The sequence below is a fragment of the Pygocentrus nattereri genome, chromosome 2, assembly GCF_015220715.1.
Source record: "Pygocentrus nattereri isolate fPygNat1 chromosome 2, fPygNat1.pri, whole genome shotgun sequence".
NCBI lineage: Eukaryota > Metazoa > Chordata > Actinopteri > Characiformes > Serrasalmidae > Pygocentrus > Pygocentrus nattereri.
The window spans coordinates 34205187-34349000 of record NC_051212.1 but is presented as its reverse complement, the minus strand read 5'-3'; the positions used below and the strand labels follow the sequence as shown (position 1 = coordinate 34349000).

Here is a 143814-nt window from a genome sequence, read left to right as displayed (position 1 = left end):
TGTTATTTACATTGTGATATTTACAAAATATCATGATGATCCAAACTTACTTGAGGAAAAAAATGTTGCATCAAAGTTAGGAATGGTTTTTCCTTCTCTTGTAAAGTTATGATTTTGGAGATAAGATATATGGAATGTGTTCTAAAAGTGACAATATGTAGATATAATAAACACAGTTTAAACCAGGGGAGATTCAATGCAGCACTTTTTTCAGTGTTTTTGAGCTGTGTGTGCTCACTTCAGCCTTTTATCTCCACCTTTTTCAACCTTTTAACACACAACTAGTGAAGCTCCACACCTGACACAGGGGGAGGTGTGTGAGAGATCGATTCACACTTACTCTTACACACACACAGATGATGATTAACTTACATTTAAACTTGTACAACTTGAAATCAAAGGAACTCACTCAATACAGTCTGAATCAATATTCAGTCTCAGCGTTTCTGCCATGTGCATGTATGTGACTGTGTGTGTGTGTGTGTGTGTGTGTGTGTGTGTGTGTGTGTGTGTGTGTGTGTGTGAGTATGTTCACCGGTCTATAATATTTGACTGATGTTTTTTCTGAGGGATCAAACTCAGGTTAATGTTCATAGGCTATCCTATCTTTATGCAGAAGAACAATGGACCAGTTACAGCTCAATATATCACTCTCACTTATTTCTTACATCTCTTTCTCTTTCTCTCTCTCCCCCTCTTTCACTGCTTTCTCTCTCTTTCTCTCTCTTCTTACTCCCTTTTTTGTCACAGGATGTTGGCTATTCCTCTTCTGTCTTCACACAAATGCTAATAAAAATGATAAACTGTTGTAATAATCAGTGTCAGCTAGTCGACCAGTATGTGTGTGTGTGTGTGTGTGTGTGTGTGTGTATATGTGGCTGTGTGTTTGTCTGCGTGTGTGTTAGTCTGGGTCAGGAAGGTAAAAGGGTGAAAGTGGGCAGACATCCCGGTGTCTTTGACTTTGATTGGAAAATATTTCTGTAATGAATAAAGCCTATTTAATGCCAGTGCTGCATTCATACAAATTCTAAGCATCATTTATTTCTTAACAACAAGCAACATAACCCAGATTAACATCGGCCTGCACACTCAATCCCAGTGATCTACTAAAAAAACCCAACGTTCGTCAACTCTATCCTCACACATATATTAGACAGGATTTCCTGTCAATAATTGAGACTGAAATAAAGTTATTCATGGCATTTTGATGTGAAATGGTTCATTGCAGAGAAACTTACCATATCATTGCTGTCCAATGAAAAACATTTATCTCCTACTTTTTGGCATCATTTGAGCTCATCCTTTACATTGTGTTACAATTTGATGATGATAGGACCAATAGAAATGCTCCAAAACAGCTTAGAATAAAAACTCTTTCCATTAACTTGCATTGAAAGTAAAGAACGTTTTTGCCCTTTCCAGTAAAATTACTATTTTGGAGATACTTGTTTTTCTTTGGACAGTGACAATATGGCATTTTTAAAATGCTTAAATGATGGTACATCTAGAAAAACAATGTTTTCTTTGGGTGCTATATATTCAAACAATAGAACACAACAAAGCGTGGGTTATCCTGAAAACATCATGGCAATTCCTTCTGCCAGTTACAGATTCAGCCACAAACCTGTCGCAATATCAGGTTCAATTCAGCTTTTTCGGTCTTTGGCAGATTAACTTGAATGTTGTTTCTGCCTGTTTATAAAGCACTGCACAGGCCATCTTGTTTGTTGAGATGATCTTGGAATTTGATGTAATTCGACTGACACACTCTTCTTTAGAATCTGACCAAACAGCTTTAAGTATCTGCTAAAAGTAGAAAATTAGTAACAATTAGCTGCAGCATAAAGCAAGTCATTACTTAGCCACCAGTGCTCTACAGGGATAAGTTAATGTGAAAAGAAATGATCAGACTGTGCTGTCTGAACTAACTGATGTATAATGCCTGACAACAACTTGTAAGTACTTCTCCACCCTGTGTAGATAAAAAACAAAATGTGGCTAATTTAAAAAAAAGTCTCAGGCAAATGCTAAGTTACTGAGCTAGGCTATGTTGCTGTAATCAAAACGGGCAGAATGGAAATGACAATGAACTTTCCACCATGCTAGTATCAGCTCACAGACACAACTCACTGACTACATTTACATATTTTGACAATATCAAAACATTGTGTGCTGAATTGCTAGCATTTGATAAAGTCTGTCCAACCTTGCACAACAGTTGTAATGAAAGATAGCATTTGTAAAATAGAGGTGGGTCCATTTTTAGTTTTAGTGGTACTTAATATTATTCTTTTACACAAAATAGTGGTGGGACTGTTACCAAACTTACAGATGTCTGTGTTGTGCAATTAATATTAGAGCATTTAATATTAGAGCAGTATTGTGTAAGATTCTCTTTGGAGGAAAATAGAATTAGACAGTCCAGTCAAAAAAGCCAAGTCTTTTACTTTCACAAAGAATGTGTCATTTCACTTTATTAATGCAAGCTCAGATATCATCTGCTCCATTCATTAGTATCGGATATCCAGTACAGTGGTATATGGTTGTGGACACAGCAGAGATGTCGGATGATCCTTTGTAAACTCTGTAACAGAGTACAACCCCGCCCCCCACCCCCCACCCCCCTTAACACACATTTCTAATATCCTCCATGCAAGGTCATCACATGAATGGTCAAATGCTGAGGTCAAAGATCGTGGACATGTTATGACACGTCTCACACAGAAAGTCTGGCCATAAACAGACCATAACTGCCCCACATGTAGACCACTACTCATTACTACAGTCATTCTCAGTTCAGCAGTGTGAACACACTCAACCACACAGCCTCTCACTTCAGCTCACTCACACAAACTCTTCTGTACAGATGCTGTGCACCCCAGCATTATCACCTAATTTATTTTGGAAAGCACAATGTTGTAAAATGTAGTAATGGTTTATTATATTGGAAAATAAATAATCTTAACCTTTTGATCAAAAACAAAAACCTTAATTATAAAGCTCTGTTTATGAATCCCTTCAACTTTCTCATTCAGAAAAATGGCACTATCCTATTAGAAATTAGTGTCAGTTTTGATTATTTTGCACATCACCTATTAAATGTGGATATGTTAGTTTAAGCCTAGTCTTGTATTAAATTACTATCAATGGGGATTTTGAAATACTCCATTCTTAAACAGGGTCTAGAAAAAGATCTAAAAATACATTTTGTTAGCTCATAAAAAATAAATTCACTTGGTTTAAAACGTGATCTGGACTAGACAAGAGTTCTGCACAAAGTTATCTATTTGTGCCTGAAGTTCATACAGAAGCCTGGACTGCCATAAAGTATTCAGCCTATTGTGTTTTATGAATTGGATGAAGAGGAAACACTGAGAACGAGAAGGTTAGACTGCCTCCAGGCATTAAAAGAACCAGAAGGTTTGACCATATCAGCCTAGTTTTATCAACGCTACACTGGTTACTAGTTAAATATTGCATTGATTATAAAATTCTATTACTGACATATAAAACTCTAAATGGACTCGCCCCTCAGTACCTGAGTGAACTTCTCTCCTACTATGAACCATCACGGCTACTTAGATCACAAGGTGCTGGCTTACTACTAGTACCTATAATTAATAAAGTTACATTGGGGGGACAGCCTTCTCATGCAAAGCCCCCCAGCTTTGGAATAATCTTCCTGTTAATGTTCAGGAATCAGACACAGCCTCAGTTTTTAAGTCTAGGCTAAAAACTTACTTGTATAGTCAAGCCTTTGGTGATTAGTTTTCCCTGTCAGATTCTTTGCCAAATTGAACAGCTGCCCATCCTGTGTGTCTGATGCTGTTGCCTCTTCTGCCTTGATCGAGTGCCCACTGCTTGCCAGCCTTCTGAACCAACTTAACCACCACTGAGCTTCTTGCTGTACAACGCTGTGCAATCCTCACCCTCAGATACTGCTGCTGCCGTTGCATAATTATAAACTAATCAAATTAACCACTGCCCCATCTGTTTTTCCCGCTTTGCACTATTATACCGTAATATTTTACACTAACAATGTTTGCTATCTGGTGTCAACCAGAGGAGGATAGGTTCCTCACAAGGTTTCTTCCTCTTGCTCTTAGGGAGTTTTTCCTTGCCACTGTCGCCACTGGCTTGCTCATGGGGACTTGGACCCAGATTTTCTTTTCTTTTCTTTCTGTAATATTGATTGTTCTGTACAGCTGCTTTGTGACAACACCTGTTGTAAAAGGCGCTATATAAATAAACTTTGTTTGCTTGCTTAATTTTGGCCAAGAGACACCATTACCTCAACTGAACTACTTATAGAGTAGTTCATGTAAAGCTGAGTATGATTTCATAAAGCTTTATATTAAGTAACATAATGACCTACAATAAGAAATAAGTAACCAGTTTCAGCGGCTTAGAAAACTTGTGGGTGGTAGTACAAATAGTTGTTGCAGTAGTGATTCCAGTTTTCTGCTTCTTGGTTTTACACAATCCAAAATTGAAGCTTAGACTGATTTGTACCTGATTTTACTTAGTTAAGCCACAGATCTACACTGCTTATGTGTGTGCATCTAAAATGTTTAGCAAAATAAAATTGAATAAATAGTGTTTGAAGTATTCCCAAGCAAAATGAAATGATAGTAAATAATGGAATAAATGTAACTCGTATAGCTGTGGAGAGGCTTTCATCTATTCAAGATAGTAGAGGGAGTTCATGAGAAATATTCAGTTATAAAGATTGCCATTATTGGTACCTGCCCATTCGTGCTTTGTTTCCTCATAGACCTAGCGCATATCACTCAACCTTACCTTAAGTAAAAATACCGCTAAAACTCTTAAATGAAGTTTTATTACACACTTCCATGATCTAAAAATTAGCACTAAAGTCCCTGTAGTTGCTGAATAATAAGCCTTAATATGTAATAAACCTGGTATTTTAAGTTAAATGTAAAAAAGACAAATTCCTTAAAAAAAACCCAAAAGATTTCAGTTCAGTATCTAAAATTCTGAAATGTCCAGCATCCTCTGACAGGGCCAAACATCTATTATACAATTCTGATGACCTAAGAATAAATCTTAAGTTCAATATAACTTAAGTCCACACAGTTACTAAATACTATGCCTTATGATGTAATAAGCCTGGGACTGTTTCAAAAGCTAGTAGAATAGTTATGCTGAAAAGTGACTTCAGCAGTTCTTATGTTGGGTCAACTAAAAAATAGAGCACTGCATGCTACAGGGCATACCTGAGATGTAACTGCGATGCCTAAGACCAGCAGCTTTGGACTATCCATCAGTGACACTTTCACTGACTGAACCTTTCAGACCTGCGAGGTCATTTGTAACGCTTTTAACATTTCTAACCTTTGCAGGGTGTGTAAGCATATCAGTATGGCACCAGTAAGGCCTCGGGGAGTCTGGGGTGGAGTGAGGTGTGTGTGTGTATATGTGCGTGTGTGTGTGTGTGAGTGTGTGTGTGGGAGCGGTCTCTCATTCTTATCTAAGCTACTGCTTCAGTGTGCATTTCCTGTCCCCCCACAAACTGCTTCCTGTCCTTGGCGTAGGAGCACACACTGTCCGCCTTCAGACGTACACACACACGCTCACGCACACACACACCTACACGCTCTCACACACACACACAGACTGTCGCCAGGCGAGCCTTTCTGGGGAATTACACAATAGCATTGGCTCCTGAGTGCCGAGAGGGACTTTACATGAGTCAAACGGAAGCTGTATATGTGTTAGCACTACGCGCACACACACACACACACACACACACACACACACACACCATATTCAGTGTTCAGTAGTAAAATAGATGATGACAGTAATACAGCTCCAGTATAGTGTGCACTCCCTCTGCACCCTCACACAGGGGACAATACTTTGGGGATGTGCGTGTGTGTGTGTGTGTGTGTGTGTGTGTGTGTGTGTGTGTGTGTGTGTGTGTGTGTGTGTGTGTGTGTTGGTGTGTTTCTGTATATAGAGTTTGAATCTGTACATACAAAGAGACTGACCTTTCAACTGCACATAAACTGCTAAGGTTAAACACACACACACACACACACACACACACCCCACAGTTGCTTTCAGACATATTTTATATCATGTGGGCTCATGAATATGTCACATTTGTAAAGCTGTCCTAATTACTTGATTATTCAACTAAATAAAAAAAACTATTTAAAACAACTATTAGTTTATTCATTTTTCACTAGATTTTCTTCTGAGGAGATTAGATGTAAGGTAATCCACCTGCACAATTTAGGGGAAAGTAAATAAAGAAACTATCTAAAAGTATCTAAAACTGGAATGCAAAAGTTGAGTAAAAGGTACAGAGAAAATGTGACTCCCAACAACTATGTGAGACCCGGTAGAGTGCCAAAACTGTCCCAAGCAGATAAACAGCATTTAAAGTTTTCACCGCTGAGAGAGAGGAGAAAATCAAGCTTCACTCCTCAGATCTGAAAAAATCCACAGGTGTTTCTGTCCATCCTTCACCTGTGAGAAAACAGCTCATGAGTCTGAAAGGATGTGTAGTTATCAAGAAGCCATTACTGAAAAGAGGAAACAGACAAAAGAGAGAGAGAGAGAGAGAGAGAGAGAGAGAGAGAAAAGACAATCTGCAAATCAAACGAAGAAGCTGCTGATGTCTACAAAGCAACGGACTGACCACCCAAAGTCCAGACCTCAGTATGTGTTTGGGATTACTTGGAGTATGAGAAGCAGAAAATACAACCAACCTGTAAAACTGTAAAACTTGGGCGATGTGGCAAAATATCCGTAAAGATTTCTTTAAAAAACTGAAAGAAATTTAGAAAAAGAATGGAAGCTACAATGAAGTCAAAGACTGGACACAATAAATACTGAAAGAAATGAAATAATATTGAGTTTTGGAGGTTAAATGGCCAGGGCCCACCGATAGGCCCAAAGTTTTATTACACACTTCTATAATCTAAGAATAGCTCTGTCAGTTTGCACTGAAGTCCCTGTAGCTACTGAATAACAAGCTTTAGTATATAATAGGCCTGGGATTTTAAGGGGTTACATGTATCGCTGCTGTCAAACCAAAATCTTGTACCTCCATTTTTGTTGTTTTTCAGGATTTGACATACTTTGAGAATACCTGCTGTCCTTTATATTGCGTGTACATTTCAAGATGAATAGGCCAAAAGAAACGGCCCAGAATTGCTTGGGAAAATGTCTGGTTTCATTGATTTACATTAAAAGTAAAGTAAGTTCTTTCCTTCTCCTGTAAAGTCACCCTTTTGTAGATACAAGGTTTTAGTCCGACAGCAGTGATATATTTTCTACTTTTGTTCTTATGTTGAAAAAAGAATAATTCATACTTTAAGGACTTTTTTGCCTCAAACTTGATTGGTCTTTGACTTTTGCACATTGCAGTATGTGCCCTAACCCTGACTTTAACCGTGATACCAAAAGAGAGAGAGAGAGAGAGAGAGAGAGATGGCTTTGCCCTTTCTGTTTTAAACAATGATTGTTAAAAAGCATTTTACAAACTCAAGACCATCTTGTTACTTATGTATATAGCTCAATAACAATGTTTTTCTCAGTTTTTTCCTATAAAGTCAGCATATTTTTTTCCTAAAAAAGGCATGAAAACAAACATACATACAAACACATACACATACTCACACATGCACACAGAATAAGGTTGTTGGAAAATAGGATGTGGTTTAGGTGAAGTTCCCAGTTATTCCCGGAACACAGAACACACATAAGGTGCTCTAACTTCTCAAAATGAATCCTCATAATAAACGCTCTGCTGAATCACCTCAGCGAAAGATGGGAATTGACTCTACAAACATCAAACAGCATTTGGTGCTGTCAGATTGACTGGCACAGAGGTCCTCTCAGGCACTGCGGATCACCACGCTGCCCAAACATCAAACTGAATATTACTGAGAGGAAATATCAGTAGAATTTTTTTTTCATGTAACCTGAAAAAATGACACCAAAGCCAAGAGCGACATACGTGCTGGGAGTGATGAGTTGAAAATAAATTTAGTTTAATCTGTGCAACATTTATATTACAAACAATCCCAGAATCTTTCTCTCCCACACATACATACACCATGCGCCAGCCAGTGGAAAAATAATATTAACCAATAATGTCATATTTCAACTTCATTTCCCACCACTCCCATTCATTGTCAGGAGAAAATGCTCAGCTAGCTCACTCAGGAATATGTGATAGTATGGAAAGAAACTGTGAATGCAGTAAAAATAACTTTTTGCTGGTATTTTTTCTGTGCATCTAAGTAGAAAATGATCTTTTCAACAGTGGCTTTTTTCTTTAGTTTTCTGTAGTTTTTAAACTGTTTACTTTTGTCCCAATACTATACGACACAACAATCACATATTCAATTAATATTGATTCCCATTTCGTAAAAATGCTCAGTTGAGAAAACAGTAACGGCTGAATTGTGTGCATAAAATAAGATCAATTGAAAAGAAAATGATAAATAAATGTGATGAAATACTTCATTGCAGAAAATATATTACCAAAATACAGTTGATCTTTAGAGTAATTCAGTATCACTCAACATAAAAATATATTAAACCAAATCAAACTGTATATTTAGAAATATCTTTTATTATTAAAACGAAACCAAATGAGACATTTCAGGTCTGCTGATAATCATTGTATGCATTAAATACTTGATTATAATACAATATTACCACTTGAATAAAATATATTACACCAACACAATGGTGTCTTTCAGTTTACTCACTTTTGCTAATGGTTTTTACTGTTTTGTAACACATTTTATCCTTGTGCAACTTATGCACCAGTTTAATCAAGCAGGTTCAGTACATGACTTTTTCAGTGCATTCCGGTGAATCTACTTGACAGCTTTGTTGGAATTATTCTAACCGTATATCCTCTTTTTCAGCTTAATTACAAAAAGTCCGAGCAGAAGCTTGTGTTAAGCACACCTGCGTTGGGAGGACCACAGCTACCACTTCCTCATACAATGGAGCAGACATTCGCTGCACAGGTTCACACTGACTCTGACAGACTACATGTGGTCAGGGCCTCTGATCTGGACAGAGAAGGCCTGTGTCTCCCAACAACTCTCCAGTAGACCACCTGCACCTGATAAGCATATGCATCCCATGAAACTATGCAGCACAGTTAAACACAGTGGAGTCACCCATGGGGGGTTAAATGCATTCACACTACTATCTGCACTTCTGCTCTGCTGCCACTGTTTGCAAATGCAGCAGATACACTTGCTCCCTGATCCACTGTGAGAAATTCTAACCCTTCATTCAGTTGTAGTGTTAAATCAGTGCCTGTGTGGAGGGTACGGTATTTTGATATCACCCCCTCATCTAATTGTAACAATGCGTGTTGAGCTGATAATGTATGTGACACCTGAATTCATTCATTTTGCTTAAAGTAGACTTGCTATGCCCAACTACTGCACAGGTTCACAAAGTGAATGAGTCCTAGAAAGTGTTCTGCTGTATATTATAGTGCATGGACTATTATAATGTGAACTTGTGCCATTCCTTTGAAGACATCTCTCTCTTAATCTGAGGGGCTTCATCAGGTCATTTCTTTTCATCAGCCCCTGATTTATTTACTGCTACTGGACACATTTTGGCCTAATGGCGCGGTACACAGCGCTGTCACCTCACAGCAAGGAGGGCCTGGGTTCGATTCCCCAGCTGGGCAACCACGGTCCTCTCTGTGTGGAGTTTGCTTGTTCTCCCCGAGTCTGTGTGGGTTTCCTCCCACAGTCCAAAGACATGCAGTTAGGCCAATTGGACATGCTACATTGTCCCTAGGTGTGAGTGTGTATATGTGATTGTGTATGTCTGTCTGTCTGCGTTGCGATGGACTGGCGACCTGTCCAGGGTGTATCCTGCCTTCCGCCCGATGACTGCTGGGATAGGCTCCAGCACCCCCCCGCGACCCGAATGATTAAATGTATTTCAGTTTATATTACACACATAGTCTACTAGCACTAGAAAAATCAATGAATTGGAGGACTTTTTGTTGTGCTGTTCTTTGAGTCTTAGTGGTGAATCTACACCAGCGATTCTCAGTCATGGTACTGAAGTTGTCCTTACTTATTTTCATGTTTACCAAGCTTAAGCACACCTGATTCAACAAATCAGCTCTTAAAGTCAACGTGAATCGGAAATCATAACGCATTTCCTTCCTGTGATGTTTTTCCAAGTGAAACATGATATCAGGGAGGGTCTCATACCCAGCTCAGCTTTTCCTTCAATCATAGGTGGGGGTTAGTGGGAAGTTAAACATTATAATATTATACCACTATATCATTATGACAATTCTATTATTTTTCCCTGCCCAATGCTGAATGGTGATGTTGTCAAAACTCAGAAGCCATTTTACACTTGAATCTTTTAAATGTTATGATATGTATAACCACTGATATGAATAAGCAATTAATAGGACTGAATGATTTGGAGAACACATCTAAATGTCATTTTTGGGACTAACATTGCAATTATTTTTGTAAATTAAGGTTCAGACCAGTTTTTTTTCTTTGGCCAAAAGACCAGAACATCCCCCTTTTCTGACTTGATGCTTGACCCCTGAATGAAGCGGCCCAGACTAACAGTAAAATGTGGTTGTGATGTCACAATACATGAGGTTTGCTTGCCTCTGATTGGTCTAACTTACTAACTTACAGGCAGTTCACAATCTGTGTTATCAGATTAAATTTCCCCACTTAAAACATAAAAGAACAGCTCTAATAATTTAGTCTATAATTTAAAAATTGCAGCTCTTGAGATTTGAAAATTGCACTTCCTTAAATTGTGATTTTGATATAAATAGGTACATTTTTCAGCCCTAGTAATTAATAAGCCCTGAGCTAAAGTATGTGGGAGGAGGTAAAAAATTAAACGTGCAGGACCAAAATAACTGAAAGGTCCAAAACCAGGTTTGGGAACTACAAACGAAATTGCTCTGCTTGTAATCGTGAGTTCTATATAGAACTATTTCATGCTTAAAAGGTTTCTCGCATGGAGGAGTGGTTCTCTAGATCGATGCAGAATGTGTTGTATAAGGTTCTACATAGAACCTTTTTGAAAAAGGGTTCTGCTACAATTGTGATGTGAGGCTTGTAACAGTAGAAGAACCATTTGCAGTGCTACATAGATCCATTTTCAAAAAGGTTCTATATAGTTTTATACAACAAATTCTCAAAGAATCTGAAGAACCACTTCATCTTGCAAAAAATCCTTTTAAGCATGCAAATGGGACTCATGATTCTAAACAGAACCATTCTCTTTACTAAAGAACCCTTGAAGAACCATGTTTTTAAGAGTGTACAGGCATACACAACAGTCCATCTTAGTAGACACGCCTTCATAATCATTGTGCTGAGCCAAATAAAGTCAAAATCTCAGTATAAAGAACCAATCGAAACTTCTCCATTGATCAGACAACAGTTTTATTGCGACTCAAACGGAACTGAATCAAACGCCGCTGCTTTTCCCCGGGACTTTATTTTAGATGTTGCCCCACCAAACTCCCCACAGGGATCGTGTCTCCTACCGCAACTCTTACCTACCCCCCCCCCACACACACACACACACACACACACCTCATAGCCCTCCCACTGCGCGCGCCATTGGTCGCCTCTCCGCTTAAAGCTCACGCGCTTCCCTTCATCCCGCAGCAGCTATAGAGAAAAGTAGTAGCAGCCGTAGCGGTTCTGCTCACACCTCTTAAACTTTGTGTCTTCTTTCGCGCGCTCTCTTTTCGCTCCTCTAGCTTGAGCGTCGAGCAGGTCCCGGGCCGCGACGACCACCTAAAAGCCCCCCAGAGCTCTCCGTTATTGGGGCGGTGGTGGGGGGTTTGGAGGTGTGTGAGTAAAGTGTCGGACATGAGCAGCCCCGATGCGGGCTACGGCAGCGACGAGCCGCGCGTGAGCATGGCCGGCGCGGGCCGGTGCGCGTGGACCGAGGCGCAGAGTCCCGCGAGCGAGAGCAAGGCGGGGCGCGTGCGCACGGAGCCACGCATCCGCAGACCCATGAACGCGTTTATGGTGTGGGCCAAAGACGAGCGCAAGAGGCTCGCGCAACAGAACCCGGACCTGCACAACGCAGAGCTCAGCAAGATGCTCGGTGAGTGCGCGCGCGCGTGTCTGTGTGTGTGCGCGTGTGTTTATCAGACTTTCTCACTGAGACGGATAACTTAACCCAAAAATGAAGATCTCTTCTCCAATTGGACAGGGTTTAAGGGCTTAAAGTATCCGGCTAACTGAGAAATCCTGCTTTGTGCGGGGAGGGGGGGGGGCTGGGGGGGGGGGGGGGGATCTCGGGAGCGCGCTTTTCCTGCAGTTATGCAACCAGTGTGCACGAATTAACATAGCAATATAAAAAAAAACAATCCTCTCATCAGAGATTAATTTCATTAGAAGGTTTTAAGATATTGAAAAGGGGGAGGGGAGCACGATTTAAATGGAACAAACCATATTTAGATAATTATGTGGTTATTCTTACCATCATGCGGTGAACGAATGTTTACAGGTATTTTTATGTTTCTCCAAGGAGCACAAATAAATGTTTGTGACTTTCTTTTACTATGAACACTGTAGTGCAGTTTAAAGTAATGGCTATGGTTTGTGCCCATACGGTCAAACAGGACTGCGTGTTAACCTGTAATGTGGGACATGCAGGCCATGGTACATGAACAGTAAAGCTGTTCATTTATCCAATTTCCCATTATAATATGTTGTTGTTTACGTAATGTGCTCATCTGCAGTATTTCCTTCTTCTCATTCAATACATATCGGGGAGTGAGTGCCAGCTAAAAGTGAAACAGACTAAAGTCTTCCCTCACCTGATGCCCAGAACACCTGAAGCTACTCAGCAGATTAGCATACATGAAAAATGCGGAAGGCCTGTAATTCAGTATATTGATATGACCGTGGTAAGACTTTGGCGGTTCATCTTACAGGCCTGCAGTTTGAGCCTCTTGTTATTTGGAATGTGTGTTAATAGGAGGTAGTTGTGCCTTTGCCTAAAGGCTGCTGATATTTTTATTAGGAAATCATTAAGCTACTTATTTTAGACAAGTTTAATAGTGACTTTAACCACCAGCATTGGTTTGAATTTACTCAACATTTTATATGCAAACCTTCTTTTCATATTCCTAAAACATTACAAGAACTTATATAGACATGTATTTCCTCTATTTCCGAGAATACACAGCTAAATAACAATGCAGGACTATTATTTGACGATCACTGTGTTATACATAATTTATATTCTTTATATTAATCCTATTTAATATTTGTATATATCATTCATCTGTGAGTAAAGTTAAAACATTTCAGAGAAAGTAAACATATTTTGATCCCTGATAAATGTGTTTCTGAGCAATATGTTTTGTGTAGTCTTTTTCACAGAAAGGAAATTTCCTCATATAATAAAGGCAATTGATAGAGCTTAGTTGTAAAACAAGAGGTCACTGGTTTGATTGTCACTGATAACAGCCCGCTACAGCCATTGTGTCCTTGAGGCACTTAACCTCACATTGCTCCTGAACTCTCCCTGCAGAAGGGATATGGCTTCAGGCAAAAGAGTCAACAGTTCATCACAATACTATTACATAAGACAGTTAAAAAAGTCAATTAATTAAAATGATTAATATCCTTCAAGATTGAAATGCAAATGCTGTATATCTTTTTACAAAAAAAAAATACTACACAATTTTTTTGTTCTCTCTGAATTTAAGTCAAGCTTTTGACCACAAGCACAAGATAAACTTCTTCAAATCATTTATTTCTGTGTATGGTTAGAACCTTTTCATGTCTGTGTGTAGAATCACAGTCTAGCAAATAGTTCCTTTAGTGGAAACATGCCGGTTTTGGGTCAAACAATAGGCACGTCATGAAAATAAACAGCTGTAGACCAAAGAGCAAAACAGAAAGTCGTTGAAACTCTCTTTATGAGTCAAAACTAAGAAATACCCTGAACATACTTTTGTTATTTAACTACATGCCACGAATCAAATTTAGCTTTATTGAGAAAAAAGATTTTATTTTAGTCTAAATCATGATTGTTTTCAGGTATAATGTCCTTTTAAATTTATATCAGACACAGAAGGTGTGTTATAAGTTCTCCGTAAGTTCCTCACTGTCATGATTACACATTACTACATACTACTTTGATAGCAATAACTGAATAATTTATTGTACTATAGTACTGTAGTTGTAGTAGTCATAAGATTAATAACTAATTAAAAAAATATATTATTGAAGTGGTTAACTTAAAGTTGAACAGCATATGAAAGTACTTGAACTGACAACTGTGTCTTTTTCTCTGATAGGCAAGTCATGGAAAGCATTATCTATGGTGGACAAGCGGCCTTTTGTGGAGGAGGCGGAGCGGCTACGTGTGCAGCACATGCAGGATCATCCCAACTACAAGTATCGACCTCGCCGCCGCAAACAGGTGAAGAGGATCAAGCGGCTGGATTCTGGCTTCCTGCTGCCTGGAGCCTCTGAGCCCCCAGCCCCCATGGGCATGGACAGTCTTGGGGTGGGTTATTCCCTGCCCCCTGTAGGTTTGCCTCAGGCTGGCCTACCTCAGTACTGTGATGCCCAGGGACTGTTCGAGTCCTACAGCCTGCCCACCCCGGACTCCTCCCCGATGGACGCCATAGCAACAGAGACTGTGTTTTTTGCAGGACACACTCAAGAGGACAGCCATTCTCAGGCAGCTTACGGTTATCACCACCATCATCAAGAGTACGCACCTCAAGGGCATCAACACTCCCTGATAAATCCGCAGATTCATGGCAATAACCGCAGCGACACACATTCACATGTTAGCATCAGCACGCATACAAATGCTAACCAACAAATTAACACACTCGCTCATGGCAATGCACAAGCCAGCTTGATGGCCAGCACGCACTCTCAAGAACTTGGTAACGCAAACAGCAGCCATAACGTAAACACCCACCACAATCCCCTGCATTCACATTCTTTATCTCAGGCGCTCTTCAGCAGGAGCCTATCTCCTAGCTCCAGTCAAGCCCCGCCCCCCACATACCTGGGCTGTCCATCCACTTTGAGTGTCTTCTATAATCCTGCCTCTCAACTAAAACGTCCAGTTGAGCAGCTGTCGCCCCCACAGGACAGTCACACACACCCACACGCCGCGACTGACCAGCACTCGCGTCCCTCCACGGAAGCCCACCGACACGGTCCAGAAATACTAAGTGAAGTGGATGGTAGTGAATTTGAGCAATACCTGTCGTACGGGGTTCCTCACACACCCATTCAGGGGTCCGACCTGATTTCCTCTGTATTGTCCGACGCTAGTACTGCTGTGTATTACTGTAACTATAACAACACCTGAAGCCCCTGTAGCACAATACACTAAAAAGCATAATGCACTAAATATACTTTATTCAAATGTGTTCATCATTTCTTAATGAATAAAATATATTACACCAACAAAATTACCAGTCAGTAAACCAAAAGACAAAATTGTGTTGATGTAATATATGAATCATGTGCTAATGATGTTCACATCTGAATCTTGTACATTGAATGCATCTTTTTTTCCATATTCTGAGCTGTCAGTAATGAATGACCTAACACTGTCTGAAATTGTTACAACACCAAACAAACACATCCTTGCTTACTGGCAAATGTACTCACAGAAACATACAAGGGAAGGGAGTTATATGGCCTATAAAAGTTTAGAATTATATAAATTTACTAAAATGTGTTTAATTAAACCTTTTAAATGTTTCAACTAAGACACATTAATGCTGTAAATATCTTTTTCTATCAAATGAAATGTACAGTGATTAGTGTATTAAAATGTAATTTCATACCTTTTTTGCACTTTTGGGGAATAAAAGTCTAAAAGATGCGTCTCTTTGTCTTTGGTTTTAATCATTTTGATTTTCTTTCAGCATTATATATATTTTTTGTCTTTTCTTCCCCTACTCCAATTTTGCATTGTGCTCTTCTGACCCTCCTTTTTCTCCTCTTTGTGTGTGTGTATTCTTGCTGCAGGGAAACTGAGATTAACACACTTCTTCCTGTTTAAGGCAGCTCTGTTGGCTCCAATGACTTAAATATGATCGTAATCTCTGCACCTTCACCAAACAAAGTCCATCATTAACATCAATAAGAGCCTGAGCTCACCCACCCACACACAAACTCTCTCAAACCTTGACACAAACACAGGCCTGTGAAAGCCTGAGAATAATAATAAAAAAAAAAAAAACAGGCCAATGGAGAAGCCATGTATTGTGCTTGGTCTCATAATAGAAACAATTAACATTGGTCTGCGCTGGTTCACGTGCTGCTCAGAGTGTGCAGCTCATTTTCTGTTTGAAAAAGGAAGAGGCTTTTTGGACGAGGTCACTGACACTGACCCTCCATCCCTTTTTAGCAAACCGACGGAAACATGCACGAGCGACAAGTTTTTACAGACAGACCCCCAGATTCCCACACACAGAGTGAACCCATATGGTGTGTCTGTGCGTGTGTTTTGTTGTTTGAGCTACAGGCCAAACAATAGGCTTTGTCCCCACCCAGAAGCACCTGAGTGGGTGTGTTTGTGCTTGTAGAAGAGACAGGGCTGTGCGCTGGGGGCTGGGAGCAGCTGGATGAAATCTAACACCCAAATTAACCAGCTGACTAACGCAAATCCTAATATTACCCTCAGGTACAGAAAGACAAGCCCCTCGCGATGTCTACTTCTGTTCAAAAGTTTGGAATCCATGTTTTCAACATCATAAAATCAATTTGGTGTTAGGTCAATGTATAAAATTAGATGAATTCACGCAAGTCTTGTGCGATTTTATGGCTTTCAAATAATTAGCAGGATGCTAGGAAGCATAAGTGTCAACCTGTAGAGACACTAAGTCTTACAGCTTCAAAAACCTATAACTTCACTGTTACGAGTATAAATATCGCTACAACAGCAAGTTATCCAGTTTTAATGTTCTTTACTTATTGCTCTGGTAATCAGAGTAATTCTACAGAATCAGATACTTTATTTTTATATTATTTAACAAAAGCGCTCACAGTTAAACACAAACACACACAGAGACAATCAACTAGACTGACAGAGAGCAGTTACATTGTGTTCTGTGATAAACTGACAGAACACAAATCTCTGACAATGATATTCAGAAATGTTTAGGTCATACTTAGTGTACTTCAGTTGTAGAACCTTGTTTTTTTCTACAAGGGACAGAAAAACAACTCTGGTCTCTTGGGCAACACTTTTTCAACACTGTTTTTGGCTCTGATGGCTTGGATTGTTGTCAAATGTGGTGATACCTGTTTTATTCATGTACGTCATGCGCTCTATATCAAAATTTCACATAAATCAGTATCCAATTACCTACAGCCTGAGCACATCACTTAGGATAGAAAGTAAAGGGCCACAGAACACTCAGTGTGACAAAATTATCGATGATAATCCATATATCTCCAAAAATGAATGAAAACATACGAATTTGACACCTATGAGGAAGCTAGTGATGCGTCCAGAATAATAAAGAGTTGTAGATGATGTTTGAGGAAGATGTAAAGCATCGAAAACCATGTTGTAATATATTTATCAATCAAAATATCTCATGTTTGAAAAGTGGAAATCCAATCTGACAAAAAATGTAAAGATATAATTACTATACTATTACTATAAAATAACTCAAACAATATATAAATTATCTATAATAAACAATCTAGAATGCTTTTTGGAGCCTATAAGATTTAAATCTACATTGTGCAAGTAATAAGAGCAAAAATACTAATATAAGACGTGATTAAAACTACACATACTAAATGTATATTTCGCTTCATAGTGCTTTTATACGTCTTTAAAATCCTTTTAAAGGCTTGCTTTTTTGGAAGATTTGGAATCTTTAAAAGGATGTGCATCTTTTGGTGTTATTCACTTTTATTGTTTGGCCTTTTTAAGAACTCTGAGAACTGAATTAATTGTCAAAATAATTGTTAGATTACTCGATTAATAACATAATTGATAGTGGTGGCTCTGTATGCAGCCTTACTATGCAATCACAACTACAATAAAAGCTCTCAATAGGAAAAGGAATGCTGGAGCTGTGAGCGTGCTGTCTTTTATACTCAAGTTCAGCAACTGAAGGACACAATGTCCATCAGAGGCAGCTGCAGTGGCCAGGGCGTCTCCTGTCTGAAACGGAATGTATGTGTGCTGCATGTGCATTTGAATGTATGTGTGTTTGACTGTGTGTGTGTGAGTTTTATAATCCTTGGAATATGAGTCTCCTCCCTGGCCTTATCACTTTCATAGGCACGGCTTTCCCAAACCCAGTCCAGTTGTGCCGCTTCTAAATATAAACTCACACTTGATCGGCGCTCCAGGCTCTGACACAATAAGCTATTTTCACTGATTTGACCCTTACGAGTATATATATCACTCCCACTTATACACACAGTCTTAAAATGTTCCAGTGAGGTAAGGCGTTGGTGAGAACTTTTACGTTTCAAAGGTTGCTGACTGAATTGTCATGACCAAACAAACTGTACTTGAAAAAACTTGCATTTTTTTTCTTTTTAATTTTAGCAGGAACAAGGGGCATTTAAGAACGTTCTATGTAGGATTTACATGTTAAAATGCAATGCTATTCATTAAGACTGTCATTATTTCTTGACTGAGCTTAATTACTTGATTAAAAATCCATTAGAACTTACCTTCTTGATGAATCAGAGGTAATTAGTTAACAGTTTGTTTGATAATAATGCATATTATTATAATGCCTGATGAATGCACCTATTTATATGTACACCAGAGTGTTTTATACACAAAACAGTTCATTTAAAAAAAAGAAAATCATATTATGTATGTCTGGATTTTGTAAAGGCTTTGCATATATAGTCCACAGAGTCAGCCCTAATCAACACAAGCTTCAGAAATGTGATGCATACAGTGAGAGTTATTACTCAACATGTATGTGTTGGAGCTGTTTCTAAATTAGCTTTTCAGACATCCATGGCTTTCGTGCCAAATTACAGCAAATGTGGTGGTGTTACTTTGTTACATAAGCCTAAATGCAAGAATCCAGAAGGGAAAAGCCAATCATGCAGGCTAGCATGCTAATTTGTGAGAAATTCAGTCTGTGTTAATAACAGTGTCGGTCTTTAGGATTTGTTGTTTATTTATTTGTTTATTTACAACAAACTTAACACAATATCATTAAAGTTCTTCTCTTAAATTGCAACATTTGTTCTTTGCATCATGACCTTCTTGTCAAACATTACAATTACAAACATTAGTTTAATGTGGACTGTGACGTACATCAGATATTATTTTTCTTTGTTGTTTTAAACAGGAAATTTAAAATATATTTTTTTACTGCTGTTAATGGTAAACGGTCGATAAATATTTATACTCTGATATATTATGTCACCTTGCCTTTATTAAGTTTTTGTTATGACTGCTTGTAATGTGCATACTGCAGTTGTTCTAACCTGTAATTCATTTAGCAGACTCCTAAAAAAAGTCAACGCATCAGTCATTTTAGAACATATGAAGCAGGGCATGTTTCGTAGGCTGTCGTTGATGTATTTCTGAAGAAAAAGATGAATGTGGCTCATTGTGTTTAATATTGGAGCGTTTGTGGAAGTTTCCAAGAGCACCTGTCCGCATATCCTCAGCATAGGGACTGTCTAGGCTACTTACCCTGTGAAAGATTAGCTGGGAACATCCTCATCTGCTCAGGAAACAAAGTTCTCTAAAACTCACAGCGCTTCCACAACTCTGGGAAAGACAGAAGGATTTCCTCCTAAATAAAAATACATCAAAATAAAACTAAATAAAGACGAAAGGGCACAGCATCACACAGGTCGGACACCTTTGTCAGCATATATGTATGTGTGCTGCATGTGTCTTTCCCACGCAGGTCTCAGAGCGGGGTCACAGCAATGTTCCTGTTTATCATTTAAGTTCCACATTTGCACCTGAGCAGAATAGGAACAGACACACCGGCATAAACACACGTTTCAGTTAATGGTTTTGATCACTTTCTGTGGTTTTGTGTTGGTCGATTCTGTTATGAAGGGGCTGGAGAGGGGTCCATTTTTTAATAAGGCCTCAGCTTGAAGCCTTTCAACCATGCCAAGCGTTTGGACTTTGATATCAAGCCTCCGAAAGTTATCTTGTAAAACAGATGTGTACTTTAGATGGATAACCACCTTAACCTGAACTCATCCACAGAAGCAAACTGAACGTCACTTTCCCCACTGCAGTAGCAAGACATCTGCCCAGAATCTGTACATGACCCGCACCTACAGACATACGGAGTCTTAGTCTTTATCCCTTTATAGGCTTAAATACAGATTTTTTAAAAAAGTCACAGAAATACAGACCGACAAAAAGAGGCAGTGTGACTTTATGTCTGTCACTTAAGCCAGAATATCATAATTATCAAGCACTTACCGACGTCCAAAAGTGGAATAGGTGCCAGAAAAACTACACAGGAGCCGCAGAGCTGAAGTGTTAAGCTGGACGCTAGCGTATTAGCCATGGTCGTTTTATAAGACTCCTGCCTTTATTTACAAAGGCAACACGACATTTCGGTGAATTTTGTAGTCTTGGAAGGTTTTTGGCTTGATTTAATATCTATCTTTTCCTCATTTACGCACTTTACAAGCTATAAAAGTCAGGAATATGGTGCAAGATACCGGTTATAAGGTTATCTGGCGCAGGCGACCGTTGGTGGAAGCCCGCCAGAGGGCGCGCGCGCGCTGTCAAACTCAAGCACGCGCGTTCCACTGAATGCCTTTATTTTGGCTCTTCATTAGACCTGCTCACATTTCCACAGCTTTGAGCTTGTGCCCGAATTATAGTCCCTGAACAACCCCGTGACACAAACTACACGCCGTTTAAGGAACAGATGAAAAATTAAAGGTGAAAATGAACAAAACTGAACAGAAAACTATGTAAAAGAATAAAGAGATATAATGATACAGTGATGCAAACGACCTGTACACCTGTGCTGTATGTAGAATCATGACTTTTTTGTGCTTAAACGCCTCTTTGCACTGTGAAATCATGGAAAATTGATGAAGAACGTATATGTTGTACATGGTTCTATATAAAACCTCTCTGAGAATGGTTCTATATAGCACCGAAAAGGGGTCTTTCACTGTTATGATGTCAAGCTTGTAATAATAACAGAACCCTTTTTGGTTCTATAGAGAACCATTTTCAAAAAGCCAGTCAGTCTGAAGAACCATTTTACCATGCGAAGAACCATTTAAACATAAAATGGTTCTTTTCCTTTATTAAAGAACCCTTGAAGATCCATCTTTTTAAAGCATGTATCTGTATATGTGTTTATCGGGTTATGTTATAATCTAACACGTCATACAAAGTCAAGCTAAATGAAAGAAACTGACGTGTTCTTCCGTATGTATCCTGATATTTCGACGACATAAGCATGACATAAATGTGGCAGTACTCACCATCTTAAAATATCAGTAATGGACTCTTTAAATGTTATATATACATTTCTAGAACCATCTACAGAACATACTCCACCAATCTGAAGAACGCTTTCACGATACAAAGAACCCTTTAATCATGCAGGGGTTTCTTTGAGTGTTTGTGGTTCCATATAGAATCATTTTTAAAAAAAAGAACCTTTATTAACCTTTATTATTGTCTTTTTAAAGAGTGTACCAATGGCAGTTGCATCTTTAACATGTTTTCTTCATACAGCTCTGACACAGCCATTCGCCTTACATGCATGCTAAAGTAAATGGCTCTAAGAGTTATAAGGTTAAAACAAATAATGCATCACAACTGTGAAGTTGCATCAGTGGGATTAAATATTTTCATTTGGCAAATGTGACAAATAATAACTGGTGGTTTCAGACATAATGGCCAAATACAAGGACTAATGACCTGTGGATACCTTATACGTTTTCATCAAATCAGGATAGTAAGAAAAGAAGACGTTTAGTGCATTGTAATCACCTTCTCAAAGGACATCATTAATGAAATTTGGGAGTTTTCCAAAGTTCACTTGCGAGGACGTGATCTGAGAGAACAGTCCAAAAAGGGAGTTGAGTGAGTGAGCGACTGGGCGTGTGCGTGTACGTGTATATGTGTGTAGGTTAGATTTATGGTGAACGAGTTAAAGGTGAGACTATTGTTCTGTAGAAGACTGGTTGGATAGCTGTTTCCTTATGACAGAAAAGTGGGTGTATGTGTGTGTGTGTCTTAGAACATTTATCTGTGCTCTCTGAGCTTTCAAGTTCCAGTTTGAGTGTATATCATTGTCTAGACCTCGTTCTGACTTACAGTGAGCGTGCTTTCTGGGCCTTTTGTGTATGTTTTAGTGTCTACATGTGAGTGTGCTCTCTGTGAGGAAAGGCCTGTGTGTAACCCGGTCAGATTAGCAGGCTGGCATGGTGTGGGGTTGGAGGGCAGTGCGGTCGGGAATTCCAGTGGAAGAGCGGTCAGGACCTGGAGCAGCAGGGAGCCAGGCAAGAGGAAGTGTTTTGCCAGGAGTCAACCCTGGGCCTGGAATCTTTGTTTCCTCCATAAAAGGCACTCTGGAAAAGCCTGGAATTCTCCCTACATCAGGACATAGACAGCTTAACTTAGCCCTGAGCCAGTAATTGAAAATGCAAGCTATAGGGTGAGGCTCTGTAACGTCAGGTACTTTGTAACTGAATTTTGATCACAATGATGTTGTTTATTGTAATTATAGTATGACGATAAATATGATCTCAGCTTTACTCCCAGTTCATCCGTTTACAGGGGTCGGCAATTCAAAGGGTCACCAGGGGTACAAACGAAAGGGAGACAGAGACAAAAAAGGAGGCTGGCTAGTGGGGGAGAAGGAAAATGTCATTTGTTCTTTTGAGCGTGTGTGTGTGTGTGTGTGTGTGTGTGTGTGCGCAAGTTTCACATATCAGACATATCCCTTATTTCATCCTAAATGTATCCTGAATAGTTTCCCAGTAAGAGAGTGTTCAGGGATCTGGAGCCGGCGCCGGGACCGCAGTGAAGGGTTAAATATAGACACACACACACACACACACACACACACACACACACACACACACACACACACACACACATACACACACACAAACACACACAAACATTCCAGCCAGTTATCTCAACACAGCAGGCTCTTATCTAAAAGCTTGTTGAGTTCAGTTTGGAGGAATAGTATGTAGGAATAGTAGAGCTGAAATTCCATGCTGATCAAGCAATGAGTAGACAGTTCTATTTTCAATTTTACTCACAAACACACATACACACACACACACACACACACACACACACACACACACACACACACACACACGTGCATGCCATTACACAAACAATGTTTCTTATCAGTAATGGTAAAAGAGCTTGCTTTGCTGAATGTTTGGCATTCCTCCTCTCCGTTTTGTTTTGGGAATGGTTTGGACTCGGCAGGAGACCACACCGGCATTCCAGACTTCTTCAATTCCTGCAGGTCCAACATTCTTTCCCTATGCACACATGCTTATGGAACATGTGCACATTCCCACTCATCATTGCTCCCTTGGTGGTGGTGGTTGTTTGATCTTCCTCAACCTTAAAGCAACCTTATGCCAGGCACGGGTTAATCTCTCTGTACGTCTCCTGTGTATAATATTTAGTGAGTATAACAAGCATGTCTGTGTGCGTTTGTGCTGATTCTGGTTTAAATCTCTTTAAGGACAGATTTTGTCTTCATGTTTATTTCATAATTATCAGAATGAGACCATACAATCTAGTGCTCTCTATCTCACACAGAGCAGTACTGTAATATGCTGCGGGGCCAAAGTACATTGTCTGTGGTGGGCCCACAACCAAAAAACAAAACAATAGATAAAGAAGGTTTTATAACACATTACACAATACAATATTTTGTTACTAAAATACTTTCAAAATACAATTTCAAGGAAAATAAGATTTTAATGAGGTAAAATCCTTTGAAAACAAGCACACTACACATCTTCTAAAACCTGCACTAGATTCCTCTAATCCTCATGTGCTCTTTTAAAGCAACTTTATTAACAATTTTACTGTAAAATCACAGCTTCCAATTTATATTGATGGTACACTAATTACATAATAGGAAGAATGGCGTCACTGTCACTGCCATTCTGGGCCCATAACACCTGCTACAGCACTATGTATGCCATTATAATTAATTTCCATTACTCACATTTCAGAATTTTGTTTTAACTATTTTAATTATTGTTTCAATCATTTCTTTAATCACTAAATTACACTTATAGCCTAACGTGTCACTCTTTGAAATTTACACACTGCTTTTTTGTTCTTCTACCCATAAACAAGCAGCCTTAACCCTCAGTCTCTCTCACACGAACACTCACAGTCCTGTCCTTATCCTTTGTAAGCATGCACAATTAGATTAGGCAAAGGTCCAGTGGCCACCTGGACCTTAAACACAGAAACACAGAGTCAGGACAGTGTGACAGGAGCTATAATGGTGATTTAACAGCTACTTCACTTATGTAAATCTGTTTATTATACACATTGAAACGGTTAATGACAGCCTAGCCTCAAACTACATTTTTTTTATAGTGGCATTCACATCATAAAGATGCTGACTTTAATTTCTACAGTAGTTTGTATTTCTTATGAGCCCTTTCTATACTTGTACACAGAAACACACAGAAACACAGTAACTTTTTCACACACATGCGTATTCCATGAAGAGGGCTCTCCTCAGTGGGGCTGGGATTAGTAGTGAGCAAAGATTAAGCAAATTAATACTGAAGCCATCGCCCAGAATAACCCACAGTCTCCAGCACGGAGCTCCACAGCGCAATATGAGGGAGCAATCACTCTACTCAAAATTTCTACTCAATATGGGAAGTCTGGTGAGTGTGAAAAGACTTTTAGAGTGATTCCTTTTTTAAAGAAGATGACATTCATCATTTGTTAGCTTGCTTCCTTTTTTAAGCAGTTGTCTGTAGAGGTAGTTAGTTATAAAAGTTGCCCTGTTAATCTTCCATGAGGTGAGTCTATATTCAGAGCACTAAAGGGGTTTGTTACTGGGCTACATAACTGTTTAAATAACACAGCTCTGTGGGTTTTTAATTATCTATACAATGTTCATCATAAAACTGTTATAATGTATCTATTACATAGATGAACCATCAAAATGTTGACAAAATATACAGAAATTCTTGTGATTGTTGAAATGATTAAAGTTTAGTTGCAGAACAGATTTAAAGGTAAATACCGTGTAAAAACAGTGATTTTTAAAAATGTATGCATATCTTTATTAAGATGTAAAAAAAAGGCATTCAGAGTGGTTTGACATGAGATGCTCTGTTCTGGAGAAACTTACTGAGTCAGAATTGTTCAGTGGTGGTGATAGGAACCAGACGTTTGAAGACTATAATGCCTCAAAAAGCTCCCTCATAGACCATTATTACATGAAATGGTTACTTTGCCTGATTTCCTCTGTAAGGTAGCTTTTAGAACTTGGCATTGCGATGTGTATAATGCATTTTTTATTTACTATTCAAAATGAACAGTGAGCCTTCTGTGTTTTATATGTAATGTTTATAAAGGTAAAATAGTCATAAACCACTCTGAGAGAAGGTTTTGGCCTAAAACTTATTAGCACATTCACTATTTTTCAGATATAGCACTATTTTACTATTATCAGTATAAACTCAGACGGCTCGCTGGCCATTTGGATAGTAAATGAAATGGTTTTATTTGCATTGTACAATTCGCAACCGCTGGTTCCCATAACCACCACTGTAAAGAAATATGAGTCAGCAAGGTTCTCCATAATGCACCAAACACTCTGAAATACTTGGTTTACAACTCAGTAATTTTATTATGTAGAAATTTTTAAAGAAAGTTGTGACATGTGTATTATTAACTATAATGCATAACTATATAACTCAAAATGATCAAGGTTCTTTTTCTTTGTCTATTTGAAATGGATTCCTTTTCTGTTTACCTGTATATTAATTACAACTGTTAGCACTGATGGAACTGGTGAGACTATTGGAACTCCTATTTTAGTAAAAGTCTATATTTAAAAAAAGGTTTAATTGGTTTAATTGGTTGCCTTAGTTTTACTGTTCCTATGGATGGAAGTCGGAATAATTGGACATGTCTGTCTCACTTGATGCCGTGACAGTGCATTTAATCTAGCTAGGTGAGGCAGTAAACAACACCTGGCGTTAAAGATGCTGCATGTTCTGTCAGTCAGCAACACAATCAATTACACTCATGTATTTACACATGTATTTCTCAACATGGCGGTTATCTTGCATATAATGTTATTTTTAAATAAGTGAATACTTTCAACTGAATGATATCAAACAACATCATTAAAAAAGACTTAATTATGAACTTTATACCTGATGTGCTCTTCACAGTGTATGCCAAGGTACCTGATACTGACCCAAAACTAAAACTTGGCAGCTAGCAAGGTCAGTTTTTTTTTTGTTCTGTATTAGCATTTCTGTAGAGTCACATTTGTTCTCTGTTCTATTCAGTAGGGGTGCAAAACGCACTGATGCATCATAATGCACTAAAAGAAGTTTTAACTTTAAAGAAGATTTCGTTACAATTTGTCTAATTGATTATAATAATCTTAAATAAAATGTGTATATTTGGCTAAAATAAAATTTGCAGGCTTTTCTTCAGTGTAAGAGTTTATGGTCTCTATTCCACTATTGTTGAAATAGTTTTTGTGTATTCCATGAATGAAAACTAAGAAATGATTAATCAAATCAACAGAATCAAATAAAATGAAATTACGGTGAAAACTGAGATCTCATGATGTACTGAATCATTTCCTAAAGTCAAGTGGTTTTGTGATCGGATTCTCTTCCCTTTATATCCCTCTCTCTCCTTCTGTGCTCTGTTACAGTGAGATTATGAACGAAGCTTCAGCAGTGCGGAAAGCCCCACCGCAGGCCCAGTCCTCTGGCAGCATCCATACTTTGATGACATCCCGCCAACCATACATGAGTGAGCCTATTGCCTCAAAGCGTGTGTGCTTCTACAAAAGCGGTGATGCGCAGTTCAGTGGTTTACCCGTGGTCATCAATAACCGAACTTTCAAAACCTTCGAGGGGCTACTGGACAGCCTGTCCAAGCGTGTTCCACTGCCTTTTGGAGTCCGCACTATCACCACACCACGAGGCCACACGACAGTCCGCTCCCTTGACCAGCTGCACCATGGCCATTCCTACATCTGCTCTGACAAGCGAACCGTGAAGCCCATTGACCTGGAGCGGGCACAACGCAAACCGCCACCATGGTACCATGCCCGGCCAGTCAGCAGCAGGCGCCTGGCCCGACAGCGACAGAGTCCTGGCCTGCGCAGCACTCGCAGGGCCAGACGGAATGAGCATGCAGCCCTGCTGCACACGCCAAAGAGGCTGGTGGTGTTCCGCAATGGAGATCCAGAAGTCAGGCACATGCTTTTGTTGCAGAAAAGGACCACTCACTCTTTTGAGGCACTGCTGGATCTTGTATCTGAGGTCATGCATTTTCCTGTGCTGAAGCTGTACACACCAGTTGGAAGAAGGGTGAGAAGTTAATTAAAATATTTGCAGTTTTCGGAAGCTGCTGAAGACACAGGCTATCAAAGTTTCAATATATGGTTTCACCTCAGTATGCCAGCTGTGCTCTTGTGGTTCTCATCAAATATCAGATGAATTAAAGGATCAAAAGATCGGTACCTCTGAGTAGTATCAGATTATGGGCCTAGGCAAACAAATGGACTAAGAAATTGTAATTAAATTAGAAACTGGCCTCTTGTAGGACATCAGTAAACACTGAGCTAGTGATTCTTTCCATCTAAAAATTGTTGACCAAAACTTACTTCTAGTTCTACTTAATTGACTAATTCAAAGTGTTAATGCTTTCTCCAACTGGTTTACTCCAAGTAGTAGGTATCATTTTTTTTATATTTTGGTTACGTTGGTTATGTTTTCCAAATGGTAGCTATAAATTTTGATGTAAATTTAGTTTTAATCCACATCAGACTAGTTCATGTTCTTGGTTACTTTTCGAACTAAATTATATTCCCATTTTAGTAGGTTACTTAATGTTTTTTGTGGATTGTCATGCTCTCTGTATTTCTGTGCTATTTCACAATTTGTTAGATATTTCACATTATTTCTGAAACATTTTAATGGCAGAAACAATATAATATTTGGTGATCCTAGCGAGTGCATAAAATAATTACACTGCCTTGTCCACACCTTATGAACACATAAATCTTTCTTCATATCAAAAAACTTCATGCAACTGCTATGTTGATTCGCTTGCTCACTTATGAATGTGTAAATCCAGCTTGTTGTGTAAACTACAAATATTTCCATCAAGGGGTGGTAATGATACACTGAGCCCTCTACTCGATTTGATTCTCAATGCTGGGTTCACAATTTGGTATTCTGGTGCATTACGCAAGAAAAGTGGTAAAATGGTAAAATTTTGTCAACTGAAGGAGTTGGGAGAAAGAGATTGCTTTTATTTGGCCTTGATTTATAGATAGTTAATAGCAAAAAACAAATCTACCTCGGAAGCCTGTATAACTGCAGGAAGGGTCTATTCTGTTTATTGTGTTGTTTCCTTAAATGCATTGTAGGCTGTAATTGCTATGAGCATAAATAACACAGAGAGGGTTGAAGAAAATCTATCCCCTTCAGCATTAAGCTTCTTTACCATCTCATCCTATTACACTGCACTGCATCCTGGGAAGTACTTAAAATACTCTGTATATGAGACCACTATCCACTGAACTACTACTGCAAATTTTATTACTTCTTAAATTTAACAAGTGAACATTACACAGCTATTGAATAGCCTTTGACTGTCAGTGGATCACAGATTATTTAAGAGATAACAAGTCATTTTAAAAGCTGTCCAAGAAGAGTTGGATAAAAATGAAGATGTTTTGCTGTATTGCAGGTGGATGGACTTCCTGCTCTGATCTTGTGCTCAGGGGTATTGGTAGCTGCTGGACGTGAGCCTTTTAGAAAAGCAAACTATGATGTCCAGAAACCTTCTGCTCTGACTTGGCTACCAGCAAAAAGTGTAGGACGGCTGCATCCTGTGTCCCGTAAGTCTAAAACATTTTATCCAGTTCACAATACCTTTGAATCTATGCTGCAAATTCAGTTTAATTCTACCATATTTTAGTGATTTGTGCATTAATGTGTTATGCATTTTCCAAGGTAATTTCGTGCAGATTTAAGTTACAAATACTGAACACAGAATTCTTCTTGTGTAATTTTAATTTCCTTGAATACTTAACTGTCTAATGCTTCTAATGCTCTACTGGCCTGTATATATGTATGACTGGCCATGGTCGAGATTATCTGAGGGAGTAATACCTATCATGACCTACATCTTATAACATGCACCATGTTGCTCCATATCTTTACTCTCTCTAATCCTGGTATCTTCCCTTTCTCTTTCTCTCCCTGTCAATGCTTTCCTGCTATCTTGGAATGGCTAATCAATCTGACGCATTTCACACCGTCTTCTGGTAAAATGCTGTCCTCTTTTAATTACTAATAATTAATAATAACTACTAAAGGGAAAAAGAAATCCATGACCAGCAGCACGAAATCTCGTCCCTTCTCACCATCCTCAGAGCGCTACATTGTGAATCAGATACACAACAGTTTTGCAGGAAGTGCATGTGACTATCCAAGTAACCCTACTGGTTCTGTAGAAATGGAGACTGGTCAGTTGCCAGAATCCATTGCAGAGACTGACACAATTGCCTGTCTGGATGGTGAAGGTGAGGGAGACATCCACATGCCCACTGAAGATGACATTGAAAAGTCCTTTCGGATCAACCAGGACGGCAGCATGACTGTGGAGATGAAGGTGCGCCTAACCATCAAAGAAGAGGAGACAATTCATTGGACAACTACGCTTAGTCGCTCCAATGTGCCCAGTCAAATGAAGACCAAATCAGATCCTGATATTTGTGCAACCATATCTGACAATATTCCCCCTGAAGTTGACCCTGTGGCCTCAGAGGTAATCGAGAATTGCCCAGAAGAACTTGCCTTTCTTATGGATAGTCCTGAAGAGATGGAGACAGGTAGAGCAGAGCCAATCACTGGGAAAAAAGAGCCCCTCCATTCCCTTCCTTCTAGCCCTGGGTGGTGTAAAGTTCAGCAGAAACAATCTGTTGGGAGCACCATGAAAGTTACAGAAACTGAGATCCAGGAGAATGTGTTGGGATCATATGCCTACAGGGAAGAGACAAGTAATGGTGAGATGAAGCAGGAGCACTGCATGGTTCGGCAGTGCAGAAGTCGCCCTGTACCTAAACCCCGCAGCAACCTGCCCTCTGAACTGAATGCAACAACCTCACAACTGCAGTCCGACAGCTATAAGTCGGCAGAGATTCTACAACTACAGGACAATGGGGAGGCGGTCCATGAGACAGTGCTCCACATCTATGAACAACAGACCTGCCAGGAGAATTTCTTTGCCAATACACAGCTCTGTATTCAGGGCATGGGCACATACAGTTCAGCTGGAGCTCGGCCAGCGTCATCTGATACTGTATTTCCTGCATCCTCTGAAAAAACAATACGGTCTTACAGTGAGGATTTGGAGTCTGAGCACAGGGTCTCTAGCACTTATGGGTCACTTATGAGACAGCAGAACGTCTTCCAATCAGACCTCTACGCATTACACCAAAAAAACTTCTCTCAGGAAATCAGAAGTAAGAAGGCAACAAGTTCTATTATTGAATTTCCTAAACCTTCCACAGCAGAAACTAGCAAGAAGAGAAAGCCAGTGAGAGTAATTGTCAAAAAGAATCATATTTTCCAAATTGCTGCCCCTGAACGAAAGCAAAAAGATGATAAAATGGACACGTTGAAAGAAATAAAGAAAATAAAAGCTGATATTTTTAGCCGAGCTGGAACAACGAGACGTACTGAGCATTACCGGGCAAAAGCTATTCAGAAGCTTCTAAAAAGGAGAAACAATCAAGCCAATCATCAAGAAAGTACTCCTTCCATGATACACAATCCTGTTCAGTTGATGATACAAAGTCCAAATGAATTACCAGCTGAGAAAGAACAATGTACCATTGAAGTGAATCCTGTTCAACCAGACATGTCCTATAAGAAACTTAATGAAAGTTCAGCCTCTCCAAAGAAAAACCTGCTTCATGCAACAACCAATAAATGTACACTAACACGGCAGACATCTATGAACGAGGAGCGAGATTTTCAGCGAGAAACGCAAGAGCTTAGTGAAAGCATATCCCTTCCTGGTCTGCACTCTTCTTCCTCAATCTTCAATGAATATGTAAACCTCTGGCTGCAGAAGAGTGAACCTGACCAGGAACAGGTACCATCTACCCACACAGAGTTACAGGAAAGCACAACCTTTCTGACACCTGAGGAGTTACAGTCTTCTCCAGAGGTTGGAGAGATAACCTGTGAGACTATATGTGCTAGAGAAACATCAAAGGAGGATCTACCATGTTGTGTTCAAGTACATAATACTTCATCACTCAGAAATCTATCGCCAGCAAAGTCATCAATGGAAGAGGAATTCTCTTCTGTGAAGGAAACATTACCCAGTGATTTCTCTCCAGAAAGAATTTCCCTACCCAAAGATTCATCAGAAGAGAACACATCCCTGTCTAAAAGAAATACTTTTGAAAAGAACACATCAACAGAAGTAAAGTCTCCTCAAAATAATACTGTAGGGGAAATACCTTTACTAAGAAATCTCTCTCTAAAAAAAAATACATGGAAGAAAAGCCTTTCCTCAGAAGACAGTTCATCACTGAAGGATAAATCATCAGAGAAAAAAATAATCCCAAATCTGTCACAAGGAGAAACATCATTGGCAAGAAATGCCTCTGGAAAAACAAGCCAGGCTACCTCAGATAATGAATTAATAGAGTCCTCAAAATTATATTCAAATCAAGAAAAAATGCCAGTTCAATCAAAAGATTCTGGTTCAGAAATGCACATTGATAAAACATCTACAGGTAATGTTCATGTAAAAGAAACACCTATTCTTCGCAGCCCTTCTTCAGAAAAGACTCTTCTACCCAACCAACACTCTGTAGAAAAAATACCTAAAAACAACACTCTGACCAAGGCATCACTCTTCAACAATCAAAGTATGGAGAAAATATTATCTACACAGGTAACTTCTGACAAGAAGCCAAGACTGAGACCTTCTTCATTGTCTGAATCCAAAAGAACTTTGTTAGGCAAATCCCAAGTAAGCAATGATGCAACAAAATCCATCATCCTACATAGGGACATAACCACATCTGAAACTACTAATTGTACATCTTTGAGGGAACAATCACATGCCCTGATTACACCTACCACAGAAATGTCAGTTTTGCAAGCAGAAAAATCATATTCAGTTAAAATGGCAGTGAGGCCAGATATGAGACAAGTTCTTGAGGAGCTCTGCTATTCCATTCAGTCACTCCGTGAAGTCACACAGTACAAGCGGCGGTCTTGTTTGGAGAAGTCCAATAGCATGCCAGATTTCTCCTCACACTTGGCCTCTACTTTTGGCTCCTCTTCTCGAGTGCTCTTGGCCTTCCTCTCAGTTATGACCCTGAAGGATGGTCTGGCCAATCTGAATGCATGCCGCCAAGCTCAAGACAACCTGAGCTGCTCTGAGGCTTTGCTTATGCTTCAGTCGCTAAAGGAGATGGCAATCATAGAGGATGCAGAGAAGCTGAGAGCCAGTCTAAATGCTCTGCAAAACTCAACATCTGTTCAGTTGCTGCAGAGTTGGAGAGGATTCCAGGAACTGAGCAATTTATCCAGGAGTCATAGTGCCACATCAGGTTCCTCAAGGAGTGGGTCTTATATTGGGTCATACTCAGAGGAAGAGGCAATTCAAGGACTCATGGAAGATCTAGGTGTTCCTGACAGGGTCAGAGAAGAGCTAACTGCTCTTTGCACTCAAGAGGAGGACAGCATCAGAGGTAATCAGGTGGATGGATTAGAAAAGCAGAGTGAGTCACTCCCAGACGTAAAGATGAATGGATTTACGGAGTCGTTCCTAAGGGAAAAAACAATCAGCTTGCCCAACTCTGTGCTGGAAGATGTAAACATATATGTTAAGTCTGTCATTGAAAATGCTGTTCAAGCACACCTTGATGACTGTGGCATTTCAGATGTCTCTGTGACACATTTATTGGTTAGTGCTGAAAAAGAAATCAAAGTGGCAACTGACAAGCATGAAGGGGAATTCTCCCAAATAAAAAGAACCAAGCAGGCTGACTGTATGCTTGACTTTGACATAGACAAGATCATGTCTTCTCATGAGTCTGCCTTGGAAGAAGAGCAAAAAACAACAGAAGAGAAAGTAGCAGAGCTCATTAGAACTGAGGATAGAGGAGTCGTGGCAAGGCAACAGGAAATAAATGCCAAGCCACTAAAGGAGAGGGAAGTGATGGATGAGAGGGCAGTATTTGAGGACTGCAAAGCCAAGACAAATGACACTATGGAGGAGGTACTAGACTGTCATGAAGGAAGGGAATCAGCAAAAAAGGTGGTGGATACAGGGGAAATTGATGAAGACAGGGATACTGAGAAGAACCCTAAATCACCAACTAGTAGTGAAAATAAACTGACAACATCTGAAGAGGAAAAATCTAGCTCAGAGGAAGAAGAAGACAGTTGTGAAGAAGAAATTATGAGCTTTTCTGAAGATCAAGTTAGTGATAAAGAAGAAAATCTTGGTAGTGACCAAAAATATGCCATGACCGCCACTCTCTCTCAGTGGCAAAATGAAGGCCAAGTGAGTCAAACAGAAAGCCAACTACACAGTAAAACAGACTGTGAGGAGACACTCTTCAGACAACCTGAAATGCAAGCTACTTTGCTTGCTATTCACATAGAATCAGATGTGAAAGAGGATACAATACAACTTGAAACAGAGCAACAGCACATTGTCTATGAGGAGAAAAGGATTTATTCAGGGGAGGAGCAGGTGATTTTGGAAGAACCAGAATGCTATACAATTTATCAAGAACATTTTGTGGAGGAAAAAGAGTATGGTTCAGAAAAAGCTGAGGAGCATGAGGAAAAAACAACACATTTTACAGAAAAAAAGAAAGCTTCAGTGGCAGAGCTCATCAGTAATATTGAGTCAGTTGCACAAAAGGCCAGTGATATACCCAAGAAGCCTGTGGACAGATTCTTGACACACATCGATTTACCAGACATTTCAGACACTGATAAATTAGATGTTTCTCAAATGTCCAGTGAACAAGAGGAGGTGGGGAAGTTTATAAAGTATCCATCTAAAGTGCAAATACAAGACAAAGGTGACAGTGAGAAGCACTCACCAAATGAACCATCAAAGAAGATCAGGACAACTAAGCAGTCACATATGGACTTGACCTCAGAACCCCTTTCCTCTTCATTAGCCTTCAGCTATGATTCCCGAAGCAGCTCTTTGGCACAAGAGCCAGAAGAAAGCATTCAGGTTAACAGAGTTAAGTCAATCCGCGAGATGTTTCTTGCTAAGAGTAACACCACAACCTGCATTGGGCACAGACGACAGCACAGTCCAAATTCTGACATGTCTGACTACCAAGCCGAATCCAGCGACAGTGGAGGAAACCAGTCCCAAACATCACCTGAGACCTCCAGTGGAGAGGATGACACTAGCCGATTAGCCATTGCCAAAGGGTTTGTCAGAAGAACCATTGAGAGGCTCTATGGAAGAGGTCATTCAAATAGTACAGGGCCAGATGATAGGAGACCTCTATCTGCCTCCAGAGGGAAGCAAAGAGAAGCTCTTGGGAGGACAAATGTAACCACTTTGGCTTCCATCCATGAAGCTCGAACTCAAGGAAAGACTGACCTATCATACTTTAATGCCACAAGCTCAGTGGATGCCTTCAATCAGTCAACTCACTTTGTCACTCTGAATGCTCAAGTGGTACCTGAAGATGCTGTCCTCATTGACAAAGGTTGCTGGTTGCTTCATGAAAACCAACTGATTCGTGAATCCTCCCCAGAACTAGAATCTCCAAGGACAGTGGAAAAGAACACAACCATATTAGTTGATTATGAACAAGATGCTATGAAGGAAGATGTTCCATATTCTTTATTTTGTCCAGCCTCTCCTAATAGGACTCTCTCTTCTACTGAGCTTGAGGAGCTGCCTAGGTCATTAAGACCAAAGTTTACCTATTTTAACCTTCCTAATGCAAGTGACTCTGAGCTGGAGCCAGAAGGACAAAATTCTGATACCCTGTCAAAAAGAGAGGCTAAGGTGAGTCCTGTTACACAGTCACCCAAGTCCTGGGCCGAGAAAGACAGCATTCTACCTGCCTTCAACCCTCCAGTCATCAAAAGAGCAGATAATAAAGTGCATCCTTTGTTAGAAGCTTTAGCACCTCCTGTGGTTACCCAGCCAGTCAGAGGACAGAGTGCACAAACAGAGGTTGCAAGGCGTTCTACAGAACCTGATGTCCTGGAAATGCTCTTTATATTTTGTGGACAACACTGTCCCATACTCTAAAGTAAAAGTTTATCACTGCAACAAGCGAACATGGTACATGCGAACCCAGTAAATGTATATTGTTTTCAAGAGGCAATCTTCAATAAGCAGATTAAAAAAATAACAATTTCATTTTCACGATGATCAGAACTGCCTTACATACCTGGTTAACATAATGGATTTTTGAAGGAAGACTGCTGTTGGAGGTGCTGAAAATGATAATGTGAACCACCTTGATTTAGGAAGCACAGCTGTTGGTTACTGATTAACACTTAAGGTGACAGAACATGAATTATGTAGTGCCTAATCTGTCAATGTACCACTCAACTGTCAAACCTTCAGTGCTCAAGGTGTTCATGTAAAAAGGAACTGTGATTAAATTAATTCTATACATGGATAAAATACATGTTTTAGATATTTTGTATATATACATGATGCTACCCTAAGGGTTGCTAACCTGAGTCTGTTTCATCACACTTTGAGTATACTGCCTTTCTAAAGCATGGTACAGACAGGTATGTTTGACGTCTTCAAGGCCATCCTGTGCATTACACTAATCTCATTTTGACCAAAAGCTTTAAAGTGCTCAGCGGTCAAAGAGTCACGAAAACAGGGTGATCAGCTCTAGCTCCCAGCATGGGACTGGTGCATATGCTCAACTCACATGCAAATGTCATGTGCTCTATATAAACCAACAGCCACTCCTCCATATGCCACAAACCTGCCAATCATTGTTCTTAAGGATGATTAATGCCATTAGTCATTGCATTGCATTACAAGTACTTGATGTTGTGTTGGTTTCTGTTTGTGAATGTATGTACATTTGTTGCTGTATATACACTATACACTTAACTAGCTTTTAGCATGACAGCTGCCATGTGAAGAGTTGGTAGATTTGTTTTTTAACATTTTTATCAATAGGGTTTGTACATATGTGTAAAATCTGTGCTCCTAAAATAAATGACTGTACAGTGTTTTGAAAAAAGAAAGCAAAATAGTTGTCCAAAATACCAAATATGTCTCTGTAAAATCAATGGCAGCTGATATTTATGCTTCTTTTCTGTGACTTGTAATATACATTTGTTCAATTAAAGGTTTGTTTTATACTCCTGTCAATTGTACAATTTTACAATTTATTGATGCAATAAAACCATAACAAATGCACCACTAGATGGCAGAATAAAACAATATCTGCTGCAGTGACATTTTCCTACTTTTAATGGCAGCAATTGTTTAACACTGACTGCATTTCTTTCACCGAAACTGCTGCCAATTGCAGACATGTAAATACATACGTACACATAATCAACATTTATCAGAAACTGTGACGTAGGAATAAAAACCATTAAGATGTTACAGTACAGTTTAAAAAGGCTTTAAAGGTGAATTTGCCATTAAGACACAAGACAAGAACAATTTATAATCATTTAAAATTAAGTATACAATGCCATGTTTTCACTAATAAGGAGACACTGATTTTCCTTTTCAGATATTTTGAATCACACTGTGACTAATACCTGGAAAATGTTAAGGTTAAAACAAAGTCATATACAGACAAATACTTATACAGAACATATGTATGCATATGCAAGTAGTGGGCAAAATGTAAATTCAACCACTTTATTTATTTGTTATGTATTTTGCAGATATACAAAAAATCATTTAGGCTACTGTTGATTTTATATTCCTTTTTAAAATAAGTCTGTGAACATGTAATAAAATTAAGTTACTATGGCTCAGTAGACTTATGTCAGGCAACCCACTACCAGCCACCTGAGAACACCCTTGACAATGCATACTGTACACCCACTGGGGGAATTCCTAAAAGATGCCAGAACACACTCCTCACAGGTGGCTGTGAATCACACTAAATACTTCCAACATCAGCTTACATTCAGCTGCACCCTGAACAAGCCCTTATGCACATCCATGTCCATTACACAAGCACCCAGAGGAAGATCTTATTGTTTCAGTGTCACTTTCTGATGGCTCAGTAGAGTTAATGGTGTTTCTTCTAACATTCCTTAAGAGAAAAGCATTAGACAAAAGGTGAACGTTAGATACTTCAGACACAGATACACAAAATATAATAGTTAATCACAGCTGAATTATTATCAGAACTGAGAAGGCTATTAGCCTTGAATGAGAAATGATTGTGTTCATATTGAGATTCCAGCCTTTAGTTTAATTGCAGATAAACTAGCATTATTATCTCAGCAAATCTGAGCACAGTGTGTGACTTTACCTACTACTCTAATCTCTACTCAAACTCAAGAGGAGACGTGTGAGTTTACTTGGGAGAAAAATCCAAAAAGCACAGGGCAGTATACCTTGGTCTTTCCCTCTGATCTTACTGTTATTTATGGGATATTAAGACATATTGAGCAAGCTTTTTCTGATCTTTCTTTCCTGTGGGCACACATAATGCACAACTATGCACCAATACATAATTAAAAGGAAACACAATTGTGTGGAGTCGAATGTGCTAAATATGAGAACTTTGTCATAAACATTTGTTCAAAAAACAATACACACAAAACACATTACCTGGCATCTTGAACAGGATGTGATCAGCTACTGAGTGGCACATCCGGCCCTACAGAATAATGACTGGTATGGTTCCATGACAGTACACTCATACCCTTTAAGGCAATATTACAAGCAACATTATATAATACGCATAACTCTGACATTATCCTCACTGAGTGTGTTTCCGTTAAAAATGAAACAATTTCAATATGTAAACTCAAAAAATCTAATTTGACAAAGTGTTTCAAAGTGTCTCTCATTTATTATCTTTCAAGGAATCCACTGAAACTGAAAATATACGCATCATTATGCCCCTGGTGTGCATGCATGTAAGCTGTGCAAACACTAACACAGTAACATAATCATACACTATTTGGACAAAAGTATTGGGACACCTACACATTACACCCATAAGAGCTTTTTTAATACATCCCATTCTAAATCCATAGATATTACTATTGAGTTGATCCTCCCTTTGTAGCTATAACAGCTTCCACTCTTCTGGGAAGCTTTCTACAAGATTTTGGAGAGTGCCTGTGGGAATTTTTGCCCAATAATCCAGAGGATCATTTGTGAGGTCAGACACTAATGTTGGATGTTCACTGAGGTCATGGCTCTGTGTGGGCCAGTCACATTCTTCCACACCAAACACCCAACAATGCCTTTACGGACTTTGCTTTGTGCACAGGGGCAAATGTCTTGGTATACTGCAACATTAAGATTTCCCTTCATTGGAACTAAGGAGCCTTGGCCAATCCCTGAAAACAACCCCATAGTATCATCCCTCCTCCACCAAACTTTACAGTTGACCCTGCTCTGTAACTTTACGTGGTCTGCCACTTTGCGGCTGAGTTGTTGTGGTTCCTAAATGCTTCCACTTTATATAATACCACTCACACTTGATCGTGGACTATCTAGGAGGAAAGAAATGTTGCACACTGACTTGTTGCAATGGTGCCAACATACTACAGCACCACGCCCAAATTCAGTGAGCTCTTTAGAACGACCCATTTTGTCACAAATGCGTGAAAAGGCAGACTGCATGGCTAGGTGCTTGATTTGATTTGATACACCTGTGGCAATGGCACTGAATGAAACACCTGAATTCAACGCTGAAGAGGTGCGTCCCAATATTTTGGTCCATATAGTGTATGAACACATGACTCATATTTGCACTCCTTATTTTTGCTGTATTAAAAAAAATATTGCACCTCTGTATCACACTGAATCACACCTAGTGTGAACGCGTGGGTGTACCATGCCAGATGGTTACATGGGCACCCCATACTGTGAAAGCGTTTGGGTGTTCTTTGCCACAGCTAGGTAGTATGTCTCCCTTACTTAATTCTTCCTGAAATGTACAAGAAAAGGGTGGACAGACAGAGCAAGAACACAAAAGGCAAAAGGCAAGCACCATTGCACATCCCATGCAGGAACGCTCTAAGCCTCATGGTCTTGTCATAGTGATTGCCTCTGGAGCACACTTGAGAAAAACTTATAACAGAAAAGGTAACGTTATAAGACAGGAGAGCTATAAGAAACAAACCATATTTGAACAAAACTATTTAAATAATGAGAGCTAATATTAAAAATGAATGTGTAGGCTGACTGTAAGCATGTTAAGCAGTGTAAGCACTGGTTCATGACGTCAAACTCATGTCTTATCGTCAGAAACGTCGACACATCAACACTGTGTGATGTGAAAGTGCAGTAAATAACTGAAATAAAATCGCTTTCTCGGTATAGTTTCCTGCCTTCAGCACGACGCCTCACTATTCTCCACTCATACTGCTCTCACGGTCCTTTCCTAGACTACCAGCAGACGGCGCAGAGTGACATAAACAGGAAGCTCTACACTATCGTATCGTGCCTTAAGCGCTGATGGGAAATGTAGTCTTTGGGGGGGCAAATAAGTTTATTTCGTACTACAGAGCGCTCTTTGAAGCTGTGTTCTGTTCAACGTGTTCATTTTTTTCTGTGTTTGATGTTATGTAGCTTTGGCTTGAATCTGATTTTTTTTCCTTTTTCCCTCATATTCTCATTTCTTTCTTCCTTTCTGTTTATAGTTATCAGTTATTATTGACTAATATTTAGTCAATTTACACAAATGCATTGTGTCGTATGTGATTTTTTAACCACACTTACACGCAGAGCCGGATAATTACTCAATCCATTTACTCAGTAACTTGTACTCATTACTTGTACAAATTAATGGATTTAATTTTTCAAATTACTTCTACTCAGGTTAAATTGTAGTCATTCACATTTAGTTACCTATTCTTTTCTTTATTCAGTTTCATATTACATTTTTTTTCTGTAGCTGCTGGTGTTCTGTAAATGACTTCATTTACACTCACTTCTGTTTTTCTTCAATTCGCTGTATGCAAATAAAGTGGAATAAAGTCAGCGAGTTGAGCTGTGCTGATAGACAGAGTGGCCTGGCTGGTGAACAACACAGACGCAGCACTATGCCAAAGGTTACAGACACTTTCACGGACTCAGGAAGACTTTAGGATATTGTCAAGTCTGAGCTCACATAAGGAGACAGAGACTGGAGTCTGTGCACTTTGGGAACTTTACAGGATTAGGTGAGTAAACTAGAGCAGTGCTGAACAACTGCTCAGGTGGATGGCTATTAAGCTCTATTTTACTGTCTGTCATGCTGAAGCCATGACAGCTTAACCAATATATTTGAATTAATCATTTTAATACATCTTATGTTCTTGCTATCTCAGCTTTATTGGCTTGGACTTGTGATGGTGCTTTCTTTCTCTATTTATTTACATACAGTCATATGCAAAAGCTTCAACGTTACATGTTTTGTAAAATGTGTCTTTTGCACAAGTCACATTTGATGCTTTATTATTTTTACCAGCAAGTTTACTTAAGCAAGTAATCAGTAATTGTGCATTAACATGTTCAGAAGTGTGCTCTCTGTAGAGAATGTTTTGGAAAATCATCAAAACATGTTATTTGACTGGGGTAGCTAAACTTGCATACAACTGTACATATAATCAATGTTTAATTAATTTTATTGCACAAATGTAAAGTTTATTCAGATGTATCCAGTATGTAGTACGTGTCAGACACCACCTGTGTGGAGCACCGGTCGCATCTTCATGCTACTGGTCTGTTGTTTTTTTTCATGCTAAATTCCTACTTCTGTTTTCTTCTCCAATTCCTATTTTCATTTCTTTTTCACAGACAATCGTTTAGTTTTCATAACAGAGCCACCAACCTCAGTCTGAAACTATGGTTTTTTTGGCTTACAATGAGCTTCAGTTTTTGAACCTGGCCACTACTGTCCTTCATCTCACCCTTTCCCCAGCATTTTACTGTCGTTTTTCAAAATCTTTTAGAACCTGTCAGTCTTGGTTAAAGCTACATTCATAAAAAGATGGTTCTTTAAGATTTTTCTAGTAATGGGAATGGATCTGTTCAGAACCATGAGTTCAATATAGCACCATTTCATGTTTAAAATGTTCTTTGCATGGTGAAATTGTTCTTCAGAAGGCCAGTGTGTTGTATATGGTTTGACATAGAACCTTTTCGAAAAGGGTTCTATATAACACCAAACAGGGTTCTATATAGAACCATATACAACACATTTTCCATCAATCTGTAGAACAATTTCACCATGCAAAGACCCATTTAAGTATGAAATGGTTCTATGCAAAACTCATGGTTCTAAGCAGAACTGTTCCGTTTACTAAAGAAGCCATGAAGAACTATAATTTTTAAGAGTGTGTGTATCTTGAGGGTTTATGCTGTGCCATTTTCTGCTTTGGTTTGGAAACCATTTTACTTAACATCAAACATTTAATGTCGTCTTAAATAAAGTTTTACTAGGGGATCTGAGTTTGTGAGCCTTACCTTGGTGTCAGGTGCATTAGATCCTTTGAGGAAAACTACTTACGATTGGATATGAGCGCGTGCACGAAGCACGGCATCTGTCTGTAACGGATATCCAATGTGTGTTCCTGCTCTTCCTTCTCCGGATAACAAACCAAGGATTCTTGACCATTGACAAAGGCGTAAACATTTATTTAGCTTTGTCAAGCAATTATTTAATTTATTTTGCTGTCTGGTTATATTAACTTTGACAGTCATTATAATAAAGTATTGGAAAGTGTAATGCAGTATAATTATGATGACTGTATCGTAATGGAGCATAATTATATTCTACATACTATAACATACTATATATCACTATAGAAAAACATTATGATTGTAATTCATTAACAATATCTAACCACATATCTTTATTTTCATCTTTGTTTGCTTGTCTTTGTTTCTTTCTTTTTTAGTATGGGATGTGCAAAATCTAGGGGAAAAAATGGTACCCTTGAACAGACGCAAAATCACACACACCACAAAAACAGATACACCAAAGATCCAACTCAGCCAGGACCAAATACAAAGGTGATTATATTTATGATTTCATGTTTTTCAAATTCACTTTTATATGTTTTCAGAATTCTAATGATAAGATTCAAATTTTAGGTCACTTTCAAGGAGAAATGAAGGTTATTTTGTCGTTACAACTCTTCCTTACTTGTAACTACTTTTTATCCCTTATCCAAGGATTTTGTTATGCAGTTATTGACATTAAAATGCATTCTTACCAGTTTTTCAAAACGTCTGCATAATGAAACAGTCATTCAAAGTGGTTTGATGTGAAAAGCTCCATTCTAGTGAAAATAACTGAATTAGAATTGTTACAGTGGTGGTGAGAGAAACCAGAAATCCAAAGGTTTTAGTGCTACAAAAGCACAGGAAATTCTTACAGGAATTAGTTACAGATAAACGATGTCATTGTTTTATAGTTTTGAGGTAAGATTTTTGGTGGCCTCCAAACATATTTTTTAAATGTATTCATGGTAGACAGGTTGCTGCAGGGCTTTTTTTCCAGATTTATCTCTCGGATTTACTACTACTTTAAAATAATCAACAATGCATATAGAAAATCAGAATGTGTGTAATATCAGGGGTCATTTAGTGAAAAAATGGCTACAATTGTGTTGTAGACATTGCGACCCTTGGTTCCTGTCGTCACTACTGTAAAGAAACAAGTCGCAAGCAAGTCGCTCAATAGTGCACCATTTTACATCAAACCACTCTGAATGACTTTCTCAATTGCACTATGCATAAACTTGGTGTAAAATTGGTGTAATTCATATTTAAGACTTATGATTCAAGAACTACTATGAATTACTTAGCAACTACTGTGAAACTAATACATAGGTTAACGGGGAATTCCACAAATTTTTCTAAACTTCTGTATGGTTCAGTGGTTAAGATGTAAACAAAGTGACTCAGAGTAGTCTGAGGTGAAATGGTTAATTCTATAAAAAATTACCAAAATAAAATGTGTTTTCAATGGAAGTGATAGGAACCAGGGGTTGCAGTACAACACAAATATAGCCTTTTTATTAACTATCCAAAACCACTAGTGAACCTACACATGTGTTCTGAGTTTTATGTGTAATGTTTATAATGGTAATATAACAGCAATAATAGTAATCTGGAAAAACCTGTTTTCTTTTAGGGACTATCTAGCCAGCTCTAGTTAAGCTATAGCTAATTTGTTGTTAGTCACTGCAATTGGCTTGTTGGTAAGGTATAAAATAATTTAACAAAAGGCTAACACAATTTGTTTTATTTAGCTAGCTAGGTAAATCTTATTGCATAATTGGGTGGCTCATTCAAAACAGGATACAGTAATTGTACCCCCCCCCCCCCCCAAGGGTTAGGAGTGTGTTTATGGGAATCTTTGACCATTCTTTCAGAAGTGCATTTGTGAGATCAGACACTGATGTTGGACGAGAAGGCCTGGCTCGCAGTCTCCACTCTAATTCATCCCAAAGGTGTTCAATTGGGTTGAGGTCAGGACTCTGTGCAGCCAAGTCAAGTTCTTCCACACCAAACTTGCTCATCTATGTCTTTATGAACCTTGCTTTATGCACTGGTGCGCAGTCATCTTGGAACAGGAAGCGGCCATCCCCAAACTTCCCACAAAGTTGGGAGCATGAAATTGTCCAAAATCTCTTGGTGCTGAAGCATTAAGGGTTCCTTTCACTAGAACTGAGGGGCCGAGCCCACCTCCTGGAAAAAACAACCCAACATCATAATTCCCCTCCACCAACTTTACACCTGGCACAATGCAGTCAGACAAGTACCGTTCTCCTGGCAACCACCAAACCCAGACTCGTCCATCGTGCCAGACGGAGAAACGTGATTCATCGCTTCAGAGAACATGTCCACTGAGTCCAGTGGCGGCAATTTACACTACTGCATTCGACGCTTTGCATTGCACTTGGTGATGTAAGGCTTTGATGCAGTTGCTCGTCCATGGAAACCCATTCCATGTATCTCTCTACGCTGTTCTTGAGCTAATCTGAAGGCCACATGAAGTTTGGAGGTTTGTAGCAGTTGACTCTGCAGAAAGTTGGCGACCTCTGTGCGCCTCAGCATCCGCTGACACCCACTCTGTCATTTTACATGGCCGACCACTTCATGGCTGAGTTGCTGTCATTCCCAATCGCTTCCACTTTGTTATAATACCAATGACAGTTGGCCGTGGAATATTTAGTAGTGAGGAAATTTCACAACTGGATTGTATTGGTGGCGTCCTATCACGGTATCATGCTGGAATTCTCTGAGCTCCTGAGAGCAACCCATTCTTTCACAAATGTTTGTAGAAGCAGTCTGCAGGCCTAGGTGCTTGGTTTTATACACCTATGGCCATGGAAGTGATTAGAACAGCTGAATTCAATGATTTGAATGGGTGAGCGAATATTTCTGGCAATATCGTGTATGTCCTTGTTTACATACCCTGTTTAGGAAAAGCCCCATTTTTGTTGTTGTCCACCCAAAAAGCCCACTTAAAAATGACATCCTAATTACACCTCTTATTTCATGTAATACATTTCTGTGAGGTAGCTTTTAGTGATGTTAAACTTTTCAGACGTCTGGTTCCTATCACTACCGTGAACAATTCTGATTCAGAAAGTTGCTCAAGAATAAAGCATTTTGTTTCAAACCTTGCTGAATGACTTATTTACATCTTCATTACTTAGTTACAGAGAATTTAAAAAAATTAAATAGCCAGAATTTAAGTAGTCATGTTAGTGAGCAACTAAAATGTGGATCCACATGTAGAACATTGCAGTTTAAAGGGTTACAGCCAAACCACAAACTCTGTGATCCAATAGAAAATGCATTTACAGTGTTTTGTTTAAAACTGATATTCTGTCAGTGATCGTAGAATGGCAAGCAAGGAGCACAATATACTTCCTAGAGAGTGTGTATGTTTTACACTACATTAAGTGCACAAAATAAAAATTTTACTTTATTTCTATTCCTTTCATTGTTTCATTAAGCCTAATTTCAGTTTATACATTTTCCTAGATTTCAGGTACGTTTTTTCTTTGCTGTTAATAAGTTACATCATAACTGTGTTACTTGCAGATACACACATGAACACACAACTGTTAAATGGAAAGCATTTGTCACTCATCAGTCAAATTGTGTACACATTCAAATAGTTTGACAAAGTTTGATACTCCCATGAGAAGGGTAAACACCCTGAGAATTTGCATGTCAGAGTTTCCACTGTATTTCCACGCTCACTGACATTTTGTTCTGTAGAATTCCTCCCTACTGCCTGGACAGGATCTGCAGAGTATAGACGGTACAACACCACATGCAAACATATATCTGTGTTTATGGGTAGTGGTTACTGTAGGTTTCTTCTCTTTAGAATATTTCACCATTTCACTTTTGTTATTTCATGGCCTTGGTCCTGAAATAAATGAAGCTCAGATTAGTAGTGTAGTGTAGTGTAGTGTAATAGTGTACAGAGATGTGGCCAAGGGGTGGCCAGAGGCGGCCAGTGCCACCCTAGAATGAAGCATGGCCACCTTTCTAGCCACCCCAGTTGTGGAAAGTGAGACGGTCAACTGTTGTCAATTAAGCATCACTTGTCCTTATGATAGACATCTGCCGGCAGGGTATCTGATAATACTGCATGTAATGTAATAATGAGTGACTGTCAAAAAGTAGTCATTTATGATCGATTATGATGCTAATTTCTTTTTACAGTTCAATACATGCATGTATGGTACATTATACAGTGCTGTCTGATTAGCTTTCTAATCATTAAACTCATGTCTAACCTGTAGTGATTGCAAGCAAAATTGATAACATATATGGCCTTTCTACATGAATTTATTTCATTTTCACGTTAATTTAAGTGATTTAATTGGCTTGATTCAAACACATCATCTTGAATGAATAATTAAATACAACAATGTGTCATATATTACATCAACACAGTTTTGTATATATATATATATATATATATATATATATATATATATATATATATATATATAAAGGTGGCCATGCTTCATTCTAGGGTGACACTGGCCACCCCTTGGCAACATCTCTGTCCAATACTTTGTGTGTGTGTGTGTGTATATTTTATTTATTTATTTTTTTTTTTAGATCTCCATTGTAGATGCTTAAGTACACCTATTTTTACAAAACCCATTTTAACAAAGTAACTCTGAAATATTTCAGTAAAATAGTAAAAACAAAACTAAACAATGTATATATAAATATATTTCAATATTGCTTTCTAACACTAGGCCCAGCAAAACTGGTTTTGTGTTTGAATCTCTAGAGGTCTACAAGCCAGCTTTTTGTTTGAATTTTCTGTTCCACTTTAAATGAAGCAGCAGTTACATTACATTGCATATACATAATAGTAGCAGGTAAACTGGTGAAGAATCAAACAAAGCTAATACAAACATAGCCGCTATCACGTTTCATCATATTTCAAAAGCAGAGATAAAATCTCAGGCCATATAACAGAAAAAATAACTGTTACTACTGGCAGAGTTAATAGATGAAAATGAGCCTTGTTATTTAATTTAGCTTTTTTCTAGAACAGGTTGTCTTTACATACACAAATGCAAAACGATGTAGATATAACACATGCAAAGCATAACTGTCATATCAAAACTTTGTAACTCCATATTTTACATCATTTGAAAACACAACAGCTGCCATTTGAATTGTGTGGACATTTTTATGACAGAGATTTAAAAGAAATAGTCCAAAATTACCTGGAAGATTACCTGAAAGATATAAAGTTTGATTATGGACACAAGCATGCACACCTTTTGCTCAGCATGAAAAAATATGATCTTTGTGTATCTGCAGACGGTAGTGCAAAACAGAAGGTTGTGGTTGCTTTATACGCATATGAAGCTGGAAATAAGACTCATCTGTCTTTCAGAAAAGGAGAGAAACTCCAAGTATTGGATGAGTGAGTATAACTCATGTTGTGAAATTTTCTCAAGCATACATATGTGTGAAGAACAAAGGCCACTATACAGTTAGATTTTTGTTTATCAAGTATCAATGTACTTTCAAAGGTATGACATTATCCTTAAGGCCCAATTCAAGATTCAAGTTTCAAGTTTATTTGTCATTTGCACAACATGTCAATGCTCATGGTGAGGCTCAGGTAATCACTCTACAGAAAAGAAGTTTTATATATATATATATATATATATATATATATATATATATATATATATAAAATATTAAGTCTAGAGAACATATACGCAAAATATAGTGAAATATACACAACATATAGAGACAATATACACAAGACATAGAGACAGTATACATTTTAAAGTGACTTATGTAGATTTGAATACGTTTTAGAGGTAAATTTCATTCATTTTCCCAGGGGACACTTTGTACTATTTAACAACATTTTCATGAATATACTGATGATTTCACATTATTATTTAGGTTGTAAATATGTGTACTGTTTTAATAGTAATTAAAATGATGTTCATGGACAATGGAAGGTTTTTTGGCATTACAACTCTTCCTTTGCTTATACTCATTCATGATTCATAGGCTGTTGCGTTTTAGTCCTGAGCTCCTTGAACTCCAGGGTCTTATTCAATTACTAATGTTAAAACTTACAAAGCCGAGGCTGATGACATCCTGGTTGAATAAAAATAATGTGTGGCCACAGTGTATAAATGCATGGGAATGAGATCCTAATGCATGGGCAAGACTTAGTAAGGCCTGGGAACGAGATCATGCCTCAATAAGCTGTGGTCAAGGCTTAATTATCTCATTCCCATGCCTTACTAAGTGGTGATCATGCATTAGGATCTCGTCCCCATGCCTTACCAAGCTGTGGCCACAACTTAATGATCTCATTTCTTTGGCTTACTAGGTCAATATGGTGTGGCCACACATTATTTTTATTTATACACAATGTCACCAATGCTTGACACTAGACTTAAACTTAAAGCATTGATTACTTCTATGCATATACAGAGCTTTAAAATTGGGAAAGGGGCATATGTGTACCTTTTCATAACATGTTAAAACAGAGAAATAAAAAATCCTGGAGTCAAGACAAGGCATATGGAGTCAATGTTACTCAAAAAATATACTATAACCCCAATTCCAATGAAGTTGGGACGTTGTGTAAAACATAAATAAAAACAATATGATCATTTGCAATTCCTTTTCAATCTATATTCAGTTGAATACACTACAAAGACAAGATATTTAATGTTCAAACGGACAAACTTTATTGTTTTTTGCAAATATTCACTCATTTTAAATTTGATGCCTGCAACACTTTCCAAAGAAGTTGGGACAGGGGCAACAAAAGACTGGGAAAGTTGAGGAATGCTCAAAAAACACTTGTTTGGAACATTCCACAGATGAACAGGTTAATTGGAAACAGGTGAATGTCATGATTGGGTATAAAGAGAGCATCCCTGAAAGGCTCAGTCATTCACAAGCAAGGATGGGGCGAGGTTCATCACTTTGTGAACAACATTGTTGAGAACAATGTTTCTCAACGTGCAATTGCAAGGCATTTTGGGATTTCATCATCTACAGTCCATTATATCATCAAAAGGTTCAGAGAATCTGGAGAAATCTCTGCAAGTAAGCGGCAAGGCAGAAAACCAACATTGAATGCCCGTGACCTTCGATCCCTCAGGCAGCACTGCATTAAAAACCGACATCATTCTGTAACGGATATTACCACATGGGCTCAGGAACACTTCAGAAAACCACTGTCAGTGAACACAGTTCGTCGCTCCATCTACAAGTGCAAGTTAAAACTCTGCCATGCAAAGTGAAAGCCATATATCAACAACACCCAGAAACACCGCCGGCTTCTCTGGGCCTGAGCTCATCTGAGATGGACTGACGCAAAGTGGAAAAGTGTCCTGTGGTCTGACGAGTCCACATTTCAGATTGTTTTTGGAAATCATGGACGTCGTGTCCTCCGGGCCAAAGAGGAAAAGGACTGTCTGGATTGTTATCAGCGCAAAGTTCAAAAGCCAGCATCTCTGATGGTGTGGGGGTGTGTTAGCGCCCATGGCATGGGTAATTTGCACATCTGTGAAGGCACCATTAATGCTGAAAGGTACATATGGGTTTTGGAGCAACATATGCTGCCATCCAAGCAACGTCTTTTCAGGGACGTCCTGCTTATTTCAGCAAGACAATGTCAAGCCACATTCTGCACGCGTTACAACAGCGTGGCTTCATAGTAAAAGAGTGCGGGTACTAGACTGGCCTGCCTGCAGTCCAGACCTGTCTCCCATTGAAAATGTGTGACACATTATGAAGTTTCCCAGAAAAAGACACTAATTATCTATAATTAAATAAGTAGCACATAATATAAAGGTTTATGTCCATACTAACAATTTAATGTTTTTCTTTGTATTTTAAAGGTAAATCGTATTAGTTTTATATTTTTGTGTAATTTTACAATCAAACTCTGTAATAGATACAAACTTAACAGAGCCACAATGCTTTCAAGTTTGCAACTTTCTGGTCACAGCCAGTCAGTGATGTCAGGTGAGTTTGAGCACATATATGCCAGTTCATTTCAAAAAAGTAAAATGAGCAATGCCAAAGTCAGAAAAACAAGGCATTGCAACAGTCCAGGTGGGAAGCAGGAATGACAAGCTCTAAATCCTGCAGAACAGCAACATGCTAGAAAGTTTAAACCTCAAGGCAGCAGTGAACTTTTTTCACATAATTAGTGTCAACTTATTATCAGTTTCTGCTTGTTGATGGTGAAAGTTGAAGGGTGAGCACATTGCTGAAAAAACAATGATCACTGCACACCAAAAGGGTAAGAGTGGGTTAATACTTATAAAGTCTAATATATCTTAAAAATAATTTCTATTCAGTGAGTTCAAAACACCTCTCCATGGATCACCACCTTATCATGGTGGAGAGGTTTGTGTGCTTGAAGGACCCTAGGAGCTATGTTGTCTGGAGCAAAAGCTCCTGGTAGGGTCTCCCATGGCAAACTGGTCCTAGGTGACAGGCCAGACAAAGTGTGATCCATAATCACCCCTATGAGGACAACAAAGCAGGACTTGTGTACCCTGCCCGGATCAGGGTTACCGGGGCCCCACCCTGGAGCCAGGCCTGGGGGAGGGTCTCGCCAGTGAGCGTCTGGTGGCCGGGCATTCACTCATGGTGCCCGGCCGGGCCCAGCCCGAAGGAGCTACATGAGTCCCCCCTCCCATCGACCCACCACCGATGGGAGGGGCAGTAGTAGGGGTGCGGTGCATTGTGGATCGGGCAGTGTCCGAAGGCGTGGGCCTTGGCGTTCTGATCCTCGGTTGCTGAAACTGGCTTTTGGAACTTGGAACGTTACCTCACTGGCGGGGAAGGAGCCTGAGTTGGTGCGCGAGGTCGAGAGATACCGGCTAGATATAGTCGGGCTCACCTCAACACACAGCTTGGGCTCTGGGTCCAATCTCCTTGAGAGGGGCTGGACTTTTTTCTTTTCTGGAGTTGCCCATGGTGAGAGGCGGCGGGCAGGTGTGGGCTTTCTCATAGCCCCTCGACTCGGCGCCTGTATGTTGGGGTTTTCCCCGGTGGACGAGAGGGTAGCTTCCCTACGCCTTCGGGTTGGGGAACGGGTCCTGACTGTTGTCTGTGCTTATGCACCGAACAGCAGTTCAGAATACCCAGCCTTCATAGAGTCCTTGGAAGGGGTGCTTGAAAGTGCTCCTGCTAGAGACTCGATTGTCCTACTGGGGGACTTCAACGCTCACGTGGGCAATGACAGTAAGACCTGGAGTGGTGTGATTGGGAGGAATGGCCTCTCTGATCTGAATCTGAGTGGTGTTCAGTTTTTGGACTTCTGTGCAAACCACAGTTTGTCCATAACGAACACCATGTTTGAACACAAGGATGTCCATAAGTGCACATGGCACCAGGACACCCTAGGCCGCAGTTCAATGATTGACTTTGTAGTCGTGTCAGCGGACTTGCGGCCATGTGTACTGGACACTCGGGTAAAGAGAGGAGCTGAGCTGTCAACTGATCACCACCTGGTGGTGAGTTGGATCAGGTGGTGGGGGAAGATGCCAGTCAGACCAGGCAAACCCAAACGTATAGTGAGGGTTTGCTGGGAACGTCTGGCAGAAGAACCTGTCAGATTGATCTTCAACTCACACCTCCGTCAGAACTTTGACCAGATATCGGGGGAGGTGGGGGACATTGACTCAGAATGGGCCATGTTCCACTCCTCCATTGCTGAAGCGGCTGACTGTAGCTGTGGTCGGAAGGTAGTTGGTGCCTGTCGGGGCGGTAATCCTCGAACCCGGTGGTGGACACCCCAGGTGAGAGATGCCGTCAAGCTGAAGAAGGAGTCCTACCGGACATGGTTGGCCTGTAGGACACCAGAGGCAGCTGGCAGGTATCGACAGGCCAAGCGATCTGCGGCTTCAGTCGTTGCCAAGGCAAAAACCCGGGTGTGGGAAGAGTTCGGTGAGGCCTTGGAAAGTGACTTTAAGTCGGCTCCGAAAAGATTCTGGCAAACTCAGAAGGGGAAAGCAGTGTGCCACTAGCACTGTATATAGTGGAGATGGTGTGCTGCTGACTTCGACTGAAGACGTCATTGGGCGGTGGAAGGAATACTTTGAGGACCTTCTCAATCCCACCAACACGTTCTCCAGTGAGGAGGCAGAGTCTGGGGACACGGGAATAGGCTTGTCCATTACTGAGGCCGAAGTCGCTAAGGTAGTTAAAAAGCTCCTTGGCGGCAGGGCTGCAGGGGTGGATGAGATCCGTCCCGAGTTCCTCAAGGCTCTGGATGTTGTGGGGCTGTCTTGGCTGACAGGCCTTTTCAACATTGCGTGGACATCGGGGGTGGTGCCACTTGATTGGCAGACTGGGGTGGTGGTGCCTCTTTTTAAAAAGGGGGACCGGAGGGTGTGTTCCAACTACAGGGGAATCACACTCCTCAGCCTCCCTGGTAAGGTCTATGCAAGGGTACTGGAGAAGAGAGTCCGGCTTATAGTCGAACCTCGGATTCAGGAGGAGCAGTGCGGGTTCCGCCCTGGTCGTGGAACACTGGACCAACTCTTTACCCTCTCCAGGATTCTTGAGGGTTCATGGGAGTTTGCCCAACCAGTCCACATGTGCTTTGTGGATTTGGAGAAGGCATTCGACTGTGTTCCCCGGGGTATTCTGTGGGAGGTGCTTCGGGAGTACGGGGTACATGGCTCTTTGCTACGAGCCATTCAGGCCCTGTACAAACAAAGCAGGAGCTTGGTTTGCATGGCCGGCAGTAAGTCAGACTTTTTCCCAGTGAGAGTTGGACTCCGTCAGGGCTGCCCTTTGTCACCGATTCTATTCATAATTTTTATGGATAGAATTTCTAGGCGCAGTCAGGGGATGGAGGGTGTCCAGTTTGGTGACCTCAGGGTCACATCGCTGCTGTTTGCAGATGATGTGGTCCTATTGGGGACATCAGGCCGTGAACTTCAGCTTTCACTGGATCGGTTTGCAGCCGAGTGTGAAGCGGCCGGGATGAGGATCAGTACCTCCAAATCCGAGGCCATGGTTCTCACGCGGGAAAGGGTGGAGAGCCCTCTCTGGGTCGGGGATGAGCTCTTGCCTCAAGTGGAGGAGTTCAAGTATCTCGGGGTCTTGTTCACGAGTGATGGTACAAGGGAGCGGGAGATTGACAGGCGGATTGGTGCTGGGTCAGCAGTGATGCGGGCTCTTTACCGGTCTGTTGTGGTAAAGAAAGAGCTGAGCCATAAGGCAAGGCTCTCGATTTACTGGTCGATCTACGTTCCCACCCTCACCTATGGTCATGAGCTTTGGGTAATGACCGAAAGAACGAGATCGCGAATACAAGCGGCTGAAATGAGTTTCCTCCGCAGGGTGGCTGGACTCTCCCTTAGAGATAGGGTGAGAAGTTCGGTCATCCGGGAGGGACTCGGAGTAGAGCCGCTGCTTCTTCACGTCGAGAGGAGCCAGTTGAGGTGGTTCGGGCATCTTGTTAGGATGCCTCCTGGACGCCTCCCTTGGGAGGTGTCACAGGCAAGTCCACCGGGGAGGAGACCCCGGGGAAGACCCAGGACACGCTGGCGTGACTATGTCGCCCAGCTGGCCTGGGAGCGCCTCGGAATCCCTCCCAGGGAGCTAGTGGAAGTGGCTGGGGAAAGGGAGGTCTGGGCTTCATTGCTCAGGATGCTGCCCCCGCGACCCGAACCCCGGAGAAGCGGAAGATGATGGATGGATGGATGGATGGATGGAGTTCAAAACATCGAAAATGACAATGCTATGATGTCCACACTCCAGAATTTGGGAGTAAAAGTGTTTTAAATGCTTGTGCTGTATTAGTAAAGTTAAGCCATCAGCTTTACTTATACAGCATTTAAACACAACAAGGTTGATCCACAGTGCTCTACAGAGGAAATTAGAACATTACTATCACATTTTATTAATTTTTATTCATACACTGCAATGGAAACCTTATTTCAACAATTAGTTAAATAAAAACGAAATACACTTTATTTAATTTCTTCATTTTTCTATCTTTTCGAAGTCGTATTTTCCTACTGTTGCTACGCTACCACGCTGTAACAGTTGCTATTGGCTGTCTCACCGCGTTTCTTTGAGCATGATTGGCTAATCTGACTGCCATCCAGGAAACTGGCCAATCAGAGCAGAGCGCGCCCTTCACCCGGTCAAACTTGAAAATCCGTTAGAGCTGCTGCCCCACTCGGTTTATCCGCCATCTGGATTATTTTACACCTGCCGGCCAGGTTGTGATTTTGAGCGAATTTGAGTTGAGGATGTCAACAGAGAACCAAAAACTGGAAGTCAGACAGAGAAGAAGGTCAGACGGGATCTGTGTCAGTAGCAGGTAAGAAAACCTTCTCCCTCTGTTTGTGTTCATGCCCGTTAGCCGGACAGCAGCAGCAGCTGTGGCCTCTGCGTGACATGAGCAAGACTGTTGGTGGTGTCTGTCAAATATGGTGAAATAAAATATGGTGAAAATAATCTTAATATCTACACGAACCGCTGAGGTCCGTGTTTAATGCTTATAACGGCGCATCTGTCCGTCTAACCGTTAGCTACCCTAACTAAACTAGCTAGCGTTACGTGAATCCCGACCGAGGGGTGTCCGTCGCCCTCAGTGAGCGGAGCTCGCTCTCTGTTCCGTTGTCTGATGTAAACCGCGCCTCTTCGGTTTTCGTTTAGTTTTCGGCTGTTCAGTCTGTTGTTCAGCGCGGCGTGAAAGCCGCATACTGATAATATTTGTCGTGAGCCGAAAAGCGCCAGGTCACTTAGCTCGCGGCTACTTGACGTAAGCTGGCTAGCTAGGTTAGGGGTCTGGTGTAGTGCTGGATTGATCAGGAGCAGATTCTCAACACGACCATCCAGCACAGCGCACCGGTAAACATCTGTCCCACGACCACCGCAGCTCGGTCGGAACACAGCAGCCTGAAACACGCTAACCATACTCGTTTGAACCACAGCGGTGTTGCTGCTGTTTTTAATGTAATTTACGGTGAATAAACCCCTAAAACGCAGATGAACGCTAAAGTAGTTAACTTCTGCAGAGAAGGTGGAACTGAATCAGGAAATTGACTAAAGCACATGTCAGTCTAGGCCACAGCATTGAGACTGGTTTAGATCCGTCTAATTTCAATACATTTAAATATTTAGTCTGCAAAAAGATTGACATCAGGAGGGACTGCATCCTAAAAAGCATGGTCATGTATTTGAATGAAGATCAGTCTTTTTTCAAGCAGTAGTTGGTCCATTTATTATAATACAATTCCCATGTGTTTATACAGTTTGAGTGTACAATTTGTCTGAGGTTATTAGGTGTAGCTAGATATTCAGACTATCTCAAGATACCCGTGAAAATTACACCATGTGTTATTTACAAATTAGTGGTAAAATTGCTGTATGTCATGAAATTGGAGAGATTAATAATTTACCAAAAGATGCACTTTCACTTTTCACTTTTACAATCCGTGTAATAAAGGGAACGCAGTAGTTTCGTGACGGTGGTGCTGTGCAGCCTTTAGAACTGACAAAATCATGTTATGATTCCAATTTAATGATTTAGCACTTATTCGCTTATTCAGCTTTATTAACTGCCATGATCAGATATAACCAGGAGACTCTGAATTTTGCAGGTAGAACACATAGCGCTGATGCTGAAATAGCATCTGAAAGTTAATGTATAGAACTAAAAAGAGCTGATGTCTAAACACATACATTTGTAGCTTACTAAAGGTTTTCAGAGGGACTCAGACGAGATTAACACTCCAGGACCTGGAAGTGTGCTTTAAAAATGATCATTTGATAGAGGGGCTGCCTGTTCACCTTATCTGATTCCCACTGGAATTTGAGATGCCACTTCAACAATATGCACTGTACCTGCAGTTGATTTAGAATCTAAATCTTATGTGAAGATGGATCACTTTAGGGTCATTGTTGGCAATTGCATTGGTAAATTAGCACTTAAATATTCCTGATATTATTGGTACAAAATAAACATCAGCCAACATCTGATTTTGATTGAATTTGAGCTGATGATGGTGAATAGCTAAGCTAAAGTGTTTTTCACAAGCCTTGAAAATGCAGACTTCTGCTTGTCCACTTCTCTGACCTGTGATTGTGTTTGTATTTATGTTCAGGTCTGTCATTACTGTTGCAGAGAAGGACATGAGGGTGAACACTGGGGATTTACACAATTTGAAGAGACAGCAGTGAGGATGATGCTGAACTATGGGACATTTCTATTGTGATAGAGGTCAACAATTTTGTAAATGCATTCATCATGGTATTTGGACTCCTTTATGCCTTTGTTTTCAGCTTTCTGACAAATTGAGTTTGTCCAGAATATCTTGATGAATTTGGATGGACACAAACTAAACAAAAACATTTTAACATGTGTTGGAAAGTAAGTCCCTTTAGATTTTCTGGCGTTACAGCTCAGGTTAAATGTTTACCAAATAAACTGCATTGAGTCTTTATGCTCATGTTGGTTTTTGAAATTGCAGTTGTCTTCATGCTAATATTTGAAAAGGCGTTTTAACGGAGTTGGTTTTACACTATAAATTCTTGACTACGCTAAAGGTTGAATGTTTAAGATATCAAACCTCTCAACATGACTGAGATAGGACAGCACCCACCATATTTATATGGCCTGTTTTTCCTGTGTCTTGTAGGGCTGAAAACACTTTGTTTTGGATTTGAGCTAATGGCGGTAAATAGCTAAGCTACAGTTCGGCTTTTCAGTAAAGCTAAACTTTTTCTTGACACTAATTTTTATATAAATTGAATGTATTGAAACAGTCAGTTGATGAAATTTACTTTCCTTTTCTTACATCATTAGAATGACAGTTTAATATTTTGTCTGCTTGAATAATTAACAGGTTGTTCAAGGTGTGACTTCTGGTCCATTATATCTTCTCTATTTGTAAGGTGCTTTATTTGGTGGGGGCGCAAATTTGGCCCATTTTTTGAGTGGTTAAAATGAATGTGAGACTTTGTCATTGCTTGAATGTTATTATTGATGTCATTAAATGTAATATCTACAGAACCTTTAGTGCTTTTACTTTGTTACAGGTGTTTGATTGTAGTAATAAAAAAAAAAAAACATCTGTTAAAGAACTATTTTTGTGCTATCACTATTGAAGGGGTTTGATCACAACAGTTTAGGAAAAGTCTGTATAGTAACAGTTTTTATCTGCAATAGTTTTTGTGCTATCATTTCAAAGAAGATTTTTGATCATAGTAATTTAGGAAATATCTGTAAAATAAGTTTTTATCTGCTTAACCTTTTGTGCTATCCTTTAATTACAGGTTTTTGATCACAATAATTTGGTAAAATTCTGTAAAATAACAGTTTTGGTCTGCAGAACCTTTTGTGCTTTCACTTTATTGAAGGTATTTGGTCATAATATTATAGGAAAAATGTGTAAAATAACATTTCTTTCCTGCAAAACCATTATTGGAAATTTCATATTGAAAAATTATTTTTTTTGCGTTTTTATTTATTTAAGATATTTTACTTTAATTTTACAGTTTTTGTTTGGCAGCCACTGCGGTCAGTCATTTGACCGTTTTTTTTTTTTTTTACACAGTGTAGTCATTCGCTTGCACACACACAGCTTGTTAAATCTCCTTAAGAAGAGCACTGCCAGTAGAATGGGATGCTCTCAGGTCATCATGCCCAAAACAAGTGTTGTCTAGATGGGTATAAAGCCTCAGAGCACTCAGCTGTAGAGCAGTGGAACTGCATTCTCTGGAGTGATGGAGCTCCATCCAATACCTTTTGGATGAGCTAGAGTGGTGTTTGTGATCCAGAACTAATCATCCAACATCAGTAGCTGTCTTCATTAATGCTCTTGTGATCGAATGCTGTCGAATCCTCACAGCAATGTTCCAACCTCTAGTGGAAAGCCATCCCAAAGAGTAGAGGCTGTTACCGAAGCAACACTCCCTATTAATACCCTTGATTTCAGAAGAAACATTGGATGAGCATGTGTCTACAAAACTTTTGAACATAGAGTGTAACTGCAATCGATTATGGTAACTACCCTTACAAAAGAGTTTCATGTGTGAAAGAATGTGTTAATGTGTGAAAAAATGTGTGATCACATATAAAAACATGGTTTTATGAACTCTTCATCTCTAAAATCTTTGTGACTTTTTTCCATAAGGGTGAGTTCTCTAACTAAAGTTGCTAAAGACATACGCTTGTGGGTTCCACCTCACTAAACTGACAGTTTAGTACCAATTTAGCACCTTTCTGAGAAGTGCGCACACCAAGTGTGGCTATAATAAACGTTTTTGTCGCTGTGTGTGTTGTGTGTGTGTGTGGCAGCAACGGTGACTGGTGGAGAGCTAAGTCTCTGACCTCTGGCAAGGAAGGCCTGATACCTTACAATTATGTGGAGGCAGAAGAAAGCATAGAGTCAAATGAGTAAGTGCACTTCAGAACCTGTGAAGCTCATACCATATCCTCAGCAGGTAAACAAAACAATGTAAATACCAAATGAAAGCCCTATTTTGTGACTAAAACATACCAATGATTGTGATTTCACATATTTAAATGTCTAAGTAGTAAATCTAAGTAGCCTGTAAATTGCAAATGATGTACATGTCTGTGATAAATTGACAGGGATTGTTTATTGAAGTCCTTTTAGTTACTGCAAAGTTCAATATTTCATTTTAAAGTAGTGTTGCCATTAATTTATCCATGGTTTGCATATTTATTTCTGAAATAAATCAAAAATCTATACAGGTCTCTGTGAAAGTCTTTGACACCTAAAACATATTGTTTAAAACTTTAGAGCAAATGTAAATACACAAAAAACTAGAAACAATCTAGATATTGGATGATACTAACAAATAATCCTGGGCGTCCGCAAGGAAAGGTTTGGAAATGGTTATGCAAACACTGACATATGTAAAATCAAGACTTGCTGTATGGATTTTATTTGTATTTATTCTGAGCAAATGGCCATTTAATTCATAATTTTTCTCAGGTGACAAAAACCTTTGCACTGTACTGTACAGTACTGTTTATTTGTAATCTACAGTATTGAAGCAACATGCAAAAAAGTATGTAAAATGGAATGACTAGCTAGTTTCCCTGATAACACGAGTGTCTGTACCAGATAAAGCAAAACCTTTTCATGTGTCAAGAGAGACTACAGAGGAAGTGAGCATGTATGTTAAACACATATTATGAAAAGCAAGTCAATTTCTTTGTTATTATTATTGAAAGCTTTAACCCACAATAACCCGACAGTAGATCTGTTCTACTTCAAAAATAATCCAGTTCCTAGTTAACACAGTTCAAAATACAAGGTAGAAAAAGTAGTGGTAGCATCTCACCATTAAGAGGTTAACCAGTAAGAAGAAGGTAAGAAGTTGGACCATCTTTTGCCAGAACAGCTTCAGTCTTTCTTAGAATGCTTTCTTACAGTCCTGAACTGTTTGAAAGAGGATATTATCATCTTCAAGCAAGGAATTTTCAGCTCTTTGAGCGATTAAGCAGTTCTCAACTGTCAAATTCCAGCTTTGTAAAGCTCGCAATTAAGTATTTGTTGAGATTCAGAAGTTCTGAATCAGGACTTTGGTAACTTCGAGCAGTTTTGCAGTTTGTCCATGTTTTCCCATCTGGTTCCTTGTGAAACATTCATCAATTTTAATATTTTTATTACATTTTATTAACTGCATCTGACACAAATCTATGGGTGGGCGATGTGGCAAAATATTGCAATTCATTGAGAAATTGTCTTGATACACCCTATGTCACAACATTTAAAAAAAAATGGAACAGGAAAAAAGAACCAACGGTGGTTAAAAGCTGGATAGAGTATCAGAAGGGAAAAAAAGAATGAACCTAATCCAGTCCTCCTGTAACAAATCTAGTTTGAAATGTAGCCAGCCTTTAAAAGGACATTTTGAGAGAAGTACTTCAATGTGTGTGTATATATATATATATATATATATATATATATATATATATATATTCTGTTTGGTTTGTTTTGTTTTGTTTTGTTTTTTTACTTTGGCTTATTTATTTATTTTATTTTACAGTTGGTACTTTAAGAACATTCCCAGAAGAGATGCGGAGAGATACCTGTTGGCTCCTGCTAATAAACCAGGTGCCTTCCTCATCCGAAAGAGTGAGACTACTGAAGGTCTGAAATGCAGGCAAACACACAGACACACACACACACACACACACACACACACACACACACACACACACACACACACACACAGTAAAATCAGTAAGTAAAACAACATGTACTCAGAAAACAAGACACACAGTCATTAATGCAAAGCGCCACAACCTATTTAGTACTAATAATGTCCCCTCATGGAGGATTCTCTAATGGAGAATGCTAAACACGAGTGAGTGATATTAGTCTCATTGGGCCAGGCATGATCTCATAAGAACGTCAGGGGACAACCATGAGAAATTTGGGCTAAAAGGGGTGGAACTGTAAACTTTTTGAGGTAAGAGCCAACTGAGTGTGAAACTCGGGGCTCAAAGTAGGGGATGACGGTGTGCTTATCAACATAGTTTGATGAAACGTAAATTCAGTTAAAAATGTAGATGTGTGCCACTTATGCAGAGAACAAATCATATCATATGGGGTAAAAATAAACATATTATTTATATTATACATATTTATTAGCAGACAAATAATACTGATGTCTAATTAATAAGATTTAGAACTATTCACATTTTACTGTATATGTAGTAACACAACATATAACAATTTCTGAACACTTTTATGTTTCTTTGTGTATTTGTCTGTGTCACTGTGTGTAGGGTGCTACTCAATGTCAGTGCGGGATGTGAATGCTAATGGTTCAGCTGCAGTGAAACATTATAAGATCCGTCCGTTGGATGATGGAGGATTCTACATTTCGCCAAGAATCACCTTCAAAAAAATGGAAGAACTCATCAAGTACTACCAGAGTATGTAAACACACCCACACATTCACAGAATTTCAGTAGATCCATGCTACTGAGTGACTTGCACGTTATAAATCCTGTATTTGCACATTTGAACCAGTATGAAGAAGAAATACTGCTATTTAACTGAGCTTGATATAATTGTGACATGCAGCTAACGTAGAAATATTGAAAGGCCAAGATGTCTGTGTGTTTCAAAGTTCCAACCAGGACGTATGTGTATTTGTGTGTGTGTGTGTGTGTGTGTGTGTGTCTAATTAGTATTAAAAGTTGTTGATTGTTGAACTTAGCTTAATTTCTTTCTTGGCCTTTGTGGATCTTTTTTTTTTTTTTTTTTTTTTAGAACAAGCTGACGGATTATGTCGGCAACTAGGCAAACCGTGTGTGAAGCCCAAAGCAGAAATTCAGTGGGATGAAGACGCATGGGAGATTTCAAAAGAAAATATTCGGATGATCAAGAGACTTGGAGCTGGTCAGTTTGGAGAGGTCTGGTTGGGTAAGTGTATTTTGTATGCAAAGGTTGGCATGCTCCTGCTCAAATTGCATATTTTCTTGATTTTCTAAGTGAAAATAAGTTACACATCCTCTGCAGAGTACACATTTTAATGCACTAATACTGGTTTACTGCTAAATCATATCACTGTTGTCGGAAGAAAACCTCATATCTCCAAACTGGTAACAAAAAAAGGAAAGAAATTACTTAAATTTTTAGTGTAAGTCAGTGGAACCGGACTCCCCGCCCCCAACCAAGTAATTCTTCATGAAATTTACACTCAGTGTAAAGAGCAACAAGCATTTTCAAATTACATGAAAAACTGAAAAATGACAAAAATGGACACAGGAGATTTTCTTCTGACAGCAGCGATATATATATATTTGGTGCATGTAATTTAACATACAAAAAATAAAACAAATTGTGGCCTGTGCAAAAATTTGGGCATTTTTAATTTTTTAGTATGTCAAATCAATAAAATCAATAGAAATTACGCACTAAAATTTGCAGAAAAATGTCATATTTAAGTGTGTTCTCAGTAGAGGATGTGTAGAGAAAATCAATCTAAGTGAACAGAAGTAACACATTTATTATTACATACTTAAGCTTATTATTCAGTAATTACAGGGACTTCAATGCAAACTGGCTGAGCTGTTCTAAGGTTATAGAAGTGTGTAATAAAACTTGGGGCCCTGACTGTGTAAGGTGGACTTTTACCAGTTAAATTTCACATTGATTATAAAATTCTATTGCTGACTATTATAAAGCTCTAAACGAATTCGCCCCTCAGTACCTGAGTGAACTTCTCTCCTACTATGAACCATCACGGCTACTTAGATCACAAGGTGCTGGCTTACTACTAGTACCTATAATTAATAAAGTTACATTGGGGGGACAGCCTTCTCATGCAAAGCCCCCCAGCTTTGGAATAATCTTCCTGTTAATGTTCAGGAATCAGACACAGCCTCAGTTTTTAAGTCTAGGCTAAAAACTTACTTGTATAGTCAAGCCTAGATCTAGACCTGCCGGGGTCTCTGCTGCTCTGTTATACTGTAATCTGTGGTCAGCCACTCTTTACAGAACTGACTGCGTTTTTCTTTCCTTTCTTTGCTGAATTGAACAGCTGCCCATCTTGTGCGTCTGATGCTGTTGCCTCTTCTGCCTTGATCGGGTGCCATTGTTCACCAGCCTTCTGGACCGGCTTAACCACCATTGAGCTTCTTGCTTTACAACACTGTACAATCCTCACTCTCAGATACTGCTGCTGCCGTTGCCTAATCATAAATTAATCAAGTTAGCCACTGCTTTTCTTTTTCCCACTTTGTACTATAATACTTTATACTAATAATGTTTGCTATCCGGTGTCGACCGTAGAAGGATGGGTTCCTCTTCTGAGTCTTGGTGCCTCTCAAGGTTTCTTCCTCTTTAGGGAGTTTTTCCTTGCCATCGTCGCCACTGGCTTGCTCATGGGAGCTCGGACCTTTTCTTTTCTTTTCTTTTCTTTTCTTTTCTTTTCTTTTCTTTTCTTTAATACTGATTGTTCTGTAAAGCTGCTTTGTGACAACATCTGTTGTAAAAAGCACCATATAAATAAACTTTGTTTGGTTTGCTTTCTTTTACCTGAGATGTTCAAATGTTTGCATACAACTGTAGATTTTCCTGTTTATAATTCAACACAATTTCCTGTTTGCCTCGCTCTCGCTTTCTTTCTTACTTTTATTGTGCGTCCATTTTGTTATCCTTTCTAGGAATGTAAATGTTATCAGTTTCAGTAACAGCCCTTGTACTCTTATTTTCCACTTCCCAGTTATTTGTGTTCATTTGGTTATAAATGAGCGATTTGGATAAGCTGTTCATGTGACCTGCTCTCGCTCCGTCTCTGTTCAGCCTCATATAACAACACCACCAAGGTGGCAGTGAAGACTCTTAAGCCTGGCACTATGTCAGTGGAGGCATTTCTGCAGGAGGCTAACCTGATGAAAACTCTTCGGCATGACCGCCTGGTCCGCCTCTTCGCCGTAGTCACCAAAACAACGCCCATCTACATCATCACAGAGTTCATGGCTAATGGTAAACACACTTATACTCAGGAATACACAGTCATTTGCAAAGCTTTGAGCGCCCCAGGTCAAATCACATTTTATTGATTTTCTAAGTGAACATAAGTAACACATCCAAACAAATAAGTAACTATGACTATGCACTACCATTCAAAAGCCTGGAGTAAATATCAATAGAATAAACCCAATTTGGTTAAAGATAAATGTGTAGAACATTTCTAATACACTAAATAAATACAAAATAAGACATTTTTCAAGTGTTCAGAATGATGAATAGAATGAAGCTGGAGAGCATTAAGAATTAAGTACTAATCAAATGAATATCCATAATTCTTAATTCAAAAGTGGTGGTCAGATCTCAAAGCAGATAAATTGACAAAACAATGACCTAAAAAGATAACAGTTTATTACTATAATAACATGTCAAATTACTCCAAACAATCTTTTCTAGTTTTAAACATTTAAATTTAGAGGTTGTCTGTGTGTACATTAACAAGTTTTGGTATGATTAATGATTCTATACTTTTGAATGGCAGTGCAGTATTACACACAATTCAAGCGCATAGGTTTCCACAGGTCATTTCCCCCCTGCATATCTTTTACATATGTAAACACTTAGGTTTTGATAGCTTCCTAGCCAATAATATGATTCATCTGGATAATTCAGTGCTTTACTTGCTGCTTTTCACTCATTATGGTATGTTTAACCTCTGACTGTACAGTACTGTTTTCACAAGCAGCCCAGTTCTAACTGGGCATGTGTCTGGCTTGTAGGTAGCTTGCTGGATTTTCTGAAGAGTCCACCTGGCAGAAAACTACAGCTGCCTAAACTGATTGACTTTGGTGCTCAGGTACACATTCAGCCACACGCAAACACACACCCACAACTACACTGGGTTTTATTAGGTTAAATGGCAAAAACTACATTGTGCTTTGAACAGATGTGTGATATTTATACAAACATTTCTCAGAACTACAGAAATACTTAAAGAGAACTGAGACTCCTGTGAAGCATGGTGTTTGTGGTGAGGAAAAAGAAGAAAAGAAGAACATTGTTCGGCGTCAGTAGGAGTGAGGCGTAATGGAAGCCTGTTTGTGTCTGTGTGTTAGATTGCAGAAGGCATGGCCTACATCGAGAAGATGAGCTACATTCACAGAGACTTACGAACTGCTAACATTCTAGTCAGCGAGAGCCTGCTGTGCAAGATCGCTGACTTCGGCCTGGCGAGAGTCATTGAAGAAAATGAATACTCAGCCAGTGAAGGTGTGGCCATATATTACCACTGTCACATGTGTACCATTACACATTGTCTCGATGTGGTTTGTACCATACTGTGGAGAGTGATGAGCACAGTAATGAATCCTCATACAAATTAAACATGAACATCAACTTCAACAGCTTAAATAATAGCCTATTAATAATAATAGGCTAATAATAGCCTGAGAAGTAAATACATAGTCTTTATACATGAAAAAGTGTAAGAATAAGTAAATATTACAAGATAAATAATAGAATAATTGTTATTCTTATTGTTGTAAGTTGATCAAAATAATAGTTATATTATGCTATTTTTGACATGCCATCATAGAGCATCTTTATTGGCTAGATAGTGGAACTTATTAACTTATTATTGGCATCATATTGTACAACGTCACTACATTTGAATCAAACCACAAAATAAATCAGTACTTTATTGTTGTTACATGAACCCACTGCATGCTTTTGCTTTCCCTCTTTAGGTGCTAAATTCCCCATTAAGTGGACGGCGCCAGAGGCTATAAGTTATGGTTCTTTCACTATAAAATCGGATATGTGGTCTTTTGGCATCCTGCTCTACGAGATCATCACTTATGGGAAAATCCCCTACACAGGTCAGTCAGGTGTCAAAGAGCTTCCTTTTCCTCCTGCAACAGGTTTAACAGCCTTTTGTTTCGTTTTTTCCTACACAACAGCTATTTTGTTTAACAGACAGGTCATAAAGGGTTCTAGGGTAATACTTCCACAGTGTGTACTTTTAAGGCTGGCATCTATCGGTGATACCAGTTACATTTAGATTTGAATTTACTGTGGAGTGTAAACTCTAGTGACATGACGTGAATAGTGAGTGGTGTTTGCTGCTCCCTAGTGGCCAAATCAAGAAATATGAATAATTGATACTTTTTTCTAAACATCCATTTAAAAGACAACCATGTTTAATATCCAGGAGACAGCAATAGTTAAGTATTCTGGAAAAGTTGCTCTGAAAGTGTAGCGGTCAAAGTAACTCATCTTGAGCAATACATTATGTTGATTTTTTGAAGTAAAAATACGTTTACCTTAGTTATAAAAGGTAAGTATATTTTTTGCTCAAAATGTAAAAAAGAAATTGTGGACTAAAATCCGCAGAAAATGCCCGATTTTAGTTTGTTCCCTGTAGGGGATGCGTTCACAAATTTTTACTTAGAAAAACAAGAACGTGCTGTACATATGATATTTACAATCTTAAGCTCATTAAGGAAAACCTCAATTTAGATCACTGACGTGTTCATTCAAGAACACCTTTGTAAACCCATAATGTGGTTTAAATCCTCTGTAAATCATGTACATTTTATAGCTCCTCCTAATGTGTGCGTGATTTGTACAGTTCTGTTATTGCTGCTGTAACAATTTCCCCACAGATTTCATAAAAAGGTCATATATGTTCTTAAAGTTACCCTAAGCTATCATAAGAGGACCAAAGTTTTAAATAGTAAAGCCAGTGCCCTCTAAACTACTGATAATGAACATCATCCAGAGTCAAAATTTTATATTTTTAGTCTTTACATTTGTCATATTTAAGTCAAAGATCCATTTCTAAACAAACATTATGTAGCAGTTATCAATTGCAAATTCAGTTATGCATTTATCATCTTAGAGTTACTGCCATATCTACATTTCTGCAGGATTGAGTAATGCTGAAGTGATGGCAAGAGTACATCGAGGCTATCGGATGCCACGGCCAGAAAACTGCCCCAACAAGCTGTACGAGATCATGACTTCATGTTGGAAAGCCGAGCCTGAGGAGCGGCCCACCTTCGATTACATGCAGAGCATCCTGGAGGATTACTTTACTGCAACTGAGGACCAATATCAGCAACAGCCTTGAGACAAAATGACAAAAGGACCAGAACACACTGACCGTGGATGAAGCCTCAGACTGACCTTTTTGCAAACAAGCCTGTTTGGCAGCTTCTTTCAATACCTGACATTATGCAAATGCTCACAGACCCACATTTCCAGGCAGCTCAATCCATAGTTTTTTGCCCATTAAGACACTGAATTCACCAAAAATCTCTTTTTAAAAAAAAAAAAAAAAAAAAAAAAAAAAACACACCACACACACAACACTGAACAGAGAAACGAATGAGAGACCAGGAAGTTCCAAACAAATGACCACATTGCTGTCTGCCTGAAGAACCTGCTGAAGCAGGCTCACACCAAGGAAACATTAGTATGTGCTTCAGAGGAAGACCATTCCTTTTCAATTTCGGAGTGACAACCGCATGCATGGCAAGAAAGGATGGACAACATGGTGGCAAAGGTCACACAGACGTTAAATAGGCTGGCCTTCTGTGGCAACTGTTCTTAGCCATCATATTACCAATAGCTTTCTTTGGAGGCAAGGTAGAGTCGCTTTTAAGAGAAAGTTCAACGGTTAACATCAGATTTGTTGACTTGAGCCCAAGCAGTCTTGTTTCTCCATTTCTCCTCCAGCACAAGATTCATTATGCATTACTTTGTGTCAAACCCCACTTCAGGAGGTCCCTGGCATTTGGAAACGAGCAAACAGGACACATTATTAAACCTTGTCCCCTCCAAAGGCTAAACAGAGAAATCTGATTTCAATAAATCATAAAGCAATAGCCCAGCTCAATGGCTTTTGTAATAAAGTACAATAAAGTAAGCTTATTTTTCAAAAGGCATTTATTAAACATTAAATATTTTTATTTAAACAAACAAATAGCACCTTGATTACTTTTAATCAAAAAGCAAGTGTGTGATTCACAAAGGAGGTTTAGTTAACTAACTTAAGCCCAAACACAGGGCTCTTTTCCTATTGAATAGGCTTGACTTTCAGCTTAAAGTTTTCTGCCCCCTGCCTAGACATTGCAACATATTTAGCACAGCAGTAATAAAATCACACACACACACACACACACACACACACACACACACACACACACACACACACTATGCTTTTCTAATTATATTATGGATATTGTCAGAACCTCAACACTGACCTGCCTGTTTCCTCACAAAGATAATAGCCTTGACTGTATTCAGTGCAGTTTATTGAAGTATTTTTGTTTTTATTCATTTATTAAATATCACCCACCTCACTCATGCAAGCAAATTTAACCAAGGACCACATTTTGGTAGTGGTCAAATTTTATTAAATACATTAAAAAAGACATTACATAAAAACAGTCACCTGCTTAGTCATACACGCAGCACATTTTGGCCAGTCAGTTGGGTTTTTTCCGCAGAGAAGTTGTAGTCCGGACAGACTTTCGGATTGTGCGGCACAGGTTTCCAGAAGATGGAGTTGACATCGATTCCTTGATGTTAACCAGCAGTCCCCGCTTTGGACGAGACTGTCCTGCAGAGTCCGTGGTCAGTTTGGCCAGCTCCTCCTTCAGAGCATACACTTCTGCCTCTTTATCAGTGAGCTCACGCTGCAAACGCTCAGCATCTCGCTCCTGTTAGCAATACACAAACCGTGTGAACACGTGATTGTAAACAAATACGCATGTGAATGTTTTCACGTACCTGATTGTTCAGCCTGTTCTGCAGATTTTGGACCTCTGTTAGTTTCTCCATGTAGCTTTCTCCAGCTTCCTGCAGAGTCTCATTCAAGTCACGGATCCGCTTCTCAAGAGACACAATCAACTAGACAAAAATGAAATGCACTTATTTAAACATGACCATCCGCAGCCAGCTTAGAGATATTCCACAAAGGGAGTACTTGTGTTCAAGCATAATGGTAACAATACATAAACAGAACTCCTTACATTCACTATTTAAATATGACCATGTAAAGGCTCACGTCCATTTCTGTAGGGTTTGGATAGTGTTTAAATGGTAAAAATTTGATATTAACTTGAAGCACAAATTTATTTCCCACAATGTGTGCAACCTATTTATCCTGCCAAAGGAAGAGAAAGAAATAAGCCTCATGATAATAGGAATTTGGACCCTTTAACACCAAGAGAACTGAGCCCCTTGGCCAAGAGAAAAGTCATTTTACCCACAAGATAAATTGGACTTCCATTAGAGTTGCACTGATTGTGGTATATACTTTGTTATACTTCAAGTTAACTAAATGCAAGGTAACTGAAAAAGTATTGGAATGCCTCAATTTCTTGTTTGAAAGGCTATGAACCGTATTTTGTATTTTATGGAATACAGCATGAACATACGGCACAGAAGGGTGATTAGACCCAAACTGAATCCATGCAAAAAGCAGTTTGCATCATCAACACTTACTGTAACTCTTATTCATTACCTCTTGTTTTTCAGCACACAACTGTTCCACAGCAGATTTCTCCTTGTAGAGATGCTTGAACCTCTCAGTATCTAAAAGAAGCAGATTTGGTAGGCATCTGAAATGGGGTTTAAAAAAAAAACCCCCAAAAAAACACAACAACAACCAAACACACAACACACGCATGTAAACAAGCAACCTGTCTCCTCAGTGTTTGGCTGAATTGGGTCAGTCTGTGTCGACCCGTCCTGCTGAAAAGGTGAAGCAGCAGCAGGTGCAGAACCGTTCAGCTTCCATTCTAATTCATTCACACGCCTCTCAAGCTCCTGATGGGACAAAAACAAATCGGCAAACGGGGCTGCAAAATCTCATTTGCTATTGTCATACTGGCTTTTCCAATATTTTGTACAAAAGGGAAGACGATGGTAACAGGGGCTCTGGTCAAAACAATCCCGATTTGAGGGTCAGATCCGTTGTAAGTAACAGAGTGCAACTCAAAATCCATCCTTTAAACTAAAACAGCTTCTCTGTCTTTTCTTTCTACAAAGGGCTACAAATATGTAAATTAACCCTCCAACAGAATCATCAACTTGGATGATCCATGTAGGAGCATTTTTTGAACTGCAAAGTATTAAGATAAAATGAATGCAGTCCAATTTGTAACAACTACATCAAGGGCTCACTGGCACATTGCTGTTGTGATAGTGATGTGTTATGCTTTGTGTTATTTGACCACATACCTTGGCCCGGTCCTGCTCTGCTGTGTATTCCTCTATGGGGACATAGTCGTCTTCCAGCCGGTCCAGAGCACACTGGTAGGCATGCTCCTTAAGCGCTTCTTTATACAACTCAAATGTGCTGTCCATCTTCTCCTCATAACTCTCCTTCAAATCAGCCATCTGACGACTAAAACACAGGCAATAACTTATCCACTAACAGAAGAGGTAATCCTGAAAAGTTCCTCATGAGATATAGAACCAAACGAACTCACTCAAAACATCGCTTTTATTACAGGTTTCAAAACTGAGTGCTGAAAGCAGCCTATTAAGAATTACTGAGTACTGCAGCCTAATAATTTAGCCATTAGGCACAATCTGGAGGACCAATTACAACAAATGCACTTAAAGCTAGGCACAGTGTGGAATATAGGCAATAAAAACAATGTTCATGGGTGCCCAATTCATTTAAAAATAACTCATGGACAACAAAATTATTTCACCAAGACTCGATTTAATCATATTGGATTACAAAGAGCATAACTGGTCCTGTTTAATTAGATTTGGTGCAGTGCAATATGTGAAGACACTGAATTTTGAGGGTTTTTGTTTTTGTGGCATTGCTGGTTCTCTTCACTTCCAGAATATCAAACCTATGAAACATGAAACTGGGATTCATATAGCGCATCATGAGTTTCAAGGCATCCCCATCTTTGCTGAAGCCCCACATCACACACACCTAGTGTACGCCATTCATCATAATGACAGACCTTTATTGCTGCTTTTCAACCATTTAAGCAACAAACGGTCATACCTATGACACTCCTCAATCTCCATGATTTCCTGCTGCATGGCATCACCCATCTCCCTGCGTATCTGAATCTCCTGCAGCAGATTTTTCTTCCGTTCTGCAAACAGCTTTGCCCGCAGACTTTCCACCAAATTCAGCAGATCCTACGCACAGAATCATTTACCATATTAAACCATTATTTTCTATGCAATTTTTGCTGTTTACATCTTTAAAGAGAGAAAAATGACCTAAAGTAACTCACTGAACAGTAACTCACTGAACAGAAAAAGCATTCATTTTACTTTGATTACTTTGTTACTTTAAACTCTTACAATTCCATTATATTTTCCATTCAGTTAAATTTGGGTAGACACTGGTAGAGTAAACACACCTCCTGGGGTAATATGGACATGTCAGCCTCTTCATCGCCATCCAACAGCTCGTCCTCTGATATGAAGTCATCCATATGTTGGCCATCAATCTCCTGGTTGCTTAACAAAGGTTTACCATCCCGACCAATCAGACGTGGTGCCAGAGACTCAAGAGAGCGGGATGGGATCACCTGAAGCACCTAATAAACAAAACCGCTATAAACCAGCAATTTACCCACAAAACCCAGCAGCCTTCAGCAAATGATCTGCAAACTTAAACATGTAATCAGGCTACAATAAAAGCTAAATGAACCATGTATGCCACTTTTCTACAGCTTCAGTAAATTCTTTAGTCATAAAGAGCGTTTTACATCATTTACAGTGGCAGTGACAAACCAAACCAGACCATCAGCAGTCATCGTTTCAGGCAATTGCCCAGCATTACCTAATGTTAATCTGAGTTTACCTGACTGTACATTATGCCCCTCAAAACAAACTCACTCCAACTCAAACTACATGTTGAATTGAGCTGGGTGTGCGCAAGCAGGAAAACACCAAATCACACTGGACAGGGCTACTGCAGGACCAAAGTCGAGAAACAGATTTAAGCCATTTATGCCACTGTTATACCTCTTTAGCCACTGCGGAGAACTTCATGACATGAAGTGTCTCATCATAAGTGGACGCACACTGATTGATGTTTACAATCATAGAGGCTCTACCACGGCCACAGAACACGCCCTGGAAGAGGCGGGTCAGCTTGCTCTCGCGGAACGGGACGTAGCTGCTCTTCACCCTAGAAAAACAATTCAGAGACATTTACCAAAGTAATCTAAAGCACAGTACATACAGAACCGTGAAACGGTCTGAGAAGGTTATATTTCAAACTTTATCTGGGTAGCAAGTCATACACCCCCCCCCCCCCCCCCTTCCAAAAGAAGAAACTAAAAATCAAGCTGGACTGGCTGCCTGTCCAGGATGTTTCCTGCCTTGCACCCAATGAGCACTGGTATTGGCTCCAGCACCTTCCCGCAGCCCATGAGAATACGCGGCTTAAATAATGTTTGCGTGGTGGAGGAACTGAACAAATATATAACAGTACATCAAGGAGAAGAGCAACAGAACTTATTACCTGGAATAAAAATGTTACACTAGTACGTTTTTATTACAGTAACAACTCACCAACATAAAAGGTGCAGTGAATAAGATTCAGTGGCATCTAGCAGTGAGGTTGCAGATTGCAACCAACTGAGTACTCCTCCCTTTCCAAAGGTAGAGCCTAGAGTGGCTGTCAAGTGGAGTTGAGCACCAAAGCTTGCAACATCACTTTTTTGGTCCAAATACCAAAGAAATTATAGTTTTGGCACATGTAATATTTTTCAACATTGACACAAGGGAAAAACATTGCTTGGGCTGGTAACTACATCCTGATATTCCCCATGTCCTAGCTAAAGCCATCAAGCAACTTGTATTTAGATTGGAACGCTAAATTAGTTGTCCAGCAGAAAACAGACAATGGCATCAATCTGAAAACATGTGAGATATCCATCTGGGAGAAACCACAGCCGTGTTTATCTCAGTTTTCTTAATGTTTTCACTTCTTTGACAACAGGGCTTCAACCTCCCATGCTTTGTCATTTGTTCTAAATAATAGTCAGCACCAGCCACAACCCCTGATCCTTTTTATGTCTTTCAGCCATATATATAGCACCACCAAATTTCAAGCTGCTGCTTCAACAAATCAACATGAAAGGTACTCTTTAAAGCCAGTGTCTGGTTTATCCTTTCTGGGCTACTGTAGAAAGTGAAAAATGGCAGCCCCTGTTGGAAGAGGATCTATTCCCTATGTAGATATGTATGGCTTATTCTATAATAATGAAAACAATTCATAGTTGAAGGTGATTATATGCTAATGAACCCTGGTTTTGTATACTCCATTTCTGACAAATAATTCCTCTTAATCTTACACACTGCACCTTTAATTTTATAAAATGTCCCACTATAATAGGTAAATAATGCCAGTTGGCCTAAGACTTTCACACAGGATTGTACACCTAATGCATAGACACATCAATACCTGTCATTTTGGTTGTTGCGTAAGGCTGCAATGCACTTGCCCAGGATAAGTAGAGAGTTGTTGATGTTTCCTGCCTCCTTCAGACGCTCTCCAAACGTTCTGGTCTTATTGCATCTCTCTGATCCAGCCAGGTCGCACAAAGAAAGCCTGAGAGAGGAAGAAGGATGGATAAATAAATAAATAAATAAATAAATAAATAAATAAAATCACAAAGCTATACTGACACAGCCAGACAAGCTTCTGAAATACTTACTCTGACATTCCCTGGACATCACCTCCGTCCAGGCGCATCAGCTTGATTGTAAAGATGCTGTGGCTGTAAGAAGCAGAAAAAGTAGTAAGTAAAGCACAGAATGACACCCTGTTAAAAAGCATGAAGAAACCAATATTTATACAGATCTGCAAACAGGACTAAATACACCAAGTTTGGAACTGCAATAAAGGCTTTCAAACAGTAAAAGGCTCGAGTCAGTTCTGACAGTTCATGGTAAAAACAGCAAACAGTGATTAAATAGTACTTTTAAAAAATTAAATCAGACTGAGTACTTTAACAGTTCGGCTTCTTCCCTTTGCACTTTTTTTTTTTTTTCTTTTTCTTCAATAATATGCTGTAGGGAATCTTTTGAACAAGTGAAAATCTCAGCATTCAGTAAGACTACACACAAGCAATATCACCTCCTGCTGGATGACTGGTTCATTTTGGTGGCAGCAGCACTGCGGTTCCTATTCCCTACACGCAGCACTTTACTCGCCTCCTCAGGTGTCTGTACATTAACCCACCTCAGATCTACAACACACAGGGGACAAACACTCCATCCATTTCCACACTGCACACTTAACTGTAACCTAAATAAAAACCTAAATACATACATTTAAAAAAAAAAAAAAAAAAAAAATGTTTACATCTGACTATCAAGGCATCATTGATTTTTACTCAAGTGAACTTTAAAATTATATATGAATGAATAAACATTAACTCAACCTAAAACAGTTTTGATAAACTAGCAAGTTACCAGTCCCACACTGCACGTGCTTTGCAGGGTATACATTTCCTGTCATTTTAAGCTATAACTGTATAGTTATCCGTTTTTCAATCATGAAGTAGCAATGATGTAATTTTATACCGCACAATACAACATGAAATCCCCCTTCCATCCCTAAAAATCACTCATTAATATTCCTTACAGCAGAGTGATACACGCTCAAGGGATTCAAAAAACCCTGAGCTACTACAGAATAATGATTACAGCACAATCACCTCTAATATAGGAGTTTCCAGTGCTGTCCTCACACACGCGCAGTGCGGGACGCCTCTTTGTCTTGTTGGTGAGAGGTGGCTGAAGCAGGTCATACACATGCTCGTTATAGATCTCATAATAAGCGACCCATAAAGAGTAAAGTGACGGCACATCATCCACAGCTACCTCGGTGCTGTCCACTGAGAGAGGAAGAAAAGAGGAAACACTGACCTCTGCTGTAAAAGCACAGCATAAAGTTAAAGTAACGTGAGACTTATTAGTAAACACCAGTAGACTTTAGGGTGTGAACACTGCTTGTTGAACAGGCCACACAAAAAATAATTACCTGGAATAAAGTCTTCACATTAAAATATACTAAAATGTTAACATGACTTCTCCCATAGTTATTTTGGTCATTTGATTTTTCTCTCTTTTTTTTGTGTATGACAATATATGTATTACCTGTCTGGTCATAAGAAACTCCTGAGAAAGAGAGACTGTTGATTGAGGAAGAGGAGGAGCTTCTACTCTGGCCATTTCTGATTGACTCCGACTCCTGCACACAAATCATGTCATTCCATAATAATAATAATAATAATAATAATAATAATAATAATAATAATAATAATAATAATAATTTATTATTATTATTATTACTATTACTGCTTCTACAGGAAAATTCTTACTGTAAATCTGGCCATGGATGGAGCTCACAGTACATTTCGAAAGTTGTCAAAAGTTCACATTTCAGTTTGTAGAAAGAATTTTTTCTCTAGCTCATAATGAACTATGACTTTGTTGTGAGCACCAAACCTGATGCATGTTCAGCTGCATTAAGCTGGACAATGGGCAAAAAAGCAATGATTTCATATTATCCAGAAAAGACACTTAATTTTCTATTGTATTGTTACAGAATCAAATTAGACACTCCGGCATCAAACCGTTTCCTAGAGAACTGTAAGTGGATTACTGTGAAGTCAGGTTTACACCTCTAGCTAGTACCTCTTTGAGCAGACTGAAGAGCGCTGCTTTGGCACATCTCTCTGCTCTGAGCTGATCTGGGTCCAGTTTCTGCACATCTGAGCTCAGATACGGCCTCAGGTCCATGTGTTCATACATCCGCCCACTGATATGCCTGAACACTGCATCCAGAGCTCGTGGCAAAATCCCAGGATCCTTCTGAGAACCTGCACTCACACAAATACACAGATGTTATCATTTTAAAGCTTGGACTTCACGTTCAACAATAAAACCAATTTGGATACATCAAAAACAAAGTGATTGTAACAGCTGTCTTTGCACAAAAGAACTAACAAACTTACAAAAGAAGGGCGATCAACAGGATTCTAAAAATGACCGAGAAGATGGCATGGGGCCCATGAAGTTAAATAAAATGAACATCTAGGATGGCTTATATTTTAAGTCATAAAATCCATGAAGACAATTAATTCCAAAAATACTTCATAATAGTTCAGAAATACTGTGAATATTAAGTAAATCTGCTGCAAGTAATGCAACATGAATAGGATTAAGAATTAACGGAAAGGAGCTGGTCAAGACATAAAATGCATTTTTTAACACCTTCACACACACACACACACACACACAAGTTTTTTTGATTGACTTCATGCAGATACCGATGGCACGTGCCTTGTATGGTATGGGTCTTGCCAGCATTGGTTACTCCATAACTGAACACCAATGCATTTCTGCTTTGCAGGAAGTCCTGTACTTGAGATTTGATTGTTCCATCAAAGAATTCTGTCTGAGTTGACTCTGGCCCAAAGATCTACACCAAAGACAAACACCTTAACTCAGAGCTGCACAAAGGAGATCATAAAGCAGGGTAATACAGAGTATTAGATCTTTCTAACAACAAGACAAGATCAGAACACCTTGGTGAAGCTGAACTTGTGAAGCTGCTGGCCAATGCCCTTCTCGCTGCTCTTCATGGTAGCAGAACCTTTGGGAGCATAAAGTGCAGCAGTTTCTGTGCTCTCCAAAACTACACAGCCCTGAAAAAGACGGTCAAGCGCAATTATTTGCTGTATGTTCAACTGGCATTCAAACATGTACTAGATCAGAATGCACAAACCTGGTCCTCGTTATTACTGAGCTCCTCTTTACTGAAGGGACGAACCCTGAGGTAGACTCGAAGTTGCTGCTCAGAACCATCTACTGACTCGCTCTAAAAACACAGACACTTATGACGCGTTAGATCCTACGTGGACTTAAGTATTTCAGACGCAGTAAAGACCGTAATGGAAGCATAAGTGGCCAAAATACAGTGCAGATATGAAAAGCCTCATCAATTCCTGAAGCGGAAAAATATCTAAATTCTCAAGAATCATAAAACAAATCACTTACTCATGATGACCTGTTAGTTCCTACATGAAGTGGCACTAATCTTACCTGTGAAGTGATGGAGGAAAGTCCAGAAAGTTCTGGTAAGGCAGTGTGGTGAGGGTCACAAGCTGTCGACTCCATAGCCACCAAAAGTGTGCCATCGTGCGTCAGGTCAATAGTTGCTGCCATAGCTTCAAGAAAAATCCACAGCTAAATAGCAACATCAGACACAAACAGGCACATTAGTAGGCCATAAATGTTTTACCGGGGTGGAAAAAAAGTAGAGAGGAACTGCATTTAAGTGAAACTGTGGTTACAAAATGTTAGCCAAAAACATACCTGAGTAAAAGTCAGTAAACATCTACAGTCAAACACATTTAAATAAATAAATAAATAAATAAATAAATAAATGAGTGAATGTCAGGTGGTGCGAGATCTATCCCTGGGGTCCATCCACTGTACAAGAGACAAAGGAGTATAGTTGCAGACAGGATCATTACACTGACACGGCTGCACTGAAATAGTTGCTTTCTTTAGTGTAAGAAAAGAAAAAAAACCATTTATACAGATCCACAAGCACACAAAGAACCACTTGCATGATTAAACAGTTATTTACATGGTGAAATGGTTCTTCAGACTGACAAAATGTGTTTATGGTTTTTATATTATAAATACCATTATAATTTTTTTTTTCCCCCTTTCCAAAAAGGGAATACAGAACCATATACAAGACATTGTCCTCCAATCTGAAGAACCATTTCACCATGCAAAAGCCATTCAATCATGCTAATGGTTCTTTGAACGTTCATGGTTCTATTTACAGCAGTCTAGTAAAAGGTCCTTCTATTGATACAAGCTTGACAACGTAACGAACCCTCTTTGGTGCACCTTTTTAAAAGTTCTTTAAAGAAGCACACAACCCATTCTACACCTGAAAAACCATGTCAGCACACACAGAACCTTTGAGTCATGCAAGTGGTTCCTTGAACATTTATAGATCTATACACATCCACTGTCTTTACCAAAGAACCCTTGAAGAACCATCGTTAGGACTGTGTACAGAAAAGATTAGTTGAGAATGTGTTGTATGAAGCCTGTGTGGACAGAACCTGAAAATGGATCTGTGCAACGTTTGAAAAACGTTCTTCAATTGTAACAACTGAACCAGATCCTGCAGCTACATGAAACCATATACAACGCAGTCTCCATCAATCTGAAGAAGCAGTTCACCATTGGCCGGGGGGTCCTTTAAACATTAAATAGTTCTACATGAAACTCGTCGGCCTAATCAGAACCATCGTCTTTAGTAAAGAAGCTTCTTTAAGACTGTTCAGAAAAACTCGTGACCTGAGATTTTGACCGAACACGTCGAAGGTCTAAATGAAAAAAATGAGGGATTTTTTTACAAATATAACTTGATTTAAACCCAAAAGGTGAGCCTCAATTGCTCTCCAGGTGAGCACATTAAAGCAAATCTACACACCAGCAAAGTGAAACTCAGTCAGTAGTTTCCTCCCCTGCCGTTTGTCTTACCAAGCTCAGAGAACTGGGAGATGAGCAGACTCCTCCACCCTCAGCTAGTCTGACTGAAGCCAGCTGATCTAGTTAAAAACAGACAAAACAAGAAAAAAACATTTCAACAGTGACAGAGTTTCACACTGACGACCAGCCACGACGCCGAACTATGAAAAGCAGCTTTATCCACTTTCACTGACGAGCTGAAGCACCGCCCAGAAATGCCAACCAGCCAATCACATTTCGGTTAGAAAACTGCTGCACCAATCAGAGTCGAGGAACAATCAGCTTTATGGGAGCAAACAGCGCAGCTGACCTGCAGAGCGCGGCCTCCGAGCGATGCGTCTGGCGTCGATCCTTCACCAAGCGAAGTCAAGGCTGGTACCCGGACACGCACACACACGCCGAAAAAGGCATTATTTGTGATTTCAAGAGTAAAAAAGGTGGAGAAGTTTTATGTCAAAGCTTTTGTATTTATGTTAAAATCATCTGCCACTATTCACCGTCTCTCTCTCTCTGTGCTCGACTGAGAAAAGCAGAGGAGCAGACCGGGTTTAACAGACTAAAACCTCGACACCCGTCCTCTGAGTCTATTACACTTCACTTCAGAACTTATACTGGATCATTTATGCTTTAAACTGACGGGGGTCCTCCCCGTGTCAGTGTGGGTCTCCTCCCACAGTCCAAAGACATGCGGTCAGGGCAATTGGACCTGCTGCATTGCCCCTCGTGAGTGTGAGATTGTGTCTGTCTGTCCTGCGATGGACTGACGACCTGTCCTGGGTGTATCCTGCCTTCTGGGATAGGCTCCAACACCCCTCCCCCACCCCGCGACCCAGAAGGAGAAGAGGCTAGAAAATGTGTGCGCGCGCTTTAAACTCTACGGTTTTTATCAGTGACCATTTCGTAGCATTATTTACCTGTTTTACACACGTATGCATACCTGCTATTCATTAACCATTAAGATTTTTTTTGGAAAAAATTTGGTAATTTTACAGTTATGTAAAGAGGATTTCAGCCTGAATCTGATTTAATGCCTTAATTTTTAAAGCAATGGACGCCTGTTGGAGATTTCCAATATTTAGACAAGTTTTCGATACAGGAACATTTTAGAACCGGTTATATAAAAGTGTCAATACTACTAGTTACATTAACACTGATTTGCCAAACTTTAGCCCCCCACCTTCCTATATTGAGGTAATGTTTTGAAAACTGGCCATTTTTATATATAAAAAAAGTCCAATATATCCTCCTCACTACAGAAAGGTATCCGCAGTTCACTCAGATATGGATTAGGAAGAGCCTTGAATGTTTAGCAAAATCCATAATACAAATGGAAAAACAGCTACACCCCCTACCTTAATACTACACTAGACGAGTCATTTGATTCACCAACCCTGTTATAAGCCCTGAGAATCACTGCACCATCACAACACCTGTTAAGGAGCTCAGAGCCACATTTCTATTTCTTTCCATATGCAACTCCAGTGATGTGCACTGAAAGCAGCACCCCATTTTGACGTGAGGAAGTGGTGGTGAGGAAGGAGGAAAAACAGTACACATCAAATCCAATTTCTCTCTTTATTCTGCTGTCATCACCACAGCAGCTCAATCTGACAACTCAAAGCAGTTTATGCATCTGCGATGGTAACCTCCACCTCAACACCAGGCTCGATGCTGATGCTGGTGATCTGCTTGACGATCTCTGATGGGCTGTGAAGGTCAATGAGGCGCTTATGGATCCTCATCTGGAACCTGTCCCAGGTCTTGGAACCCTCTCCACAAGGGGTCTTGCGGGTGGTGATGCGCAAGGTCTGAGAGAAAAACAAGACAGGATTAGAACAGGGCACATCTGACTTCACTAAAAACCTCCCTCAGCCCAACTACTTGTACATGGCCACAAACCACACAGACCTGCTGCAGCTTGAACTACACACAGAAGTATCCCATCCTACCTCTAAACTCAGCCATTTCCTAAACGTAGTCCATTAGCAACTACTTTCTAATCTCAGATCACCTGCCTATCCCACTGGATATTTTTGGTTGGTCTCAGTCATGCTGAGAAAGGACCACCACTTGATATGGTTGACATCCATTTCTGAACAGTACAGAGGGGCCTGACAAACTGCAGCAACAGACGGGCTACAATCTGTAAATAAGCAACAAAGCGCACCTATACTGTAGCTGTATGTGATGCAACGAACAGTGAGTAGTCGCATGAAACTGCCAACTCTGGACAGTGAGTTGGATCTAGGAAGCACATACATGTACCTTGACAACACAAATAGATTCTGGAAAGCAAGCCGACTGGCACGTTTACCTTGGTGGGCATGCGCACAGGCCCCTTCACCTTAAGGCTCTTCTCCTTAGCACCACGGATCAGATCAGCACACACTGCAAAGTTGTAAAAGGTTCTCATGAGCAAAACAAAAAAGTGTACAGCAACATCTGACAGACGTGTACAAAGGCTCAGAATAGCGTATGAAATAATTCACAGACAATCATTCTTCAAATCTTCATCCTCACAGCCTGAGGCTTTTGTTAAAAAGTACAGACCGATCTGGACACATGCACTGACCTTTCTCAAGTGACTTGACATTGCGGCTGGTGAGGGTGATCCGGATGCGGTGAATGGCCACTTCAGGCTCAACAGGAGCTTTGCCACTGTCTTTGAATGCCTGTAAATTTGGAAGAAGAAAGGGGATCAGTTTCCAGGAGACAAATTAAGACTCATTCTTGAGTACATACTGCCTTAGAACCAAGCTAGTGTTCGCTACACTTTCAAAGCCATCCATAGCTTCAGCACTTGGATCAGAACTGCAGCTACAGGTGTGAGAACCAGCAACTAGAAGAAAAACAAAGGACTGCTCAGACTTCCCGAACATGAAAGACTAGCTACACAGACTACGCAGTCAGAACCTTAAGGTGCAGTTCACCTTTCAAAATTAAAGTCCTAGTTCTGAACATTAACGTCACACTTGAATAAAGGGACCACTCTTTAGAGGACCCCTCGGCCACTATGCGCCGTTACACCACAGAAGAGTTCACCTAAACCTGAGCCAGTCTGAACAGCTCAACATGCTGTAAAACCAGACAGCTGTGCACAAAAACACAGACTAAACTGTGCCGATATCCTGTGAAGTCTAGCTTGATGTGTTTAACCATGTGAGTCGTGCTGTAGGTTAGCTAGCCGGGTCACTGGCGCAGGGCTCAGCAGCTAGTTGGGTTAGCTAACTGGCTAACAAAGCAACTTAAAACAACTTTATATTTCCAAAGTTAAGTCGCGCTGCATTACAAGAAAAACTAACTAGAAAGCTGATGCCTACACAAAACTTTAACAGGCGCTAAAAACACAAATGCAGCCCCGCTAGTGGGACCACCGAGTGGACGCTCTGCTAGCCAGCTAGCCACCTGGTACCACACGTGTCTTCCCTGCGCTCCGGCAGATCAACACAGACCACCGCGGCACTTCACGGGGAGCCAGGAGAGCGGGGGACCCACCATGACTGTATTCCCGACCGACTTATTCGTGTTTATGAGGCGAACAGCGGTGAGTCAGGAAGCGCAGACACGCCGTGTCGTGTGGTCTTCAGGAAAAGGAAGAGTAGCGGCCTGCTCGCTCGCTTATATACCACCATCCGGGTCCTGCGGCGCTCCACCAATAAAATCAAAGAGGATAAGGCGGGAGCAGAAAGCATCACGTGGGGACGCGAAGCTTCAGCGTCTCTACGGCACGTTCCATTTGGAGGTAATGATGCCTGCGCCCTGCTCCCTATAAAGCGAGCCATTTCCCCGAAGCCGCTGTTCACGGACATTTCGTGTAAAACAAATATGCCACAATTTATCGTGAACTACGGAGCCCCGGAGGGGACGGAGGTTAAAAAAATAATTCGAGAGAACGTTTTGCAGTTCGTACTCACGTTTTCTTTTATTCGTGGTCACGATTTTTAAAATCGTCCCCACGTTTTCCTTTAAACGTGAGCACGTTTTCTTTACTTCGTGGGTACGTTTTTGATTATCCGTGATCACGATTTTCTAATTCGTTCTCTCGTTTTCTTTTAATAGCTGTCATGTTTAATTTTTAACGCACGTTGTTTGTTTATTTTATTCGTGCGCAAAATCAGTGTAGTAGATGCAGGTCGTGTTATTTGTCCTGTGCAGAATAACTAACAGCTCCCTGGCACCGTCTGACGGGTTTTGACGTGTTATATGGATGAAGTGATGGAGAGAGATGCTCATCAGGTCTGATTCTGGTTTGGGGCGCTATGAGGAAACCGCAGCTCCTCTTCACAACAAACGCCCTCAGATTCATCAGTGCAGCTGCAGTTTGGTGCTGAAATGAAGGAAGACAACAAACTACAATCTTCACTAAACCGCGCTTTCTAATGATCGTGTTCACAGATACCGACGCAGCCGGGACAAACTGCGGGGTTAGAGATCATCACACAATGACAGGAAGAAATGATCAGCGTCGACGTTTCAGCCAACTCAAACTAAACACACACAGAAACGTTCCTGTAGGATGAGGTCAAACGACAAGAGAGTTTAATAGCTCTTATGGATTAGATGTAGATATGTTAATGTGAGGCTGTTGAAACGCTGATCATTTCTTACTGTAATTGTGTGATGGTCCCTAACACCGCCATTTGACCAGGAGCAGGAATACCGTGGGCCGTTTGCTGTGAAGAGGAGATGCAGTTTCCTTAAACCCCCCAAAATCAAACCCGGACCTGATGATCGTGTCTGTTCATCATCTCATCAGAACCCGTCAGACAGTCTCAGGGAACTGTTATCAAAACACGAACAACGTGCGTTCAGTTAAAAATAAAACATGACCCGGCTACCAGAAAACGAGAGAACGAATTAGAAAATCGTGATCACGAATAAACAAAAACGTAAAGTAGTAAAGAAAACGTGCTCACGATTAAAAGAAAACGAGGGGACGATTTAAGAAATCTTGAAAACGAATAAGAGAAAACGTGCGTACGAACTGCAAAACGTTCACTGGAATTAATTATTTAATAGTGAACCGATATAAAAGCAGACCTTGACTAACTCACTGCGGCGTCTCCAGTCCCCCAGCGGCCCCCGGCTGGAGGTTTGGCTGCGCAGTGCTGACCGTTTGTGTAAAAGACGTGTATACAAAGGTAACCTAGCTACCTACAAACGGTTGTTTTCCCAGCTAGCTAGCGTTGTTTTATTCATGTTTTAACTGACTACACGGTGTGAAAGCTGTTATTTGTGTGGGTCCATCCACTGACCCCACCTGTGTAGGGCCCTTTACAGCTTTTATCGTTACCACCGCTCAGCTCTGGAGCAGCGCTACAGGGAGGCTCCCGACGCCGCGGCTCGGCTCGGCTCGGCTCCGGCCTGTGCTAGCTTAGATGTTTTGGTTAGCAGAGCTGAGCCATGAATGTGTTTTCTTACGTTTAGTGGGCAGAACTGTACCTCATTACCTGATATATTTATTTCATTCGCACATATATTGATTCACCCGAGCAGCATTAACATGTACGGTTTCATGAAATTAGTTTGTAAAGGACTACACGGGCCGTTGGGAGGGCTGCTACAGCTAACGTTAGCGCAGACTGAGCTTGGCGCGGCCTCCTTCAACTCCAGCTGCTGAGTAGCGGTCGGGACAACAATGTAAGTATTGTCGAGCGATTAAACTAATATCATCATTATGGTCGTGTAGTTCATTTTGTCTTGTTTAACCTACATATAAGTAGTAACGTGAAGGTACAGAGCGCGGCCGTTTACATTTCAGGCCGTGTGTTATTGTTTATTTTGGAGCTAATGTTGGCTTTGTGTGTGGAGACTTTCCAGTGTACACATGATGAATACCAGTGAACCCTGGCTGGAGTTGGGGGCTAGTGTTAGTGCACAGCTAGCCCAGTGATTTTCACTTTACATACCGCACATTTTCTGAGCATAGGAAGCAACTAGGAAAGTGAAAGAGTGATTTTGCTCTTTGGCGTCTTTAATCAACCACAAAAAGTGAACAAATGGACAAAAACATTTTTGAATTTTTGAAGGTTTGACTGCTCAGCCTACATAAGCATAAGATCTCATCTTTTTTGAACCATTGGGAAAATCAGAATCAGGCATAGCAAGACATTATATAGTGTTTTGTTAGGGCTGAGCAAGATGACACCATGTATCATTATCCTGATAAATCATGTGTCAGTGCAGTACAGAATCATTAGCACTTGTAGAAAACAGACCAGCTACAAGATTCACTATAAGTGGAGCAACATTAGCCCCATTTAACTCGATACAAACACTTAGTGTTACACTTTAACTTACAGTTAAAGAAGAAGTGTTCACAGTTTTTAATAGTATTTTTAAATGTAGCACTACTTGCCCTTTTTTTTCTAAGTCCCAACTAGTCAAATGTCTGAGGCAATAAGTGTCGTGAATTGTGAAAATTTCTTGAAGTATCAAAATGTTATATTTTTGTCATATCGCCCACCTCTGTATTTTGTGTACTATTTTATAGGCCTTCTGTAATATTGTACTACCAGCAATGACCAGAACTGTCCACACAGTAGACTTAGTATTACTCCCAGCCATTGGTCAGTGGTTTCAGCACTGTTCGAAAGCATTTTGTCCCCTCAGATCTCTCATCAGCTAAAGGCTCTTCATCTCTAATCAGCAACAGTAAGAAAGGCTCTGCAGTTACCAACAGTAGCAAGACTGGAAAGTCTTATAGAGAGAAGTAGAGTACTTTATGCTGTTCAGGTCAATTCCCTATCATATCCAACAAAAGGCATAATGAATAAGATAGACTTGATAAAAAAGCAGCTGACGTGAGTCCTTCAGCACAACCCAACAGCTAAAACAGCCTAGTAGAGGATCGGATAGGAAGATGGTGGGAAAAGATGAAGCATGTACAGTGTAATTATTCTGCATAGACGAATGCTAAATGTATTGTGCTTGAGTGGACTTTTATTTTTGTCCTCCAGTATGAGGATCTGGGCACATAACTGCAGTGTGAAAATGAGGCGGTGTTGTAATTTCAAAGCCGTAGACTTCATCAAATCTGAAAACACTTTAGATTCATTTGACTTAATGATGTCATGTACATCATTTTATATCACACAGTGGTTACACTGCCCAGTATTATGTAAATTATAGAAAACTGCAGACAGTTCATTGACCATTTATTCTGCTAATTCTCAATATAGGAACTCTATTCCTGTTTTATTTTCTGTTTATTTTTTGTTCATTTTTATATAGTTTTCCACTCCATGTCATTTTTACTCCCTAGCGTGTTAGTTTGTAAACTTGAAGTCAATCTCAGATAGATAATAAATTATTCGATTTTCACCTTTCATGAATTGGTTTCAGTTGAATAGAAAGCTTGCAAATTAAATAAATAAAAGTTAAGGAAAAAAATCTTTTCCACTGCTGTTGCTCTAATATTATATTTTATTCTAAACAGCAAAACATTTTTGAGAAGAGGCGTGCAATAAAAGTGTTCAGTTATTTCCCCGTGCTTTTCATTTCTCACTGCCTGATGTAAAGAGTGAATAAGCACTGAACTGTATCATTCCATTTCTCTATAGCACCTGAACCAACTGAACGAGGCACAAGTTTTACTTATGTGGATTTTGAATAGGTTTTGAACACCCACTTTAATTTGTGTCTTAGAATCAGTCAAAGACCAAATAAAACAAACCAGATTGGGTTTTAATCTTTAAACTTTCTGTCGTAATGTTACCTGATGAATATAAAGAAGGAACTTCTGGCCAACCCTCCAAAATAGTCTCCCACTTTTGCTTATTCCATTCCATACGAAATAAAAAGACCTCTTTAGTGCTTTTCTGAGTACATAGTGAGTGTTATTAGTATTTCTGGGACACTGAAGAACTGCATCATTTATAGAGACCCTGTTAACATGTACACTATGTTTAGTAACTACTTAAAACTGCATAGTAACAAAGCTCTTTATACTTTTTTATTAATTATTTTTACCCATTTTATTATCCTTCTTATGTTTATTTTTGCAGAGGTTGAATTAAAAATGACGGCTCATATTTTTCAAAGCTTGTTTAAATGTGGCACAGCTGTTCTGCTCCTGTCCTTTCTTAGTAACATTTACAGCATTTAGAAGAGGCTTTGGAAAAAGTAGTGATGGCTGAATTCTGAATACACTGTGCTAAATGTATTCAGTAACATGTTCCATTACAGTACACAAAAAAGTAATACATACATTAGAGTACGGGGGGGGGGTGACTCTGCTGTATGTTTTATTTTATTCACATTGTTCCTCATTGTTACTGTTAGGCAGTTTTCTTCATGTAATTGATTAATATGGCTCAGGAAACGTTCAATCATTCATTCAAAAACGAATACAAAATTCTCAATATGATTTTTGTCTCTCATCACCTGCTTCAGTCGACTCCTGCTCCCACAGTCCCACTGTCCTTTCATGACCTGAGACAGCAATTCGCCATATGCCAATAACACATTTTTGCTGATTTGACTGTAAAGTGAGTAGCAGTGTGATTTTTAGTTAATAACACACAAGTAACACGTGCACAAGTTCAGTACAGCAACAAAGCTGAGGTGAGTTTATCATTTGTGAATGTGTCCACAGCTGAGGAGACTGTACTGTTCAGTCGTCCCTAGAAGGAGTTTGTTAAAACTCAGAGGAGTAACTGTCAGTCAGTCCACTCAGGCTTTAGCAGGATCTTTAGTGTTTGAAGTTGTTTTTTGTTGAGTTCTTCTTTAGAGTAAGGATTTTCATGCTGTGTGCTGACTTTAAAATAGTTAAACAGTATAATATATTAAACAGGTAAATATTCTCAAAGTACTCTCGTTTTAAAGGTATCTTCTGTATTCTGAATAGAAAATATAACTTGGACTGAGTACAGATTCTTCTGTATTCTGAATACATATCCCTGCTACTTGTATTCCGTTACATCCCAGCCCTGACTGTACTTGGTAATGATACAGCACCATCTGAAAGGTTGAATTAATGTTTTCAGTAATTTAAAACCAAACTGGTTGCAGATAAAGTAATTAGGCAACAGAGAAAATTATATTTAAAGAAAAAAAATATTTATCAGTGAGCAATAAGCATAGAAAAAATATAATAATAATAATATTATTATTATTATTGTTATTAATAATAATAATCTAATATTAATACAATAAAAAGTGATTTTATATTTGTCAGTGTGTTACTTCAACCATTTCCTTGAAAATGCCCAGAATTACTAGTAATTATCGTGGTGTATCTAATCACTGCTTCATTAAACTAAACAAGGAGTAATAGTGATGAAGTTGAACAAATCCATACGATAACTAGGGGCATCAAAATCTAGAACCAAACCTTTTGTACTTCTATGCTCAAAAAACAGAACTGACTCATGTTTGTTAAGAAAAAAAAATCAAGTTGGTGTAATTGAATTGGCCTGTTTTTTTTAATGTTCTTAATGAAGCAATGAAAGAGCATAATTATCCAAATCATTAAATTTTGCAAATCAAGTTAAATCAGCCAAATCAGTCAATCAAGTCAAATGAAGGAAAATTGTTAAATTGTTTTTCCAAGCCTTATTGCATTTCCACATGTGTGATGAGACACTTAGCCAAATACATTTATTATACTTAAATGATATATATCCAAAATTATTAAATTATATAACTGTAATTATATTCTTTAGAGTCAGGGTAACTTCTATGATGATTTCTTGTTTTCAAAGATAAAGAAAATCAAAGATTTTCCCTTGTTTTTTCATGCCAGCTCTATATTGTCTTTCCTCCTGTAGCCAGTCTTGCTTTGGGTGTGTGTTTACGTTCTGCATTTGTGTTAATCTCTGTGTTATTATTGTTGGTTGGAAGAGCATGTTTACATACTGCCTATTGCTCAATGTGGTCTTAACTAACTGGGCTCTACATGGACCACGTTCAAGTTTAATAAGTTAAACCAATAAAAGTTGCATCAACAGTAGCAAAGGAAGTTCAGTGAATGTTAGAGTTGAGCTGATAGCAGCTAAAGCTTAGATTTTAGTAAATTATTGGATCAACAATATTGCCTTATTTTTGAAGAAAACCATTTCATTTCAGAATTGAAAAAGTTTTAAAAGAATTATTTTTTTAATGTAAAATATATTAATATCTTTTTAAAATGAGAATTTATTTATCTTTACTGCATTACAATTTGTTTGCATTTCTTCAAATCCTGTATAGTGTTATACAGTACATAGTGTAGTGTATAATATTTGTACAAATACAAAGTTATTGTCCAGATAAATAGTTTTAAACAATTTGCTGAGGTGACTTGCATAGTAGTATAAATGCATAAAATGATTCTAATACACTGTGTAGCTTCACAGACTTGTGTACAAAACTGCGAGGAAAAAACAATTTAGAAATGTTATATTTGTGATCAGGGCTGTGGAAGATTCTGAAATGACTGAGAAAACTGTCAGCAGTGTAATTAAATATCCAGAGTGGCAACATTTGGGAGGAAAAGTTTATAAATAGATTAATTCAGTATGTTCTTTATCAGTCTGTCAATTACTTTTTAAATATTGGATAAAACATAAAATATCTTCTGATGTTTTGTTTATAATATTTGCAATAATATTTTATCACAACTATAGTTATTATTGTATATAAAGTAAAAAATATTAGTCAGTGATTTTGAATCTTTGTGTATACTTCAGGGATGCACCCGTCATGTTTATTTTTCTGAAAATGACACATCCTCTAGAGAGAACACTCGTCTGCACGTTACTAATGCACAATTACTGTTTATTTGCTAAAAAATAAAACGGAATGTGGCCTGCCTTGAAAATGTATGGCACATTTAATATTTTATGTCTTATTTTTTACAATACATCAAACATGCCAAATAAATAGAAATTGTAGAAAGAAAGCTGTTTAACTTGTTTAACTTAAAAAATCAGTAAAATGTATAGAAGCATGTACTTTACCTTTCAATAGTTTGCACTCACTTGTCATGTTATACAGTGTAGACTAATATAATATAAAACTATATACTACAATGTAAACCAATGTTTTATTCTCAATTTAAAGCATTTTGGGAACAAGAAATTATGATGTAAAAAATAAAAAATTAAAACCAATTTAATTGATTTATAGTAATTTCTTGTAGCATAATTATTGTAAATGGATCTTTGATCAGTGTGATTTGATCACAGCATTTTATATAAGAGGCAATCTATAGATTCATTGGATTATTTTTTTTAAATTAAGTTTATTATTTTAATTCCTTCTCAGTGCTGCAGTTTTGTAAGTTATTGTAGAATCATCCACAGCTGTTTATCATCAAATATTTTATCTTAATTTTTACAACTTCCTACAAGCCATTGAAACTGAAATGAGAGCCCAGCCTACAGACCCTTGAGATTTAAGGGGTTAATTTGTAGGCAGTATTCGTGTTTAAATTGCAATGTTGGCCAGAAAAACTGACCCTTATTTAAGATGACTGCTCACATGGATCTGTTACAAATATAGACGGAAAAAAGCCTAGTAAAGTGAGTCCTTCTGGTATGTTTATTGAGCTCAGTACTGTGGACAGTATTAACACTGGACCGAATCTCTCCTCTCCTCACATAGCAGCAAAGGTCGTCTGAATGCACACAGACACACAATCTCTTTCTCTCTCTCTCTCTCTCTCTCTCTCCTGCTCTCTCGCTCTCTCAGACACACAAGCTAACAGCCAGCCGTTCACCTTCTACGACACACACCTGGCTCACCCAGCCAGCCAATAAATAACTTTCTCTTTGGATGATGTCATCTGGAGGAGACGAAAGGAAATGCAGGCTGCAGCAGCAAGTTCTCATTACAAATACATGCGCGCACACACACACGCACGCACACACGCACATATAGAGATATATGAATCATTCTGTCTTGGGCTATACACATACAACAGTAGTTTGTAAAAGTACATTAAAGTAACATATACATGATTAGCAATAGCCACTATCACAGGATGGCATTACAGAAATGCGATTAAAAACAATAAGGACATAAAAGGACACAATGTAAAACACCATTATGGCTGGAATGCTGTCTCTTGAACTAAACACTCTCTCCTTCTCTTCTTCAACAGGTTGCGAGATTAAGAGGTCAGTTCTGCTCGGACCCTGTGAACGTTACTATGGCAACGTCCAGCTCCCAAACAGGTTTGTGAATAAAGGCTTCGCCTTCTTCCCAACATGTCCCAATACAACGCAGACGGACACTCCTGCTCCCTCCGTAGCACACAGTCTTGGATTTGAAAAGAAAAGGAAAAAAAAAAAAACAACAACTAGAGGAGAGAAGTTCTGTTGCGCCATCAAGGGCTATACTTTGTCCATTAGCAGCATTATCCAAACAGAGAGATTGTGTTACCCTCACATACACCATACGCACACGCAGAATGATGGTACCACTGTAACTGAATAGTTGAATTGCTAAAGGTCTGTGTCTCCCAGTGAAAACGCCCTGGAACAGAGCAATTCAGATCAGATTCTCCATGTAATCAGAGTCATTCACTCAGCAGCATCAATGACATCACTGTTTTACACCTTGAAGTTTTGAGGCATTCTGGTCTTCCCAGTTCTGTACACTTTCATCAATACTGAAGTATTTACAAACTGCTTTAGATTCATGAGTAGATTTATACAAACCATTTTAGAATCCAATAGAAAGAAAAAAAAACAAACAAATAAGGAAGTGCTTTGAAGAAGTATGGGTGGAACAAGCCTTTGTTTTTTGTCATGAAAGGTAAAGTCTCAGTGAGAGACACAGACATTTTGTGCAATAAAGCAAAATAACAGGAGAAATGTACAAAGTTAAAACACTGTCTGAAGTGTACCTGTAAAAATATTACACGTAGCATTTCATATATACATGCTAACAATCTGATAAAGAGCTATATATGACATCTAAACCGTTCATGATAAAGGGTTTAACACACACACAAAAAAAATAACAGGACAAAACAAAGGCATCCGATTTTTGTAGAAAGTGCTATTATGAAAAATATGCCCAACATGGAGGCTTTCCAGCACCCAACAACCTTCAGCTCCCAACGTAAATTCAACATGAACCATTTACTCAACACGCATCATCTATAATCTCGATCGTCTATAGTCACCTAAAACATGACCTCACAAAAATTCACACGCGCACACAAACACAAACAAAATCTGTTCCTAGAGGTTTGGCTGGGAGTTTTGTGGAAATAAAAAGGACTGTTTCATTCGTAGATGGGCTTCTACAGCCTGTGTAAATGGCAACTGTAGAAATATTTGTAGAACTGCATTTGTCCGTAAGAGTTCTGTGTATGCACAGATTGAACTTAATGCGTTTGTTTTGTTTTTGACTTGAATCAGTGCAATGGACAGCATTCTGGTGGATGAGGTTGCGAGTTGTGTTGGTATCTGAAGAGCAAAGAGAAGGAAAATGAAGACGGAAATGACAGACAAAGAGACGGAGAAGAGTGCTTAATGTTGGTGTGTACGTTTGAGAGTCTTTGTAAATAGAAAGTCTGTCCATGTTTCCCTTTATTGCTTTGTATTGTGAAGCAGATCTGCACTGATACTTTCAGGCCCTTAAAATGAGCAGCAGCATGAAGGCAAATGGCCATCAACAACAAGAAAAAATAATAAAAATAAAGTAAAAACTAAAAGCAAAACGAGATGAGCCTTCCTCACTCTGGCTCTGAGGGGTTTGGTTGCCTTTGGCTGTGTAGAGTTCTGACACTGTCACTCAAATGCTGGCATTTCAGTACCCAACAGCTTATGGGCCAACAAACAACAACAAAAAAAAATCTCAATTTTTTTTAGCTTTCATGGAACTTCATCACTTGAAGTTCAAAGTGCTAAATGGGAGGGTTTTGAAAGCTACATGATCTCAGCGTCTGAGAGCAAAACTTCACTGCAAACTGAGCTCTGCTTTGCAGACATGCTTTTTTATGACAAAGTGATTATTTCATTTTGAATGACAGTTATCAGATGATGTTCAACATCCTCTATTGCTAAAACGTCTCCAGATATAGACTGAAGTAGATATAAACAAGTACGTGATATGTTCTCAAAGGCACGTTTTAAAATGTGTTACTGGCTTGAGAAACGAGTGTTGCCTTGTGTTTTTCTTCTTTAGAATTAAGTGCCAAGTTGACGGTAAAGTGTAGGTATGCTTTTGAGTAAGTGCTAAGATAGCTAAGTACAAGTGTACATATATATTTGGGTCACTGGAAGGCCTGGTGGAAGCGAGGCAGGGTGGTGGTTGTATTCAGGGTTTGTGAGTGCGTGTAATTAGCAGTGAGCCCATGCGTTTGTGTAAGCGTGGGTGGGTGTGGGAGCATATGAAGCGAGCTTAGAGGGTCAGCCGGGTCTTGAGAAGGTGTTATCACAGGCAGCCCCTCCTCCTGGCTGTAAGAGACCCCCAAGGCAGGCCCTGCCCCTTGACCATAGGGCAAGAAATTGAACAAGGGAGACAGGAAGTCCAAAGATGGCGTAGTTTCTCCAGCAGACGTGGCAGCAGCAGCAGCATTCAGCTTGGGCGTCTCCTCCGCCTGCAGCTCTAAGAGATAGCTTTCAAGCTCAGCTCTCAAAGGGGGTGGCGGAGAATAGGAAGTGTGACCTAGCGGATAGCGTAACGCGAGGGACCCAGACGTAGGAGACTGGTGCGGCTCCATCAGCTCCACTGGCTCTGCCTTCACCCGCAGCAGCTCGTGGGCGTGGCTCTTCTTCACGTGGCGGGTCAGGTGGTCCTTGCGGCCGAAGCGTTGGGCGCAGTACTGGCACAGAAAGTCCTTGCGGCCTGTGTGCACCACTAGGTGACGCCGCACATCCTTGCGGGTGTAGAAGCGACGCTCGCAGTGCTCGCACTGGTGCCGTTTCTCCTTGGCTCCGGCAGCACTTTTGCCAGCATGGCCGCGTAGGTGCTCCAGCAGCAGTGGGGTGCTAGGATACGGCTGCAGACAGACCTGACAGGTGAGATCTCCACGGTGAGCGGCGTGCAGAGCCTGGTGCCTGCGGAATCCCAGCTTGGTGTTGTAGCTCTTTCCGCACTCCGTGCAGCTGAAGGCCTCTTTGTTGGGGTCGTGCGTGTGAAGGTGGTTCTTCAGGTGGTCTTTGCGATGGAACATTTTCTCACAGTAGCTGCACTTATGGGTCTTCTCTGGTGAGTGTGTGGCCATGTGCCTGTAGAAACAAGCAAGAGTGCAGGTATAATGACAAATAATAGGGCTGCGTTGGGGATTGTAGGAAACATACTGAATATGTGCCAGAGTCCTCTTATACGGGTAAGCGTGTGGAAAGTAATTGTGGTAAACGGTTAAACCAGGCTGGGAGGAGGAGGGGTATTTCCTTAACCCTTTTGTCCAGAAATTTTGGTCATTTCACTGAAGCAGATACAGGTTAAAGCACATATCATGTGAGCTTAATCATTGTCAGGTTAAAGAACATTGTGGTATGTTGTCATTGATTTGGCCACAATACTGTAATTAATCTAGTAAGAAAGTTCAAAACTGTACACAAGCACAGTCTTTTTGGTCACCATGTCTAATACTTACTTCTTCAAAGCTATTTCGCCTAAGGCTATTTGAAAAGGCCAGTTTTGCCTGATCTACGAGAGCTGAGATGTTACTTTTTTACCTGTGTGAAACTTGATGCTGTGGCCTCAAATGTATACATTAACATAAGCAGCTTTTTGTACGGGCATGTTAAGTCTGCTGCTCCGAGCACATTTAACCAGCTGCATTCATAGTACAATTTTATCTATACTAGGTACAATAAATGTGGTATCAGTGTAGGGTTGGGCGATATAACAATAATTGTTGTGATATAACTTTCCTCAGTATAAATTTTTGATAAATGTTTGATATAATAGACCATTCTCATTCTAGCTACAGCCCTTGTGGCATTTTCCACTGCAAGAAGAATGATACTACTCTTGCCATGAGAGGGTGCACTTCTGAGTTTTTCAACATGATTCAACAAGGAAGGGAATGGGGACTAAAATGGGTTGCCAGAGGTAAATACCTTTTCTGTTTGAGTGGAGCGATTGGCAGTCTGTTCTTCTGTGAGCAAGTCTGAGTGACAAGATAAGCGGTATTTAACTGTACTGGCCCAGAGCGAACTCGCGTCTATCCCAACATGCTAACAAACTTTAGCAGCATTAAATCACACCTGCTCCACATAAATACAGCCGAAGTGGTCTCTGTGGTACAGTGCTCAAATAGTCATTTTAGTGTATTCCCAAGCAGCAAAAGTGAAAGTTGGTTCGTGCTAGTTATAGCACTGATTTAAACAAGAGTAAACTGAGGATGCTCTATGTGGGAAATGGGAGAGTGGAAGAACACTATCTTTGAAGGCTAGCTGTTTTTAGCAGCTGGCTAGCATGAAGCAGCGTCTTCTCACTCATGTTCAAACTATTGTGATATGCTCTGACATAGATGTGGTAGGAGTTATGCGAGTAAGGCGGAGTGATCCATCATTGATGTCCCGAACCAGCTAATGTTTACGGCTCACACTAAGCTGATGTTGTTGAGTTTAGCACCTATAACCACATAGCCTAGCGTTGGTTACCAGACAGCTATAAATAATCTGTTATCTTTATGAATTATATATCTTACAAAAATGGGGGCCATGCTGTGTGTGTGAGTGCTGTTTTAACCATCTGGTAAAAACAGCTAACCTGGGAAATTTTCTCCCATCTGTCATGGACAGATTTGCGTAATGTTTGGCTCTGTTTGGCTAGTGTTTGTCATGTTCTAACCATAAAGCTGTTGTAAACAAGTGCTGTCACTGCACCTCGGTTTACCATCACCAGGCCTAGGATAAATGTGAAAATACAGAGAAACAATTTTTTCTGTGTAGCTCCTGTATTTTTTTCCCTCATTAAATATGCCACAGAGGACTTCATTATGCTCCCCCTTTTTGGGTAGTGGCTTGGTTCCTTCCATATAGGACACCGCAGAAAGTCCAACTTGATATGGCATTACATTGTTCATGTAAGTGACTGAAGTATTTATTTCATTCATAAGCAATGTGCATATCATCAGAAAGTCTGATACATCTTGCCACTTAACCAGTACCATGACAGGAAAGGCCATTTGGGGATCACTTAATATAACCAGCCACAGGCCACTAGTTCAGCATGACAAGTATGGGTGGGCAGTTTTTTAAAACAGGACTGCAACAAAAACCCTCAAGAAACAAACTCACAAGCATGACTCACTTTAAAGCTACTTAATGCCTCCAAAAAAACTCAACTTTCAGATGTAATGCTGCGATTGCCACACAGTATTTTTTTCAGTCCAGTCCTTGCTCCGAAAGTCTCGGTCACAGTTCTTGTAATTGGGTGTTTCTCATTGGACAGATACAGCCTACTGTATACACACTGAAGTGTGGATAGTCAGTCAGAAAGCACCTGACAAAATCCCTACAGTTGTGGCCAGAATAGATTCTAAAATACGTAAATAGAGTGTCCAAGGCTGAAACTTTGTGACCATGACTCTACTGGATAAAGCTGGTCAGTCAGTTTGAACTTGAATGAATTCACATACAGTATTTTGGAGTATGTTGGACTTTCATGTCAACCATCCTGATTCTTTAGAAGATATTTTTATCTGATCCTATTTACTTATCCCTGCTTAGCTTGGGTATTTTTGGAGTTGTGACAATATTGCACAAGGTCATAAAGTTGTGAAAATGTGCCCCCTCACTTCTGCTGGGGTTCCCCAAGGATAAAGGAGCAGGTCTTTATCTTGTTTTAATGCTTGCCTGTCCTTTAGTGTAAGAGAGCACACATTGTTTCATTATGTTTGTTTGTTGTGCTTTTGTTGGCCAAAATGAGACTGAGAAAAATGTTTGAGACCCACCGTAGCAGTTTGTACTTGGAGACAAAGGCCTTGGTGCAGTCGGTGTGCGTGCAGCGGTACGGCCTCTCGCCCGTGTGTGAATAAGAATGCACCTTCAGTTTCTCCACACTGTTAAAGGCCTTCTCACACAGCTGACACAGGAAGTTCTTCCTCCCTTTGCCCTCTGGCCTCCTCTTCCTCACTCGGTCGCGCTCTGCCGGGTTGGGGCAGTCATCATCAGGGGAGACCGTGGCCATGGCAGCTTAGCACGGGCCGGCCACGCGGTGGACACGAGAAATGTGTCCGAATGCTGACAGAGCAAGAGAGGCGGAATCTTCAACACCACAGAGAGACCAGGCCCTGAGGGAATAAGAGAGGATGCAGGCTAAGATCCAAAAATTGAAGGAAAATAATAGTCAAAGAGCAAAATCACACACTGGTTCTTACTCCCGATCCCAGCATTGCAGAGGTCTAACCAAAGTTTTAATCAGGCCTGAATTTTTAAACTTAAACAAAACAGCCTGAAAGCATTCTGCAGGAGTCCAGCCTGACCCACACCACATTTTGAAGCCAAATCCAGCTGTAGCCTGACAAAAAAGTGTAGCCTCCACCTACTGGAGACTGAATATAACTCAACATTCTTTAATGACAAATTAACATGATGAATTATTAACATCACTAGTTTTTTATGCAATTAACGGTTTTGTTTTTAGTTTGCCCTTCAAATCATCTTTTCTTCCACCCTGAAGCCCAGCTGCTTGGACTATAGTCTACTGTAGTACTTTTGTGCAAGTACAATTTTTTATGGACTGTTCCACTGATGGCTTTCTTGATATAAAACAAAGTTAGCTACCACAATAGCGTGAACTTATTTATTGTCAAAGTACGCCAAGTCTGAAGAATCTTTTATAAGCAAAACACTGCTAATGTGGCAATATCAGAAAATTCAGCAGGCTACACTGGACAGTGCTCACAGGAGAGAAACTAACAATAGGAACTGCAGTTTGAAACAAGAGACTACACTCATAGAAACATGAGATATGCTTGTGTCTGTGCGCATGTGTGTATACATATGTATATTCAGCATGATTAAATGGCAAAAGTGTAAACAATCATTCAGAGTACAGTTAGGTGGTATGACAATAATACAGTATACTTCAATATTTAACATAGTATTTGTTTTTAAATTAACTTAGTAATTTAATTAATTAAATTAGTATTTGTAAATTATATGTCAAAGTTCTGTGTCAGGTCTGAACGGATATATAAATACTTTCCATACATTTATATTTTAGAGGGCGCACTGATTGGTGTTACCTATAGGTAGAGAACAGAAATGGGGGGAAATCAGAGCCATTATTAAGCTGAGTCTGTACTGAACTAACATTAAAAAAGTAGTAAAACATTTCAACATTCTCATGTTTGAACATTTTGAACCTCTCATGGCTAAATGGTGCCACCTTTAATGTTACCACATATACACAATATGTACAATATTACACAAACAAAAAGTTTATAGTGCTGCTAATTTAATTTGTGGTTTTCAACATACAATTTGGTGAGATTGTTTGTGCATCAGTGTCACGATTGGCCCCTTCCAGTCCTGTCTGTGTTCCTGTTTTGGTTTAGCCCATGTGCATTTGTTTTGGTCCAGCCCCCTCGTTTCCTGACTCCACCCCTGATTGTTTCCACCTGTCCCTGTCAGCCCTGTTGTATTTAAGCCCTGTGTTTGCCCCTTGCCTTTGCTGGTCTTTATCTGCACTGTGTGGGATGTTCTATCTGAACTGTTTGGTTGGTTGTTTGTGTTTCTCGTCATGTCTGTACCCGAATCGATCAGTGTTGGCTACATGAACCTGGAATGTTTCGATGATGACCCTGTATTTGCCCTTAATAAATTTTGCTTATCTCCGCATACGCGTCCGCCTCCTCACTCCCTGTTACAATCAGTAGGTTTTGAATATTGTCAGCACAGTTTATACCACACAATTTCATCTCTACATGATGGCAACTTAGCCATGGCAAAAGGCTAGTATCAGAACCGCATTCTCTGTATTCACCTGCTACCTAAGCTCTCTCCAAAACATCATAGAACAAGTCACTCTACTTTTGCTCTCTCAAGCAATTTTATCATCTAAACTTGTCAAGAGTACCAATTTTCAGAATCAAAACTGTACTGTGATGTGTGGCACTGTTGGGGTCTGTAGCCTGCTCGCTAAGCTAACATTAAGGTAGCCATTTAGGTTGCTGATCCAAACACCAAAGAACAGGCTTGATTTTGCCTTTCTGATAAACAACGCTTTGTGCAGTCTTAAATCCCCTGCCCCCTATATCATATACCGCCGGAATTTCTGGGAACCGTTTGAAGGTATTAAAAAAGGAGATGATGCCCAACTTATTATTATTATTATTATTATTATTATTATTATTGTTATTATTATTTTCACATTGTTTGATGTGAAAAGCTCTGTTTTAGAGAAACTTAAAGTCAGAATTTTTCAAAGCTGTGGTGATAGGAATCGGAGCCTCTAAAAGCAACATTACAGTTATTGCATGAAGTAATTATAGAGTGGATATAAATGAATAGTTTAGTAGATAGTAGTAGGCACATTAGATACTTTTTAAATCCGTTCACGGTGGAGATGTAGAGGCAGGGTGTTATAAGGAAAAATATTTGTAATTTTGTATATTTTTTCCAAATATTCATTTATGCAGAACTTTAGAAAAATCAATTAAATTCTCCTTTAATTTTTCCATCTAATGCAATTTCATTGTTCTGAAGTTTGCAAACTACTAGCACCAAACACCAGCCCAGTCCAGCAACCTTTCAGCTCTTGTCCCATTAGTAGATCATGCCACAGTAGAATAGTCATCTTTTTTGTTCATTCAAATGTTGTTTGGAAATCTGTAAAGCGCTTTGAACTACAGCAGCTTTTAGGAAAAGTGTTATGTAGATGAAGATTTGATTTGATAACTTAATGACCTGCATTTAAATGGAACAAATCTCTCTTTAGGGCCATAACTCCTAATGAGGGGGCTTGTTAAAGTTCCCTTGTATCCAGTGCCAGTGTTAAGAGCCAATAACAAGTAACAATAAAGTCAGAAGAAATGCGAGAGTAAATGCAGGCTAAAATACTTTAAAAGTGATGGACGAGTTGTAAGAAACCCGAATGTTACATCTGAACCCTAATTGAGCCTGACAAACATTTGAGAACTGATCTCAGAACCCAGTCAGACCCTGAATGAATAGTCATGTCCTGTAGGGCTCAGACAGATATTTCACGTGTATTCAGATCCTTTATGAGGAATTAATTGTTCACAGATGTCTCTGTTTAGATGAGGCACTTGAGTGTGTACAGAATGCAACCAAATGCTGAAACAGTTATTATTTCAAATATTTTTAAAATGTCTTACATCTCTATTGACCAAGCTATATCACACATCCATGTATGCATAGACATCACCAGATGCTGCATATCATCCCTGTTGATCTTGTGCCAGGCAGCCAATTTCACTTCCTGTTTATTTCAGGTACTTTCTGCCTTCAGTCTTGTATTCACTAAGTGAAATGCTTACTCAGTAAGATTCAGCTCAGGTGACCAGTCAAGAACATTTTAAAACCTTTTTGAGTTTTGAGGCATTTGGTCAGATTTGAGCACTGAAGAATCTTCTGTACACTTGAGAAGTCATCCTGCTGCTCCAACTGGTCAAAGGTAAATAAAGGTAGAGTTTGAAGTGAGAGAGTGGGTTTACGCTCCCATCCTACCATGTTTCAAAGATTACATGGTCTCATTTACCAAACTTTTCCCACCACTTTATCCAAGATCATTACCAATTCATCTGTCCATAACACCTTGTCCTAGAACTGTGCAGGCTTTTTTAAATGCATGTTGGCAAATGCAATGAGCCACTTGATGCCATGATTTTTATTTCCACGGGGAATGGGATCTTCTTCGCTTCATGCCCAAGAACAGCCCTTAACTGTGATAAAACAACAGTAATGCCTGGCCTCTCGTGGCTTAGTGCTTTATGATTTGTGACTTATGTTGACATTACCACTTTACCAAATAGCTGATCTAACTCATAGCAATAATCATGATTGCCGGCTTTACATTGAGACTTCATATTGAGAGACAGCAGCAACTTTAGATGCAAATGCCACATATAGAATCAATCCTAGACCTTCTGTTAGTTCTCTTGTGCACAGACGAATGATCCTAATGATCCACGACACACAGCTAGCCAAGACTGACCACACTGTCCAATTATTTTACACAGTTAGCACGAAATGGATGTACAGTTGTCTGCCAAAGTTTGGGCAACCCTGGTCAAATGACACGTTTTGTTGATTTTAAAAGTGAAAACATCCTCTACAGAGAACACATTTCTGTGCACTTTAATGCACAAATACTGTTTATTTGATGAATTTAACTTATTGGGGGAACAAAAACAAAATGTGGTCTGTGCAAACATTTTTTCTCAATGTGTTAAACTAAGCAAATAAATAGAAACTTTGAATTAGAAATTTGCCATATTTCTATTTTTTTTTTCTTATAGATGATGTTACATTCACACACAAAACATGCAACAAAACTGCTCTGGGTGTCCGGCATAGATAAAATATGAAAATAGCTACAAAACGGCAACATAAACCTCAAGTGGTTACATTTTAGAAAATATGATTGCGCAATTTCAGAGTAGACATGTTTTTTAACAACATCAATCTTTGTCCTGCATCAAGTCCAGACTAGGAAGCAACCATAATCAAACATAAATAAGCTTCCCTACTTGTCCAGAACCCAGAATGAGTCTTGAACAGAATAGAGGACATATTGGAATATACAGGAATCTACAGAAATAAAGTACACTGCATTCAAAAATCCTAACCAGATCACAACTGACTCTTCATGCGCTATACACTGTGAAATGACAGCAGTCACAGTAATATAGGGGTAGCCTAGGTAGACCAAATACCTGGGGCATCTGATAAGCAGGCAGAAGACTGTGGAGGCACCATGACTGTGATATTACAGAGATCAGACAGTGAAACATGCACAGCTTTTAGACAAGCAGCTTTCAACAGCCTACTGCAGCTTTTTACAACCCCACGGGAAAGAGATTAATCATATTCTATGTATTAAGCGGTCCATGATCCATTGGTACAATGTAATACCATGTGGCACCCTTAAGTTCAAGGCAATGGCTGTGCAGTCTGATGACCGAACTTTACATTTTCTTCCTTTTCCCACAGAAATCATGCCCTGAAGTGTCCTTCAGTAACTGCTGTCCAGCGTAATAAATTACAAACCCTCTTCCATTCTGTTAATTCATAGGCTGTTTAAGGATTAATAGTAGGTTATTCTGGACTTACGACAAGCATGTATATTCACTAAAAGGAATTTTGGGACATCTAAGCAGTAGATCATGGGACAAAATGACTCAATAAACAGACTATGTAAATACTGCTTTTCAAAAAGGAAAAATACAAATAAAAATCTACATTTTTAGCAATTAGCACTAATGTTAAGTGTTTAATGTTGTCTAAATGCATAGTTATTAAGATTCTGTGTTGCAGGTTTTATTGATGCTCCAGTAGTATTTTACCAACATATATCTTATTTTATATAAGATAATATATATATATTTTTTTTTTTTGGTAATACAGGGAAGGAACTGACAGCCTGAGAACCCCCATCAAGACAGTGAGTGATATTTTGAGCTGCTTAAATGTTCTTTTTCTGTCATGGACTTCAGAGAACCTTCGTATTTCTGCATCTAACAATACATACTCATCCTCTCCAGCTGCTTTATACTTTCATTAGTCATCTATATCTATTCTATCCATCATTTTATCTGTTTGATTCAATTTCAGCAGCACCATGAGACTCAATTGCCCACACTCTTAAAAATAAAGGTTCCTGAATGGTTCTAGTCTTGGGTTTATGGTTCTAGGAAAACCTATAATTGGTACACAGCCTCTCCTTTATTTTGAGCTTCTATACATTTTAAAGACGTTCTTCAAACTCATCCCATTTCCAAAAGGAAAGATCCATTAAAAGGTTCTTTAGGGAATCAAAATGGGTTCTTCTATGGCATGGTGCTTCAGTTACCTTCTGACTTTTGGCTGTATGGTTCTCCTGCACAGTTTGCCTGACTGTACTGACTAGACAGCAACATTAAACTAAAGAAAAAATCTAGGTTGCATTTTAATTTTACATTTACATTCTACAGTTTCAGTTCAGCTTTATTTTTCCTAATAACCATTTACTTCAGATACAAAAACATTTTAGGTTAAAAAGAATAAGAAATGCATTTTTATTCCTTATAAATTATGTTCCAACTTTTTTAGGTAAAATGTTTGCAAGTAATGGAGAAGAATGGACTTGTGGAATTATCTACACTGGATTCAATTCTGTGGTGTAAACTCTGTTAATTTACAGTTAAATTCGACATTATTTTGGTAAAATCACTAATTTAATTACAAAGAAAATCTTTATTTTCAGGGTCATCATGAGATGTGTAATTTATAAACTAGTAATAAGTTGTGTTGTATAAACAGAGGGAATTAGATAAACAGTGCTGCATATTAAGTTAGTTTCACATTAATTATGGAAGATGAAGTCTCCAAAATTCAGATCATTTCTCAGAAATGTTTCATATTCATTCATCATTTTAATGAGCTGTAAATGTATCAGATTTATTTTATTCTAGTCAGAAATAATCTAATAACAGAATCTAAATTAAAGTCACCACAAAAGTTGTTTTTAAAAACTGAATGAATAATTTTCAGGGCCCAACTTTAGAAATTACAGAAAATAATCACAGTTAGAGCCTGAATTTCTTGCACATCATTTTTTTTACATGCATCCTTACAATTTATGTATTTTAACTTTATAAACTTACATTTCTCCATTTAAAGCCTAATTACACATTTTTGTATTCACACAAACAGAACTGTGACTTTATTATACACCACAAAAACAACATTTATCAGCAAGAAAATGACTGAATGTGAAACCAGCCCAGGTGCCTTTTCTCTCATCCACAGCTTTAATTATTTTGAAACTGAAAACGCAGCAGACGAGGATAAAAATGAAAGGAGTGGAACACTTTCAGCAGGCGCTCCACTAAACCACACGTCTTTACTCTTTTTTCTAGATTATAACGGGCAGAACACAAAACAGGGCGATCAAATAAAACAACAAAAACAGCGTTTCATTGCTGCCCAACCCAAACGTCCACAAACGCGCTTTTCTTCCTCAAACGAAGCTGCTCGGCGCTCTCCACACCTCCCCCTCCTCCTACAAACACAACAGGCTGATCAAAACAACCCGGTGGAATAAAGTTTTTAAGACGCTGCCTTCGGCCCGCGGAGCTGCGCGAGCTTTAAAGGCGACCGGACACGTGGAGCCCCGACAGGACCGACCAGCGCGGAAAACAGGAATAACGGAGGGAAAAGACGCGAAAACCTTTTTCTTTTCACCACGACAGAAGATTTAAACCCCCCAGCGCGGCGTCTGAGGGCTGCAGCCCCCCCGACACACCGCCACTTTGAACCCGGTCACTGCAGAGAAGGACACTCAGGGGGCATTAAGGATGAGGGGTATCAACCCCCCACCGCTCCCCACACCACCACCACCCCCCCTCCACTTCACACACCCAGCCATGCCACACGTGCTCCTCCTTTCATCCCCTCGCGGGAGCAGCACGCCGCACCAGCAGCTCGCGCGGAAAATTTGCGTTTAAAACCATGTTAAAACACACGGCGGTGCGCGAGAGGCTCTCCAGCAGAGCTCGCGCGGGCAGCAAGTTCACTCCGCTCATATGACAACAACAGGGCAGGATCGCAGAGCTACATGCTAAACCCCTCACGACTCAGACTCCATCCACACACGCCAGAAGACCACCGCCGACCACTCAACAGGCTCTCAACAAACCCCTCCTCCTCCTGCTGCCCCCCTCCCTCAATCACACAAACTTTGACACAATCGCGGTCACGCAGAGCTCAGCGCCGTAACTCACCGGGTCCTGTACACACGCCGAGAGTGAGAGAGAGAGTGAGTGTGTTTGTGTGAGTGTGTGAGGTGTTATGAAGCAGGCGGACACATGTTTAGCTCACAATTAGTCCCCCCTTAAACTTTCTCCCTCCATTTTGGTTGTTTGCGATATTGACAAGCAGCCCCCCTTCCCCCCTTCACACGGCGCTCCGCGGGAAAAACGCCGTTATCACGTCCGATACGAGGCGCGGACCCGAGCGCCTCTCTCTCTCTCTCCTCTCCTCTCCTCTCTGCACTCTCTCCTCGCCGCGAAGCCCAACAACTCCAGCCGAGCGCGGGGACCGACCGTGAACGCGCTTCGGCTGTAACGCGCCGCCGCCGTGTTTACGGTGCTCGTCTGGCGGTGCACGTAAATGTGTCAAACTGCGAGCTGCAGCGGCGGCCGCGTCGCACTCATTCTGAGTTTGATCACCTCTTTCTGCCCTGAACGCGCTGGTCTTCGTCACGGCTAACTGTCCTCGCGGCTCCGTCGTTTATTATATTCACAGAGAGAAAAAGCGAGGAAAAAAAACTAAAACTGGACTCAATTGCAAAACTTTTTTTCGCTCTCTCAACTTTTTAAAAACTCCAGCACTTCCTCTGTTTGTTGACGTTCATTTGCATTCGGCGCGACGCGACAAGAAGTTCATAACACAGCTTATTTAGCTTTTTCTGCGCATTTCTCTTCCCTCCGCTGCTTTTTCTCTCACGTCTCGAGCTGGGCGCTGATTAACACAAACTTTTTTTTCTCCCCCTTAGCTTCACCCTCACTCTCATAATTTGAATAACCCCGATATTTTAATTCAAGAACGCCGTAACGGTTTGCTTAACTGCCGCCAAACTTACCGTGGGAGCCTTAACATCCTTTCTGGGGCGTTTTTCTGGACTTTCAACTGTTCTCCGAATTTTTAATAATTTTTTTCTCATATTTTTTGCTGGACGCGGCGGGCCTGAAAATTGTTTGCTTTCTCCTCTTTCCAGCAGCCATTGTGTAGGCTATGCGCTGCGGTGCACCCCAACCCGGCCTTCGCCACGCACACCACGCCCACCGGCGGCTCCTGAGTGGCCGAGCCACCTGTCACTCTCACGTATAACCGTCCCCGATCGAACGCCACTGAAATTCAAAATTTTGGGACTCGCCGGCGCTTCTGTCAATCGCAGTGACTTCACCTCACCCCGCGTTTAACAGCGGATAGATAGGTGGGCTTAAAGGCTGCCCCGAGCCTCGTCTCAGTGGCCGAAAGGGGCGTCAGTCAACCGGCGTGTTTGCGGAGAGTCTCCGTCTGTTGGTCGGCCGCTCTGCCTGTCAGCGAGTTTTTCGTATCGTACTCGGGTTGGGTTGTGCTGTGTGTGTGTGTGCGTGTGTGTGTGTGTGCGTGTGTGTGTGTTGTATGACGTTCTCTCTGACATGAGGGGGAAAGCTCCTGTATGTCTGTAGGTTAACTCAGAGATGTGAGCACAGCCACTCTCTCGTTCAGACCTCCCCTTTCTCTCTGTTTGTACGGATTGCTCCGCGCTGCTCGGTGAGTTATACAGAATGTCTGACCCGAATAGGATCGTGCCAGTAGGTTACATTATTAGCCACTCCGACTCCGTTAAGGCTAAAGCGCACAGTGCCTCACTGCTCTTACTGAGAGTCCCTGAAAGCGGCTAGCACGCTTAGCTAAGCAGCTAACTAACCTAGCTGCCCAAGAGTGTGGTGGTCTGACACTGTCTGTATGTGAGCTTGTCTGTCTGTATTAACGTGAGTTCTGGGTGTAAAGCCATGGGTTGTTTGCCCTCATGTATTTTCTCCAGTGTTGTCTCGGTGTCGGTTCATTTCTCTGACTGTTAGCTGTAGCTTAGCTCACTCTAGTGTTAACTTTGTTGTAAACAGTCGCTGAAGGTCAGGATGAATGAACCGCAGGTGTAGTGTTAGCACTGGGGAAAGTACAAATGCATTCATATTCTAGACATGTGTGCTTGCAAAGAAATACAGCAGACAGATGATTATATCATACATTTAGAGTATGTTAAACATTCTTTATCTTGCCTGTCATAATATTTGTTGGACGTTTGTTGTGTATGACACCAAGGCGTCAATATAAGGCTAATATGTGCACCAACATGTGGACCAGTATTCAGCGTTTTTCATGCATGTGTTTGTCGATGCAGAGACATTATATGAAATGCAGAAATTGGGTCTACGTTTACCTGGATTAGCATTATCAAAAAATACGTTTATTTCTATAGGGTCACAGACACAGTAAAATTAATGACATGTTGCCATTTTAGTAGTGTCACCTAAACGCTCTGCTCTTCTAATGTACGTTATCAAACAGTGATCAAATCCAGTAATCTGTTCAGTGCTGCTGATAACTGCCTGAACAATGATCTTCCAGTTTTGTTTTTTTATAGTTTTTGCTGAAGTAAATTGGGTGACATTGCCTTTAGTAGAAGGCTGTGTTTATACAGTATGTTTTCCTGTTTTTGTAAGCGTTGATTATGTTAAATTGCATAATCTTGGTATCTGAAACAAATTAGGTAACTAATAAATTGTGAAAAACATTTACCTTGTATGCATTTGGTTTCACTAAGATGACTGGACCTTGGGCAGTAATACTGAACTCTGAAATTCCAGGTTAGACGGATGTGTCTGAAGGATGAATGACAAATCAAATGCCCGAAAGGTTCGTAATGCGGACATCAACCCCTGCATTGAGGTCAGTCTGTGAGATTGGTGTAGTGGTAGCCTGTACTTGATGGTATGCAGTGCGATTCCCAATGACTGTTATCAAACCTTTAGCATGCAGAATTGCCAAAATGATTGGATAGATGATAGATGCCCAGTTGAATGTGACAAAAGTCATGACAAAGGGTCAAAATGGTATAATTAACATAATGAGTTCCTCGATTATTGTTTTTGTTAGGTTTTACTTGATGAATTCATGTTGAATCTGTGCCTTTCCTCATCAGTTGTACTTGCTGTGGAATCTTGTGAATTTTGTTATGCATGCATGTTGTTTATGCTTTGAATCTGTTGTTTGAACAAGTGCACATCAGGAACTAGCAGCAGTCAAACAAGGGCATAGTTAGATTACGTCCACTAGGAGAGGCATGTTTAAAAAAGTCATTCCATTTGAGTAGTAATATTACTTGGGTGTTAGGTCTTAGGTGTTTAAGCACTTTGTGTACGTCAGCTTCTTCTATTAATGTGCTTTATTTCTGGTTCTGTGTTCAGGAGAGCGATGGTTCACAAAAGTGCCTGGATGCATATAACTACAATAAGGACATGTGCTCTGCATACTTCTTGAAGTATAAGAATTGCAGGAAGTACTGGGTGAGTACTATAACCCTGTGCACCAAAACATCTGTCACGTTATCAGCCAAATCAGAATGATCCAGTGGAGCTTTCCAAGCTCAAGTGTAGATTTATTTCCATTTTATTTTTTATTCTGATTAAAAAATGTTTAACGATGGTGGCAAATTACAAGTGGAAGTTCTTTTACTTCACAGGACATTTACAAAGTTAATTTTAGTTTTTTATTTAAACAACATATTGTTTACATTCACTCATTTTCATCGTTTCACGAAGTGGGAGCCATGTACACTGGCATTTACTGCTAAGCTTTAGCCAGCAAAACAACTGTCAGGTAATGTAAGCTGGCTGGCTAATATTAGTTGGATCCGTGAGCTGTGATCTGTGCAGAGCTTCGTCATGTCATAATAAGTCTTGTAAATATCCATTGAGAATTCTGGAGAACGGTGCGCATTTGCCATGTCTTCTCATGCTTTTAAAACTAGCTTTTAAACTGTAACTGCTGTAAAGGCATATTAATACAATTATGAAATACTTATGACAGTTCAGTTACTAATAATTAGCCACTGTTTTAGAAACTACTACAAATTGTACAACAACTAATGTTATCAGGTGGCTTAGTCTCTTCCTCAGACTTTGGTTAAAACTAATTTTGTTTGTATTAATTTATCAAACCATTACCGTTTTTATTATTTGGTAATAAGTGTGATATAAGCTTAGTGATCCAATGAAGTAATTTATTAACATGGTTTATTAATATGTTTATAAGAGACTTATTTAGTAATGATATTATTATATTACACTTTTTTTTAATGTAAAGGGGTAGTTTGTTATATTGTCTGAATTTGTAATGGTCTCTCTCTCTCTCTCTCTCTCTCTCTCTCTCTCTCTCTCTCTCTCTCTCTCTCTCTCTCTCTCTCTCTCTTTCAGCATGGTGTAATGCTACAACGCAGGCGTGAAGGAATAAAGCCAGACATGCCTACACTTAAAGAGAGGGAAGAAATAATAGCTGCTCTGGGAGGGAAGCCCTACTGACACACAGTGAACTCAGTTTCCCAGAGTGCTCTTCTATTGTGCTTGTCATGTATTAGTGGAGCATATATTGTGCCTTCCAGAAGGTGCTGTACGCGTGGATGAGCACGTCCTTCCAAAACGAAGACTTAAAGACTTTATTTACTCTGCCAAACACTGGGGTTGTGTGTGTGTGTTTGTTAAAGATATTTGTGTGAAATAAAGTGTGAAAGTGTTTCCATTGTGTATAGTAATGCACAGCACCAGCGAAAGTGCAGGGTAATGTGATTGAACGCTGCAAAAGAGATGGACATCGTCCATTGGTTATATATATGCAAATGGATCTAATAAAGAAATAAAAAATGTACTGTGTAAAAATGTAACTGTGGTCCTGCAGTGAAAAATCTGTTTAACAAATTGTTTTCAGACCTTCAGTATTTACAAGGATTATGTTCTGTTCAACCCAGTGCATTGGTTGAGATATTAATGAGCTCAATATATATACAAAATCAGCATTTATAGGATGCTTTCTATGGAGGTGGCTGTACCAGATTTTGACTTTTAGTTTTTATAAATGTTTTTTGAACAATCGTTCTGAAGTTGTAAAGTTGAAGTTAGATTTGTCATGAGCAATATTTTTTCAAATGAATAAAAACTCATTTTAGAGCAGGAACACTGTATTTCTGGCCCTCATGGCCACATGATGAGCAGTTAGATCCACTGTTTTCAGGTAAATGTGTCCCAAAGTCTGAAAAACCAGTCTGTAACCTCAAGAGCTGTCACTACCAAAGCGCATATTTTCTGCAATGAAGGGAACTTTTAATGAAGATTATTATGATTTTATATGTGTACAACTGTTGAAAGCTGTGTTTGCTAGTCATGTACTGACTAGCCATTTGACTTTTGTCAAACTGAAAGTCTTTGCCGCGACTAAGAAAGGTTGCAGTAGTGTTAGGATTGTTTTGGTAGTGACACAGTGTTTAGTCATTTATTTTAATACAGTAAATGTAAAGTATAGGGGCACTCAAAGCAAAGGGATTTTTGTCTAAAGTCCAAGTAAGTTAAAAGTCTGAAATGGGTTTTCAGCTCTGATTGTGAACCAAAACGGTAGAATGATCCATATACACTGCTCAAAAATACTCAACACTTGTTTTTGCTCCCATTTGCTCCCAAGACTTTTTCTTTATAAACAAAAGGCCTTTTTCTCTCAAATATTGTTCACAAATCTGTCTAAATCTGTGTTAGTGAGCACTTCTCCTTTGCTGAGATAATCCATCCACCTCACAGATGTGGCATATAAATTTTTTTACTGTATTGCGGGGGTCCAGGGGGGTGGTCAGAAAACCAGTCAGTATCTGGTGTGTCCACCATTTACCTCACGCAGTGCAACACATCTCCTTTGCATAGAGTTGATCAGCTTGTTGATTGTGGCCTGTGGAATGTTGGTCCACTCCTCTTCAATGGCTGTGGGAAGTTGCTGGATATTGGCAGGAACTGGAATACGCTGTCGCATACGCCGATCCAGAGCATCCCAAACATGCTCAATGGGTGACATGTCCAGTGAGTATGCTGGCCATGCAAGAACTGGGATGTTTTCAGCTTCCAGGAATTGGGTACAGATCCTTGCAACATGGGGCCGTGCATTATCATGCTGCAACATGAGGTGATGGTCGTGGATGAATGGCACAACAGTGGGCCTCAGGATCTCATCACGGTACCTCTGTGCATTCAAAATGCCATCAATAAAATGCACCTGTGTTCGTTGTCCATAATATATGCCTGCCCATACCATAACCCCACTGCCGCCATGGACCACTCGGTTCACAATGTTGACATCAGCAAACCCACATGATTGCATGCTTATGGTAGAGAAATGAACATTCAGTTCACGGGCAACAGCTCTGGTGGACATTCCTGCAGTCAGCATGCAAATTGCACACTCCCTCAAAACTTATGACACCTGTGGCCTTGTGCTGTATGATAAAACTGCTCATTTTAGAGTGGCCTTTTATTGTGGCCAGCCTAACGCACACCTGTGCAGTAATCATGCTGTCTAATCAGCATCTTGATATGCCACACCTGTGAAGTGGATGGAGGAGAAGGAGAAGTGCTCACTAAAACAGATTTCGACACATTTGTGAACAAGGTATGATAGAAAAAGGCTTTTTGTGTACATAGAAAAAGTCTTAGATCTTTGAGTTCAGCTCACGAAAAATGGGAGGAAAAACAGAAGTGTTGCGTTCCTATGTTTGTTCAGTATTTGTTTTATATACAAGTATCTCACAAAAGTGAGTACACTCCTCACATTTCTGCAAGTTGTCTTGACCACCTCTACATGCCTAAATACATTGAGTTGCGGCCATGTGATTGGCTGATTAGCTATTTGTGTTAACTGAACAGTACCTAATAAAGTGGCCTGTGAGTGTGTGTGTGTGTGTGTGTGTGTGTGTGTGTGTATATATATATATATATATATATATAGGTCATACATTGTATGTCCCACATATACATTTATATACAGTACATATACATTTACATACATATACAGTATCTCACAAAAGTGAGTACACTCCTCACATTTCAATATCAATACTTTGTGTGACCACCATTATTATTTAGCACTGCCTGAACCCTGGCAGTGGACATGCAAACTCCACACAGAGAGGACCGTGGCCTGACCGGGGAATCAAACCCAGGCTTTCCTTGTTGTGAGGCGACAGTGCTACCCACTGATAAACAGATCTGATAAACAGTACTTAAAAGCCTTTATCGTTGATTTAGAGGAAATTAAGCTCCACTCCTCAGATCTGAAGAAATCCAGTTGTTTCTGTCCTTCCACTGTATGAACAGCTCAACACTGTGGGTCTGAAATGATGTGTACCTAAAAAAAAGCTCTTACTGAAAAAGGTAATTAGACAGAAAAGATCACTGAACACAGAAACTGCACATGTGAGATGAGTGGAGTGTGGTTCTAAACTTCATAAGATCATAACGCTAACTCTAACTTCAAGGACTGAACTTGGAGAGGTTTACAAGGGGCATGGAAAAACATCCCTGCAGATTTCTCTGAAAAACTGCAAGCGAGCCTCTTGAAAAGAATGGAAGCTGTAATAAAAGCAAAAGGTGGACAAAAACAACGAAAAAGAATTCTATATGTGGTTGTTGATGCTTCTGGAAAATTTTCTTTTAAACACATTGTTACCCTAAACGTAGTCCATCCAAGACATGTCAGGTGTCGGAAGTTTGCTTCTTCAGTTTTGTAACGCAGCTACAAGGTAGATAAAACAAATCTGTTACTAAAAAGGATTTTGGGTGACAGACTTATATTACTTTTTAGCTACATCAGCCTCATCAACTCTGGTGCAGAACTACAGAAACAAACTTCAGACACTGGCCTGTTGGCTAATTGAGTCTATTTGGGGTAAAAACTTTGCTTTTTCGATGAAATGTTGCTTCAACGCAGTCCTGTAGGCTGTGAAGGCTTGCAGTTCCTTTAATGACCACATGAAGGCGATAAAATCCTACATGTGCTCCTGCGTAGGTCATGACTCAGTCATACTTGAGTCATCTCCATTTAACTGAAGCAGGTTCACTCTAACGTTGTGATTCAGTAGTAGTTTGGTCATTAGGTAATTGAGAGTGTGTGTGAACGTCTCAGTAACATTTTGTGTAGTAAGAACTCCCAATCTTTTTGATCTGTTCCCAAGTGGACAAGCTGTTATATTATGTTGCATGTCACGCTCCCTCATGACTATCAGTCTGTTACTGTAAGGACGCAGGATTACAGGCACTGTTATATAGTTGTATATAGTGACACTACTGTTTAGAATCACTAGCCACACTAACAAAATTTGTAAACATTAACTTATGTAGTGTGGATTTAAGCATTAGAAACTAGACACCGAAATGTGCTTTTGGTGTTTTATTTAATATTTCAGGAATTCTGTAAAGTTATTAAATGAAAAATAATATACAATATTTATCTACTTACATTTGTTTTCTGTCAATGAGTGCATTTACATGCACTTAATAAACCAATCACTGCAGAAATTGATTTGAAAAATCATGACATTCAGATTTTGTCAATAATCCGATCAATGCGTTTACATGCACTTGGGTAATCAGATAATGGGAAAACTCTGGGTATACATGAGTCACACAAGAACTGGATTTCTGCTTTGCAACCAGCGACTAAACTCACAGAAGAAAGCGTGACATAAACATAATGTAAAACTCAAACTTCATGTTGCAGCTTTGTGCCACTTTACCTGAAAATATGAGCATACATTATTTATAAGACAAAGAAAATTAAAATTTCATTTCATTACGCATGTATTCGGTTTCTTCCAAAAGTGTTTTCCTGCTGTCTCGCAGCAACACTGCTTGCTTATTTCTGCTACCCCTGTCTGCTTTCGCACATGCGCAGATGGAGAATCCAATAGAAAGCAGAGTAAAATCCAGCTTTTTATCAGATTTCATAATCAGATTTCTATACCATACTCCGATCTATGAACCTGGAGTACGCTGCTTACATGCCCATTTAATTAATCAGATAACTGCAGAAATCTGATTATGATCGGATTATTTAGTGCATGGAAACACAATCATTATTTATATTCATTTTATTATAAATCTTAATGCTGCACAGATTTCTCAGTCAGTTTCGACTCTTCTATAGCTGCATTTATCATTCTGCCTATATTTTTATTGACAGCTTCCTTTTGTCCTCCTGCTTATGTGACATTGCACAGAACTAAAATATTAGTATCATTTTATACCTGTATCTCTTGCCAGATTAATTTTGCATGGTTGAAAACACTGATTCTAGTATACATTGTCAGTACTACAAAAGTCATTATTAAAAGTCATTATTAATTACATTAATTTCTTGGAAGAGCTGAAAAAAGCACATTTTTGTTAATACTCTGATGTTGTTCAGACTTGAAGCCACTGCAAAACCATCTGCCCTCACATTGATACTAAAACATTTCACAGTGTGAGCAAATGGTCATTGCTAAAAATGAGCAATCACTAAAATAGCTTTTAAACAGCTATAGGTTATGATGATATAATACGGAGCAATGTTGTGTTATCATAATAGAGGATTGAGGGAGATTTGATTGAAGTGCTCCTTTTTCAGCTGTTTCAAGTAACTATTCTTCAAAGACCTGTAATTCATCACAAGCCCGAGTGTCTGTACAGTGAAACGCAGTTATATTGCTTGGTATAGAGGAGTTACACCATCAAAAAAAAAAGATCAGTGGCATTTTATACTGGGTGATGAGAATTAGTGTAAAGGCAAATTAAAATAAGCACTCTATAAATATCCAAATAGGAATCTCATGCAATGAAGGCACAACATCAAACTAATGCATTTCAGTCTTGTTCACATCAGTCTTGCATTAGTGGGTTTTATAAGAGGTGTTTTATTCTGTAAACTTCTTTTTTTAAACCTCATTTTTTAAAGTGAAGATCAAATTTAGTATTTAAAGGCATCGTTTTTATAAGAGCTATTAAAGGGTTCAGTCAAGGCATATTCATGCAAGTAGTATACATCTTTCATAAGCCATAACACAGTTGTAAACAGCGCTTGCTTTGCTTTACAAAATGAAACATTTTATATATGAGTATTTTCTTAAAATGCAGACAGCTTTATTCTATCTATGTAAAGACTTGCGCTACTGTTATAGCATTGACATAATGGCTGCACATGCTAAAGTAATATCCAGTAACACATGAGCTATATCATTAAATCGTTAAATAGACATAGCCTAGAGAACTCAAGTTGTACAGTAAAATGACTAAGTGCTTTTGAGAACAGTTATAATGGAATGCCCTTGTTTGCTAATGACTTGCATAGTTAAAACGGTAATTGTCCATAGCTTTATTATTCCTCTTATACACTTCATCTTCACACTGCTTACAGCAGCAGATGCCAGTCTCTTCAGAATCTCAGTCTTCTGTTGGCAAACTCAGTCGCTCTTCTTGCGACCATTGAACTTGGCCATGAAGTCAAATGTTCCCATATATGCACCCAAGAGCAATCCCAGTTTAACAGGCAGAATACTGAGAGACAAAAAAGAAGAAATATGAGAAAGTAGCATCAAAACAACCAACAACCTGACAGCAATACAGCTAAACACAAACGTACATTGATTCAGCAGTACGTTTCAGTGTAAACATGATTTACGGAAACATACTGGAAGTGGAACGGAGGGAAATCTTAGTGTGGCATCAGAGTAGAATTTACTAAATCGCCACATAATTTGGCCTTAAATAGAAATAAGTTAGAGTTGTATGCAAAGGTTTGGACATCCTGGTTGATTCCTGAAGTGTAAAGAAGTAAATATTGGAGTAAATTCAGTGCATTACTTTTTTCAGTGTAAATTGACTGAAGTGTTTGTGAACTGACTGCTGACTCCAGACTGCTTAAATGAACTGCAACAGTGGTAAATAAAAACCTACATCCAACACAAAGAGAGAAGAAGCAAATATATAACCCCCAGATAAGACTCGTCATGGTACCAGCTCAGCAGGTCATTCAGTCAAAAGGTAAAAATAAATACAGCAAGTATTTATATTTCAAAAATAGTAGTAAGTAAGTACTGGGAGTAAATCTGCAGGGGACTGACTGTACGAGAGAAAGAGCAGTATGATCAAACATCATGTACATGCACACACATAACAATGAGGCAGAAATCTGGCAGCCAATCAGTCGGCTGGTAAGTGGTTTATCCATTACTGCATCATGGTCTCATCATAGCTGCAGCATCAGCTGTGTTGTCGCTAATTAAAATCTTAAATGCTGGCATAATTATTCTAGAGTTCAAAGAGCTCTGAGCATTAACAGCAGAGCACACACACACACTTGTACCCACACACAAGGGACAGTGATCCCACATATACACAAAGCACACATGTATGCATGTTTTAAATCAGTACAATAAAACAGCACAATGTTCCCTAATTAAAGATACTAAGAACTTGTTCTTGAGGGCACCAAGTCCAGTGACAGTTTAGTACTTTTTATTCTGAGACTGTAGAGCAAATACAAATAAACAACACACTTTTGTATGTGTGAGTGAATTTGCTTCCTTGAGGAAATGTTTACAATTTTTACAGTTATAATCCAATACCTACTTCAGCTTCTCAGTCTTTCATTAAATGGAATCTTCTAACTATATTAGATCTTCTAACTGGGTTCTTCTATAACTATAGAACTATAACAATTTATAAATCGCAAGAACAAAACCTTGTATCTACAAAATGAGAGCTTTGCAGAAGAAGGAAAAAACATACTTTACTTGTATTTGCTTGTATCGTGAAATTTACACACAATGTAAAGGGCAACAAACATTTTCAAATTACATCAAAAAGTGAAAAATGGAAAAAAATTATATACAATATAAGAATGAGATACGAGGTTTAATATATATATATAGTTGGCGCATATACACACACACACACACACACACACACACACACACACTCACATATATATATATATATATATATATATATATATATATATATATATATATAATTCATATATAATATATATCTCACTCTCTTTTGATAGTCTCACATTTGCTACATTTCATGGAAACAACTGTCAATAATCAAAACTAGGCATCTATGAGTGACAGAATTAGTACAAAATTACAGCATGCTTTTGTTATTAAGCATCCATAAATGAATGTTTCAACGTCAATTTGCATTAACTTACATTAGTAAATGAAAAACTAGGCAGATCTTGCCTCTTTGTCTTAGCAATAACTGCAAAACCACTGAAAACTGAAATAATGGCAAACCTCACAAGCTATTTCACCTTGTTATGAGAGCACTCAAACCTTTCAGTTGAACCGTCACATTACACACTTCTATAACTCAAGAATAACCAGTTTCACTGTAGTCCATTATTCAGCCACTGAATACTAAGCCTGGGATTTTATGCTGTTCAATCACTTTTGGGGCAAAATATTTTAGCATCAGCTTTTAATAGTATGGAAAAAAAAACTATCAAATCATTGTCTAGGCAAAACCTGCTGTTCATATTTACAGGAAGATATTTTGCATTGCAAAACTTATCCAAACTAGTAGTACAGAGCTGGTTAATGTTGTTTGGAGGTATTTTTACTTACTTAACAGAAAAGTATCATTAAACATCATATATTAATTAACTAATACTTTTAATGGGCCATGCATCCCTGGATTTTTACATGCTAAGGCTCAATATTAACAGTAACTACAGGCGCTTCATTGCAAACTAGCTGAGATATTCTTAGATTATAGAAGTGTGTAATAAAACCCATTTAAGGGCTTAAAAGTAAAGACCAACTTACTTCTTCAGAGCGATCAGAAGATATATGCTGCGGGGAAGACACAGTAAGACCTGATCTCTTCTAACAGCATCCACAATCTTTCTACACACATATTCCGGCTCCAGAATGGGCATCAATCGGGGCCACCTGCACAAACACACACACACACACACACACACACACATATTCACAACTAGCAACCACTTCTTACTGACTGCTTTGTTAATAATTTACACGGGCAATTTGTTTATACAGACCTGAGCTCAGTTGAAAGAAGATAACAGACAGTGCATGTATGAACAAGGAACGATGAATAAGGAATTATTTGAACTTTTTAAATGATTACTGAAAGATCTGGGCTTGTATTAAGACCTACCAATATATCGGTTGCCTGAAAATGTTGACCAATATTAGTGACCTGTGTTGTTATCATATTGGCAGATGATATTGTCAGTAATTAGCACCTTTTGTTTTTTTTGGGATTCAAACTTGTCATGATATATAGCTCATATAGATCAATATAAGGAGGTCTCAGATTAATTATATGACTGCAATATAGGTCAAGTCAAGTAAAGACGTAGTCCCTGTTTTCAAAGGTTGCTGGCTGGAGTGTTTGCTGTTTTCTCCGTTATGTCTTGCTAGACTGGCTGTTTTTTTACATTTTAAAGTAGTTGCATATTACACACAATTACAACCACCAACTTTTGGAGGTCACCTTTTTCTCTCATCGCATTCGTGACACATCTGGATAGAGCTCAAATCAGCCGATGAAGCAACATAAGTATCAGTATGGTGGACCGTGGTCTGTTGCTTTACTCTGAGTGCAGCATGTTTAGCTATGCCTCTCTCTCTGTCACTAGTGACAGCAGTGTTAGTAGCAGCTTTTGTGAGAAGTGTAAGATAGTTTCTTGTTTTACGGAGAAGTTTATGCAGTTAGAGGTGTGCAGGGCTAGTCAGCGCACCCTTGACTCCGGCAATACAGGCTGAACTAGACAATCTGAACACAAAACACTGTCATGGTAAGTATTACAAAAACACATTAAATGGATCCAAATGCAATCTTTTGACACAAAAACAGAAAGCAAAGCATTATGGGTAGCTCTACCCCCATGCTACAACATTTATATTATTTAAGACTGTAAGTTTCTGTTGTTCTGACAATCATATCAGTAAATAAAACAATGTTTAACCTAAACTATCAGAACATAGAACAAAAACTGTTTGCTGATTTCATGGGCTACCAGAATCTTTAGCCCCTAAAATCGGTATCTGTAACGGTTATAAAATGTGCTTTTTCGACCCAATTTGCTCCATAATGTAGTCGTCCTTTTTCACCCATTAGCTAGGTCTCCCCCATTCACACAACGGGAGGGTGAAAGCTAACATATGCTTCCTCCGAGTCATGTGAAGCATCAACAGATCTTTTTGAACTGCTGCTAACACAACATCATTTGACAGTGCTTGGAGGAGATCTCTCACGTCTAATTCTTTTATGTCAGCTAACAGACACCTGTGATGGCTAGCATTGTGCTGAGTGATGGGGGGCAGAGGGTAGGGGAGGACCATAACCAGAAACCAGAGAGAGCAAGACCAAGTCCACGGACGGCTGTTGCATCGCTCATGATCTCCCATTTATAGGCCCAATGTTTAAGACAGCTGTCTCATTTGGGAGCCCCTTCAAAGTACAATTTTTTAATATCTGTCAGATCCTAGTTTTTGAAAAATCACAAATCAAGGCTAATGATCTATGTAATGTGTCTTTTTACAGGTTATTCTGCTGAATAATTTAAACAAAACTTTTCCATTTCTGTGTTTAACTGTAACATTGTAACATGCTAGATAGTCAAATAAAATGAAACAAAACAGCACCTGCCTAATGAGAGAGAGAGAACCTAGCTAATTTTCATAATGGACATAAACGCGTCTGCATTTATGTTAGGCACCAGCGCCCCCCCCCACCCCCCCCCCCCCCCCCCCCGAACCCTGAGGGAGAAGCGGCTCAGAAAATGTGTGTATGTGTGTGTGTGTATGTGTGTGTGTGTGTGGCATAAATGCAAATATATTGTTAATAATGTTGGAACTATATGATAGATATGCACAGCATCAATGAACACATATGGCTACAGTATTGAATAGTAGCTGAAAAGAGAATAATTCAAGTAACTGTTAACAACAAAAGAATAGCATAAAAACTAGCATAAGGTTAACTATTTTTTAGATTCTTTTCCTGTGGCCTTTTACAGCAGTATTAACATTAATCTATTAAGGGTCAGCATGTGCCAATTTCATGAGTTCAGTTTCAAACTTTGTGTGTTTCATCATGTTAGCCCCATAGGTTTGTACATTTTCACATTTCTGTTTTGTTTACCATGATGTCCTGCTGTGCTAAATGTAAACAGGTGGTGACTTAGCAGTTGCTAAAGGGACTCTTAACAGCCAACCTTACGAAGGTTTTGCTTTACTGTCAGGATATCAGACATTTGAATCCTGGTGATGCCACTGCCCAAAAAAGTCACTAATTATTGGCACATCAATGATATTTCTGTTGACACTGCCAAATCTGCCGATTATCAATAATGGCTAATATTATCAGTCAGCTGATATACTGGTTGGGTTCTAGTGGAGTTTACAGAAGATTTTTCTCTTTTGAGATTTTTACATATAAAATGTAAAACTATGGAATAATCTGTATATGAAGTAAAATAATTATTCTGTACATATCCAGAATATTTACTGTTAAAGGAGCAATGGAATTGACTATTTACATAAACTTACTTTACATAAAAATGCACCAGTAATTTCTGCAAGTATATTATAAATTCATTGTTTTTAAACTGTATGCTACAGAGCTCTAGTTCACAATGAGCCTGCCTCCTCAGTGATGCTTTAAATAAACGCAATCCCTGGTTCACTATAATAGTGATCGTTCTGCTCACTTATATGTCTAATGTTTAAATGAGCATCCAGCAGAGCAAAAGATAATAGTTGAGTTTGACAGATACTAATTAAAATAATCAGCAACAGAACTTCTGAAGAGGCAGGGCCATCCACGCAGCCCCCTAACACCAAAACACACGTTCACCTCAGCAACATCTGACAAACACACACTGATCATTCAAATAGAACCTGACACCTGAGACATTGCTCTGGGCTAGTGAGACTCCAAAGTTGTCTGCCTGTCAGTCCACCTACATCTCTTTCACTCTCTCTCTCTCGCTCTCTCACTCACTCCATCTCTATCTTTCCCTTTCTCTGTTTATCTCTGAGAAGCTGAAATGATCTAGTGCCTGAAGATAGAGCCAAGCAAATTGTGCAGCGCTTTAAATGCACTATATAAAGCTTTAACTTTTTATAATTAAAAAGGAGCTCACTGAGCTAGCCATGCATATTGATTTGCTGACACAGCATGTGGTAAATGGACATTACACTACTTTGTTTCTATATAATGTCAGGATGTGATGACATAACGTTGTCCCATATATGTACATACACTGACATGCCAAAAGTCACAGGACAGGAACTAGTATCATGTAGGACCCCCTCTAGCCCAGCAAAGTGCTCGACATGTCATCGTTTGCACAAGTGGACAGTTCCACACCAGTATTGAACCAACACCAGCGTGCACAGTGTTTTGTTGACAGCTAGGGTCTATGGCTTCATAGGGTCTGCACCACACATGAACCCACATGAAAGTGTAACGGCGGGCGAGGAAGCGGACGCACGTGCTGAGATAAGTGACTTTTATTACGGGCAAATCCAGGGCCATGGTCAATACGGTCCAGGTTCAAATAGCCAACACGGACAAGAATAAAAGTTAGACATGACAAACAGAAACACGGAATCCAAATAATGCCAAATTGTCAAACTGCACACAGTACGTGCACACACGGTATGTGCACACACAATACGTGCCGGACTAGGAAACCAAAACAAAGAAAACAGTCGCTTGTCTGTTTGAGTGGGCAATTCTACCCAAATGCCACCAGTCACAATCATTAAGCACCTTATATGTAAGAATAATGTCTGATATTTTATACTTTATACTTACTATATGTAAGTACCTATACATGATAACATGCACTTATATGTAATGGTAACAGTATGTCCCATAAAAATCATCACAAACTGGTTATATGAACATGACAATGAGCATTCAAGCTCACAGAACAGATGGGCTACAACAGCAGAAGACCACAGCTTCCACTTCTGTCAGCCAACAACAGAAATTGAACAATAAGTTCAGTGTTTATTGGTGGCATTCCCAGTAAACAGATCTGAATCAAGTAGAACATCTTTGTGATGTGGTAGAACAGGAGATTGGCAGCACCTGAAAAATCTGCTAGACCAGAATCTAAAAGTAATGTTTCCAACATCTTGTGGAATCCATCCATGAAGAAGCGAGGCTGTTTTGAGAGCAAAAGGAGGCCCTGCCCAGTATTAGTAATGTTCCTAATAAAATGCTTGGTGAGAGTATTGTAAGTGTATCAACATTTTTTTATAATTATTTTTATACTTCATTTGAACATAGCAGCTGTTCTTTACATTGTTTGAAAATTTCCTGAATAAATCAACAGAAATTATTCAAAATCTCTTGAAATAAAATCTCTTTACATTTATTTACTGCACCTTATCTTTCAGTAAATGTTGCAAAAGTTTTTGTCTTCTGTAAAGCTTCTATTTTGCAGATACATTAGTTTTTTGAGTAGATCAAAACAACCTGAGTGTCATCTGAATGCAGGCTTCCACAGAAGGAATAAGACTAACAAATAAATCTGACCTGTTTGTACAAAGGCCTTAACAGGGTCAGTGTCAAAATGTGTTAAATTGTGAATAGTAACCTGAAAATAGTGCAGAATTTTGAATGTCTTCTTCATTTTACTTGATTTATTTGTTTTTATTTGTTTTATGTTTTTCACTGTTTGTGTAATTGCAGGATTAAATGACAGCAACCCTAGGTTTTCAAAGTAGTCTCAGATTTTGAACCCCACTGTATGTAATGAGAATTGTCTAAGGTTAATTTATGACACATTTATGTTAATATTGGTAAACAAAAAGAAATGGCTTTCAGTTTTAAACCAATAAAATAGCTTTCATAAAAAGTATTTTACAAAGTCAGGACCATTTTGCTGGTTCTCACATTGCAGGTTCCCCGTGTGTTCCTCTGAATTCTTTAGAAAAAGAAAATATACAAAAACAAACACACGCTTACACACACTGTCTGTGTATCTTACTTTGTGTTGGCTCCATCAAACATTCCAGTGTTGATAAAGAAGGGGCAAACTATGGTGGTCTTCACTCCATCACAGCCTGCAGCCAGCAGCTCCAAACCTACAGACTCTGCAAAGCCAACTGCTGCAAACTTACTCGCACAGTAATCTGTCAAACACACACACACACACACACACACACACACACACATACACAGACACACGTGTGTGAAACAGGAAACTTTCCGAGTGTTGCTGGGGTGGAGGAGTTAATGTTTACAGTCACAGTCATTATGGGGGAGAGTATATACCTGCCAGTCCACTGACTCCAACAAGTCCAGCAGAGCTAGCGATACTGACCAGATGACCGTGGTTTCCAGCAATCATTGCTGGGAGAAATGCCTTGTACATCTAAGGAGAAAAAAAGCAACATAATTGTATAAAAGGATCATTATGTTGAATACCAGATGTGGCTATCTAGCCTAAGCCCATACACAAGTAAAAGTATTGCTATTGCCATGAAATAATAACTCAAGCAGAAGTAAAAGCGGCCTAGAGTATAAAAAAAATGAACACATAAAAACACAGACGTAAAAAGTGAAAACAAGCAACCTCAGATCAAAAACTCCTCTGTCTTGAGTTCCCCATGGAAACTGCAGGGGAACTTCTTATTATATCCTGCATGTACCAGCAGAGGAACTGAAGCATGTGAGGTGCCCTTCTTCTCTTCGTTCAAAAATAAAATGTGAAAACTTGAGAGTAAGAGTTGTGAGCCACATCAAAGCAGTGTGGCTGTTCTAATAACTCCAAATGTGGGACTGGGTACCCAAAACTGGGTAAATTGCAGACTCCCGTACAAATAGTCATGACTTGCCATTTGAAAATACTCAGAAAAGCACAAATCCATCAAAAATATTCCTAAAATCAACTTGAAATCAAAATGGACCTTTTTTGAAACCTTGTTATTTCATCTTCACGGCTGCCTTAAGCAGCACATATCATTCTACATCATTTAAAAGACAAAATTTTTGCTTTCATGTAGTCTTCAGTCAAAGTGTAGTGACTTTTTAACACCTTTAAAACATCTGAAAAAGCCCGAGCTTCCCCGATGGACGCAAGTCACGGGAGTGACGGCGGTAGGAGGACGAAGACGCTGGTGCTGGCCATGAGAGGCACCAGAGGAAGGAGCGAGCTGCCTGCCCCCCCCCCACGTTACGCAGCGAAGCCGCTTCACTATACCTCATGGTCGACCCAAGCGGCCGAGTTGTCAGCTGGGGGTGGTGACAAGGAGGCGGAGTGGCAAGCTCTCGTTCCCGCTCGGCTGTGGTGCTCACGCTGCCCTTAATGAGAGCCAGGTGATGCAGATCTGGCTGGCAGCGTGAGCTGAGAGGGAACAGAGAGAGAGAGAGAGAGAGGGAGGGAGGGAGGGAGGGAGGGAGGGAGGGGTGGGGCTGCTGCAAGAGACAGAATAGTACTGAAAAGTGTGCAGCACATTTTTGGTTTAGGCTTTCGCTGTTGTGTTTGTTTGGTGTCAAATAAAGAAATATGGCTGCTGCAACCCTGAACCCTGCCTCCAGCGTCCTCCTTGAGCCCGGGGTAGAACATGCCATGGCCACACTTATGGATATTTTTGTGTGTAATAAAGAAAAAGGTAAAGTGCAATGAAAAAATATATACTTTGACTTTACAATATTCAAAGTTCCTGTCAGTTTCACATGAACAGTCTTGCATCAAAACAATTGTTGGCCAAAAATGTAAGCAGTTTTATCAGTGAAACATCATTTTTACATGTATAACCAACTGATATTATATACTTTTTTTTTTCAAAATAAGAGAGAGTAAATCAGAATAACTAACCCAGAAGTGGGCCATGGTGTTGACCTCCATTGTCTTCTGTAAGAGAGTATCCGGAGACTGCAGGAACTTCTTGCCTGTGACGATGCCGGCATTGTTCACCAAAATAGTGACATCACCAACCTCCCGTTTGACCTACAGGACAAATTGGGTCAGTGTCAACTTTCTCCAGCTGGACTACATACAATGAGTCAGTGTTTTCAACCCTTACAGCCATTCAGGACGAATGTTACAGTGCAATTTAGAGTCAATAGACTGTTCTGTTCTGGTGCCACTAGGTTATGTGGTTTATGTGCTTGGTGAGAGATTAAAAGCTCCTCTTTCTGTTACACAAGCCTGAACTGATAAAGACTGCAAGTGTGTCTGTTGAGTCTGCGCTTGTTTACACCTTACTTTAACATGTGTTTCCAGCTTATCGTGATGCGGGCTGACAAAATAAAGCTAGTCTTACTAACAAAAACGTACTAAAGTGGAACTGTTTAAAACTCCCAATAAGTCAAGTACATCTTCATTGTAGAAACACTGGCCCATCAAAGATGGAATAAATTAATTTTAATAGTAATAAATTCTAAATGCTTAAAATCTGACTGTAAAATGAGTGCATAACCAAAACTATCATCACTATCATCAAGAATACCAGTAAAAAGAATAACAATAGAAAAGAACAATAATACTTTGTGTAACAATAATAACAATAACAATTTGTGTGCATCGCAACCCAGTAAAAAATTTCATGTACTTATTTTACATGCACAGTGGTATAAACAAACACTAACTGTTCTATGTTCCATTCAAAGACATATTACCCTTTGCTTTTGTTTTGTACTAATACACCAGCCAAAAAAATTACAAATACAAAACACAGCTCATGCATACACTGTAATCTCATACACTGTAATAATACAGCATTTAAATATGTTATTGTAAGTAAAATAATCACAATACGCAATCATGTCATTCTACTTAGGACTTCAGGGTAAAATAACACTAAAATTTGTGGTCAGTTGGGGGAGAGGTACAGTCACAGTTAGACCTCAAACTCCACCTACAAGCACAGCAATTGGCTGGCTTCATACAGACATCTGCATGAATTAGGACGGTTCATGTAAAAGATATGTAAATGAGGTGCTGGTAGGCGGAGTCTTGATTCATTGTTAGCACTCAAATCTCCACTTCCTTCCACGTGGTATAAAAGTTTCAGGAATCAGATGTAGGGTAGTTTGTTGTCATTAAAGGTGGTCAAATCTGCGCTCTTTTTTCACACAACTATGATAAATGAGGACCACTACGACGTGGTCATTACATCAGATAAAAAGCACACTGGTCACATACTGCATGTAAGGACTGCAATAATATTCTGAGCTATGATAGCAGAGCAGAGCATTGAGTGTGGATGCACCTCGTTCTAGCGTAAAACTCTTTTTTTTTTTTTTATTTATGTGTTTTTTCAATTTTCTGGGTTTTTCCATTCAGAACTGGTGTTCCGGTGAATCCGGTGAACTGGTGAATCCGCTAGCGTTAGAGTACTTCCTCACACCAGTGAAGTCAGTGTCAGCTACAGCAAAAGCTCAGCTTTTAGACAAAGTGTAGAGTTTTGGCCTATTTTCTAGAACAAAATTAAGATTAGCAATAATACTGCTGATGCTAGATTCAATGGCAGCAAATGTTTGGTTTAACAATTCTTCTTCTGGAAATGCTCTGTTGTAGTTGTAACGCTCCAGAACTGATCAGATGCTCACGGATGAAGTTAGAAAAAGAGGCTTTCCAAACTCGTCGTCAAAACACAGGCAGTGGTCAAAGTCCAAAAACACAAAAAGACAAACATAAGCAGAGGGCAATCAAAATCCAAAAAGGGCAGAGACAAAAAGCACGGTCAAAAATCCAGAACAATAGTCAGATGAAAACAAGTAGGCAAATACAAGAGAAAACACTCAGTAGCTCACAGGTAAGCAATCCCCTGCAACGGTCTAACTAATCAGTCATCAGTCACATGATGAGGGATTTCTAATTCGGTCTAACCAAATCGGATGGATGTGTGACAGTAGTTTTGTAACGCTGTATTCCACACATTAACTGAGGTCTTACACTTCTTTTGTGCCTTCAGTTTGAAAAGTAATTAACAGTTCACTCTTTCCACTACACTTTTGGGAAAAGGGGCAAGTTTTCCTCATTCACAAATATGCTACAGCACGTTGTGAAATTTTTCAGGGGTACCCTGGCCACAGGCCAGCTGAACCAATTTGCTAGAGTGGCACCCTGAGGAGAGCACTGCATCTCTAATTAGATTAGAATACAAAAGACAGAAGCTAAGCACTTCATGTCTGAAGCAGGTTAACAATGACCTATCCTTGCATTTGTGTCTAAGTGTGTATTTTGTCCTAAAATAATGTCATAAATTTTTTTTCCAGGACACCCCAGAAGTTTTATTTTAAAAGCTAATTAAGGCCATCCACCCCCCCAGGACCCCCTATATTTCACACCTTCGGTGAGTTCCAATTTCTCAACATATTTACAAGTTTTTTTAAAGGTAAATTAGCCCTCTCTGATAATCTCTCAGTTCTTTGATCAATTATCTTTGGCAATTATCGTCTTATAAACATCGCCATCGGGTTACTTATCCATTGTCAACAATATTTGATTATGTTGCCCTATCGCCCAGGCCTAGTAGAGTTATAAAAACTTTTTCCTGTTGATCAACTCCAGTACTTAGTAAATCAAAACTCAGTAAATCAAATCTGTTGTGTATTAGTGTGTTCAGGTTTAAAATGTAGCTGTACCTGTCAAGACTAGTCAGGTTTGAAACTTGCAAGTGTAGCTCTGGCATGTGCTTCAATTTCATGCCTGTGCAGATCTCTAAACTTTGGTCGGATTCCTTTTACACTTTCCACAAAAATGTATCCCTTAAGGTGATCAAGTGACCAGCCAAATCACCACATAAAAGACACATCAACATAAATATTATTCTGTTCTGCTTTTGATAACGTACTGTAAACATGGTTTCTCACCTGTTACCACTAACATATTACATACTGCTAAACATAAGCTTATTATTCAGTAACTACAGGGGCTTTAGTGCAAACTGGCTGAGCTAATCTTAGGTTACAGAATCGTGTAATAAAACTTTGGACCTGCGGATGGCCCTGGACATGTAAGGGGGTAAAAGTTATGTAAATGTTAGGCAGATAAAGAAAGCGCATCCTATTTACACTTGTGTTGATTCGTGTCTGTCTGTTTGGCGTGATCTGTCTGTAGGTCAGTTACAACGTGTCCTGGGTGTGTATACAGCTGAAGCTGTGTTTCATGCGCTGAACTCCCACCTGATCCAGTGAAAATGTAATTTGCTTGTTTACTCACTACTGTTGTGTCAACAAGTTGATCTCAGTGATGCACTAGCCAGATTTACATGTTTACCTTAGACTACTTCTTCAAGATTTGAGTTATAAATACTAAATATATCATGTTGAGGTAAAAGTGAAAAAACGTTTCCTCTGGAGACTATTTTGCCTCAAAATGCTCTGCATGGAAAAAAGGTTCATCATTTTATTGTACCACGTAGATGCACACAAAGAAAACAGGCAACCTAAGTTGATTTCTTCAAGTATGCGACAGCACCGTTTTTTCAGCGTCATAATAGGTCTTAAAAAGCACATTTTAGAACAAAACGTTATCTCAGAACTGTCCTAAAGCCACGTCTCAGACATCAGGTCGTGCATTCTTGCTCATGTCATGTAATAACTTTCTGGGATATACGTTTTAGAAGCATTAAACTCTTCAGACGTTTGCTTCCCATCACCGCCACAGTGAACAACTCTGACACAATAAGCTCCTCTAGAATGAACCATTTCCCATTAAACTATTCAGAACGATTGATCACACCTTGACGATTTAATTATCCAGAAAGTTTGAAAAAAAAAATGGAATTGATGCAGTGCAATTTTGTCAGAGAACCTATGAGGTGTGTACAATTTTAGGGGGGGGGGGGGGGGGGGGGGGTGTCGCAGGTAACCAAAGCACCCCCTGTGCCATGAACCCCATTGAAATATGTGTGTTTGTGCGGTCTGTCATGCTATACACCTGCTCTGTTTTCATTGCAGCCACAGGGAACTGTACACACTAACGCTCCCACCCCCATTGTACACTCAATAAGCATCCAGTTTCATGGGTGAGAGTGTGTGTATGTATGTGTGTTGTTTTGCTATACTTGTGAAGACCACAGGTCCTCACACTGACAGGACATGGCATTTTGTTTTCACCAAAAAGTTCTTTCTTTGAGGTTAAAGTTAGGGTTAGATCTGAGTGCAGACGCAGCATTATTTGGCTGCAGTAATGCAAAAGTCAGTAGAGGCCTATGGAAGTCCTCACCAAGTATAGCAAGCCTGTGTGTGTGTGTGCGTGTGTGTGTGTGTGTGCGTGTGTACCTGGTCTGCCACTCTGTACACCTCCTCTCTATGACTGCAGTCGCAGGTGTAGCAGTGCGCGCGGGTCCCGTACGTTTCTCTGATCAGTGTCGCTGTCTCTCTGTTGCCCTCCTCGTTTATGTCCCACAGCACCACTCTCGCGCCAAGTCTCGCGAACTCCAGCGCCATCAGCCTGCCCAGCCCGCTGCCCGCGCCGCTCAGCAGCACCGTCTCCCCGGCAACGCTCTTCCTGCGCGCGGGCACGACTGTGCGCCACAGCGCCTCCAGACTGAACCAGAGCGAGAGCAGGAGCACCTTCAGCGTCTCCAGGAGGAAGTTCATGACGGCCCTGAACACGAACACAAGACTTTCTGACTCACTTCAGAGAAAAGCTGCCCGTCAGCAACAACAGCCACGGACACCCCGCCCCTCAACCCTCAAGCCTCAGAGAGCTCGAGTTCTGCGCCGACTTCCGCTCCTCTGAGGAGATGCAGCTCCGCTCAGCGAACTTACCTCAGTTAGCAAACTACAGCACAGACCAGCTCGCTCCTCTCTCTCTCTCTCTCTCCCTCTCTCTCTCTCTCTCCCTCTCTCTCTCTCTCTCTCTCTCTCTCTCCACACTCAGCTCTCTCCGTGCTGTCAGTACAAAGGTCAGTGCGGCCGTTTGGGCCGCGGTAACGGTGGAGGACGTGGAGGGCGCGGCCTCTGCTTAACCGTTTACACGCCGAGAGCCGAAGAAGTTTCCTAGTGGAGAGATAGCCCTGAAACACGGGCTGAGGCGTTAGTACTTCGTTCAGACATCAACAGCACATCAAATATAGAGGCATCGCAGTGACGTAAGAAGTGAGCCAAGTGATAAAAGTATTCACGTTCAAAGAAGGCGGTTCTTCAGTTTGATGGAGAGTGTGTGCTATATGGTTCAATGCAGCACCGTAAAAGGTTCTTCTCTTCTTTTGTTACGATGTAAAGCTTGTAACAATAGAAGAACCCTTTTGGTTCTGTATAGAATGATTTTCAATAAAGGCTCTATATAAGACCATATGCAATACACTCGCCTTCAATCTGAGGAACCATTTCACCAGGCAGAGAACCATTGAAGTATGCAAATGGTTCTTTGAGTGTTCGTGGGTCTGTATAGAACAGCTGTCTTTACTAAAGAACCCTTGAAAAGCCATGCTTAAATGGTTCTTTATATGGTGAATGGTTCTCTCTCTCTCTCTCTCTCTCTCTCTCTCTCTCTCTCTCTATATATATATATATATATATATATATATATATATATATATATATATATATATACATATATTGCTGTTGTCGGATTAAACCTCATACCTCCAAAATGATAGCCTTACAGGAGAAGGCTACAAAGCATACTCTACTTTTAATGTAAATCGGGTTTTTCCAAGTAATTTTGGCTCATTGTTGGTCCATTCACAATGAAACTTACACGCAATATATGAGACCACAGGTACAAAAACTGAAAAACAACGAAAGCTGTGTAAATGTTGTAACAGAATGACATTAAACACAAAAATGGAATTAGTAACTAACTGGTAATGACTACAGTGTAACTGAGTGGAAGTAGATTCCTTTCCTCACAAATATTCTTGAGCAGAAGTGAAAGTATTATCATTTCAAAATACAGAGGAAAGTTCAAATCCATCAGATATTTTCTTTGGTATCTTTTTTCCAGTATGCAGGTAAGAAGTGTGAGGTATGAGTTTGTTATACAGTTGAGCAAATGTTTGACACAGTTTGAAAGGCTATTCAGCTGCATGGTTACGTAGCTGCTGGCTGTGTACTATGTAAACAGACACTTTGGCCTAGTGGGCGCATTTTGTTGATTTAAAAATTAAAACATTTCAGCATGGAACAAAGTAAAAATGGTGTGATTTTTTTGTCCATTTTAATTGCAGAACAGTTCTAGTTCAGAAATGTTCATAGTTTGTCTGGCAGGCACATGGTTGAGATAAACCTGCAGATTTTCATTATGCTCCAGTCATGGAAACTGTGATTTCAGAACCGTAATCTTGTTTTTATTAAACTAGTTCAAGGTTAATTTTGAGGTATGTTTTGGATCGTTGTCTTGTAATATTCAGCTTTTTTTCTTCTTTAATTTAATCTTTGCTGCCCATGGGACATTTTTATCGAGGATATGTTCATGTTTAGTAATATGCAATATAAGCTGTCCATTCTCAATATTTTACTGGCTGCCAAACACCATACTTAACAGCTGGCAAGGTTTTCTTTTATTAAAATGCTTCACTTCACAGTAATTGTAGCCAAATAGTTCAGTTTTTGTTTAATCAGATTACAGCACCTCTGTAATGCCTCTGGATTATCTAGGTGTTGTTTTGCATTCTGTAGTTGTTGACTTTTGTGGTGAGACGACAGTTAAGGTTTCCTTCTGTTGACCCTTCTGTGCAGATGATGTTTATCCAATAACACTGGCTGTTGCAGATTCCCATGTCAACCAAATCTTCCTGTAGGTCTCTGACAGTGATATGGGGGTTTTGCTTTGCACACCTGACCAGTCTATGAGCAGTGCTTTTCAGAGGATGTATGGTGTTAGTCTTCCATATCTTGCCTTGACTTTCACAGATCTCCTAACTTCCCTTTCTTAATGACATTTTGCACAGTGAAAAATCACAACCAGGAACGGTTTAGACTTCTCGTATAGTCTTCTCTTGCTTTGTAAGAATGAATTATCTTTAGTTTCAGATCCTCATTCAGCCTCTCAGATCAGCCCGTGGCTGTTGAGTGTAAACACAACACAGAGGTTTAAAGGCTCATATTGTTTATTGTGTACACCTGACTTGGCTTATGGCCTAATGAATGAAATAAGCTCTTACAAAAAGTATAATTAGTGGATCGACCTGAAAGGGTGCCCAAACTTTTGCACACGGTACATTTTATTTGAGTTTTTTCCAAAATATTTAATTCATCAAATAAATGGTAATCCTGCATTAAAACTGTTCCATGTAGATGATATGCAAACTTTTCACATTCAACAAAAATTCAACAAAACATGCATTTTGAGCAGGAGTGCCCAAACTTTTGCATACAACTGTAGCTCATATAAATTACCATACAACATAAGCGAACATCCATGGATGTCCATGGAATCAATTGTATGTGTGAACACCCCTTTACCTCAGGGGTGTCCAAGCTTATCCACAGAGAGCCACTGCGGCTGCACGTTTTCATCCCAACAAAACGCAAGCACATGTGCTCGGTGATTTAACGGGTAGACTCAGGTGTGCTACTGCTTGTTTCGCAAACCTGCAGCTACACCAGCCCTTTGCAGATAAGATTGGACACCCCTGCTCTCCCTAGTCTGGTACTCTACCTAGCATGTAAATCGATGCCAATGTGACTGTGTCACTTTCTGCATGAGAAAGAACAGACATTAGACTATTGACAGTGCACACAGGTGTATACAAATAATACTGTTTAACCAATTTCATTAAATGTTCAAGATTTCAGTATCAATCTAATTATAGTTGAGATGTAAGTAATATTTCCTCACAAATGTAAAGGGCTTCAGTGGTTTAATGTGAAATGACGCAGGGTAGAGAACACCTCTCATTTTATTTACAGTGGTAAATATTTACAGGAACCAAATGTCACATTGTCTACAACTCAAGTAAAGCCATTTTATTTGTTGTCCAAAACAACCAGTGACCTACAAATCTTTTGAGTTGTATATGTGATGTTCATGATGCTAAAGCAAACATATTTTTTGTAGTAATTTTTTGCCCTATAATGCCCCACATGTACCTCCTCATCCATGAATGAATAAAAAAATTATGCTTTAAATCAAATCTTTATTTCAGAATCAAAATTCAGGCCTCAGACAGCGTATTCCTAACCGTTTCATGTGATAGCTATCTGTGAGGCAGCTTTTAGAGGCATTAACTTTATGTTTCTGGGTCTTATCACCACCACCACTGTGAACAGTTTCTCACAATGACGCATTTCACATCAGTGATGAATGAGGATCTGTTTACATTTTAAAACTAATATGTAATATTTTACATTTTCCAGCCTCTCTGTATCCTTTTAAAATGTTTTGTGCACCTGTCAGACTGATATATAAATGCCATCTCTTCTGATTGGCTTCCAATTAATATGCCTCATTCCAAAACTTGATATTCAGAAAGGATTAAACACTACTTATATTTTGGATTTTGTTACATCACAAAAACGAGTTAAAACAGCTTAGTTTGCATATAGGAAATGTGAATTGTGTATTTTAAACCTATTTACAGACTGTATCAAACTTTTGTAAAACATTATTTAAGTGAGGAAAAATTGTTTTTTTCATAAGTCTGGCTTGCCGATTAGATCCAGTTGAAGTGTTTAAGATTAGCCTACTATGGAAATGAAGGTGAAAGACTTTGGACTTTGGTACTGTATTCTGAGCATGCTGTAGCATTAGCAGTTCAACTGGCTCATTCTGAAAATGTTTATGGTTTTGACTCTTGCCTTACTTAGAGAATGATTGTATCTCAGTTGTAAATTATGTAAGCTACCAAAGGTTTAGCTGCAGTGCCCTTATTCTAGTCAGACTATTAAAATGAAAGCTTTGCACCATCATTTCACAACATTGATCAAGTGATTAGGCTAGCCTTTATAATGACAGGCATCATCTTGACATGCTCTAGTAAAGTCATTCACTTCTGCTCACTAACAATAGTCTGAAAGCACCACTCAGAGATGAGACAGGATATGTCGCTGACGCAGCAGATTGACATATTTATTTGAGACAGAGGCATTCTGGTGCAGTTTCGAGCAGTTTATTCAAGCTGTACAGCATACGACAAATTCAGACTGACATCAGAACAACAGACTATGAGAAATACAGGCATCGAGGGGGGGAAATCACTCTGTTGTGGACAAATAAACAATGTGTTTACCCTCTTCAGCTGCCATACCTCGTTCTGTCACTGGATCAGTAGCTAACTGAATTTGGCGCAAAAGTCTTTAACTGTGGTGAGGCTGAGGAAAGAGGAACAAATGGACAAATGGAGCAATGGGCAGACCAGAGAGATAATAACGGAAATGACTATTATTATCATCATATTATTGTCTTAATTCTGTTACACAGGCTTGCATCTGTCAAAAATAAATCCTGTTACCCACCATAAGCCACTGTATTTACTCTTTGAGTGCATCTTGTTCATGTTTTTAATACATATTTAGCACTATGTGGACTTTATGAACAAATCATAAACACGGTGTTGGGACTGTAAGCATGTTTCTTTTTTATTTCTGCTGTGATCATAGAGTAACGTCTACAAGTTGGAGGACAGAGTGGAACAGAACACGACAGTTAATGGCTAATCAAAGTCTGCAAGGAATTTAAAATCCCATAAAACCCCCATATCTCTTCTCCATCTCTGACGACTCCTCTTCTTCCTCCTCCTCCTCCTCTTCGTCCTCCTGTGGGGAGCGTTTGAGGAATCCTCCGTAGCGTTTGCTCTCCTCCGCCCACTCTGGCCGGCCCACTCGCCTCATGAAGCCCCCATACCGTTTCTGTAGTAACCTCTGAGCCTCAGGGTCATAACCTCTCCTCATAAATCCGCCATAGCGCTTAGCCATGCCCTCTAACCCTGCAGCCCCTCCCCTCGCATTAAGAAAGTCCCTGATTGCAGCTTCCTCCTTCCCGCTGTCATCTTCCACCTGATTGGCCAGCACCTCAACATCACTGCTGGAAAGGATTTCTCGGCCATGGTCGATGTCATCTGGCTCCAGGCCGTAGAGTTCCGCCGCCTTCTTCATGAAGCCTCCGTATCGTTTCATAAAGCCTCCGTAACGCTTCATGAAGCCGCCATATCTCTTCATGAAGCCACCATACTTTTTCTCCTCCTGGTGTTGCTGTTGGGGCTCATTTTCTTCTGTTACCTGCTCTGCCTCAGGTGTGCTTTCGGTGGCCTGCAGGAGACCTTGACACAAGCCCCAAGAGTTGCCAACATTCAGACGCCCCTCGCACTGCAACACACACGCCTGCCAAAAACATATGAGCATGAGAACAGTCTGTAAGACACATACACACACTATCTGACAACTCTGACAAACACAGATAAACACCCAACACTTCCAGCCACTCTGGCATAATTAAGCGCATCAGTGTTGATGCTGTGGGCGGAAATGTCAGCCCTCTGTCCAGTCTCCATTAACATCAAACAGGAATATATGACACCAGTAACTGCTTCCCCTTTCATTCCACAGCAGTGTGGTTGGTGTAAATGAGTGAGTGAGTGTGTGTGGGCGTGAGGCAGTGATAAGCTCGTGGGCAAACATATGAATGCTAATGCAGCATGATGCTCAATTTTAAGAAAACGTTAAATAGAATTATCTTAACACATGCAGTCTTGTAATACTATCTTCATCAAGATTCTTGTAATGTGTATTACTCTGGATTACACCACATCTGCGACTAAACCTAAACTTAACCTCAGTAAACAAAATGAAGCTCTTTTATTTTTCTTCATTTGTCCTCCAGCCAAATGTTGCTACTCACAACACCTGGCTGTTCAGGTTTTTCTGTGATTAGGTCTCCATAAATAGAGTAAAACAGAGTATACAAACACACACGCACACACTCAAAAATCAGGGTGTTCAGTGATAAGAGTGAGGAAAACTAAGTCACATATATATAAAACTTTACTGAGATGTCTCTGCATAGTATTGGTGTAAAATTTGATTTCCAATTCAGTCACTTTACACTCTCTCTCTCTCTCGCTCTCTCTCTTTCTCCCCATCATTCCGTTTCACACTGACAGCTTTGTGATGTGATAACCACCCCAAAAAAAATTTTAGGGCAGCTTTGATCAATACATCATCATGGATTTAGGCAGCATGCAGTGGTTAGAAAACGCCACTCAATAAATGATCAGTAAGACAAGTTCATTTCCAATACAATCAATTGTCTAATAAAAAAGATCTAAATAACTCCGGTAAACACGTTGATGTCCTTTTCTTATAAAAAGTCGTCTACTACAAAGTGTAAATACACAATACCAAAACACCAAACCATTATTATCATTATTATTATTATTATTATTATTATTAGTAGTAGTAGTAGTAGTATTGCTGCTGCTGTTGTTCTGTTGCTGTTTGCCTGTTTTGTTGTTATATAATATTATGTTGTTGGTAGCAGTATTATTTTTATCAACTTAACAAAGAAGCCCTCTGGCTTTAGAGGGTCCTAATACACTGAACAGAGCGATGCATTGAATTGAAGTGTACATTTAAAATATATGTTACATTAACACACGACTTTCCTTATGGTAGTAAATGTGATGATTGTACGTTTTATGCTCGTGGAAATGAACGCACACATTCAATGCATGACAGTTTTCACTGTATCTTATAAGAAACATGCCTAAAAGAACAAGCCCTGAGCGTTTCCGTTCAGGTCACTGAACTGTCCAGTAGTGGTCAGTCAGTGCGCACGTCCAGTCGTTTTGACTTCCATCTACCAGACATCTAGCGCTGTAGGACAAGGCTTGCAGCAGGTCAGCTGTATTATAGGAGCCTAAAAGAGGGTAAATGGTTTATCACAAGCAATAAGCTTCAACTGAAGCGCTTTCGTCACGGCTTTAAGCTCCCAGAGCGACGCGCGCGGCTTCTGGCACAAACTGGCACAGAGCGTGACTGTTTTACGCAGCGCTCCGCTGTGTGTGTGGGTGGGTGGGTGTGTGTATGTGTGTGTGTGTGTGTACCCGAACAGCATGCAGTGTGTGCTGTGCGTGCCGGCGCACTTACTATGGAGCTGATGTGCGTTTGCTGAAGCCCCAGGCGCCCGGAGCAGCGCGCGCAGTCCGCGCCACAGTCCGCGCGCGCCGAGAGCGCGAGCCACGCGACCACCAGCAACAGCAGCAACGACCACCTGGAGTTCACCAGCACCACCGACGACGGCTAGAGGAGGTAAAAAAGGAGAGGAAAACACTGTTACAGGCTTCCTTAACTGAACTGCAATTTAATGCCACCAATAGAGCGGTGAGGGGCCACTGGTGAACAAAGCTTTCCTTTCCATCAGTCAAAAGAAAGTAAAACGAAAACGGATGTAAGATGTTCTGTTCGATTGTACCAAGTACATTTAGTGCTCCACTACTTTGGAAAAGAAAAGAAGGAACAATGAAAACGTGGAAATATGGAAAAACAGCTGTAAACGACTGTCTGGCGTTCCTCATTCAGATGACAGTATGAGGCCGTTTGGAGAGACGCGTTCACTGACCTTCATCATCACGCTCTGCTTGGGGGTCCGCTTCAGTCCCAGCGCCGTGTGTGTGATGCCGCTGAAGACTCGTGCTGAACTGGAGCCACAAATCTGGCTAAATGTCCCCAGAGAGAGGGAGTGAGCGAGAGAGAGAGAGAGAGAGAGAGAGAGAGAGAGAGAGAGAGATGGAGATGGAGGAGGGGTTGCGCAGTCACGGTCTGCGCTCCACTTCAGCCTCGTTCACTGCACACTTCGCTGAGCCGCTTCTTTCTCCTATTGAGCCTCTTTCTGCGGGGCGCGTGTGAATGAAGTTGATGAAGGAAAGTCCCGTCCAGTCTTTAAAGGCGCTACGCGAGGTTCCCCTCCGCGCGCCGGGGAAACTCACCCTGACGCGCAATGACGCACGAGAACGAGGAGTGCTACTGTATAATGACCCGCTTCACGGCTAATTATATGAAGAGAGTCAGAAGGCAGAGAGGGAGAGGAGGTCAAGACGAAGGCAAAGGAGTCGCTGTCTACTAAATCATGTCCCAGCGCGAGCTCAATGGACCAAAACCTTCTCTCCAATTCCATTAAAGCTTTTCACTGTGTGGAGCCAAGAAGCAGATGACGTAGGGCCAAACATACACACTCCACACGCACAGACATACACACGCTGGACTTGATAGACCTACACGCACATGCCGAACACACATATCCACACTCACACTGGGGTGAGACAAATAAGTCCAAGATGCACCCCATTCTCCGTTGAAAGATTTAGAATTCACTCTCAAGGGCTCTCTAAACTCACACACACACAAGAGAGGTTATAAAGTCAGATACTTTGGCTCAGAAGAGGAAGAAGAAGATCTGCAAGATCTCACACATGCTTGCAGTCACAAATTGTTTGGTTTTGTGTGGAAGCCAGAGTCCTCCCTTCATTTATTACATTTCCTATTATTACATTAATCAAATGCAAATAATATTCTTTTACAAAATTGCCCAAATGCCTCTTTTCACACAGCTCCAAAGTTCAGTCTTAGAAGTTGGTTGCATTTTCTGCTTTGATCCGAGTCATCTCAAACACATTCAGTGATGCTGAGGGACTCTGATGCAGTCAGTCCATTGTTCTGACAGCACCATCAGCTTCTTTGTTTTTTTTTTCTGTCTATTTTGTTTTCCTCTCTTAGCAGCCACACATCCTTTCAGACCCAAAGTGTTGAGCTCGTCTCACAGTGGAAGGATGGACAGACACACCAGCGTCTTATTTTTTTTTTCAGATTTGCAGAGTGGAGCTTGATTTTCTCCTCTCTCAAAGAAGAAAGCTTTAAGTATTGTTTATCTGATGCAGTGTTGGTGGTCTACACACTTAAAAAAGCTGTTTTTTTCCAATACAAGTGCACTATATTATATCCAATCTCCTCAGAAATATCTCCCGTAAGATAAATAAGTTTACTCAATGGCAATTATGACTGAAAACTGAATAAATAGATGGTCTTCTCTGACTCTTGCACAGTTCTTTATATAAAGTAAAAAACACTTTAAAGTTTATATAAAAATAAGCACTGCTTGTTAGTGCCAAATACAGAGAAAAATATAAAGCTATAGAGATTGAAAATCGAGAATTGTTTGAAAATCGAGAGATATAGAGAAAATAGAGATTTTCTCCCCAATGCACATGCACGTACACACACACACACACACGCACACACACACAAGCACACACGCATGCATGCATGCACACACACACAGGGCCCATATAATTCTTTTACAGGTCAATATGCTCTCGCTCTCACCCACAGTCACCTAATTCAGTGTGAGGTGACGATGGTCAATGTCAGTCTTTTCACTGCAGTCGTGAGCGTAAGCGCAGTGCTGCTTTCATGCCTTTGTTCCAGCATTTCATCTACTTTTGTATCTTTTCTCTGGCAGTTATTGACCACTGCCAGCACTCTACACTGCTATAAAAGCTATTGATTTAGGCTATGAAACACACCTACAGCCACTCCAACGAGGTATGAATACTGCTTTGTTCAATCCTGCTCACTTAAAGGCCACCAGAGCCAGTATAACACGCTTATACGTGCAAATTCTGTAGTTTGAATCATTTTAAGCATTATCCCTTTGATCATTTTTTGGAGAAACATCATCTTTGAGCAAACAGCGACTGCACACCGTAGACTGGAGTACCTGCAGGTCTACTAAGCATGATTCATTTGTGATTGTAGAACAATGTATTGGAGGTTGTACCACTGCAATTGTTTGTACCTTGATGAGCAAATCATGTACCTGCATGGTACCTTTATTTCTAACAGTGTAGGGCTGTTTATAAAACAAACAAACAAAAATAAATAAATCAAGCAGGAAAATGAGCTTCAATCAATAAAAATGACAGTGTGGTTTGCTTATTTACTTACTCGCTAAGTATGTCTCAGTCGAGTTAGTGCTCTAATGTGGGCTAATGGCTGAAGTGTATTAATAAGTTATAATGGTTCCTTATGAGTCATCATGGGTGTAATATTGCACAAATAATGATATAAGTGGTCTAATAAAGGCGGGAAGGGGCCCCCGCACTGCAGCTCCCAGTGTAACAGCCCTCGCCTGCATTGGCTGGTATTACAACACTGTTTTTACTAATGAAAGAACATCAGAACATTTGTTCTGTTCCAACAGTGACACCAACAGTAATCACTCCAAAGAATCTCTCAAGTTCTGATCTCCCAAATTAAACACCATCTTCATTTAAAAGGTCAAGAGTAGAGCCACCTTATCACAATTTCTCAGAACTCCACTGCAAACATTTTATTTACACAAAACTGTGACGTAGAGAGACAATTTCTTTCCCCTTCGCACTCATCACAAAGCAAGAGAGGAGGGTGAATGGGGGCTTTACATTATATTTGATCTTGCTAAATGTATCCATCCTGAGTATTTTATTCACATAAATATTAAAATACAAACTACTACTACTACTACTACTACTACTACTAATAATAATAATAATAATAATAATAATAATAATAAATGTATTTATGTTGTTATATGTTGTAACTGAAGTTTGGAGGGAGGGAACATGCCTGAAACCCTTCTTTCTTCCAATATAACACCCAATAAATCAATACATTCACATCCTCATCTCTGTTCCTGTGACAAATTTGTTCGCAGTCCTCACTCTCACCCCATCTCCTCCCTGTTCCTCAGTCCTACATCAGTCCTACGCTATGAGGAGGAGGTCCGGCCTTCTAGCTACAAGCAGAAGCTGCTCAGAACTCCAGGCCAAGTTCTCACAGTTCTTCCCCCTGCCTCAATCAATCTTCCCTCGTACTACCACCACATGTTGAAAGCATGGTCAGAAACCACCACTAATAATAATAATAATAATAATAATAATATTAATAATAATAATAATAACAACAGACCAATAGAATGTGCCAAAAAAAAATCTAATTATGTTCATATAAATTACAGTACTGTACTTACTGTTACAGAGTTATGAAGTAATTGTGTTTTCAGATGAAAGAATCTTAAAAGCTGGTGTTACCATGTGCCAGATGAAGTAGCAGGAATGTCCGATCTCTAAATCTCACCAATTTCTACAGTCCTATTTTACCCCAGGACCATTTATCATGAAATGTTCACACAATGTAAAGTACCAAGTGTTCCAATAAAAATAAAACTTTCTTGTGATGGCAGCAGTACGCTCCCCTGCACTGCAACTGTAATAGTTACCTAGTGTCTCTCTACACAGAGCTTATTCAGCAATTCTGAAGCCTATTTTGATGATGTAGCAATCTAATCTGTGTTGTCTGAAAGAGCATCTTTTGAAAAGGCTGGAGGGTTATTGAAATTAACAGTGGTCAGTGCCAACCCAGGAGCTAATCTCAGACTGAGGCTTTACCTGGGCTACTTTATGATGTAACAGCTCCTGAAGACAAGAAAGTGGCCCAAAGCCACAGCAAGCCTCACCAGTACACAGTTCTCAACAGACGACTCAAACTTGACCTAAATGAAGCGACTTGTCACACTGCATTTTTGAGTTTTCTCAAAATACATTGTTCTGTGCAACTAGGTACTAAATAATTTATTTATTTACTTATCACACCATTTGAAATGTACTTGTCATTACATACAGAGGACAGACATGGAATGTATTTGAATTTCTTGCTTACATCATTTATCATTTCACTGCTATTCCTTCTTGTTTTTTGCTTTAGATGGTATTGCTCATTCTTGAGGCAATGGAGACAGAATGAGTTATCCAAAAATGCATAATATTCCTTTTATACAACAGGTTGAAAAAGTACACCAAAAGTAAAGTAAAGAGGAAAGTAAAGCCACAAATACATTTCAAATATAATTTTAATAGTTGCTGTTTCTTCTGCCAAAAAATCAGTTACTTACTCATAAGTGGGCAAGTAAGGTTGTCACAATACCGCCTAATACAATACTTCATGCCAACTAAATGAAAAAAAAGTGATTAAAATCTTTAATTAATATCTGATTATTTTAAATTAATTTAACATTAATTTTATGAATTTTAATTAAATCTAATAATGTTCAATGTTCAACATGAAAATACCAGCTGCCTTTTACATTGTGTCAGAATGTCAAGACGAATGGACCAATAGAAAGGCTTCAGTTTCGTAATAATAATAATAGTAATAATAATAATAATAATACACAACATTTGCAACGTGCTTTTCAAAGACTCATATATGCCTACAGATTACAATTTGGATGGATATGTAATGTCTAACATCAAAGAAACCATATAGATGACAAAACAAATGACAGAAATGCATAAATCACAATACAGAGGATGAAATGATGTGAGTTATGATAAATTCAAGGCAGAGAAAGATTGTATGCAAGAGAAAACAGATGTGTTTTAAGGACAAAGACAGAGAGTTTGACTGTTGAGTTTGTGAAGGGAGAGAGTTCCAGTGGTGCGGAGCGAGTCTGGAAAATGCTTGGTCACCAAAGCTCTGGAGGTCAGAAGAGGACATAGTTAGCAGTCCAGCTGTAGAAGGTCAGAGAGTGTACAAGGGCTTGTTAGCCTGAAGAAGGTCAGACAGATAGGAAGGCACAAGAACACTGAGAGCTCTCTATGTGAGAAGAACTGAAATAAAAGCATGAATGAGAGCTCCAGCAGCAGGCTGGGAAAGAGGTGGTCAGATTTTAGAAATATTGAGCAGGTAAAAGAAAGAGGGTTTAACAAGGGAGCTGACATGACACTCAAGTTTATGTGTAGAATTAAGGATGACACCCAGATATTGGACCAGAGGAAGGAGACAAAACATGTCTTTTCGAAGAAAACTCTTGTTACGTTCACTAACATTGAAAGTTCACAACGTTTTCTTTTTCCGTCTGATGTAAAGTTAAAGTGCCTTATTACATATACTAAGGCTTATTACTATTATTAGTAACTAAGGACAAACCGTTTGAGGGACAGTTTTTATAACAGGGCCATATCCCTGTTAAACAAAAACTATATAGTTCACCGGTGGGCAGATGTTTCTGTCTGCCTACAGGGATAAGTGCAATGACCCATGCTGCTAAAAACAAAATACGATGTGCAATAATTGATGCTGCAAATGTCAATTTCTTCACTGTGTATATAGGAAATCACTTGTGTATATAGGAAAGCTTAGTGTGTAAATAGGATAGCTTAGTTAATTTATGCTTACAGCTGTATAGTTAACCGTAGCTCTAATCTGTTATATTATATTATATTATATTATATTATATTATATTATATTATATTATATTATATTATATTATATTATATTATATATAGAGACAGGCCAAAGGAAAGTTAACCCTTTCATTTAATTTGTTTATATTTTAAAACTTTTCTATTTTATATTTAAACTATTTCTATTACACCAAGAGGGGAGGGGGGGCTGTAAACCAATTTCGTTGCGCAAATGTACAAGTACAATGTGTAATGACAATAAAGGTTCATTTCATTTCATTTCTATGGAGACTTCTATGCAAACTGGCTGAGATATTCTTAGATTATAGAAGTGTGTAATAAAGCTTTGGGCCCACCAGTGGGACCTAGCCATCAAAGGGGTTTAATAAAGAACTGAAAGTACCGAAAGTTAGAATAGTGAGTTGTTTGAAAAAGTAAAGACTTTGTGCAACGGCGCTTCTGCTACCAGTGGTCAGTGGGGAGGGGGATTAATGAATAAATCAAACACATAGAACACTTTTCAACCAATCATAACTAACTTGAACTCCTTCAAAACACCTGCTTCAACTCATAAAGGTTTGAGACTTAGCTAATGCATTACAGCTGCATGCTAAAAACAACAGAGCATACAGTGTAGGACTGGACACTCTGTATCTCTTATAAAGTGAACATTTCTGCTGCATAATGGATGATTTTTAGTGGAGGAAAAACCCTTCAGCTAAAGAAGCGCAAAAACAAAGGACTGATTCAAAGAACAAGAGGGGAAGCTCTTGCTAACATGAACTGCTATGTACGATGCAGTTGTCTGAATCTTGATGTATCCCTATGCTTACATTACACTGAATTATCATACTAATGTATTCTGCTCACGTATTGTTTTCTTGACACAACGTTGTCCTATTGTCTGGTAACTGATATAAATATACTCTGTGGCACGTCGTTTTGAACACAACTAATATTTCAATTAAGGAGAGCTGAGCCTTAGCGGTCAGATCCTAAACAAAGCTAACCAGCATGACTTAGCAACAGTGGTGTGTGTGTTCTGGCCGTGAGGAGGGGTGATTTGGTGCCATCCCCCTGACGCTGAAGGCCTGTGACGTTCAAGACTAAATTAAAACTTTCACTTTAGTGGCCGTTGATCTAATGATAATCTCGACATGAACGTTTTTTTGTTCCTAAGGGAATATTGGCCTGTCCGCTTCATCCGGAAGCAGACATCAGACGGTGGCATCTCTCAGGAATTATCTGCTATCAAGAACAGAGTGAAGCGGATCGCTGCTCCGAAGTGAATTCCTGCGGCAGATAAAACTGTCTATGGTCATTTTAATACATATTCATTTCTTTTGCATTAGACTTAGAAATGCACACAATGTACTTGATTGTAATAACATACATGTAGGGCTCTTCAGAGTGATGTGTTCTTGTGAGGACGCTTTGGTTGACTAGCGATGGATGCAAATATTGTCTACTGCGGATCCTGAGGGAGCAGCGTAATGAGCTGGCACAAAACGGAGGCTGCTAATTTAGCTTCTGAGTGTGACAGTCATCTCTCACTGACATAAATTTCCATCAAAGCCGTCTGACATATGATAGATTGTTCTGAAAGAGGTTATAAGAGCGTGGCACCATGACATTCTGCATGGAAATTCATTAGAACAGAGTTTGAAGAATGTGTTAGAGGTTTAAAGAACCTTGACATAATGTAGGTGCTTCTTTTTCTTTTTTCACAAGTGTAACTTTTAATGTAGTGGTTCTACATAATGAACATGATTATGCCCTATTTATAATGATAATGGTTTGGTTACATGGTTTTGGCATAGCTTTGCTCTCTCTCTCTCTCGCTCTCTCTCTCTTGCTCTGTGTGTGTGTGTGTGTGTGTGTGTGTGTGTGTGTGTGTGTGTGTGTGTGTGTGTGTGTGTGTGTGTTCTAG

General features: G+C 39.6%; 9 protein-coding genes, 1 long non-coding RNA gene and 1 other non-coding gene across 15 annotated transcripts; 5 read left to right on the top strand and 6 right to left on the bottom strand.

The window, feature by feature from the left end:
* Window positions 1-11671: 11671 nt before the first annotated feature.
* Window positions 11672-15897, top strand: sox17 (SRY-box transcription factor 17). The gene is made up of 2 exons (XM_017712428.2): window positions 11672-12129; window positions 14339-15897. The coding sequence occupies exons 1-2, from the start codon at window positions 11889-11891 to the stop codon at window positions 15373-15375; spliced, it is 1278 nt and encodes a 425-aa protein (XP_017567917.1). The 5' UTR covers window positions 11672-11888; the 3' UTR covers window positions 15376-15897.
* An 8934-nt stretch (window positions 15898-24831) lies between these two features.
* Window positions 24832-36602, top strand: LOC108436138 (oxygen-regulated protein 1-like). Of its 2 annotated transcripts, XM_017712429.1 has the most exons (5): window positions 24832-24905; window positions 26430-26483; window positions 26927-27590; window positions 28978-29128; window positions 29609-36602. In XM_017712429.1, exons 3-5 carry the CDS (start codon window positions 26934-26936, stop codon window positions 35560-35562), a joined length of 6762 nt encoding a protein of 2253 aa, XP_017567918.1. In that variant the 5' UTR covers window positions 24832-24905; window positions 26430-26483; window positions 26927-26933; the 3' UTR covers window positions 35563-36602. The 2 variants fall into 2 exon arrangements, with proteins under 2 accessions (XP_017567918.1, XP_017567919.1); XM_017712430.1 differs by lacking the exon at window positions 26430-26483 and having other exon boundaries at window positions 24833-24905.
* Window positions 36603-40513: 3911 nt separating this feature from the next.
* On the top strand, window positions 40514-67392 carry LOC108436139 (tyrosine-protein kinase Lyn-like). Its single transcript, XM_017712431.2, has 13 exons — window positions 40514-40658; window positions 42378-42492; window positions 45721-45763; window positions 47299-47404; window positions 58301-58399; window positions 60025-60128; window positions 60770-60919; window positions 61260-61412; window positions 63297-63479; window positions 64244-64320; window positions 64580-64733; window positions 65210-65341; window positions 66392-67392. The coding sequence occupies exons 2-13, from the start codon at window positions 42379-42381 to the stop codon at window positions 66592-66594; spliced, it is 1518 nt and encodes a 505-aa protein (XP_017567920.1). The 5' UTR covers window positions 40514-40658; window position 42378; the 3' UTR covers window positions 66595-67392.
* Window positions 67393-67777: 385 nt separating this feature from the next.
* Window positions 67778-78203, bottom strand: zgc:56231 (uncharacterized protein LOC406257 homolog). The gene is made up of 19 exons (XM_037545727.1): window positions 78045-78203; window positions 76578-76721; window positions 76261-76353; window positions 76061-76180; window positions 75816-75954; window positions 75168-75352; window positions 74628-74721; window positions 74186-74365; window positions 73603-73714; window positions 73181-73243; window positions 72928-73074; window positions 71481-71646; window positions 70871-71050; window positions 70504-70643; window positions 69714-69879; window positions 69173-69299; window positions 68995-69065; window positions 68259-68378; window positions 67778-68188 (listed from the first exon to the last, which is right to left on the bottom strand). Exons 2-19 carry the CDS (start codon window positions 76698-76700, stop codon window positions 67955-67957), a joined length of 2460 nt encoding a protein of 819 aa, XP_037401624.1. The 5' UTR covers window positions 76701-76721; window positions 78045-78203; the 3' UTR covers window positions 67778-67954.
* A 1390-nt stretch (window positions 78204-79593) lies between these two features.
* Window positions 79594-81678, bottom strand: rps20 (ribosomal protein S20). Its single transcript, XM_017712435.2, has 4 exons — window positions 81528-81678; window positions 80605-80704; window positions 80347-80420; window positions 79594-79840 (listed from the first exon to the last, which is right to left on the bottom strand). The coding sequence occupies exons 1-4, from the start codon at window positions 81528-81530 to the stop codon at window positions 79658-79660; spliced, it is 360 nt and encodes a 119-aa protein (XP_017567924.1). The 5' UTR covers window positions 81531-81678; the 3' UTR covers window positions 79594-79657.
* On the bottom strand, window positions 80489-80557 carry LOC119262679. The gene has a single exon (XR_005129820.1). It is a non-coding gene; the product is annotated as a small nucleolar RNA U54 (small nucleolar RNA).
* A 25-nt stretch (window positions 81679-81703) lies between the features above and the next one.
* LOC108436142 lies at window positions 81704-89801 on the top strand. Of its 2 annotated transcripts, none has more exons than XR_005129626.1 (3): window positions 81704-81774; window positions 83558-83672; window positions 89706-89801. It is a non-coding gene; the product is annotated as an uncharacterized LOC108436142 (long non-coding RNA). The 2 variants fall into 2 exon arrangements; XR_001858499.2 differs by lacking the exon at window positions 81704-81774 and adding an exon at window positions 82096-83173.
* plag1 (pleiomorphic adenoma gene 1) lies at window positions 89533-104868 on the bottom strand. 2 transcript variants are annotated; one of them, XM_017712432.1, is made up of 3 exons: window positions 104739-104868; window positions 95881-96219; window positions 89533-93199 (listed from the first exon to the last, which is right to left on the bottom strand). In XM_017712432.1, the coding sequence occupies exons 2-3, from the start codon at window positions 96114-96116 to the stop codon at window positions 92242-92244; spliced, it is 1194 nt and encodes a 397-aa protein (XP_017567921.1). In that variant the 5' UTR covers window positions 96117-96219; window positions 104739-104868; the 3' UTR covers window positions 89533-92241. The 2 variants fall into 2 exon arrangements, with proteins under 2 accessions (XP_017567921.1, XP_017567922.1); XM_017712433.2 differs by lacking the exon at window positions 104739-104868 and having other exon boundaries at window positions 95881-96313.
* A 301-nt stretch (window positions 104869-105169) lies between these two features.
* chchd7 (coiled-coil-helix-coiled-coil-helix domain containing 7) lies at window positions 105170-108584 on the top strand. 2 transcript variants are annotated; one of them, XM_037533701.1, is made up of 4 exons: window positions 105170-105415; window positions 106470-106594; window positions 107113-107211; window positions 108121-108584. In XM_037533701.1, exons 2-4 carry the CDS (start codon window positions 106535-106537, stop codon window positions 108223-108225), a joined length of 264 nt encoding a protein of 87 aa, XP_037389598.1. In that variant the 5' UTR covers window positions 105170-105415; window positions 106470-106534; the 3' UTR covers window positions 108226-108584. The 2 variants fall into 2 exon arrangements, with proteins under 2 accessions (XP_037389598.1, XP_017567879.1); XM_017712390.2 differs by having other exon boundaries at window positions 105254-105415; window positions 106513-106594.
* Window positions 108585-112808: 4224 nt separating this feature from the next.
* Window positions 112809-128733, bottom strand: sdr16c5b (short chain dehydrogenase/reductase family 16C, member 5b). The gene is made up of 7 exons (XM_017712436.2): window positions 128494-128733; window positions 128002-128329; window positions 123587-123718; window positions 122041-122140; window positions 121754-121898; window positions 116544-116669; window positions 112809-114267 (listed from the first exon to the last, which is right to left on the bottom strand). The coding sequence occupies exons 2-7, from the start codon at window positions 128320-128322 to the stop codon at window positions 114174-114176; spliced, it is 918 nt and encodes a 305-aa protein (XP_017567925.1). The 5' UTR covers window positions 128323-128329; window positions 128494-128733; the 3' UTR covers window positions 112809-114173.
* A 4030-nt stretch (window positions 128734-132763) lies between these two features.
* penkb (proenkephalin b) lies at window positions 132764-136601 on the bottom strand. Its single transcript, XM_017712391.2, has 3 exons — window positions 136226-136601; window positions 135754-135906; window positions 132764-133989 (listed from the first exon to the last, which is right to left on the bottom strand). Exons 1-3 carry the CDS (start codon window positions 136232-136234, stop codon window positions 133345-133347), a joined length of 807 nt encoding a protein of 268 aa, XP_017567880.1. The 5' UTR covers window positions 136235-136601; the 3' UTR covers window positions 132764-133344.
* Window positions 136602-143814: the final 7213 nt, after the last annotated feature.

Excerpts from the sequence above, each read along its gene's own strand:
- zgc:56231 (XM_037545727.1), bottom strand. The coding sequence starts at position 76,700 with ATGGCAGCAACTATTGACCTGACGCACGATGGCACACTTTTGGTGGCT. Across the intron at positions 76,181-76,260 it reads TCAGTAATAACGAGGACCAG|GGCTGTGTAGTTTTGGAGAG; the intron begins GTTTGTGCATTC and ends CGTCTTTTTCAG. Across the intron at positions 74,366-74,627 it reads AGTTTCTTATGACCAGACAG|TGGACAGCACCGAGGTAGCT; the intron begins GTAATACATATA and ends TTCCTCTCTCAG.
- LOC108436139 (XM_017712431.2), top strand. The coding sequence starts at position 42,379 with ATGGGATGTGCAAAATCTAGGGGAAAAAATGGTACCCTTGAACAGACG. Across the intron at positions 47,405-58,300 it reads AAACTCCAAGTATTGGATGA|CAACGGTGACTGGTGGAGAG; the intron begins GTGAGTATAACT and ends TGTGTGTGGCAG. Across the intron at positions 64,734-65,209 it reads TGAATACTCAGCCAGTGAAG|GTGCTAAATTCCCCATTAAG; the intron begins GTGTGGCCATAT and ends TTCCCTCTTTAG.
- rps20 (XM_017712435.2), bottom strand. Across the intron at positions 80,421-80,604 it reads TGTCAAGTCACTTGAGAAAG|TGTGTGCTGATCTGATCCGT; the intron begins GTCAGTGCATGT and ends ACAACTTTGCAG. Across the intron at positions 79,841-80,346 it reads CTGTGCGCATGCCCACCAAG|ACCTTGCGCATCACCACCCG; the intron begins GTAAACGTGCCA and ends TTTTTCTCTCAG.
- plag1 (XM_017712432.1), bottom strand. The coding sequence starts at position 96,116 with ATGGCCACGGTCTCCCCTGATGATGACTGCCCCAACCCGGCAGAGCGC. Across the intron at positions 93,200-95,880 it reads TCCAAGTACAAACTGCTACG|GCACATGGCCACACACTCAC; the intron begins GTGGGTCTCAAA and ends TTGTTTCTACAG.
- sdr16c5b (XM_017712436.2), bottom strand. The coding sequence starts at position 128,322 with ATGAACTTCCTCCTGGAGACGCTGAAGGTGCTCCTGCTCTCGCTCTGG. Across the intron at positions 121,899-122,040 it reads TGGAGTCAGTGGACTGGCAG|ATTACTGTGCGAGTAAGTTT; the intron begins GTATATACTCTC and ends TGTGTTTGACAG. Across the intron at positions 114,268-116,543 it reads CTTCTGATCGCTCTGAAGAA|TATTCTGCCTGTTAAACTGG; the intron begins GTAAGTTGGTCT and ends TTTGTCTCTCAG.
- sox17 (XM_017712428.2), top strand. The coding sequence starts at position 11,889 with ATGAGCAGCCCCGATGCGGGCTACGGCAGCGACGAGCCGCGCGTGAGC. Across the intron at positions 12,130-14,338 it reads AGAGCTCAGCAAGATGCTCG|GCAAGTCATGGAAAGCATTA; the intron begins GTGAGTGCGCGC and ends TTTCTCTGATAG.
- penkb (XM_017712391.2), bottom strand. Across the intron at positions 133,990-135,753 it reads AAACGCACATCAGCTCCATA|GCGTGTGTGTTGCAGTGCGA; the intron begins GTAAGTGCGCCG and ends TGTTTTTGGCAG.
- chchd7 (XM_037533701.1), top strand. The coding sequence starts at position 106,535 with ATGAATGACAAATCAAATGCCCGAAAGGTTCGTAATGCGGACATCAAC. Across the intron at positions 106,595-107,112 it reads ACATCAACCCCTGCATTGAG|GAGAGCGATGGTTCACAAAA; the intron begins GTCAGTCTGTGA and ends TTCTGTGTTCAG. Across the intron at positions 107,212-108,120 it reads AGAATTGCAGGAAGTACTGG|CATGGTGTAATGCTACAACG; the intron begins GTGAGTACTATA and ends TCTCTCTTTCAG.
- LOC108436138 (XM_017712429.1), top strand. The coding sequence starts at position 26,934 with ATGAACGAAGCTTCAGCAGTGCGGAAAGCCCCACCGCAGGCCCAGTCC. Across the intron at positions 27,591-28,977 it reads ACACACCAGTTGGAAGAAGG|GTGGATGGACTTCCTGCTCT; the intron begins GTGAGAAGTTAA and ends GCTGTATTGCAG. Across the intron at positions 29,129-29,608 it reads ACGGCTGCATCCTGTGTCCC|GGAAAAAGAAATCCATGACC; the intron begins GTAAGTCTAAAA and ends TAACTACTAAAG.